This window comes from Molothrus aeneus, chromosome 1 (assembly GCF_037042795.1).
Source record: "Molothrus aeneus isolate 106 chromosome 1, BPBGC_Maene_1.0, whole genome shotgun sequence".
Taxonomy (NCBI): Eukaryota; Metazoa; Chordata; class Aves; order Passeriformes; family Icteridae; genus Molothrus; species Molothrus aeneus.
Genome location: NC_089646.1, coordinates 28,061,883 through 28,206,061, shown reverse-complemented (window position 1 = coordinate 28,206,061; position 144,179 = coordinate 28,061,883). Strand labels below are relative to the sequence as shown.

Genomic DNA, 144,179 nt, shown 5'->3' with positions numbered 1-144,179 from the left:
AATAAGACAGAAAGCAATTATTTTTCATAGCCACTAGGAACAGGAAAATAAGAATGCTAGCTTAATTTCCAATAAAATTAAATACTAGAGTGAATTCTGAAGGCACTGAGAAAGGGTTGGAACACAAAGTTAAGACTAGCTAGGGAGACTGGAAAATCATTCCTGAAGGTTTTCAAGAGCAGACACTAGCAGAATGTGTTCTAAGGAGGGCTGAGTACACTTGACCTCACACTAGCACAGATTAATTGGTCCCTGGCATTCCCCCCAGCACACAGCTCCAGACTTTGTTGAAAAGACAGAATAGGAACTGTCTTATCTAAAGAACAAAGCAAGTTTCTGTTCTTCCTTTTTCTTCAAGGAACACAATATGCCTACCTCTGCTATCAGGTTATCTTTGAAAGCAGTCAGCAAACTATGGCTACTTTCAATGTTGCTGCTGAAGAAGGGAACAGAAATTTCTGCTGTAATTTGAAGTAATTTTCTACCACACGCTCCTCCTCATTAATCAACAGAGAGCTTCAGTGCACACACATACCATAAATTTCAACTCCTTTTTGCAAACTTTGTGGAGAAACCTTGTGAAACCCTCAAGTAGTTTGTTTTAAATAAGGTGTGGCTCTTAAGCAAGTTCGGCAAAAGAAATCATGAAAAAAGAATCTGTAAATTTCAGTTTTGCTCCATGCAGCTGGCCCAGGGACTGGAGTGTCATCTCTGACATGGATATGAAAACTTAGAGGAGGAAGGATCACACACCAAAAAAAATTAAGTAGTTTTAGCTTTCTTTCATGAAGCTAATCAAAAACCTACAGTTTATTAAAAAACAACAACAATAATACTATTTGTCCTGCAAGCAGCAAGGAAGGAGCAACAGAAATAGTTTATACTATCTTAACTAACTGTATTTGGGAGGGAAGTTCAGGCCCACAGTGAAGATAAACAGCTCTATTCTAAGCTCATTATTTGTAAGCATAAAAAGGGATCTAAGTCATTCCTTTTCTGTCTCTTTTATACACTTTGAAGTTACCCACACCATTTTGGCCTGTGTAGAGTGGTATCCTGCAGACCTCTTTGTATGTGCATAGCATTACAAATGACTTCTTCATTACAAAATTCATTTTCTGTCTCATCCAAACCAGACCTTTCAAGTTATTCTTCCAACAGGACTTAAGATATAACATGACTGAAGTTATACAGCAAAACTTGCACATTCCTTGCTGCATATCTCAGGGTCACCAAGAACATTTTGCTTTCCCTTTTTGCATGGTTGCTGCAAGCAGATTTCCCAGAACTTTCCTGAATAACAAGTGTTACCTGTTGATTTCATCCCTTTTCCTGCTGTTTTCCCTTTGCACTGACCTCCTGCCCTGTCACTCACAGCTGGTGTGCATTTCTTTTGGAGTTTCAGCTCTGTGCCAGCTCTTTTCCCTATGTTAGGAGTCAGCCTTCGAATAAGTCCTTCCTTCTCCTGCCTTCCATGTCCTACTACACCTTCAATTCAATCCCACATCTGTCCCACCACTGGCACAAAGCATACCAAACATGTTCAATACAGAAATCACAGCAACCCACTTTATAAAGTTCCAGAGTAATTAATATTTTTAAGAATCTTCTCTGCAACGAGAAAGAAAAGCACACATGAAAAAATCCACTTACTTCCAAAGATTCCTAAATTCTAGTCTTTGTGGTTTTAGAAATTTATTAACATTGGAGATTTTTCATATTTGAGTTAAATCACCGAAACTCACCATAATACTAAAACATTTGTTTTATAGGTTTATGTGGTGAAACACCTTCTGTGCCAAACTAGGCTTCTACTCTGCTGTAAACATGGCCCTGCTAGGCAGCAGATCCACTCTGTGGATTGTTTTCAGTTCAGTAAGCATCAGGAAAGCCAGTACTCTGACAGGAACAACTCTACTCTGATCCAAATGGCATCAATCTGTCCCAGCCTTAAAAAGTGGAGAGGTCAGTGACCTAGTAGAAAGAATGCTAAAACAAATGTCATGACTAATTAATTAATTGATGAAGAAATTTATAGCAGGGGAGTGAAGGATGTCAAGTACACAAATTATCCAGTTCCCATGTGAAGGGGGACATGCAACACCTTAACTGCAAGTCCCCTTCAATACAGGCAAGTTTTAGCATGATGCATTCATATTTCTCATGAGTATCCTCAAAAATAAATTAACATTTATCCTTTGGAAATAGGAAAGAACTGCTTTGTTCCTGCACACCTGTCTCTAGCATATATCTGTTGTCAACACACCGGATGTGTAAGGTTTTTATTTTTAACCATAAGCCTAAGGTGGCAATGGATGCTTTCAGAATGATGGGCAAACAGCATTCCATTCCTAGGGGAGCGGCCTCCTCTCCTAACAGGGCTCTGGATAATTCAATACCTGGCCCTGTAATTAATAGGGAAAAGAGGTGAAAGACTATCCTTTCCATCTGAGCCAGTCTAGGAACTGGTAACTCATGATGCCTGCATTGAGTGAGGGTTTCTGTTGACAGGTATTAGCCAAGAACTCTTTGGCATGCAGGCATGAGTGCCAGGAGCATGCCTGAACTTGAAGAGTTGCCAATAGTAATTCAGGACTAATTTATTTACATCTACACCTCTCTGGAAGAAAATAAGAGATTATCACTTAAATGATGCTGCTTCACTTGAAATCAACAAACCTGCTTTGGGCAAAGAGGCTTGCAAAGCTTCATAGTAAAAACAAAAGAAAGAATTCACATTCCTCTACTGTGCCAGCAATGAATACAAATAAAGGCAAAAAAAAAATACCCCAAAACAGAATAAAGTTGGAAAATCTTCTAAGTCTGAACTGCTGCCATACTACATTTAGAATGAATCATCAGTTTCACCTAGGAAGAGTTTAAGAGTTTTGTTATGCACACTAAACTCAATCTCACATGGAGGTCTTAGGGAGACTTAAGCTTGGTGTTCCCTCATGCTTGACATCCTAGCAGTGACCCAGATGCCTGAACAAGCTATGGCCACACTATTGCTCCTGCTCATTTAAAAGAAAATGCTTTAACAGAGCTTACACCAAGAACAAGATTTAAACCCCGTTTCAGAAATGAAGCTCTCTTGCATTTCCAGCATGGGGTACAAGCTCTGGGCTTCTCCTTCACTCTCAGCAGGGTGCTGCCGTGATGCTGAGCAGGAGGCCCCCCAGCACACCCTGCTGCACTTTGTGCAGGGCTGTTTACACCCAGCATGCCAGCTCTGATCATTTTGCAGCAAGTTGAGGAACATACTACATTTCCCTTCAAGCCCCAGCTACTATATGTGTTGGGTAAAAAAACCCAGCAACCCTCTAACAGTGTATTTCAGGTTTACTGCATCATCCAGGTGAGGGAGATGCACTGAAACGGTACAAAGCTCTTGGGTTGCCAACAGTACAATTACCAGACAAAAGACAAACGTTGTGCTAATTACATGTTCCCTGACTCGGGAAGTTGAAGCTTTAAGGACAAAACCCAAACAGCCAATGACTCAGCAGGACAAGCTTCCTGCCAGCACACAAGAGCTGGTTTTCCTTAGGACCCTGTGCTTTAAATGGTCCTGTCCCTTCACCTTCAACTCTGAAATGTTCAGCTCATGAACCATCAGGGAAAAATTTAACCTAAGCCAATCACATACACTTGAAAAGGCACATTTGTTTGCTAGGTAAATGGTATTTGCCTTGTGCTAGGCTGTTCATTCACTGGCTTTACAGGATCTTATTCTTTGACTTAGAAAAAATGATTCCTGTTAGCAGAGAACAGCATTTAGCAAGAATGACTATGCTTCATACAGGAGATAAGTAGATCTTCTGACAGGCCAACTGACATGAAAACAAGTAATAAATTTGCTGCAAAATTAAGTCCCTCTGGATGCAGTGCCTGAGCACATTTGCTTTGTAATTTATTTTGCTAATGCATACAGAATTATTCAAGCTTCAAGATTAAGAAGTGAGGTTATTTGTTTGTTATTCTCATTACACCTGTCTTGATATTCTTTTCATGAAACAAAGTTCCTGAGGTGTTGATTCATTAATTCTTACTCAACTATCTCATGGTAGCACTCTGGAGAGTATGGTCAGGTACAGAGTCCATGGATCCCATATCAATGTTTGGAATGGGGGAAAGCACAGTGCAGCTCAGACTACACATTTTCATGAAATTCATAACTCAGTTTTTCTGGTCACAAAGCAAAGAAAAATGATGTCTTCTGCCACAGTTCCTATGTATTCTTCCCTGTGTTTCTGAGATGCAGAGCAGAAAACAGGGGGAAAAACAAAATAAAAATGCTCCAAGCTACTGCCTCAGCACCTTAATAAAAGGGAATAAACCAATAAAAGGCAAATAAAAAGTAAACACACTTCAATGAAGTCTGCAAAAACTTTTCAGTTTGAGCCTCAGGGGTTTGTTTGCACGTATATTTTATAAATAGATGGCAGAGTAAGTTTGTCAACGTGGACATTCAGAGTCAATTAAAAGCAAATACTGAAGATCATTTAGGAAAAGCAAATTTTGATGCAGTAATCGCAATATGTATAGGACTTCCCATAGTTACCTTATCCAAAACTGAAGTCCCAGACTACATGAACAGCCCTGCTGAAAGGGACAGTGAAAGGAAGTGAAGTGTTTTTCTGGAGTATTATCTAACACTGAACACTCTTGCCCAGCTACCCATGTGATTTATCTGTCTGATCATAACAGCTCAGCTTTCAAATATCAAAGGTTTTCAAATCATTCTTAGGAAAGCAGCAGCAGCAGACCAAGGCCTTTTCTATAAAGTCAGAGAAAATACCTTTGGGAATAAATGATCTTTCCATGGAAAGCTGCTCAGAAACCATTCCAAAGAAGGAGCCCCATACTTTGAGGCTTGCAGCCTTGCTCTGTGCAGCCAGAAGCAGATCAAAACCAGTCACACCAAAAGGACTCTGATGGCAATGATTACTGTTGTGTGGGGCCAGACCACCAACTGGCCCCACACCCAACAAAGCAGTTTTAAGGGCCAGGAGAGAGAGATGAGACACAGAAGCTGAATCCCAGTGCTGCAGCACAGCCCTGCTCAGGTGCTCCTGCCAGGATTTTCATCTGTGTATTCCTTCCCACCTCTTGTTTCCCTGTGTAAGAAAGGGACAGGATTGATTATGCAGTGAGCTCTCTCCTGACTGCAGGGATGGCTAGAAGAGGTAGTGTGCACCAGGCAGATCCAGCACAGGGCAGCAAGGGCAGGAGCTCCCGGGCTCCATCAGCAAGTTCACACAAGTGCACTGTCCAAAAGCGCCGTACACAGAGCTCTTCAGCCACAGCAGCACTTCTGACAACCATGATTTCACCAGCACCATGTCTGGCTGGAACACTGGGAAAGGCTTTCAGCAAAACCCTGCTGGAGTGGCACTGTCAGCAGTGGCCTCTCAAGGGAGCACACTGACCTCCAAACTTATAATACTGTCATTCAGACCCTATGGTCCTACTCAGGTGAGTTAGCAAATTACCTTCTTCAGGTGACTACAAAAGAAAAAAGGGATTTTTTTTGGTAACTTTTAAAAAAATAAACATCTTTCTACAAGTATTAAATTGAAAACATGTTTCTATGGCGAGGGCTGCTCTAAAAAAAAAAAAAAAACAAACTCCATTAATTCTTTATCAAAAGAAAACATTTTCCAGGCACGCCCAAGATACTGCAGAAAAAAAACCCTTACTTATCTACACAAATATAGCAGGAGGCCAGACTCAGGAGTAGAAAACATAGTTCTATGAAGAGAAAACTGTGGATTAGAGATACCTATAGCCCTTATGAACTGCAAGTATGTAAGAATATATTCAGCCTCCTGAGGTTTCCAGGTAGCAGAAAACAACTGAAGCTATGCAAATCATTTTGGAGCTGCCCTTGATATACATTAGTCCTCAATGCAGCACTGCTATGTTTCAGTTTCTAATTCCATTCTGCTCTAATAATAAATTCTCTTCAGAGACTTTAACTTTCCATAGAAAATTAACCAAAATGTAATATGTATTCAGACTCCTGGTAGCATGATTGCATATGTGAGATAATGCATGCCAAGATCCTGCAAAATAAAAGAAACCAGTGAGTTTGGAAATGAACACGTGTCTGTGTTACAATCCATTTGAGACAGACTTAGAATGAAGGCTAAAAAATTTGCTACACTACAACTTTCCATACGCATTGAATTGGTGTGTTTGTTCATTTTGCTCATCAAGACATCCCCTAAATTTGATCTTTCAGAGGGTGCAAGCACTGTCATTGACACCCATTAAAAAAGAGAAAAATAAGGGAACAGTCTCCACACCACAAAAAAACTAGAAAGGGAAAAAAAAAAAGGAAAGAAAAGCCAAACTCCTTCTCTAGGAAAATCCAGAGCAGTTAAATAAAAGGTTTCTAGTATAAGAGAAAGTGAAAGCTATGAGGTATAGCTATGCCATGGTTTAACCACAGCTGGCAACTAAGCACCCCACAGCTGCTCACTCAATACCATCAGTGGGATGGAGGAAAGAGAATTAGAAGGGTAAAAGGGAGAAAACTCATGGGTTTGTATAGGAACAAATTAATAACTGAAATAAAATAAAAACAACTAATTATAATAAAATGAAAACAACAAAGAGAGACAAACAAAGCCCAAGAAATAAAAGAGATGCAAATGAAAACAATCACTCAGCACCAACACACCAATACCCAGCCAGTCCCTCAGCAGTGGCTCCCCAATCAACCTTCCCCCAGTTTTATTGCCAAGCATGATGCCATGCAGTATGGGATACTCCTGTGGTCATTTGGGGTCAGCTGTCCTGGCCATGCCCCCTCCCAAATCCTTGTGCACCTCCAGCTGCTCAGTGCTGGGATGGGAAGCAGAAGCAGCCTTGGCTCAGTGTAGGAACTGAAAGATCCCAGAATAATCACTCCATACTGACCTACTACATACAAATAGCTCCATACTGACCACTATGGGGGAAATTGACCCCAGCCAGAACCAGCACCAGTTATCCAATATTAACAACTGTGCCTATCTTGCCTCATAGACCCATTTTTGCACTTTTCATGAAACTGCCTCCCTCTACACATATATAAACACATTCAAACTATATCATCTGTCAAGAATTCAGCTATCTGTACTTCCCTCAGTTTGACTTTTCTGATAACTATAACAAGGATGCTGACACGTAACCAAAAACAAACAGCCACAAAATCCCCTCTGACCTTCAAGCCATCCTTTGAATTTGACACTGAAGAACAGGTGGGAACTTTGGCTGACACATGCCCCAAATAGTCCATCTTCAGTCATAAGGAACATCTGCCTCACACCTGCATTAGGTGGGAGGCAGTGCCCTTAGGAAAGCAAATAGGGCAACAGGGGAAAGTGAAAAATTAACTCATGAGCAGAGGTTTACAGTAAAGCAATTTTTTTTTTCTTCCAGAGCTACAAGAAGTATTAGAAGAGTCTTTATATTTTCCCTGTGATATCTGGCATTGGCTACTGTCCATCTCAAAAATACGTAGGAGAGAAGCAAAAAGATATATCCTAAGAAGTCCTCACCAAAACCAGAAAGAGACCTTGGGAAAAAGTTACAGACACAGAGAACAACAGATTGTGTGTGGGGTGGAAAGGCTGAAGGTCACAAAGGAAGTAATTTCAGAAGAAAAAAAGGAAAATAAAAGAAAGAAGAAAATAGCTGATCGTCATTCAGCAGCACTAAACAGCGGCTAACAGCTTCTGGAGGCACCTCTGGCAGAGAGCAGTGCTGCCCCAGGCCAATAGACACTGAGAGAGCTGAGCGGGTACTTGTGCCCTGCTGCAGAAGCCCGGAGCCCCCTCCCTGCCTGCAAGCAATTCACAAAACAAAAAGGCGCCCTGGCAAAAGCCTGCATCTGGGATGCTGTGCCTGACTGCCACCCCCAGCCCGTGGCTTTGGGCTGGAGGGAGTCTGTGGGAGGGAAGCACGGATCCCTTCCCATAGAAACACCCACTGCCCGCTTCATGGAGACAGAGCAACCATTTCCTCGGGTTCTATCCTTACCTCTTCACTCCGACAAAACTGAGGTCACTTTTAGGTTATCCATAACTCTATAGAAAACGTCTTTTGCAATACTCTAACCTCTTTTTTAGCCAGATGCCTCACCAATGAACACCTATAACCCAGGGCTATTGAAGAGTACATTATCACAACAGACAAATAACCAGTTTGACCTATCCTTCTTATCCACTTACTGGAATGATTAAAAAAACAAAGATGGATAACACACTCTAGGCTTGGCTCACTCAAAGTATAGAATAGTATGATAAGGATTAGTACAGTCTACAAGAAGCTAATGTTGAATTTGTAACAGTCTAATTAGCTGCAGCTTCAGCCTTGTGAGGATAAGTAACCTAATAAACATCATAACAGCTGCAGAACAGCAGAGCTACCCTGACTAGGAACCATCCTGCTCAAACTAAATCCTGCTCACAGAAAATTGAGTGTTGCATTGAATGCAATTAGCTGCCTCTTGATACTGGTTTTAATGAAAAAATGACAGCTGCTAATCCATCGAGTAAATCTTCACATTTTCAGCTTTCAAAGACACAGGACTTTGTCAAGCTTGAACTCACAGTCTTTCCTCCCCACGTCCACCCTCCACATCTCCCCCAGCAGTAACAGGTTTGAGAATCTGTCTTTACAACTTCCCTGAATAATAGCTAGCAGGGCTGGGTTCAAGAGCAGGGTATGTTTTTGACCAAAGAACTAAAACAGAGAGAAATACATAATTTTCTGTGCCTACACCTTCCAGGGACACATCTTGCTATCATTGCAAGTTGGGTGTGCTCTTATTTTATTCAACATGATGAGATAACAGTAAGATCCTCTGTTGGTTGCAATTGATATAGTTCTGAAGATACTGCACAAGCTCTGTCAGGCTAAAATTGTTTATAAAATCCCAGCATAAAATAAGAGTAGATATCCAGTCCAACCTCTGTTAAAGTCAGGGAAAGTCCCCTGCTCACATCAATAATTTTAGAAATAGTTCCTACTGGGAAGACAGTAAAGAGACTAAGCAGAGTACAGTGAGGGAGTGTTCAAGTGTAGGATCTAAGGTCAACTGATTTTGAAAACAAGTTTAAACGAGTTTACTTGTCATAAACATCACCCATCAAACCCTTTGCTAAAGAACATCTGCCTAGATTTGCAGTTCTGTGCTGCTGGAGCCCTGCTCTGGTGTGTGCAGCCCTGTGGTCTATGGCCCTGTGCTTGCAGCTCATGCTGCTCTCAGACAGCTTTCCTGAGCACAGCTCACTGCTGCTGTCTTGCATAATACACTTCTGGGAGGGAATACTGCTGCAGCTTGATTTTTATTAACACACAGATCTCAAATGAGAATTGAGTGACACAGGGCTAACTCGTTACTGATTAAAACTTAGGAAAAAAATTATGAGATCAAAGTAAATTATTAAAAAATAAAACCCCACTAAACCTAATATTACGTCCTAGACAGTTGGAAACTCTTAGCTGGAGACACTGAAAAGTATCCAGCATTGAGAAAACAAACAAACAAAGAATTTTCCACCTTCAAAGCCCTTATACCATTAGTGAAGAGACTTTTCAGCTGCTCAAGCAGATAAGATGCTAGATAAACTTATATTTTAGGAAATTGAAAAATTTTTACTCCACAGTTTTTCACTGTACTGGACTAAAAGAGGAAATTAATTCCCTTATGCTTTCTATTTTTGTTGGCATGTCCAAGGCCTAAGGTTGTGTATTTAATCAGACATTATGAGACCTGCACCCTCCTAGAACAGCAGCTAGAGACAAACAGAAATTACTGGAGTGCCTTATAGTGTTTGAATTATCTTATGTCATTAGGCAAATGAATTGAGGACTTTCTGTCAAGATTATCTGATGAGGCAAAAAAATCCACAACAGAGCCTTATTCCTGTAGGAGCTCCACAGCTGTCTAAAGTATATTCCTACAAAAGGGACTTTTATACAGACTATTCTTAGACAGCTGCTTTCAAGGATGTAGTCAGGATTCCTAGGTTTATCAAGCCAATGCTCAAAAACCTGATGGGTACCAGGTGCAGAGGATACATTACAGTACATATGGACTCCTCGTGGTGAATTATTGATACCTAAAGGTTTTACCTCACTGATTTCCATAGCCTCAGCCATTTTTTAAAAACATCCTGTGTTGCTAGAGCTGGCCTGCAGTTTGGCATTGGTGAGAAAACAATACCCACTCTCTGACAAACACGTACTAAATTAGTTAATATTGTCACTGTTTATACAAGGCTGTATTTGTGCTGCTGTATGTGCTAGCACTCAGACTGTGAATAACCCTAATCTGTTTCAAATTCAATTACTTAGAGACTTTGCAAAATGCTGCTTATCAGGCATTAATACTTCCCTATTCTTGCTTCAACACCTGCGTCACAGCTTAGAAAAGAGCGAGCTGAGCCAGAGAAAGTGAGAATCACGTGGGGTTGCAAAAGTCCCACGGGACTACCTCTTAAGTCTTCAGTCTCCATCCCAAATCCTGGTTTGTTCAGCCTTAGGAGATCCCTCAAACATTTGAAATACCACAGGGGCTTTCCTAATTAACCCTTGGTTATATGATTATACATAATAAGAACCTGAAGGCTGCATTTCTCTTAATTCAGACACCTTCAGGGAGACCCAAATTCCATTTCTCTCTTCCAGGAGCTGCTGGCAGATACTAGATAATGACTCCTCTCTCTCTCATCTAGCTCTTGTTGGACCTGCCAAGAGCAAACTGCTGCTTTGCAATCCAAACAGGTCTCTCACAAGGGCAGAACAGGCCCATGAGAGAAAAGAAAAAAGAGCTAGAAAGAACTATATATGAAGTTCTTTTGTTTGGGTGTTTGGTTTGGGCTTGGATTTTTTGTTTTGTTTTGGGTTTTTTTTTTGTTTGTGTGTTTGTTTTTGTTTGTTTTTTTTTTTTTTGGTGAGGGGGTGGTGGTGGTGGTATTGGTTTGGGTTTTTTTTGGAAGAAGTAACATCTCCCTACCACTTCTGCGACTTTACCATCCATGCCTTTCTGAGGAGGGAATGCATAGGAAATAAGAAGTCCTAGAGCTATCTGTGCTGTGGACTAGACCAGCTAATTAAACCTTATAGACACTTAGAACTGCTCTAAACACACTATCTGATAGGATTTTACTTATTGCACTTACAGCAAACTTTCCTGGCCAAAAAAGAAATCAAAGACATTATTAAAAGGAGCATCAGAGGCAATTTGGTTACAGCAAGACACTACTGATGGATCAATGGCCTCTAGAACAAGTTGCTATCCCCACACTCAGTGAGCAGAGTCTCAATGAGACAAAGCCAGCAGAAAAAGAAATCTGATTGTTTCAGACACAAACAGCTCTGCTCCTTGCTAAGAAAACCTCCTAACTAAAGACAAAGGCTCAGTTTTACTGGTAGTTAATCAAACACATTCAGAATCAACTGTCAGAAGCAAAAGTTACTTTTCTTGTCAGGATTAGGAAAAGCATTAGTAAAATCAAGGTCATTCATTAGGGTGGTAAAGCAGCAGCAATATCATGAATGTGGGATATGACTGCTTGAAGAGCAGTCAAAACTCATTCTTCCCCACTGGAGTAAGCCCTGAGAGGAAAAGAATTGGGTTGTATGTCAGCAGCACGAGCAGCTGGAAACTATGAGGTACATCCCTAACAGTTACATTTTACATCAATTAAACACCTTTCATCCAAACCATCTTACAAAAGGATGAAAGAATTACCATCATTTTACAGAGAAGAACTGAGGAGAAGTGAGGAATGAAGACTTGGTGTATAACTCACTCTCACTTGGATGGCAGACAGGGATCTGTTTGCACTGCATACTGCAGGCTTCTGCCAAGTGGATGAGAGTTTTTTCAGTTCATGTGCCATGCTGGAGAAGAAGTGCCTGCATGAGCATGTCAGGACAGCACCAAGCCCAGCCCAGCAGAGAAAGCCTTTCACCATGACTTTGTAGCCTCAGGCATGGCCCTACCTCAGCTAACATGCTCACCTGGCTTTAAACCAGAAAGTACAGGCAGGTTTGTGCTCATGTGTGCCTTTGTGTCAGATGCTGGAGGAGGAAGGGAAAAATAGATTTACAAGCCTGACTCTATAGAAATTAGAAATTAATGAGAGCTTGACTACTAAGTCAGTAAAAGCCAGATGTTCACCACAGAGCTGTGACTCACATTAACAGTACCCAAAGTCACTTTGTGCTGTAACATGCAATAGGCAGAGACAAATTTCCCATTGCACAACCTCAGCCACACCAGAGCCCAAGAACAGCTTAGCTGTTAGTCCTCTAGCATAAAAAATTGCCAGTGGCAAGGGTCCTTCTCAGTTTTGTTCCAGACTTGACAAATATGCACCTGCACTGTTATACCAGCAAGGTTATTTTAATTTAGAAAGTCAACTGGTGCTCAAATGGACTGACCCACTTAGAATGCAAAAGGCAGATCAAGTTTATTGAGTAAGAATGTGCTGTAAGAAAAAAAGCTTTCTAGAGCTTTCTGAGAAAAACTCCTGGGTAATTATCAAGGGAGGTAGATGTTCTGCTGCTCAGGAAGCTGAGCCCATTATAAAGGAAAAGAAGTCCACTAAACATAATAAAAGGCTATTGTTAAAAGTCGCTGTGTAAAAACAAAATGAAAGCATCAGGTCACAGGGTAGAAGGAGTGGCTCAAGCACCTGGTCCCTACTAGGAATGCTATTTCCTAAGAATTTGCAACTATATACTCAAAATGAAGACACTCAGATGAACTATCCTTTTCAGATAACCTTCTGTTATAGTCTGGATAATTCCAATTAATTTTTTCCTACAATTCCCTTCACATCATCAGCTTTTTTTTTTTTTTGTTACATTGAATTGTGTCACCAAAATATCTAATTTTAAAAAACGCACCACCACTGGTCAAAGAATAGATGTGAGATTTTGGCATCAGTGCTTAACCTTGATTTGCACTGACACCAGGAAAGAGTTCAAAGCTGCTCTAATGCAATGTACAAACAAGAACTCCGTTGTGGTTAACCCACTGTGTGAAAAGAGGCTGCTGTCCTCAAAAGAATAATGTTATCTGAGAGAGGTATGGTGACACAGCCAAAAACTAACACAGACAGACATTGTTAATTGTATCGACTTTCTGCTAGACTGCAACAATCTGGAAAATATGTCCCCATTGGCCCAAATATTTTTGAGCCTTACTAAACTTCCCCCACTATGAACATGAGCAAAAAGTATTTCTACCCCAATAAAGGGGGGGATTAGATTATCATTTGCTTACAGAATCTTTCATATCCCAAACTAGCTGCAGACCCATAAAAACAAGCCCACATTTTCAGAAGGCAAAGACAAAACACACCACTGCTGCTATGTATGCCTGCCAGGGAGAAGAGTGTTTGTGATTCCAAGGGCAACAAAGGCTTTTTGTCTGGGCACCCTGTGCATTTTGCCACGTGTGCTATTTGGAACGACACATTTCAGAGCAGTTCAGAGATGCCACGGCCCATCACATCATCCTGAGTCACCTTGACATTTCTGATTATGCATTGAGATGATAGCCTCAGGGCTATAAACCTGTTTTTTAATACATTATTAATGATAATGGCTGTTAGAGACTGCACAGTCCTAATGCCTTGCTTCCCTCTCTGAAATCTAACCAAAGTATTGTGTACACATAACACAATTATATGCTTTATATTAGGTGTTTCAGAGACTCGAGTGTCTCTGCACTACCTGGTGCCTGCACAGCAAAGTGTGCCTCAGGTTCCCAGTTCCCCTTGCTCTATGAACCAAAGGACAAGGGAACTAACACAAAGGCACCAGGACTATATCATCTAATACAGATCTTGGATGGGTTTGTCGCTTCAGTTAGCCCTGCAGTTGCAGAAATAATCTAGGCAATGTACCTATTCAACTTCTAGAACAATATGTTTGCTCATCTCTCAAATTGTTCACAGAATGGAAAAGTAATATTAATAGACAATAAGGAAGCTTAGCTTGGTTAAAAAAAAAAACAAAATCAAAATAAAAAAAATACCCTGTCTGAAGATTGCCACCAGAGTCACGGGTGGTTTGCAAAGACAGCAAACTGTGCTGGAGCTTCATTTTCTCTGCACGAACAGCAAGCTCTGAACATATCCTCTGATCTTTCCACTGACCTAAAAGATGTCCTTCTCAAGGGCTGTATCCACCCAAAGAGCAGAAGAACTGTGTAGTTTATCCTAAAATTTTGGTGCACTGGTCCTACTCCCACCTGACATTGTCCCCACACACCTCACCCCAATTCTATTGATGAAAAAAGCTTGAAAATAACCTCTTCCCTGTAAGAAAATCAACAGTACTGCTGTTGACTCTTCTAGCCCACCACGTTTTCCTCAGCTTCCCTGTTCATGAGGAGGAGCAGGGAAGCAGTCCTCAGTGTGTTTTGCTTAGCTGAGGACAGTGATACGCATCTGTTTGATGTGGAACTTCCTCTAATGACCTGCCTAAATACGTACAGAAGCCAATACACAGCTGAGTTTGGGTTGGTTCTGGTTGTCTTAAGGACTACACTAAACCAAGGTCAGAAATTTCACATACATCCCTTTTTCTCAGTACGTTAGTCCAACCTACTTGTTACAGGCTGAAAGTCTGAAAGTCTTCCATTATCTCCTGGAAGCCGGTGCTATCTGAATATTAGCAGCGTTACACGGATATTCATCTCATGCTCCGATAACATTGTTATCTCCCGAGCTCCTCGCTGCAGAAACAGGCGCTCCCGCTCCTGCTCAGCTTTGCACATCAAAGGCAAAGCGACAATAGCGCAGCTTTGAAGGAATGCCCGAGCTGGCCAAGGTTCAGAGCCATGAGCAGACAGACAGACAGACAGAGTGTTCTGTTGTTCTGTTTATCCGTGCGGGGCCGCTCTGACTCAGCGCAGCGCGCTGGGAAAGGAAACGCGCTCCCACCTCCGAACCCCACCAAGGCCACGCTTGCCCTGCTCCACGCTGTCACAGCAAAGGAGGAAAGGGGCACTGCCAGGATGAAGAAAAAAAAAAATCAGACAAGGTCAGGGAGGAGGAAGGAAAAAAAATAACCCCAAACCACTTGGAAGAAAACCATTATATAGCATCAATGCACTTGACTCTTTCTTTGACCTCATGCTGACGCTCGTCCTGCACAATTCAGAGGAGCGAACGGAGGCACACACGGTCCCTCCCGCTGCAGGGAGCTCGGCGGGGCCATGGGAACCCAGCGAGCCCCGGGACCCGCCCTGCCCTGAGCCCTGGGCAGCTGCAGCCGGCAGGGCCCGACGGGAGGGGCAGCCACAGGACCCCGCGCAGTCCCCCAGATACACGCGTGTGTGTGTGTGTGTGTGTGTGTGTGTGTGTGTGTGTTTGCATATGCACGTGTACGCACCATTGTTTGTAAACTGCCTTTGAAGACCTCTGAGCCACCAACACCACAAGTTCATTCCTTCAGTGTGCTTTAAACAGGTGCCAGAGGTCAGGAATATGAAGTTGAAATACGAAGTTCTCCCATGTGATTTCAGAAAGTCTCATTTCGCTTTTAGACAGGTTTTCAGATATTCAGCTGTTTTCTTCCCACTAAAGTACAGTATTTTTTTACATATGTTATGCAAGCAGACACAGAGACATGACTTTGAAAGCAAGAAAAAAAAAATCCAAAACAAAATGGAAACATTAAATGAGAGCATAACCACACATTTCCTGCTGCCTGCTTGTGTTTTACTGAGAACACCACTTCTCAGGTCTGGCTAATCAGCATTCATCAGTAAAACAAGATATCAGGGGGCAGTGAGAGCCCTAGAGGTGTTTATCTTCCTCTTCTCTGAACCGTGAAGCTTTTCAGAGAGTATTTTCACAAGACAAGAGAATTGTTCATGAGTATCTTGTAGATCAGCAGTGTGATTTGGGAGCGACTGCCAAAAAGCACAAAGGACAACAGAAATGCTGCATCTCTCAGGATTCTCTAGCCTTTCCCTATCTGTCCACTTGAGATCATTGTGACTTTTTATTTTGTCCCATATCAAAAAAGAATGTCCTGTTAATAGGTAACAAGAATCTGGAAAGATTTTTGCAATGCTATAAATAGCCAGAGCCGTTCTCCAGCCAGCAAAAGCAGGCCTGTGTTTATACCCAGAGAATGTAGACAGAGGAAGATAATGGTTTGTTTTGTTTCAGGTGGAATGGCTTTGGCAGTGAACAGTTGCATTGTTACTAATTTTATACAGTTAAATATGACAATAAAGTCTTCAGAGTACATTTCAAGGGAGTTACAACACAGACTTGAACACGTCTGAAATAGAGCTTGTATATGCAATCATCAACAAACACACGTAGATAGAGCCACAGTGACTAACACTGACAGGGTGCTTCTTTTATTTGCTTGGTTCTGCTGGGGCACACGACAGAATGGTGAGTTTCTGAACCTTGTGTTCATACAAGAATCTTGCAGAGCTTGGTTGGATTAGCACGTTACGCATATTTACACTGGAGTAACGTTACCTGCTAGTAAGTCTGCTTCTGCATAATGCCCAGCTTCCTCTACTTCAAACCACTCTTGTTCTAGTCCATTCACCCCTCCATAAATGCTTGGCACAGTTTCAGTTCTCCTCCCTCTCCCTTTTCTTTTTTTAATAGGCTTTGTCAAGTCTGCTCCTAAATCTTCCTGTTTCACTTTGTTTCAGGGTCATAGGTGAGGTGGTTTAAATTAAACAAAAGAAAACCCAGGAGTTACAGGTCAGTTGCTTTTAGGTAAGACTCATGAACTCAGAAACAAGGAGTTGCAGCTCAGATAACAGCACACTTCACGTAAACTATGCTCGCTTCCTGAAAGGAAGGGGACACACAGTACTCTCCCTGCAGCTCCAGGACTTCTTGCCATAGTCCCAGCTTTGACGAGCTCTCTCTCTCTCCCCAGAGATCCAAACTGGCCAGCTCTGCAGCATGCAGCATGCCTAAGGCCTGTAAAAATGGTTATATAATACTGCAGAACAATACTCTGGAGAAGGCAAGAAAAACACCACCAACCACACCAGAAGTCTGTTGCCAGAAAGAGCCCATAATGAAATACCACTCAGTAATTTGCCCCCAAACTGCTGCTGTTGGGAGACAACCTCTGCTCTCTGGTGCAGTGCCTTGCCTGCCCCAGAGGGGCTGTGCAAGCCTCCTGCATCCCAGCCCAATCCAGGCACATACTGTGGATCCAGACTTGGACATCATCTATCCCCTCCTCACTTCCATCTGCCAAGCCACACACCCTAATCTCCTACACAACCAGAGTACAGTGGCGTCAGACTAACAAAATTTGGGGGCTAATCTAAAGCAATGTTACAGCTTAACATTTAAATTCAATTCTCTTAATCCATTTTATGCACGAACATAAGCTATACCTTGCCCTGCTATGTGTGTGTGTACTCACTCATCAGTGCATGCAGCTCTTGAAATGTCCATTCAGGAAGGTGTATTGTGATTAGTTAGAGTAGCCCTAGTTAGAAACCTCAGTGCTTGACTCTGCAGGAACACATGCACATTAGTTGAGGAGTAGCATTGGGTTAGTGCAGCTACACGGTTTCTCCTCAGAGCTGACATGACCTCTGCTGCACCATGTGGACATCAGCCACCACAGAGCTGAACAAGAACTCTGAGCTTCACTTCCAAGACTGGGCACACCCATGTGTTGCCAGGTTGATGAGGGCAAAGTACATACAGATAAAAAGGCTCTCCTACTGGGGGGTGTAAACTTCAAGGGTACTTGGCAAAAGTCAGTAAAATAAAGTCACATAACTAAAAAAAAATCTTTAACTTCATAAAGATTAGTGTTCATTAAATCTTGCTCTGGAACAGTTTAAGTCAGTGATTGCTTGTGCATATGCCACCACTTATTCAAATCCATTTCCCACAAATCAGAGGTAAAGCAGTCAGATGTACAAGAGATAAAAAACATCTTTTGCTTTTGTTACTCTGGCTGAGATGCCACTATGAAAATAAAAAGATAGGAAAAAGAATAATCAAAAATCACAGTTGGTGGCTAAAATTTAATTTATGTTTCCAAATGGAGGTCCAGAATATTACTTAGGTTTGAAGAAAAAAAAATTAAAAAGAAGGGAAAAATAAAGCTCTGGACAATACATTTTCTTTTCGAGGAATCCTTAATCAAGCATTTTTCTTTGGTTTTGACAGTGTTCAGAAGGCTCACAGTATTGAGCCCGAAATTACTCCTTCACTAAGCATTACATCAGCAGTAATTTGTACTCTTACTCTAAGATTTCTAGTTTGTTATCCTACTAGGGATGACAAAGCAGGTCAGCAGGCATGACTAAGGGCAGCAGATGCTAGACATAATACACTCCTGGCTAGAAACTGCCATAAATGTAACAGGCACACACCAATGTTTAATAAAAATATTGCTTCAACACTGGAAAGTACAACACTAAACTAACAGGACTTTCCAATAACAAAGCCATACACTGCAGACACTGCCACTGTAGCTCATATGACATGGGTAAAGTTCACCTGAACTTTTTCAGTGGTTTCATCCATTCTGTGTTAAAGCAACATCTCTTTGAAAGCAGGTTAATTTTAGCAGGATTTGACAAGATTTTAAAAAGGACAGAAGACAACTGTGTGGGCATAAAGCAATTTAAACCAAACACCACCCACCTACACACTGCAGGGAGACCTGTGCAGGCAAGAACTCATGGAACCAGATCTCAAGTACCAGTCCAGGACAAGAAGCCAGTTGAAAACAAATCTGACTCCATCCACTTATTTTAGCTCCAAACTAACATTGTGTGTGACCAGTTCATTACTGCATGCTGGTTTTAGTTCACTGATTTTCAGAATTAATGTGAAAAGGAAAGATTCTCCCAAAAGCCCAGTAGCCATCTGGTGCTATTGCTGTACTTCATGAAAAATTCATTGCCTTTTTATCATAGTCAGCTATTTCAGTGATTGTAGAGATTTATGTTTTTAAGCAGAATATTTTATTCACTATTGATGTTTGCAAATCTGCTTCAGCATCACAGTTCAACAGATTATGTTCTTTCTGGCTTCATCCTGGGGATTTCTAGCAGCCTTGAAGGCAGCAGAAGCTGTAAAAAAGTCAGTTTTAGTAATAGATTTATAAAATGGACGTCACAGTGTTGTCTGTTTTCCCAGGCTAAATAAAGCTAAACACAGTGCCAGTGAAACATGCTCAAGCACTAAGAGCCTCATTACAGCTCCAAGCTCTCATTCAGCCATTCATCTCCAACAGAGCTATCTGTCAAGTAACACACAACTGAGTTTGATATTCATTCTAGCTCAGAGAAATTTTATTTTTCTTCCTTTATGCTCTACTTGCAGGAGGTTCTGCAGCCAGAAGCATTTCTGCAGGCTGTACAGAGACAAAACCAAGGCAGTGGGTTAAGCAGTGCACAGGCTAAACCCCTTCTGAGAGAAGCATCAGCAGTGCAGTCATTGCTTCCTGGACTTTGAACCAGTCATGGGGAGCTTGGCTGTAACACCCGACCTTCCTCCTGCCCTGTACCACACCAGTAGGAGCTGCCTGTGCTGTGGCTTCTGAAGCGCTTAAAACTGGGCTTTTTCTTCCCTCCTCCTTCAGGCTAACAGGAATAAGGCCAAAAGAATTCAGATAATGTAGCCCAACAATTCCTTTAATCAGAACAAATGCTTGTGAGAGTTGGCAACACCTGAAGAGTGGGCGTAGAATACACCCCCAACAATTCAATGCACAACAGGCTGCAATAGGAAATAGCTACTAAAACTGAAAAGGAAGTGAGTGAATATTCATAAGTTCTCATCAAAAATAAGATTACCTTTAGCAGTCCCTTTACATACCCACAAATCCCACACAGTACTTCTGTCTCAAGCACTGCAAGTTACCTCAGCCCTGGGTATTCATATATGCTGTCAAGGTATTATTTCTGAGTTTTAACCTTAAAAGTATTTATTTTACTGAAGCAAAGTCCCAAGCAGGTATTTTACTTTGTTAGCTTTGAAAAAAACTAAATTCATCTGTGTATGAGTCAGTGAAATGTCACAAAAGCACACCAAAAGCAGAAGGTTTAAGGAAACGTGAACAATGCCAGTGTACATGGAGGGTCCTAGAGAAGCTGAAGCTGCCTCAGAGCCAAAATTAATAAAAAAGTGTAAGAGGAAGCAACAAGGTCTTCTCCTGGCACAGAGCTATAAAAAGCAATATTATAGAAAATGTGGTTTTGTTGCTGAGTGGGCTGGGGGAACTTGGTGCTAACAGAAGCAGAAAAGGCCTTGAAAGGCCAGAAGAGGTAAGGTTTGATCTCTGGCCTTTCTGGTTCCTCTGCCCAATGCAAGTGCCTGGGAGAGCAGACTGAATATCTGTCTGGTCCAATGGGCCCATGTGGCACATGAGGCCAGTGAGACTGCTGGCCAGCACCACTGAGATGCCATCCTCAATTGCCTTTAAAGGCCATGGCACTTCTAGGAGGGCCCAATTACTTTAGAAATGCAAAAAGGTCAGATTCCTCTTCAAGAAGGATTATACTGGGAAATCACAGACTTCATCACAGTCCCTGAAAGACTGTGGAGCAAGTCTTCAAAGCCATTTCTAAGCACAATAAAAATGAGAAGGTCATGGAGAACTGCAACGGGGAGTTACCAAAAGGAAATAGTGCTCAACTGATATGATCTCTTTCTATGAGGAAAAAGGTGTCTTTGAAGAAAGAGTAGTAGATATCCTTTAGTTTGGCTCTCCCAAAGCTTTTCCAACAGTCTCCCTGAGTATCTATACCAGCCAGGTCAGACCTATGGGATGAATGGTTGGCATATCAGGGAAGTAGAGAACTGCAGGATCATTAACTGGGCTGAAAGAGTCATCAGAAGCCCTTGAGTCTCATGGGGAGGGGTCAAAGCAAAGATGGCCAAATATTAGCCTAGGGTACCCTTCATATTATCTCAATCCTTTGAGATTACAGAATAGTTGGGATTAGAAGGGATGTCTGGAGATCATTTTGTCCAAGTCCCCTGCCAAGGTAGACTCATCTGGAGCAGGTTACAGAGGAATGCATCCAGGTGAGGTATGAATATCTCCAGAAAGGGAGACTCCATAACCTATCTGGGCAGACTTTTCCAGTGCTCTGCCATCCTCAGTGTAAAGTAGCTCTTTCTCATGTTATGGTGGAACTTCTTGTGTTTTATTGGTTTTGTATTTTAGAGATAGTCACAACTTGATTGGGCAAGGCTCTGAGCAGCAGTACCCAACTTCAGAGCTGGCTGTGCTTTTGGGAGCTGGACCGTGCATCCTGCAAGAGTTTGATTCAAGGATCATGAATGCCAAGATCCTGGCTTTTTTTGTCCAAAGATCAAGAAGATACCCCAGCACAACCTCACATGAAGTTTCTTTCACCTAAAGAAGGGAAGAAATAACTTGAAATAAGATTTTCAGAGGCACTCTGTTCTCCCTACTTGTCATTTACTTTTTGAGATAAACTCCAGTGTGTTGGAGAGTTTAAGCAGAATCCACAAACATGCAGAAGAGATTATACTGCCAAGTTCAAAAGAGTAAACTATGCAAACTGCAGAACAGCTTGAACTTTTAGCTTTCCTGCACTACAGATGATTGCACAGCCAGGCTCTAGCTGCTCTGTTGAGCTGGCTTTGCAGGAAATACCTACATGCCTAAACAAACAGTAATAGTAGAGACGTAAGAGCTCCCCTGCCTGTCATTCCAATCAGATCGCCTGACAATGCACTTACAGGCAAGCCAGTCAGCCAAACAAATCATTAACTTGGAGTTTCAAGTAGCATGGAAGAGACTTTCTGCTTTCAGCACAGTTCTTTCCTGGTCAGGGCAGAAAGAGACCATGGCCTCTCTACACACACAGCAGCCTTCACACAATAACATTACTGCCAACTGCAATGGCATAAGGCAGGTGGCTGCTTTAGTTATTGCTTTAGGCTGCTGATAAACCATTTCCCAGGGGAGGGACTGCAGACGCTGCACCTGCATGAATTCTCACAGACTACTAACACCTCTTTCCAAAGTCAAAAGCATTAGCACAGAAGTGAACATCAACAGAACTTAATGAAATCTCCCATTTCCTTCCTGTACATCCTCTGGAATTGCCTTACCCACTCCAGTCTCCAAGACAAAAACCTAAGAGTAAAGAGGCTTCAGCATGGTTGTCTAAGGCATTTTAATTTTGTGGCAAAAAAAAAAAAAAACAACCCCAAAAAACCAATATAATATTCAAATCACTTTATTCCCATTAGGATAGGTCTCATTTAGATGTTAGCAGTAGGAAACCTCAGAAGGCAGAGTAGCCCCCACGTTTTGTTTCATTACCAGTATGATGTAGTTCCATCCCACTTCTGAAGGATGGGTATCTTACATGAGTTCATACAGCGCACCAGTATCTGCTCACTGCTCTCTTCTTCCCATTTTCTACCATCCTGTATTCCTCTAATTCCTAGTCATTTTATTGAAATTACAAGGTTGAGTATTGACATTTTGGTCTGTGTTTGCATAGCCCATGCACAATTATGTGCAGATCCCTAAATAGGTCTTAAGTACAATGTTCATACAAATTAGACCAGTTACATCAACTAACTGGGACAACACTGGTCCTGTTTCAAGTTCTAATATACTTGCAGTCTCAATTTTAAGAACAAAGACTCCAGTGATTACATGAATTGCAATAAAATCATATTCCCACACTCTGCACCTGAACTTCTCTCTCAAACAAAGGCAAACAGTCCAGCTTCAAGAAGTGAAACCAAATACAGTCAGTGGCCAACTAAGGACAAGAGATTTCAGTCAAAAACTCCTCCAAAGGAAAACTAATCCTAGCTCTCATGAGCCTGAGAGTGCTGTCTCCATCAGTGCCAACCATGGTTGCTCATTAGTATTCCCAGTGCTCGACAAGTTTGGTTAATAGCCTAAAGCTCGATCTGTGATAGGCAGTATGTACTTAACAAGGAGATAGCCCACAGGCTTCAGGGGATTGCTGATTTCTACTCATGCTGTAGCAGGCCCACAGACTTAATACAGATGGAAGGAAGGAGATAGGATGTGGTTCTCCTTAGCTTACACAAGAGAGTCTTTCTGCTAAGAGGGCATAGAATAAGAATCTGAGTCAACATTTGCTGAAAGTGGTGGAAAGGCTCCCATCCTTTTTTGCTCACTGTTTTTCTCCTTGTCTCCATTTCTAATCCAAGGCTTAGTGCAAGCATACGCAAGTGAGCAAAATACATATTTTTGGCCACTTACATTAAATCAGGCCCAGAAGTTCAGTTTTGGCTTCTTCAGTTTAGTTCAATCTGTTATCATATTGCTCTGGTTGAGAAAATCAGTTAAATAGTTTTTTGCTTGCTGTAGGTAGATATTTCAGGCATCTAGCTCATTTTTAAAAAGAACATTTTTTAGAAAACACCCCCTCTGCACACACAATTTGTTCATAATATATTTTTAAGTTTGTCACAAGAAAGCATCTTCCAGTGCAATAAATTTAAACTTTCACTTTGAAAGGGTCTTAGCTAAATTGAGACTGTTCACAAAAAGATAAATATAGGTTTTAAGATAAACACATTCCTACTAGAACATTCAGTTACAGTGTTACTGTAGTAACAGCCATACATACTTGCACCTCCTCACAGCTAAGGAAAAATAAGAGATGGATGATTGTCAAGCAAGTGCTGAAGCAGAGATCTCGGATCACATCCAAAAAGTGGTCATATCAGCTGAGGTGGCACTAAGAAGCGTGACTGATATTTCAATAACTCACTTTGGTTTTCATTAAGCAAGGAATGCTGATTAATATAATTCAGCTGCCAGGTTTAGTGAGCTAAGCTGCTCCAGAATCATTTCCCCAACCTAGAGCTGCCCCAGCACACAGTGCTGGACACCATTCGTAGTCATTTGCATCAGACAGAGCAAATAGGAGTCCAAGGCTCCTGCTACAAGTAGTCCAGAGCCTACTGCACATTCAGATATAAAGAAAAGACAGATTTCCTCAGAATTCAATTTAATTTCAGCAACAAAGGCTATATACTATTACCTGTCTGTCTGGAGCAAACTAACCAGAATTAACTATTTCATCTACACTGACCAAGGAAGTGTGCAAAGCCCACAGTTTTTCTAGAAGTCCAGCTTCATTATTTAGTTTTGTTCAGGCTCCTTACAGGCCCCATTTGCCTTTGAAACATTTGCCTTTGGTCTGTATAGAGCAGACCTGGGCTATTATAGCTGCCTGACCTAGTCCTGTGATACTGATGAAAGGACTTTGCCTTTGCTGTACCCTGGCATGTGCCATAACAGACACAGTATGGGGGCAAAGTGTCCATCATTTCCTCCCAGGTGTGCCAGAGTCACCCCAAGCACAATCCAGAGGGTGATAACAGACTTGGGCAACAAATGAGTCTTGGAGGCAAGCCCCAAGTCCACTGCACACAGCCAGGAAGGCATGTGGTGGAGGTAGAGCAGCGACATCAAGACAGTAACACATCAAGGGAGCAAGTCTTTGTAGTCACCTTGGCAGATGACAGGCTAAAGATGTTGGAAGGAAAGAGATAACTTTTAAGGCACTGACAAAGGCTCCTCCATACTTGCAAGTGGCTATAGGAGTGCTAACAAATGCACCAGCATTGGCCCCATATGCCTTCACAAACTTTGGAAGGAAAGACACTTCCAGATAACATCTAGTTTCAAGCATAAGTGACAATCTTCCCTTTGAAATTAATCTTTTCTAACTGATTATCTCCATTAGTTTATATGATCAGATTCAGATTATGTAGGATGAGAAAGACCCACCAAGATCACAGACATACATACCCCAAGATAGACTAGTAAAACTGGAAGATCCTTCCTTATCTGCAACTTCGTGTTATGAGTAAAGGTTTTTTTATTGTGGTATAATGCTTTAACTTCACTTACCTCCCCAGCAAAATTATACCAGCACAAGCATTTTTGTCTGTTGTGATCACATCCACAACACCAGCACACATAAAAACAACGCCAAAGTGTCATTCTGCATCAATGCTTTGCCAGCTGAAATTTCAAAGACGGAAGCACAAAGTCCAGCATGTAAGAGATATAACTACATCCTTGTTGGATCTTCCTTTTTGATACCCATTACACCCATCAGAGAATGATTGCTGGAGAAAAGATTACAAAAAGAACAGGTGTATGAAATACTAACAGTGCAATGATAAGACTACAGCTGGGGACAGAGAGCAGGCAAGTCTCCCACGAGAAGGAGAGAGGGAGATATTCCCAAAGGCACTACTGATCCCTTACATTTGATCTTATCCCCCACATCACAATCTATGCATTGTTTTTGGCAAGAGGACAGGTAGATGGGGAACAATTTAACTTCTCTATCAGTGGGATGGTTTGGCATGGTACAAGAGGCACGTATCCTCACAACTACAAAGTTGGAGGGCTTAGCAGAACCACCCTGTTTGCTTAACAAAGTGACGTAAGCCACACAACCACACAAGCACAGCCTTTGTTCTTTCCTCCAGCTATCCCGGTTTTGCCTCAATGCCCTCCTACTAATTTTGAAGTCTAGCCCAGTAGTCTGCAAAGCTTAAAGCAGGTACTGCATCTTTTTAATGCCCAGATGTGTTCTGACTAGGCACCAAGGGTAGCTAATCATAATAAACCTGAATTTAATTGTTGACAACTAGAATGTCCCTAGAAATGCCATGTGTAACATATATATGGTTTACCATTAATAAATTCTGCTTTAGGAGGCTGAGCATATTAAGGAAATGATCATGCCCTACAAAGTATATATGAATATCTATTTATACCAAACCATTAACAGATGGTGTTATACTACCATAAGTTCAATTCCTAATAGAGATGGTTTATAGATAAAAATGATGAAGCCTCCTATTGAAGTGCTGAGGACATGCTACTCTTGTTAACAGGATTATGGCATCTATTAGTCAATTCCATTGAGGATAAATTCCTGATTTCTAAAGTGTGACAGAAAAAACAACTACCTCATACAAAACAGACTAAGCAGAACATAACAGATATTTACCTGTACATCACAAAACACACAATTAAGGTAAGGAGAATCATACCAGTTCTTTTTATTATTATTATTATATATCTCAGCAGGCTTGTTTTCAGAAATTTCAAGATCTTTTGTCATTCTGCTATCCAAACAGACACAGAAATCACAACACAGTCAGCCAGATTTAAAGGCAAACCACATTCCTCAGCTAAGACTGTTTTCTCTTTAGATAATACAGCAGAACATCACTTTTTTTTTTTTTTGTCTAAGTAAATTTAGAAAAGGCAAGACTGGGTGGAAGCCTATGAGGGACCAAATATGAGCTGTGATTGTATTTATAAGACAATGAATACATTACTACTATTTTCTTGTATTAGCCCAGGTGTCTGGCCTGATACAGGCAGCACCAGAGAAGGCAAGTGGCTGAGCCCCAAGCTGACTGGGCAGGGCACAGAGGGATGCTATGGGTGGCAGACAATTCCCCCAGGGAATTCCTTAGCCAGGGGAGGCTAAGGAACATGCAGCATCCAACAGGGACAGCCCAAGCTCACAGTGCTGTCACAACAAGTTGTTAATTTAGAAGGGAATGAAAAGGCTGAAACTTCCTTAAGTACACACCCACACATCTTTAAACCCTAATAAATCCACACACAGGAAGTGAGCCGATGGTTTACCGCAACAGAGGGAGCTCCTCTGCGTAAGCCCCAGTTTACGCAGTCACCAGAGATAGAGAGGCCTCAACAGTGAGTCACCAGTTCCCATGGGTCAGATGTGACCAGCAGGACAGACAGACGCTCTCTGTCTGCCAGAGCACCTCCTCGTGCTGGAGTGAGAGCACCCAAGGCACTCAAACCACCTGGAGGTAGCAGCTCACAGGCAGCAGTTTGACCCAGATGCAGCAGCCTTGCAGTACACGGCTCTTTTCCAGCCCCAGGAGCAGCCTCTGGCTCATGGGCTGCCCCTCCAGCTGGGGAAGGAAGAGAATGGCAAAGCTCTGGTGCCAGGGGAGATCAATTGCACCCTCCTCTCCTGGATTACTAGGTGATCTAATTACTAATCAAAGAATTTGACAGAGGAACAGTAGCCAACACTGTCATTACTGACTGCATCTTTTAAAGAGTTATTTATATCCATCTCAAAAGAAGCTACAGCTTACTTCCATCTGAAAGGAAAATAAACACAATCTGAGCCAAACAAATAATGTCTCACTTCAAACATTCAATTCAAAAACTTAAGGAAACTGGAAGTAAAAATGACATTTTGCTTTGTTATCACCATAAGCTTTCATACACATCTAAAATTCTCTAGCCAAGACCTGATTTGAAGCTGCCAGTAGACAATATCTACTAGATTTTACAAATATCACTTCATAAACTGAATGAAAATAATTTCACATCAGAATTTAAACTGCAATATTACTTAATTTTTCAGAAACTTAGAGTCTTTCCTTTGAGAATGAAAAAAAATGCCACCAGTACGCTGCACAGTGATATGACAGAAAAAAATATCAAAACAATATTCATAAGAAACTTTTTTAGATTAAGGCAGTCACTGTTAAGAACTAAGGTTCATCTCTTACTTCTGGTTAGAACAATTCCGGCTCATTACTTCCATGATGACAGCCATTGAGACCAATGAAACCTGTCTAGGAAGGCTTTCAAGCCGGTAACTTTTTTTTTCAGCATTTTTTAACATTTTTTTTTTACAAAAGAACAAAGTACCATTTCATTGAATTATGTTTTGTGCACATTGTTACTACTCAGCAAACATCAAGGCCCTGATTTCATGACCCAGAATTCTTCAGCAGCAGCACTAGTTTAAGGTACTCCCACTATTCATTCCTATCTTCTCCACATGACTCCCTCCCTCCCTCCAGTTGTGCTGGCATGGAGTCCAGCCAGCTGCAGTCTGAATTGAGAAACTGGCAGATAACCCAGGAATTTCACTGAAGCCAGATCAGCTCACTGAGGGCCACAATACAGCTGCACAGGTAACAGTGCCAGCACAGCTACAGCATGCAAATCAACATTTTTATTGAATGCTTCATACCAAAGAGCCAAAGAATCCAGTTGTTTACATTTCTGAAAAACTTTTAAACTCTTCTGCCTTCATCCCACACATATTCACAAGTCAGAGATTCCATTTACAAAATAAAATCTAGCCTTAATACTGAGTTTAAGAAATAAATACACCATAATCCAAAGATTGAATAAACCTCCCAAGTTACTTTTAAAGACCATTAAAACCATTGATAAGGAAATGCTAATACTGGAAATAACACCTTTAAAAGATGGCAAACTTTGGTTACAGGATTGTCTTTATCCAGACAGTATTCCCTGGGAGAAGCAGCACTCCATTGGATTATATCCCTTCTGCTTTATCACAGGGAAAAATGTAGAGACTGTTAATATTTGGAATCCACAGACAAGTTTGTAAGAAGAGACACTGAAGTAACTTGCCACAAAAAGACCATTCACATGTGACAAACCACAGAAATGGCACTGTGCTGTGTTGAAGCACTAGGAAAAGGTGTCAAGTACACACTGCCCAGACCAGACCTCTCCACATGCCTTGGATAAGCAGTGAGTAAGAACAGATCCATCTCCTGCTCTTACAGAGAATGCGGAGCTCACAGATAAGATCTGTAAATGTTTCAGCCAGAAGCTGCAATAGGACCCACTGTTCAGGGCAAGGCTTGGCACTGCATTTCCAAAGGAAGTGCTTTGCTCCAATTGATTATCAGAAGGGCAGAGGGGCAGGGAGGGGGAAGGGAAGGCTGGCTTGTCCCTGCCAGATATCTCTATCTGAACACCTTCCAAAGTGAGAAGAGTTTATTGTCATTTGCAAATATACCCCAAACAACAGAGTAAGATCCACACGGAGCTGGTCTCCAGCACTGCCTGCTGAGGAGCTGGGCAGAAGCATCACACCAAATACCCCATCCCAGCTCCTGGTAGCGCCTGGAACACCTCAGACTCCTGAGTCCCACGCCCGAGGTGTGGCTGTTCCCCGAGCAGAGGACTCTGGACCGCTGGGTTTCCTGCAGCACGGGCTGTGGCCGCACATGGAGCGCTGCGCTCCAGGCACACACGGGACTGCCAGGAGACCCGGGCCATGCTGGGGAAAGGCAGGACAGCCTGGTGTTACCTGGTGTCAGAACCCAGGACATTCCTCTGACTGCCCTGGAGGACTCGAGATCCTGGCAGGGGTCTCGGACACCTTGGCACAGAGTCAAAGACACCCGTGCCTTCGATTTTAACCCATGGAAACAATTACCAACTTCCTGCGAGGAGTTACAAGCCACAAGGGTTTGAGTAGAATGATAGTGAATTTATCACAGGGTGAAGAAAAGTAGAATTTTGGGGTTTTAGAATGGGGGTTCAGGAGGCAAGATGGAGGGATTTGGGCATGCCCTGTCCTTCCTCCTGCTTCTTCTTAGCCTCCATCTTCTGCTGTGATGGTGGCGCTTTTGGATTGGTTTAGAGGAGAGACAAACTGTCTAACATAGGTGATAGGTATTGGAAAATTATTGTAAATAAAGTACACATCATTTTTAGTATAAAAAGATAACACCGCCCCGAGGGCGGTCAGTGTGCCACAAACCTGCTGAACAGACCTCAGCAGGTCAGAAAAAGAATGTAATAGATAAGGAAAAATAAACAACCGTAAAAAGCAGAACCAGCGCATCTCAGCTTCTTCTTCAGTCACCGGGCTGGGAAAAAAGAGACTTTCTAACACCTAGGGTCATCTCGACCTCAGAGACCCTGCCAACCTGGGATTTACCCTGGGAAAGGGCAGCACTGCCAGCCCCATCATCCAGAGGGACTTCCTGAGGATCCCTTCTCTCCCCATTTTCCCTGGAGGAAAGCATACACATCCGTTTGTAACCAGAGCCTGCCCAAACACCTACCAGCCAAAGAGTCGCCAGTGAAAGTATCCAAAAGGGAATCACAAGGAATAGCCACTGCTTTTTTCCATATTAACTTCAGCAAAAACCAATCATTTCTCCAAACCAGCACAAAGAGAAAGAGAGCACCATGGTGCCCAGAAAAGTCATAATCAGCTCAAATCACCAGCAGTGATGCCACCCTACCAATAGTTCATGCCAGAGTGGCTCTAATCCCTTTGCCCAGGAAGCTTGTGAGCAGCATGGCACATTTTGGAGCTCACAGGTCAGATGAAGCCTGTGGGTGTTCAGTCAGAGGGGAGCATTGCTCTGCAGGCCAGAGACACCCACACTGACAGTCTCCACCTCTAGACACCCTGACAGCTGACCACAGAAACACAGCAAAAGGCTCTTTAAACACAGTAACAATAAATTAATCACTAAACTCCCCATCAAAATATTTCTCAAGAGATCCTATCCTGGTTTTCCATTCCTTATGGAAGAGTAGCAAGGTCACTGCAAATACTCTGTGTTCTCTTTGAGCTTTAAAAGGCAAGAAAGAGGGAGAAAATTCAGTGTTCTGCTTGGATATGGGGGTGGTGTTTAAATCGAGCTTGTCAGAGTTGCAGTACAGTACATGGATGGAAATGCATTAGAGTCCAACACCAGCCCTGCTGGGGACAGGAGTCTGAGACGTAAGGGGGAATACAAAATTGGATCCTCGCTCACAGGTGACCTGCTGCTGGCACTGAAAGAACTTTTAATTGCTCAGAGCACACCATTTGGGGGAGTCCCACCACGGAGCTGGGTAAGGCAGGCTCGCAGAACTCAAGCCACGCCAGAGTTTGTTAAAAGGAGGGTTTCTGGCTGCCAGTAACAAGCTCTGGCTTTGCAACAAAAGTAACCTAACACCTCCATCAGCTCAGCACGCTGGAAAAAAGCAGCTCCCCTGCGCTTGCCACCAAGCTCACCACCAGCCCTGTTCCAAACTGCATCCATGGAGCTTTACTGCTGAACTAAACGGCTTGACAGAAAGAGTACAACTGTAGTTCACTTGGAGCAATGAACAAACCCCTACCAAAAAAAAACCAACAAACACACAAAAAACCCCAAAACCAAACCACAAACCAAAAAAAAAACCCAACAAAACAAAACAAAAAACACCTCACCAAAAATGCCCCAGCAAAAAACCCACACCCCTCACTCTATGAAATGTTACTATTACCAAACAAATCTTAGAGTAACTTCACTTGTTAGGTGAAGGGTTTTTTGGGCTTTTAGGGTGTTTTTGCTGTTGTTTTTTTTTTAATTGGTTGGCTTTTTTTTTTTTTTTTTTATTTTCTTTTTAATTCACTTTCTTCTTTTTAGGGTGGGGGGAAGGAAGGGAACAGTTGTTGTTGCTTTTTTTTAACAATAACTCCCAAAAATTGTCACATCTTTTTGCAGACTGTATTTTTTTTTGGACTGGGTTAAGTCTTTGCTCCCACATCTCTACTTTCATTTTGCAACAATTAAAACATGCTAAAAAAAAAAAAAATCAATGGCCCAACAATCTCTATTTTAGAAATGTGATGAACACTTGCTGGGTTCAAATCCTAAGGAAAAAACAACTCCTAACCACTCTATTCAAAACATCCAAGTGCAGCCTTGTTGGTCCTCTAGTTCTCTGCAGGGATATAACCCCTGCACCACTCTCCTCTTCTTCAGAACTGAAAACTCTTTGAATGCCGGTGCAACCACTTACTAATGCTGAATTTGCTATGCTATGCATTATTAATTCACTGCCCCAGGCCTGAGAAGCAATAGATAAAGGTTTTCTAAGCACATCTGCAGTGGAAGAGAGAAAGAGAGCTAACAGGAACAATGCAGGTTTCCAGCAGGAGACTCAGTTCAGTTTCGATGTCTTCACAACCCAGTTTAATCCACACAATACACAGAGGGAACAGGATGTTTAGGGAAGCAGATAATATCTGCTTTGGAGACTATGTACAGTTATTTTCTCACTAGAGATAACTGATAGGGTGTCATAGCACCTGGTCTCACATCAGAGATAAGCCCCCAGGAGGTACACCCTCACTGTGCTTTCACATGATGATAGGATGATTTAGGGGATGCAGAAATCCCCATAAGCCTGCACAACTGCTTTCTTTTAAGATCAAGCAATCACTTCAACAAAACAAAGTCTCACGCTTTCTCCAAGCCTACAAGAATACACAGTGTGCTCCATTTAGTCATTTGCTAAACCTCATAACACCATACCCTAAAATCTCTACTTTCAAGGTATCCTTCTCCCTCTACCCCAGCTTCCAGCATTCCAGCTGAGTTATATGTAATGAGAAATGAGTTATATGTAATTCCAGAGTATCATCTGTAGTGGATTTTGAACCTTTCAGGCAACAAGAAGTTTGACCATTATGGATACATTAGAAAATATGAAACTACCACAAATTTCACAACTAGGGACAAGGAAGCCCCCTTTTCATACACCCCCAAAGTTAGGGGTTTCTCACAAGAAAGGCTTTCAGTTACTCATACCTTATTAGACAGAAGGAATCTGGAGGCACCACAGCAGGTTATGGAGCTCATGGAGCTCTCTACTCAATACTGTCTCTAGGCTCGGGTCAGCCCTAAAGACCAGCTGACAAACTTTCCTTCAGCACCTCCCTCTCACCCTTTAATGATTTCAGGCTGATTGCCAGTAGCCTTTCTGTGGTCACACCAGAGCAATTGCAACTCCCAACATGTGCAGAAGCAGGTGCAGATGCTGCTGGACTCAATTACTGTATCAATGAGTAGGTGGGGATCTACTTGCATTTCCAAAAAAAAAAAAAAAAAAAAAAAGAAAAAGAAGAAAGTTTAATACTTAAAAGTTTTCTAGATGATTTTCCAGACAACAGTTATGTTGCACAATTATACAGCCTTTTATACAGCCTTATCTCCCACCCACTGAATTTGATGGAAAATTTACCTTTGCATGTACAAGTAGCTTTACTGAGACACTGTAAGAGGAAGTAATTTGGTTTATAATTTCTCTAACAAAATATCTGGACTGTGAAATGTAGTGTTCATGGTAAATAAAACGTTTCACTGCACTTTGGAAAATAGATACTATTTCATATCCTGGTCTTTGTATATTCCTCTACAAAGAGTGTTGCCATTGGCCAACACCTAGAAGCACTGGGGTGGGTTTGCTAAGCTCAGCTGCCGTGGATTGACACAGATTTCAAATGGCAGACACCTGCATTTTCCAGCAGAGGAGCTGGCACAGAATTGGGGCTATCATTTCAGATATAAATATAGACAGTTGGTGTAAAAGGCAGGTGTCTATATTTGACTTAATCAGTTTATGCTCTCTGTAGAGCAGAGAGAGAAACAAGCCACAGCACAGGATGATTTAGCTGACCTCCCTCAGCACTCCTGAACTAATATGAATCACACCCTAGACAAACACGTTTCTTTCCATTAATTCTAAAAAGACCTAGAGATGCCTAAATTGAAAAAGAATACTTCATTTTTATAGCTGTATTATTAAGTGTCTTGAATCCTGACTGCTGTGCCTGTATTATACTAAAAGTACAGCATTTCTTCAGCAAGGATATTATAGATGTGGTAAACTTCCCACAGGTAAATAAGAGAAAGAAATCAGGTTGAGTGGAACAATTCTCTAAAACTGACCCTAAGTGCTTGATGTGAGCAAGGATTTTCCAACACAAAGTAGATAATTATGGCCATCCCACTGAAAATGGGATTTGAATGGAAGGAGGAAAAAAAAAAAAAAAGTGGTTTGTTTTTGTTTTTTACCTCTGAAGTTTTTGTACCCATTATAAAATTGGCTGGGCAAAGAGAGACTGAAGAGTATTTCTAGTCTTCTGAGCAGATCAATGCTCCTTGGTGAGGAAGAGTGCTCTGTGCAGGCATGGACATGCAGATGAAATGGATGCAGAGGAAGAATAAAGTATTACAGATTCAAACAGTTGGATCCTTCACCCCCTGTGCAGAGGCTTAAGTGAGTCCATAAGGAAGGGGCCGGAAGTGATTTAGGTCAGACTAAAGCTATGATTAATACAGGATTTCTGTACTAGTTCTGCCTTTAAGAAAAAATAGACATCTATGCAAGATACCATAGCGAGGCAAGCTATACCCTTAGTGACCCTCAGGATAATTTCAGTGTTTTCTAGAAGGAGCAAGCAAACATCAAAAGATTCAATACTTCTATTGAGACTAGAGCCTGCTCCATTTTTTTTTTTATTAATGTGTAGAAAACAGCCTGGAAATTTTACAATCATGAGGTTTTTTTCCACAAGATGGAGAAAAATCTGCATTTGATTTACTTCAACATCACCACTGTAAATGTACTTTGTAAAGGAGAGGACTTGAAATTATTAATTAAAAAAAAAAACAAAGGAAAAGCATGTTCATCTTTTTGTTCTCTGCACATGTTCAGTTTTACAACTGTTACTGCACAGAAATAGCTCTACTGACACTGATGAGAGAATTTCACTTGCTGTGAGTGAGCTCTGCAAGTCTGTATGATGTGTGTAGGCCTGATTTGCAAATGCTAACTATTGTGACTTAAAAAAAAATTTCAAAGGTTTCCATTTGAAGCTGCAAGTTCAAACCATTTCATTTCATAAACAAAACTAACTTTGAGATAGAAGAAGTAGCAAAACACAAACTTCTTTTTTGTTTACATTCCCCTCTAATATATATATTATTTTTTTTATTTAATGTGGTAAAAGGCAAAATAAAAGAGTACCCTGTGCCAAGTTTCAAATACGTATGAAATTTCAAGGCTTATTATGTTATTAAGCTTCTGAAATAAGGATTTGTATTTATAAAAAAAGTGCTGACACAACCTGCACTCTGAGCAGTGGTAATGCCACCACCAAGAGCACGGTTCCCATGCAATGTGAACAGCCCCAGATCTCCTTAGCCTAATAAAATGAAGGATTTAAAACAGAGGAAATAATTTCCAAGAATCATATTTCTGCTGTCATGTTTGCTGTCACATTTGGGTTTAAAAGATGGGAAAACACAAATCTATTTATATGTTCTCAAGTTACACCCACAAAACAGGATCCCAGAGAAATTCTCACAAACAGGGTTTGCAAGAATACAGCAGAAGTGTGTGTAGGTAGATGTGGGTGACTGGATGGATTATGTATGTAATCAACATGTAAAGCTCTGTAATACTGGAAATAATAAATTGTTGTGAAGGGGTAAGGGTGGAAAGTGCATTTTACATGGATTATCTGCCCTAGTTCCTGTTCTTATTTTTGGAAAGCAATCAGCTCTTCGTGAGAACTCAGCACCACGCTGAGCCACCCTGGGGCTTTTCATGGCCCAGCCCTTCACTTTGCATTATCATCTGTTAGCAGCCACATCCTGTGCAGACTGATTCATTACAGCCAAGAAAGGCTGAGAGAGCAGGAGACCCTCTGAATCCTGAGGTCTGAAATCACACTATCATAGTTCTCTCAGTGCACTATATAAAATAAAGCTACTTTTTCAAAGGCATTGCCACTCATTTTGGTAATTATTCCAAATAAAAGCTTATTTTAAGACAATATGTTATTTTAACTCAAGATCCTTGCAAATCACTGTTAACTCATATGCCTGATTTGGAAGACCATATGTTCATCCCAATTTAATTTAGACATAAAACCAAATAATTTTGACCACTTTTGCTTAATAGCTATGGTCAAACTCAAACAAAAATCAGGAAATCATAAACTGATCATAAACTGAACTCATATACTGATACTGATAGTATGTTCATACTGCTTATGAAGATTTATTCATTGATGTATATGAAGTACAGTATTATTTTCAACTATGGTAATATTTTTGGTTTCTGTGAAGCTGAAGTGCACGCAGTCAGAGATAATAAAGTATGTTGAACTTGTATTTTTAAACTCTAAAATGCATTACTTTTGAAACAGTATGATTTCCTGATGCATAACTAATGAACACAAATATGTTGCAAGTCAATTGAAAAATCTGAATTAGTGTCACAGTTTATTACTTTCCTTTTCACTGTATTTCTAAATATCCTAATATCTCACAGCAGTTTTAAGCATGAATTTAAATGTAAGAGCAACTACGAGATTCTTGCTTTACACATAGATGAAGACACTTCAGAGATAAAATGACCAGTGGATAGAGGATGGGCTGGATGTACTAATCTTCAGTCTTAAACTTCCAGTTTCCTGCATTAACTCTGTGACTTTAATTTAAATTCTTTGATGTATTTGTTTTAAAGTTGCAATGCACACCTGAGTCTTTGTACAGAATTTTTTCTGCCTCCTCTCATGTTTACAGCAATAGCAGGACAAAAATTAATTCTGTTCATAAGCCAGTTCTGTGACAGAGTGGCAGAAACACAATTGCTGAACCATGTAGAAACACAGTTTGCTGGTACCAGTGCTACCACAGCAAGCAGTGAGGGATGTGTATTTATGTGGCAATAGGAGAACTGTCAGAAAGCATCAGTGTGGGCACAGTCCATGAATCCCATTTGTCTCCTGTGTAACATGACTTATTACAGCTAAATTACAGTGACTTTAAATGGACAAGTCCATTTTCTGAGCTAATTAAAATCAGGGAGGCTAGTACTTCTAAGGTTAGCAAAATTCAGCATAATCAAGAACAATGGAATATATATATATATCTCTGATTTTAAAAAAATTCATTGGCTGGAGTTCAAGGGGAACAGTGCTACTAATAATCCATAGATTGCCATTTTACTGTATCCCTTATAACAGGAACCAAATAGGCATAAACTGTGTTTGCAGAGACATGGATATGTTTCCCAAAGAATCAAGGTTCTATTAGAAACTAAATTGACCACAGAAACACCTCAAAACAGCTGAAAACATACATCATAGATATATATATATATATTCAGAAATACTGTGGAGACTTTACACCTTTTGTCTGCAAACTGTTAAAGGCATCTTAGAGGTCATCATGCAACTGGTGTCAAGAGAACAGCAGCCCATGCTTCAACAGCATACAATAATTCTAAGATCAGCATAGTTCAGCTAATGCAAGAAACAAGAGGATATTTTTAGAAAATTTCCCTCTTAAAGGTCACCTTCATCCCGTTAAGCCTGCTTTACAAAAAGACTGGTTTTACCTAACCAAGTCATTAAAGCAGAGGTGAACACTCTTGATCCTCTCCATTCACAAACTCATCCTTTTGATGCCCAATTCATTCATGTTCTAATATCAAAACAACCTGTTAAAGCTTACAAGGCAAATGACACTGGAACAGGAAAGGGATGAAGATGTTATGCTCCAAAGGAAATCATCCTAAATTACCATTCATAAACTGGTAACAGAAGATAAGTGGCTACAGGGCTGGCTCTGGACTACATGTAGGGTCTGAGGTATCAGGCTTCACACCTTTACTTTGTCTGACCTAAATTCTACCATTCTGGTATTTTTAGAAAGAACCTTGAAATGCGGCAGCTTGTGAGCCAGCCAGGAGCCCTCAGCACATTTAACAAGGCTCAACAGCCCTGCTAACTTTCTCTTATGTCAATTGAGATTAATGCAGTGATTAGGTGACTTTCTTAAATGAGGTATTGTTTCATTTCAGCAATAGGAAAGCTACAGTGTATAAAATAATAAAGACTTTGAACCAATTCAGCAGTCTAAAATCATATCTATTTCCCTAGGGTTCATTGTGTCTTTAAAAGCTAGGAAATCACAACAGTTTCAAATCCTCTCTCCCTCCACACACCCCACAGCCAACAACTGTACTTGACCTTCTCCTTTCTAACTATTCTGTCATCTTTAGCTCTTAATTCTAGTGGAGCAGCTGTGTAAATATAGCCAGAACTAAGAAACTATAATCTTCAAAGCTCAGGGATTATTCTCCCTTACTTTCCTGAGCTTTTTGAAAGCAGGTATTTAGCCTGGAAGTACTGTCTAGCCTCCCTGCCTACTTTTTCGCCTTAGATTTTGGGTTTGCCTTTGAGTAAAATCAGTATGTGACTACTCAGTCCCATGGGGAGCAGGCAGGCAGCATCACCCACCCACCCACCCAGAGGCTCTGGGCTCATTCCCAGCCAGCACCAACAGAATGGGACACTGGCAGGGAGGAAACTGAAGTCCTTCATGTGCTGTGTGGGTCTTTGGTCAGCTAGATCTACAAAACTGCAATTTTTCTTTTTTTTTTTTTTTTTTTACAGATGGTTTAAGAAGACTGACTAATGGTTTGAAGAAGGGCAAGGCACCAGCTATGTATTGGTGCTTTATTTTGTTCTCAGACAGGCAGGATGGCTGTGGGAGCCCACATGACAACCCCCAGCACCAGCCTGCTGTGAAGCCAGGCTGTGTATTCCCCTTCAGTGTATTCACACAGCTCTGCAGTCTCATAGTGCTCCTAAAAATAATCACAGCCTGCAGAGCAGCATGAGGGGCAGGCCTTCACATATACCTATGTCAGTCAGGATTTAAAAAAAAAAAAAAAAAAAAAAAAGAGCTTTCCTCAACCCCCAGACTAAACAAACAGCACCCTACACATCTCTCCCAGCAGCAACAAGGGTTGTTTTGGCTTGGGGACACAAATCTATCAAAGCCGGCTGTAAACTGTGACCCTCTCAAAAGATGAGTCACCCAGCAGTAAAGTGAAAACACTGATCCTAAAAGCACTGATTCATGCCTAGATTTCTCTCAGAAGTTAGGCAGCATTATGAGCACACATTTGCCAGCCTTCATGCACTGCAATCTGACAACTGACTCACGATTGCATGTTAGGACTAGTGCCCTATACGTGGGGGATGCAGGTCGACTGTGTTTTACACACTCTGCCTTACCAAGCCCTTTGTAGCATCAATTTGTAGTATCTAAATCCTCCTTCCATGTCAAGAATGACACTCACCTCTCAAAAAGTTTCAGCCAGACACTAATTAACACTCTGCTATTAGTAAACAAATGATCCAAGATACAGAAAACATCCCCCAAGGAGACAAAACTGCTTCACTCAGACCGGCTGAGGTCCAGAAGGGCTTAGCTAGCCCCCACCTGACTGCTTCCAGCTCCTTGATGGTCTGTGACCACAAAGTCCTGGGTAATGAACTCCTGCAGGCCCAGAGTGCTCTGTAAAGGCTACAGAAGCACCCAAGTCAGGCTGGGAAGCATGGGCTGGCTGTGGGTATTGCTTTCCACACAAAGGATCAATCGTGTCTCACTAAAACATGAAAATTTGAAGAGCAAAATGTTTCACTTTTTTTTTTTCCAAATATAAATGCACATTCAGTATAGTGCAACTTAAAAGTGATCTGAGAACCTGGAGCCTCATCATCCCACAGTATTTTTCCTAGTTGAAACAGTCTGATGCTCACACACAGCTATGCAGCTAGAAATCAGAGACCTGAAGGCTGGTTAACTGTGATTGTGTAGAAATAGCTGAGGCAATGCTATGCAAACTTTCATGAGCTAAAACAAGTGGTAAGGTGACAAGACCTTATAGCTTGTTCAATAGCACCGATTCAGATGCAATTCCTTACCTCCTTAGAGAAGCAGGTTAAGATAGTTACCTGAAATCTTGCAGAACACAGCATTCATCTGTAGCCCTTTGAGCAAAAAGCATTTTCAATTTAAGATTTGTAACTCCAGCATTGTAACAACATGACACCTGCTTACTCAGCTACTCTGAAGATTTTCTTACACATACCAGTATTTAGGCCAGAACCAACAATTCATCATATGGAAAAATGTGATCCACACCTGGCAGGACCGTGCCAGCAGGAACTCAATCAGTTCAGATGCTGAATGCTCTCCTGCAATCATTGTTTTGTTCATAGTTCACAAAACACTTTCAGAGGTAAAGCTACCACATTTGTATACTGTACTCTCAGGACTGTCACTGTAAAATTCCAGCAAAACAGTTGTAATACAGATAAAGGCATAGCTTGAATTTAAAAATCATCCCCTAGAGTCTTCTACTTCCAAGCCCGTATTAACACAGTAAGAACCATGACATTTCAGAAACAGTACTCTCCACCTTCTCTCACTTTTCCCTCCAGAGTGCTAGAGTACAGATCTGTCAAGTCTTTGTAATTAAAATCATTCACTGCTGTTTTTATGCATAGAAGAGTTGAGAGAGACTGCCACCAGATAAAACACTAGGATGTTTAATATGCAAAACAAAACACAGTTGTTTTTTTTCAAGCAGTATGCCTTTTCAACTATTCCCAACAGAAGCCTAATGAGTACTGAAAATGGAGCAATTTGTATTTGGTATCAGTTTGTTTACCTGGTACAAAGAGCCAGCCTGCCATCTCACCTTCCTTAGCCCAGGAGCACAGTGCATCCAATAGGAAGGAAAGTATTAGCCAGATTATACCAGTTAGACACCAAATTCATAGGACTCAGCATCACTAATACAGCTTTTTCCTCAGGACTAAGAGTAACCAACATTTTGATGTGCCATCAGTTACATAAACAAAAATGAAAATATCAGGGTTTTGAGAGAGAGTATTCTGGCATGTGGGTGTTCTGGTTCAAACTTAGCCATTTTCATTTGCAGGCTAAACAAAGTTTTTCTTGTCTATGTTTGGGTCCTGAAACTAATTAGAAGCTTGCCATATCAACACATTCTACTCATTGCTGTAACTTCCCAGAAGAAAATTCACCCAAGGCTTAACTGCAGATGAATTCCTCAGACAGCTTCAGATACACAAGGCTAAAGACATTAAATCAAGTACCACCTGAGAGTACATGTGATGTATGCAACATTGCCTATTTAGTGTTGCACGTATCACAAAACGGGCTCAGCTCTATACAAGATGTTTCAAATTGTGCAAGAGCCATCACTTTGGAAGGGTCATGGCAGCAGATATTTCTTCCATGAATATAAAGACATACCATTGATCCAAAGTTTTCAATGAGATAACTCCAGTTTCTAACACTGTGACATTTATAAGCCTCACCACATTTTAAGACTGGTTATTCAACAGAAATACTGATTTGAGTAATAGCAGAACTATGTGCACAGAGGTTGATAAGAAAGTACCACTGCAGCACAAGAAGTCAAGACACCTTCTCTCTGCAGGCTTGTTTTCAATTGTTTATTGAGGTTTAAGAAGTCATCCACATTTCTATAAATATAGACATTACTTGAGTAAGTGACTTACAATGTCACCAGTGCAGGTACATATATAACCAACATACAAAAGCTCCACTGGAAGCTACTTCAGTTTATTCAAAAAGGACCAAGATGTCATAAAAAAAACGAAACAGCTGTCACTTTCAGTTATAGAAGACACTAAAGTGCATTTTTGGTTATCTCCTGGTCGAACAGCTGCTGGTTAAAAAGCTTGTTTTTTTTTTAACATAGCTAAATTACATTGATTGACATTCGGTTTGTAGCTGTCATCCTCCTGATACATGGCAGCAGGTAAGAAAAATGTATTACTTTGCTGGTTGAGAGGAGGAAATTGATTTTGCTAGTTTCTACTTTTTCTTTTTTCTTAGTCTGGTATTTCCAACAAAAGTTTAAAGATAATCTAACATTCTGATGAATTTCTACAGCACCACTAGAGTTAGTCTTAAAAATCCAGGCTCTGCTTTAGCCCTTTTAATTGCTAACCAAGTATCTAAAGTCACTTGAAGCTCTGTACCAGTAAGAAAAACTACCCTCCCTTTTCTGTCAAGCACTATCCTGCCCAGTTAACACTGCACACTCTGTAAACAAGAACAGTTTAAAGCATAATTAAAGCAGAACACAGGCCCATCTTGAAAATCTTCTTCCCCCTTTCCCTCCCCCCCCGCCCCCACCCCTGGTAGTGTCTAATGTTTGAGTGTATAAAGCATTATTACATTCCTAACCACAAAATACTGTAAGAGTCACAACAAAAAAAAGCATACGTTGAAAGTGACATAGCAATACTGCTTTAATAAAATGGGATATTTTGGGGAGATACAAGATGTGCTCTGCTAATTATAACTCCATCTTTACCTCATTTTAAGTATGTTATATTGCCAGGAAAGTCACCAATAGGGCAAAGAATGCTGCACTGGTTAGAACCACAGCAGCCAGAGTTGTTCTTTACAGCTCCTTTACTGCAATTCATTGACTTTTGATACTAGGAGGACATAAAACTCACCATTCAGAAATAAATTACTAATTTTGAGTAACAGTTTAAACCTGATTAGCACTGTGTAATGATGAATGGCTACTTCTAAAAAATAAGAACCTTATATACCAAAAAACATGCTATATGTTGAGAAATCACTTTTACATGCTCCATCGTGTTGTTTACAGTTTTTACTTGTCAAAGTCTTTCTTTTACCAGTTGAAGAATCCACAGCACTTAAAATTTCAAGTGTTTGAACTGAACGTGATTCAATTTCAAAAAGTGCCAAATTAAAAAAAAAAACCTACACATGTAGCCAAGCTTTCATAAAAATCCTCAAACAAGGTAAAAAACCAGCCTCAACAAAATTATGGGTTACTAGCTTCATACATGTTTTTAAAGCTGTATAATGTTCACCTAAGCACTCCACTTACGAGCATTAGAAATTTAAAAATACAGAACACCTTCAATGCAAATTGCTTGCAGAGGGCACCCTCAAACATATGACTACAACACTAAGCAGAAAACCCTCGTTTTATTTGGCTATTTAGACATCCATGTCACATATACCCACCCATCCATTTCCTGATAGCATTACATCATCTATTAGGGCTTCTGAAATAATACAGAGCCAAAAAACTCAGAAGAAACTAGTTAAAAAAAAAATAAAAATCCACAACTGCACAGCCTTCCTGTACACAGTAAGGTTGTGCAACTGATTGTTCAACGTAACTAAGCTTAACGGCATCCAAACAGGCAGGCCTGGCTTTGGAAGCTGTCTTACGTCAAATTTTGACCATGTAACTACTCTAAAATAGAAAGGTCAAAAAAGAACTCATCTCTTCTTTTTCTGCTGCCTCAACATTTTCCTTCGCTTAATTATCATATCATGTAGTTTCTCCAGTCCCTCTTTAAGTCCGTCTCCAATGATTGCACAGGTAGGCTGCAAATGCCAGGGTGTAGAAGAACTCAGCTCACTCATTGCTAACATTTTCTCTATTTCAGAAAGGGAGAGAGAGTTCCTCAGGTCCTGCTTGTTAGCAATGATAAGGACAGGTACTCCTTGATTCTCAGATATCCTAGTAATCTTATGTAGTTCTGTTTTGGCCTCCTCCATCCTCTCAACGTCGACGGAGTCCACCACAAACACGATGCCATCCGTGCACCTTGTGTACGACTTCCACAGCGGCCTCAGCTTCTCCTGGCCGCCCACATCCCAGAAGTGGAAAGTGACCGTCTTCGAGTTGCCTAGCGTCACTTTGATTTTCTCCGTATTAAATCCTTTAGTGGGGACAGTGTTGACGAACTCATTGAACTGCAGTCTGTAGAGCACCGTCGTCTTCCCAGCGCAGTCCAGCCCCAGGATGACGATGTGAAAGCTCTGGAAGGAAGGCAGGCTGGAGAGGATCGGCGTCTGGTCCGAGAGTCCATTCCCCATTGCCAAAGGGAAGGTGACAGCAGGCTGCCACGAGCAGAGGCGGCTCCCGCGGCTGCGCTCGGATCCTGCCAACGACACAAGCGGCCTTAGAGCCCGCTCCGCCGGCGCTGCGCGCCCGCAACGCGCCGGCCACGGCGCCGCCGCCCCGACTGCGGGGGCGGCCGCGGGCAGCGCGACGCGGAACGCCACACGTCCCCCGCCCCGCCCGGCGGCTGCGGCCGCTCCCGGCACTGCGGCTCGCCCGGCACCTGCGCCCCTGCCGCCCCTCGCCGCGCCCCAAGCCTACCGCGGTTCCCTCAGCGCGGGGAGGGGCGCGCTGCCCGCCACCCCATGGCCACGCGCCGCCGCTGCTCCCGCGGCCGCTTCGCTGCGGCTCCCGCTGCTTCTCCCGCAGTCGCTGCTGCTGCCGCTGCTGCTGCCGCTACTGCTGCGGCTCCCACAGTCGCTGCTGCTACTGCTGCTCCCGCTCAGCTCCTGCGTCTCCCGCTGCTGCCTCTGCCGCCTGCTCGACTCTCCCCTGCATCTGGTGGCGGGGCGCCTCCCAGCGCGCGCCTAGCCCCGCGCGCCCCTCCCCGCGCCCTCCCATTGGCCAGGCCGCGCTCGGGGGGCGGGGACCGAGCCGAGCTCCCCCTCGCCCATTGGCCGGCGGCGCCGGCCGCTCATGGAGAACCCGAGTATCGTACCGTCCGCAGCCGAGCGCCTCGGGCCGCAGGAAGGGGCCGCTCCCCGCCCACGCCCTGCCTTGAACAGTCCCCGCTCCTCCTCCTCCCCCCCCCCCCCCCCCCGCCGAGGCGGAGCCGCTGCCTCACGCGGCCCGTTCGGGGCAGGCCGGCGCGGCCGCGCCCTCCGCCTACGGCAGCCCCCTGCCCCGCGGCGGGCGGCAGCGCCCCTCGTTCATTGGGCGCGGGTGCCGTCACTCCACCGCGGTCCCGGCCGCCCTGGGGCCGGCTCTGCTGTGCCCCGCCCCCTCTCCACACCCATTGGGTGTAGGTGCTGTCACTCTCGCGCGCCCCCTGCCGGCCCCGGGCGGTGCCTCCCCGCGCACCTGCGGGCCTGCCCGGGGCGTGCGGCCCGGCTGGGGCGGGAGAGCTGAGGGCCCGGGAGCGCCCTCGGCACGGGCGGGCTCGGAGCTGCTTCTGAAATAAAAGTGCCAGCCTGGCTCTGTGCTCCCATCGTACGTGCTGTATGTGCCTTTGACCTGTCCCCGCGAAACCGGAGAGACTGGCCGGGAGGGGCCGAGAATAACGTAGTGGGTGACAGTGTTCTGATGGACGCGTGGCGCACAGGGATGGCAGCAGTGTTCCGGTCTGAGTGAACACGCACTGGTGCCTGGCTAAGAAAGGTTGCAAGAAAGATTTCCCACAGCACAGAGACATGTTAGGTAATCCTGCATTTTCATATCTCAGGCAGATTGGAGCAGTGAAACGTTTCCCAGAACTAATTACGAGTGTCTGATAACACATTGACTACATTTACTGTTTCCAGAGCATACAGGTGTTAGAGGAGGCCTGCAGGAGGATTGTTTTCTCTCAGCTCTTCTTGCTGCCGTACCATGGTTCTGTTCCCCCCAGTGCTCTAAGGTTCACTTAGGCCTTTGCCAGCGCAGTTTGCGCGGCTGTGCCAATGCAGATGGTCACTGTGCCTGTGTCGGGTGTAGCCCGGACCAGTGTGCAACAGCACACAGGAGGATCAGAGCAGAGCATGCTGCAAAAGTCTTCATCTACAGTCCTTAGATAAAAATTAATAAATCAATCTTTACAATAAAAGCATATATTTAACGGTTAGCTAACTCTACCAGTCCAAGTGTATGTTTTTTCCGTAGTTAGTATCACAATCGTAGAATCATAGAGTAGTTTGTGCTGGAAGGAGCTTTAAAGATCATCTAGTTACGGCCCCGGTGTTGCCACATTTCTCTTCACAGAGAAAGGCGAGACACAATTCTTCCCAAGGATTTCTGAGATTCACATTCTCTGGACCTCAGAGAAAGGGAAAGCACAATTCTTTTCGCTTGCTGTGCCTGTGTTGTGCCAAAGTAGAATGGAATATGAAGATGGTTTATCCAAAGTGAGGATGTTTTTTTTCCTTGGCCTGTCCGGGCCAAGAGTGCATGAGTGTGTGGACTGTGCAGTTGTGTGCAGGGTTGAGTGCTTGGCAGATTCAGTTTTAGATGTATAGAATACTATAGTATAATAAAGTAATGAATTAGCCTTCTGATATCAGTGGAGTCAGATGCATCATTCTCTCCCCTTCGTCGGAGTCGCCTTTGATTTGTGATACCCCACTGCTGTGGGCAGGGACACATTTCATTAGAGCAGGTGGCTCAGAGCTCCATCCAACCTGGCCTTGAACAGTTCCAGGGATGGGGAATCCACAGCTTCTCTGGGCAACCACCCAAATCTTAGACCAGCTGAGCTTCAGTAAAAGAGAATGGTCATTTTCAATATTAGTCTTGCCTTTTTGTCTAGAGGACTTCAAGATTTCTTGATGTGCCTGCTGAAAAGGGTTCATTTACAAGAATATTCGGACGATCATATTTCTTTTTTTTCCCTTTGAAAGCATTGTAGTCCATATTTTAAATCACAGGTAATTTTATGTAAAAGAGAAGTAATTGAATAGTAAAGGGACATATAATAGCAAAAAAAATTCCATCGTGTGCTGTAGGCAATGCTTCATGTTATTAAAGTGTTAAAATACCCATTCTAGTAGTACTAAAAATAGAAAAATTCTAATTTGCTTACATCTGAGATTAATATTTCCATACTTTTATCTTTGCTCATTATTTACATCCTGATCTTGCAGCTGATTCTTTTTGGAGGAAGTGGCTGTTTGTATAGGAAGGTGATTTTACATCTATGGAAAGGAGAGGTAGGTTACTACCCCTAAGGCCAGCTGGTAAGGTTTTTGATTTGGCGGTATTTTACAGTACTTTTGCATAACATAAAGAACTGCATAGCATACAATGTAATAGAAAAACATCTATAGTGAGAGGAAAATTCGGCCTTAATTATTTAATGGATGGTTTTCAGTAATTCAAAATTCGGAGGAAATCAGCTAGAAATACCTTGTTAAGGAATATTACTGCAGATAATAGATTTATTCATAAAGTTTGACAAGCTGAAATAAATCAAATTGACCTTTATCTCCATGCACAAAATTAACTATCCCCTATTTTTAATGGAAAAATAACCCTATTAGATATTATGGTCTCCTAACCTTTGTGTCTGATTGTTACCAAGGTCCATTCAAACTTTAACACAGCTTCCTAATAATACATTTTACAATTAATTCCATGAGAATGGATCTTGGCTAGCTCCTCCCCTCATGGAAGGTATTTTGATTTTGAACATAAGATGCATGAGGCTTGTTTTTATCTCTTGTTCTGCTGAAAAGCAGTCAATACATAATATTTTATTGGAAAGGGAGGGATAAAGAACTGATGTTTTTTTCTAAGGTATAACGTATCCAACACAGTAGGTGGGGAAGGAATCTCATAAATCTTGTGAAAAGAGTTTTATGACATCAGGGAGGTCATTTAAGATTAGACAGAAATTAGTATCTTCAACAACATGAGCATTCCTGTATTTGTAAATATATACATGGAAATAATCTGTGCTCTCCAGAAAATGCCTGGACACTCCCTACAGTTAATTTATCACATTTACCTGTTGTAACTTGCTATGAAGTGAATTATGATCTCTCTGGGGCTGAGACTATTTTTCACTGTAAGTCTTCTTTGCACCTTGATCTTAATTAATGCCTGTAGGCACTTCTGCAAAACAGCTATTAAATAACAATCCAAATGGATCAGCTCCTCCCATACACTTCATGCTGCTTTAGAAGTCAAATGAGCAGACTGGGCAGGTGTTGTGGAGTAATGCTATCTAAATTAGTGGGAGTGTAGAAGAGTTGACACATTCAACCTCTGATAATTGAAGGTAAGGGTAAAGCAAGGCTCTGATTATCCTGTAGAAGTCTTGAGTGAAGGAGCTGTACAGAAAGAGCACCTTTCACACTTTCCAAGTGTGTAGCTAAATATGGGGGAGTGGGCTGTTCTTAGATGACAGCAGAAAATAACTGCAAGATACATGTAAGAGGAAACAATGGTGAAAGGCTCAAGCCATGTGCAGAATTTTCAATGCAGAATAAGGAGGTGCCTAATTTCTGTGTACGGGTAATTTCACATACTGATACTTTTCTCATTTCCTATCTAATCTCTACAGATCCGAGTTCTTTCTGGCTCAGCATTCCTTAGTTCATGAAAACAACTGCAGCTTCAGCTTCTATGGGCTAAAAACCTTCTCCCCTTTCCTGTTTACGCAGTGCACCAGTGTAAATAGTAATATATTATTTTCTACATAGGTTTCTTACATATGTGCTATAAATATTTTCCACTTAGAAGAGGCCAGGGCCAGGGACAAATCATTGTGTTTCAAGAAAAAGAAGCAGTACCTGTAAAACATGCAGCTTCTTCACTATGATAAAGTAGTTTGGTTTTTGGTTTTTTGGTTTGTTTTTTTTTTTTTTTTTTTAAATTCCTTAATGGCCTGGGCATAATTTTGGTTCAGGGCAGGTTTGAGGGGGCCAGGCTTCCAATGCTGCAATTATTAACTGCTTCTGAGAAACTTAGATAGTCCTTATTAGGGATATGGACCATGAAATTGGTTGAAGTGTTGCCAAGAAAGAATTGGCTTACAGGAGAAAGATAAGATTATTGGAAATTTTAATATTATTACCCAACAGAGACTTAAATTACCTTTTAATACATATCACCTCCTTCACTGCAGGAGCTGTCTCACAGTGCCCAGATAATAAAAATGCAAAGGATCATCAAACATCTACTTGCAAGGTTGTGTGTATTCTTCATAAGAAATCATCTTTCATATGGAAATAACAATTCATGGAAATTAAATCTAGCAGTTCATGAGAGGTTTACTGTAGCAGGACATTAAATCAAAGATTTCATTAGTGCTGGTCATTTTAAAGTTAAATTCCAGTCAAGTAGGTATGACTGTTGTTATACAACCACATCTAGTGATGCAGCAGATGAGAAATTCCTTCCAAAGCAAAGATGGTGGGCTTGAATTTCCATGGCCAGATATGCACCATATTCCATTTGTTTTCATTAAATAGCTTCATTCTGAAGAACAGGCTAATGGCATTTATTATCCTATACCAATAGCTAATCACCTTAGAGTTATTTTTTTTAATAGCACCACATGTTATGTGCAGCAAATTTGATTCAAATCAAATGAAAAATGTAACATCAGACAAATGATCCTGATGCCATGTACTGCAGATGCAGAGGGATGTGGCCAGAACTAAAGAACAGCAAAAGACAGAAGCAAATATGAACAAATGCTGAAGGAGGGATAGGAAGGAACCAGCTGCATCACAGAGCTGAATTAGTTGTCAGACACAAAGGAATGAAGTCGTAGGAAGAATAGAATTATGGCAAGGACTCTGCACTGTCAGCTACAGGTAGCTGGTCTACAGCAATGGGATGCCTACCCCCATCTTCATGAGGGAGGTGTGTTAGCAGCCTCACACCACCAGTTATTGCTGCTCCATGTGGAAATCGAGCAGATTTCTCAATGTGTATGAAAGAGAAAATCAATTGCATTTCAGTACAATGACATGGCAAACCTAGGCTGGGGTAATAGGTATTAATGTTTGTGTAATAGCAATAATGTTTATTATTACAGTAACCAACTCTAGGTCAGTTGTACATTCAAAAATTGAAGTTACTTCTCTTCAACTATACTCTAGATCTCAGAGCTGAAAAAGTACTGCTTTGAATTGTTACATGGTTCTGAAAGTATTGCTTTGAGTAGTTGCATGGTACATAAAATATTACAGCAGTTTCACCATGAATTTTGAAACCCCCTTAAAAATGAGCACTGAGAATTAAATAGCTGACAAATTTCAACACAAGTTTTTGCTCTTAAGACTATCTCTTAAATTGATGTACAAAATTTTTTGCACAAAGAAGCCTTTTATCATCTTTGCTACATCTGCTGAATTCTTTTATGATAACTTACATGGTGCATTAACTACTTTGCTTTGATTATTAAAAAGTAGTTGGTGGTAGAAAATCTAATTTATTTCCTCACAATAAATAAGCTTAGAGCAGTAGGAGATGGAGTTGCTGTGTGTAGACCAGTTAATTAAACTTACTGTCATTTCATACTTAACCTTCACATGAAGACTAACATCTGTATTTTGCTACTTTCATTTTCATAAATAAACATAATGCCATACAGCAGACTAACAAACAAAAAGCCTCTTCTGATACTGGCAGTCAATAGTTTGTTGCATCTTCAATTCTATTCAGGTGTGTTAGCTGAAAGAAAGCTGTACTAGCTCATAAATGTTCTTAGTCACACTGAGCAAGTGTTGGCTCAGGGTAACTGAAGTTTTAACCTCCGCCTTCCAAGCTCCATGAATTTTGGTTGTTTCATCCTCTGATGGGATGGCTGTAATGGTGATGACTCCATGTTTGTGGAACACAGGGAACAGCCTGACCACTTTGTGTACATGTGGTTGTACAAGAAATGCACCTTCTGTGACAGGGTGGGACAGCAGAAGGGTTGTGCCCAACAGCATCTTTGTGTTAAGGACTTGTGTGACAAAACTCTCAGCCACACTGAGTGTTCATTTAATAGCAGAGTGTAATTCATAAGGGTTTAACATAGATCCCCTCTTCATATGATACAAAGTGTATAGTCACAAAATCCAAACCTGGACATAGGATTTGTTATGGGGAAGTTTTAAAGAAGGAAAAAAGTTGTTTGTTTTTTTATTTTTACAGAAACCCCTGGTTTCCACTCCTACTTCACTAAGAAGCTGGTGCTAAAAAACACCCAGCAAATATGTTTATTTAATAAATGAACAGAATACCTTCTACTTTAATCCTTCATTACATGAGGTAAGACTTCATCATGAGCAATTCCAGTGTTCAATGTGTGATACAACACATGAGCAAGCCTTGGTCTGCATGTTTTCTTCAATGGTTTTATACTGATCAAAGATTTGCATTCACCTCAGCAACAGGTTCCCCACTTCCTACCCCAGGTTTGTGACAGCACTTTTGCTTTTATAGGGATTTTTCCCCTCTGGAACTAGTGACTTGAGTCATCACACTCTTTTGCTTAGAATGTAGTGGTAATTCAATGCTACATTGAAAATCTTGCCAGTTAAGAGAATGGCTTCCAATATCTTTTTTATTCCCCAGTATTGTTTCCCCAAGAAAAGCTATGGGCACTTTAGGGTTGTCTTTGGGGTTTTTTTTGGTTGGTTTGGTTTTTTTTGTTTTTTGGGGGTTTTTTGGTTTTTTTTTGGTTGGTTTTTGTTGTTGTTGTTGTTTTAGTTTTTGGGTTTTTTTTCTATACCAGAATAATTCTAAACAGTTTAAAATTCTATCAGGCTGAGATTTCACTATCAGCTGCAATCTTCTCACATTGCTTCCTTTGAAAAGGGTTGCAGAGTTTTTAAATATAATGCTTTAATATGATGGGAGCAGTTTGCAAGCATATTAAAAGTATTACAATTACAAATATAAGAGCAGCATATTTTATTTTGCCCCTGTATACATGGATTGAATATGTGAAGGTATTTTCCCAGCTCCAGAATAATAATGGAAATGTTGGTAGTATAACTACTGCTGTTTGAAATGTTGTTAGCACAGAGTAACAATGAAGGAAAGAAAAAACTGCTATTAAATATTTTTCTTTTCTAAAGAACTATATAAATATTGTATAACTATTTAACATGTATAAAGCTGCTGACATTTGCTGGAATTGTAGGAAAAAACAAACAGACCTTGGACATCACAACAAAGAAGGCTTTTCTTTGGTAAATTTGTATCTCAGTTGATTTTCTGTGGTGGAAAAAAAAAGTTACAAGTTCTGACTGAAGCTTCTGACTAAGTGTTTATGGGATGAAACATTCATTTAAGCCAGTTCTTTCCTAACAATCCATCTGCTTGCAACAGTTACTTATTTAAAAGCTATGCTTTGTTCTTCAGGTGCTGCATATATCCAAGAGGAAGTACCAGGACAGGAAGAAGCACACAGCACTCAGTTCACAGAGTCAGAGTTAGCATATGGTTAATGAAATGCTTAAATGACAAATATGGTGCACTGAAACCTGCCATGAGAGCATTTCAAAGATAGTGACAAAAAATAAAGCACTGAAGCTCCACTAATTTGCAGGGACTGGCCTGTTCCTGTGGCTGGCTGAAGCAGGGAGCCTGTGCCTGTGTGGTGTGCACATCTGGGTCTTGGATGTGTTCCCACCATTTTTGGCAACAACTGAGAGGTGATGCCCATCCAATATACAGGGTTCACTGTGAGAATGAGCAGGCTGTTCATCTGTAATAACTTTATGTAAATCAAGTTAAGTGCACACCTTGAAGAGGAAATTCAGTTGCTCATCTCTCCTAAAAGGCACAGCAGCAATAGAAACAGATTTCACAGAGATTGCACTGCATGGAAATAAAATTTTATGGGAGATATGCCTAAGCTCCCAGGAGGATTGTGAAAAATCTAAAGTCTCTGCTTTAGTGTATAATAATGTGGGTAGTACAGTGATAATGTCACAGCTCCTTGAGCCTGGTGCTCAGAGGCAACAGCTAAGAGAAGTCCCCACTGGGACAGTGAAATATACCACAAACAATTTGTCTGATGTTCTCCACCCACTATTTGGTAATTTATCAGTGCTTCTAATAATAGGAGCTTGTGAGTGCTGCTTATAACTCCTGGTTGCATATAGAACAAATAGTATGGAATGTAACTACTCTCTGGCTTTCTGAAAGCATCTTTCTTATATGAGTGAAAAGAGAGACCTGCTGGCTCCCTAGATAGAGAGGAAGGGTTTATTTTTATTTTTTAAAGAAAGAAACAATTTATTATTAATTTTAGTAGGATAACTGAGCTCAAATTAGTTGTAATATCTTTAATGAGGTAATTAATTGATTAACAATGTTCCTGAAGAAAAACAACAAATACATGTTTTAACAGATAAATTAACTTGGTCTTTTTAAACCACAGAAGACTGGAGAAGCTTACTGAGCATCTGTGCAGCCCACTGGTCTCATTCTCTGCAGTGCTTGCTTTGCTTCCTACCAGAAGCCTTTCCCAAGCACTTCATTCTGGCTCTGTAGTTGTGAGGCATTTGTGAGTTTTCAAAAACTGTGTCACTAGCTGGATCTTTAACCTGTCTTTTTAGTCAACAGGCATCTGAAGTGCACAGTGAAATGTTTAATATGGCCCAGCAAAATAAAACATACATTTGCACTCAGAATTATGTATAACCCAATTCTTTGCTTGCAAAGAAGGTCATAGTTCTGAGTGGCTTTTCATTCAGAGGCTTCCCAGGCACTAGGAGTTTTGAGCTAAGACTTACCTGTGCTTGCCCCTATTCCAACACAACAGCACTCCCAAGTGTAGTACATGCAAACCCTGATATGGCAGGTCCTACAGCTTTGCCAGCTGGGTGGCAACTGCATCCAGTCCCTGTGCATGTTTGGATTTTGACTAATATATTAAATTTTGTTTTGAAGCAAGAGGGTGTTAAAAATCAGCTTTCCAGGAGGGAGTGGAAAGAGCAAATACTCCTTTGCTTTGATTTCTAGTATGAAAAGTAAACTTCAGTCAGCAGAATATGAATGAGAGCTAAGCATTCTAGATTGGATTTTTCTCAAGCCCAAACAGAGTTGTTTGGCTGCCAGTCATAAGAACTACAGAGTTTCAGTGCCTCCAAAGGAGCCCTTCCCCCCAGGGACATGGATAGTTTCACCAGCTAGCCTCAACTCTGGCATGAAGGTTTCAGTCTCTTCCATTGAGAAATGATGGGCACCTTATACTTAAGTACTGGATATTTGTTGCAGTTTCTAAAACTTAAGCCAAATAGCCAAATTAAAAAAAAAAAGATAATTCTTCTCAGTTACAAGAGTTTCAATGTGAAATCTGAGCCTGTTACAGTGTGCTTTAGCAAAAAGAAAACCAACCCTTATCCTAGGGAGCTTCCAGGTTTGTATTTATGATTAGATGAAAAAGAGAAGAAGAAACAAACTAAAGAGAGGATGATGAAAGAATGGTTTCAGGGAAGACAAACACTGTGTGGGTGGGGAGGAGTAATTTCATCTCCTTGCTCAGCTGTAGTCTACATTTTTTAAATCTTATCAGCTCACCGTGTCTTCTTTTTAAGTTAACAGCAAATCTAAAAATTACTTCAGTGAATGCAAGATTAGGCCTACTGCTTGCTAAATGTTAAAAGCTAAGTCACTTGAAAATTGATTTGAAAGCTAAACCCAGGGGTGTTAGGCAGAAAGCTTTCTTTCACATCCTAGGTTTCAATTCTTGGAGGGAAAAAACAGTAAACTCACTTTGAAAACCTTATAAAACCTGTCCCTGCAAAATCATTTTTGCTTTCCTCTCCCAGGCAATATGATTCAAACAAACCACATCATACATTCCAATTCCATAATATTGAAAAAGAGAAACCTTTCAGAGAATTCGGCACAGCTTCTGCCACTAGAATTGTAAACTCTCATAAAACCCTGGCAAAATACTAATTTTAAAATGCACACTTTTTAAAGCATTTTGTTAACATCACAGCATTTTATCAGAATGTAGGTTTCCCATTCTCTGGCTCTCATGGCCATACCACACTACTTAGCAGGATTTAAACAAAGTAAGGAAGGCAAATAAACAAACTTGTGGAGGAACAGATTGTTTAGCTGAGATTTTAACTGAACTCCAGTGAATGGAGGCAATACTGCAAGAGGCAGTAGTTGAAGTGCTGCAAGGGTAAGCTCTGCAGTTTTCATCTCTCTGAAGCCTTCCTCTTCACCTCTCCCAGGACTGATCATAGAAGATTAAGAGTCCGAGCAGGACTTCTAGGGAGCAGAAGCAGCAGTGGGATACTATGAACATAATCAATTTTTTTTTCTAATTGAATTATTTTATTCAAGGCCTTTCCACTGCTGGAAAAGAAAAATCAAACAAATAATACCTCCTTATGTAAGGAAAAAATAAGCATGGACATATCATAAACAGAAAGAATCTATTCAAGGAAGTCTTCATGCTTTGAACATTTTGTATTTCAGATGGTATATGATAAATATATGATACATACAGCACATGAGTAGATGCAACCCCAAACTAAATCTTCAGAGGAAGCATGAGAAAGCTTTAAAGAGGACAAATGGTTATATCCTTTCTTCCTGGTTTACTGATGGAAGGCCTCTGAAGCCATAGGTCATTGTGTGAAAGGCTGTTACTAAATCTGAGAGATTCTGCCTGCTGAGGGTCACTTAAAGAGCCCTGCCCTTCTGCTTAGGGACACCAATATCTGCACAGTCTTTCATCTCAGCACAACTGTAGATACAGGGATTTTCAAGTTAGCATCACTGCACTCCCTGCAAATCATTCATCTTTGAGTCCTTGCTGAGGACTGATTGAAGGCACAGCAGTCTGGCACGTAAAGGATATATGTGTTTCTGTGGTTTTCAGACCTGTGGTAAGTCAGAGTTAAGATAGAACAAGAGCCATCAGCTGCTACCACAGAGGCTTAACTCCAAGCTTTCACTGGGCCAGCGTGATGAAATTGTGTGAAACCAACAGCAGCAGCCAGCAGACATTTGTTGGAGAACAGAGACAACATTTAAATGCAAAACCAAAGCTTCAAAATAACAAGAAATTTGGTAATCTTCATCCCTCCATCTGTAGTCAGTGAGCACTTTTTGTTTCTCTCAGTTCATACCCTTGACTATGGACAGGACTCATCGTGCTCAGTCTCTGGATTGAAGCCACGTCTGTTACCCAGTATAATTCAATAATAATGAAAGAAAGATCCAGTACATTATCAACACTCACAGTCCTTAAGTCAACCACAAAACACCACTTCCGAGAAACAAAATGAGCTGCGCTGCAGAGAGGCCTCATGTTTTAACAACAGCAGCAGAAAAGTTTCAGGACATGGGAGATCAGACAAGATGCCATCCCTTTTAAAAGCCAATCTTTTCTTTTTCCAAGTTGAAGTAAGAAGCACCTGAGGATTTTGCTATTTCTTTGTAAACACAGCAGAGCCTTATCTTTGCTTCATACTTACAATCCCCAGAGCAGTTGCTCCCATCCTGGAATTTTTTGGACCTGATGCAGATACACCCATAGTTACAGCTTTAATGGAGTGTTAAGGCTGAACAAGTGAGGATGAGAGATCTATTTTAGCTTATATTGTGTTATACCATAAAAGCTTTACTTCTCAGTTGAGCTGGCCTCTGCCCTTGCTCTGCTGCCCTGATGCCACAGCTGGTGGAGCTGCACCCATTCTTCAGCAGGTCTCTGAGGCACCACACTCACCTCATCTAATCCTGCTCTGAGCAAGTCTCTGCAGCCTGGCACCAATAACCCAGGCCCCTGTCTGGATTATGAGCAGCACCTACAAGACAACAGTGTGAGAAGTGACTTGACTAGGTCAGGTATTGTACAAACACACAGTACGAGACAGAGCAGCTTAAATAAACAGGGAAAGGATTGAGGAAATCCTCGTTTAATAGGTAGAGAATAGGACAGTGAATTCAGTGATTCACTTCACACAGACAACAGGAAATACAGGTACCAGAATCCCTGTTTGCTGTTTTGAATATCAGACAAGTTTTCACCACCTTTCCTCTCACAATCTTAAAAAAAGATCACTTTGAGCCTCTGGAATTCACACATGGGATTATTTGGATGCTGGAGTGCATCTGCAGATGCTAGGATGGGACTTAGTCTGGCAGCAGAAGGCTGCCTGGGCCTATCCAGAAAGAGAGGAGGGGATTGTTAGTGGGCTTCTTGCCTGTTCTTAGTGGTAGGACATTCACTGCCACTTCTTACCCAAGTATAGTAGGAGAGTAGCTGGTTAGTGTTGGGAAGGACAGCAATCTTTGGTGCTGTTAGAGATGAGTGCACCCCACTCAGCTGGTTACATGGGCACTCTGATGTGCTGCAAGGCCCACTACAGGAAACCTGTGACCTTTCTGAGACACCTCTGTGAAAATCTAAGCCTCGAGGGAAATCTGTAATCTTCCAATCAGCGGTCTGTTTTAATCACAGTTGTTTCTGTAGCTGCTTGTTCTGTAGCAAGGGTATCAGACAACACAAAGCATGGTGAATTGTTGGGCAAGTGACACTAAAATTACCTGATTGCATCCAGCCTTGATATTAGTATTGCCAAATGCTGGGAAATCACCCTGAGTGAGCAGCAAGGAGACCTGTGCTCTTCTAGCACCGTTAAGAGGCTTTTTTAAAGTAATCAGAGCATTGCTGCTGCGTGTGCCTCTGGGCCTTTCAGTGGGATACTGTTCCAGTCTCCCCTGCTTGCTTCATGCAGCTGATTTTTGAGGCAATGATCTGCAGTCTAACAAACAATAAAAATCAATGTTTTCACTTGATGCCTTCATTTCATGTGCACGGAGGCCCAAATTTCACAGCTGGCTGATTAAATGTGGTGGTAAAATGTACAGTGTTGTGGTTCTCAGTACACCCTTAACAACCCTTTGAGAACACTCACAGGGTGGAAGTGTGCATGTGTTGAAGAAGAAGCCTGATACAGACTGTTTCACCTTCTGCTTGCTCATCTGGAATAACTCTGCTATTATTAAAGAAAAAACAAGCTTACACAATATGCTGTTCTGTAGGGACAACTTCTTTCCCTTGAAATGCAAATATGCTTTAATGTCAAGAGGAAAATGACAAGCAGAAGGAGAAAGGCCCAAATAATAATCTGTTAATTTTATGCCATGGTGGGCCTCCTAGTTCCCATTGGTCAGCCCTTCTCCTCCCTGCATCTTGGAAGCTTTCATTGAAGTGAGTGTAGTATATTCATTTTCAGCATAAGGTAATGGGCTAACAGGAAGAGAAGGTCAAAGTAGCTTTAGGCCAGTCAAGAGAGGATGTAACTAGGCATTAAGGACAGGTAGTAGATTAAAGATCTGATTTTGTTTTCAGAAGTTCCTTTGATTTTAGCATCTGAACTCCTAGCTGTAAGAAGGGAAAAGTTTACTGTTTCTTTATCTAAAGACAACATTATTGTCTTTAAAAAAGAAAATGCAAGGATTTGTAGAGTCATTACAGCAAAGTATTATCTAGCTTTGGTTTTATTAGATAATAACTTTTTGGCAGTTGGCATATACTTGCATTTGGCTCAATTAAGCCATAAAGGCAGAACTTCAGTGAGATGTTGCTGAAGCACTTGTATCCTAAAGCAAAGTTTGAAGGTTTTTTTCTGAAACTTTCCTATAGAGAAGTCAATTCTGAAGAAGAATTTCAGTCCATGGAAAAGAATAGCTTTGTTTGGACTAATTTTTTTTCTTTTAAATTCTTTTACATTCAGTAAAAATGAAGACTACAAGAAGATTACAAGATTAATAACAAGAAGTCTTCCTGTAGCCTATGAAGATGTCTAAAGATGTCTGAGAGCATCTCCTGCTATAGTCTAGTGAGCGAAACATTTTCTGTATGATTCCTCAGTTATCCTGTGAGAGGGAACCATAATCCTACTGTCTACCACGTCCCATCACCAGCATCTTCTTGCTGCAGTTGAAGCCTGTGTGAGTCTGCACTGGCAAGAAACCAAACCATTCAACTGAATTTAGCTGCATTTAACATAGTAATTTACAGCAGATCTAATTCTTTATAGCACTATGTGCTATGGTGAAAATGGGTATTTAGAACAATGATTCCAGAAGCTGACTCCTGTGCTGTGCATAATCTGTAGTTATACTCTAAGATCATGGTATTTTATGTAATATGAATACTACATAGGACTATAATGTCCTGATAGTTCTAGGGATTCCTAACACCTTTCTGCTGCAATGAAATAAAGATGAAAAATGATGCTGTGTTTACAACCAATAGAACATGAATGCTTTCTGTTTGGTAGTAGCATAATGAAACTCGTAAATCAGAGTCTAATTTGGCCATTGCAAGTAGAGTGAACATACTATTACTGGGTGATAATACTGCAAGACACAGCTTATTCTTGACTGAACTGGACTGTATTCAGATCTGCAAAATTTTTTCTATTATGAAAACAAGGCAGATAGGTTTGATATGTGTATTCCTTAAGTTAGGTGCTTAAATATTTTCTTAAAAACAGCTTAATCTTTAACATTTCCAAGCACTCATAGTCCATCCTGTCTGTCCTCCCTCATTCTCTTCTTCTCTCGAGGGGAAGAAATACATCTTTGTGTGTACTGCACATATATTATGAAAAATAAACTTCCTCACTGGCAAGCAAGCCCAAGAACAATGTTGCAAGCAGCTGTTGTGCTTAAAGCCCAATGGAGAACACTGTTCCCTTATGAGCTCTCAATGCTCCTCTCAACATCAGCAATCAACATGCCAGAACAATGTATTACAAACTCAAAAGCCCAAGCCAGGAGACCACAAAAGCTCCTCTGTCTTGTGTGAGGGAACTGAAAAGAGGCTTTCACAGTGCTGGAGAATATGCTGGCAGACTCTGCCAGTTCAGAGCCCTCAGTGTCCCGGAAGATGTTTATGTGCAAGAAGGACAAATCTTGTCTAATCCTTGGTTCAGAAGCTACTATAACTGTTATTTTTTAAAAATGAGAAGAATCATATGTATGTGTTGAAGACAACAATCAGATAATTTAAGGCTGCTCAGTGGCTGAGGCATTGAAAAGGTCTTTGTGCTCCTTCCAGCTGGAGGACATCTTATCTACTCTCACAAATAAGAAGCAATATGCATCCTTTAAAAACAAACATAAACCTATTTCCTCCTATTTTATTAAGTAGTTATTTCTGTACTCAATTATTTTTGCAAGCAAAAAGTTATAAAACCAGAGAGCTTGATTAACAACAATGGTGTTTTTTCTTAAAGATGAAAATAACCTAATAAGCACCCAGTTCTTTGATTTTCACTTAGGTTTGTAATTGTCAAGTTGGTGAGAAGAGTTAAGCTTCCATTGGGTAAAATGGCACCAAAGTCAAAACAAGTAACTTCTTACTGCACTATCCATTTAAAAGGTTTTCAGGAAATCTTTCTAGACTCAGTGGAAGCACTGCCCTACAATATGTCAGAGAGAGGAAGATCAGTTTGGCATATAGAATACTGGTTTTTGTAACTTTATTTTAAATGAAATGACATTCAGATACAGCCCAGCTATATTAGCAGACATTTAAACAAATGTTTAAAGCTAACTCCTATAATTAATCTCTTAGCTTCACGATTCTTTTGTCATTGATATTATGAGCTCAGACTAAATTCGCTCTTTTGCATTACCCTGATTTAAAATCCCAAGCATGTTAGAAAATACAAAAATGTCTAAAATTTCACTTTCCAACCTAACTTATATAATAAAATAAAAATAAGAATAATAAAACTGCTGATATGCTGTCATTAAAAAGCCACATCAATATGATTTACAGCTGTACAAATTGTTGTTTAAAACAAGCATTACTGGGTAAGTGATCAAAGCAGACTAAAGATCTGAAGAAGTTTTCCCACTGCCCTTAAATAGATTTTCTTCTGGCTAAGTTACAAATAAAAGCCACTTTGAAAATATACTTTTAAATTCACCAGAATAAAAAAAAAGCTCAAGTAAGTGTGCCTGAGAGAAAAGACAAGGCCATATTCCATTGTGCATTCTCACATGCCAAATTCCCAAAAATGCTACTGAAACCAGGGGTTTCCTTGCTTTTACATGCTTGATATTTGTCTAACACCTGCAGATAAAATAAGAAAGACATCCTGCACCTGACAAGGTGGACAGTCTGCATGCTGAGGAAGAACTGAGCACTGCTGAGTAAGGCAACTGAGGTGAAGGATGGCTTAAGAGCTATCTGGTTAAGGCAGAGGATGTGTTTTCAAAGCTATTACTTCTGCTTCCACTTCAAAGCACTAGTGCACTACACCATGTTTAAGAGCTTTAGTTAAAAAGACCTGGTGGAGGTGGAGCTGGTTCCAAGATAAATCTAAAGGAATTCATTACAATACTCTGGACAGTCCCTCAAAAAAACCTTTCTCAGTTTCATATTCTGACAGTACTCAGTCTAAAGCTCCACACATATATGGATTAACAGGGTAAACAAACCTGTTAAGCACAGCTTTCTCCAAATATCCATCCATATTTTCCCTCTGTGAGCTAAAACTCCCACTGTGGATCAGACATTATCTGAAATTTTCAATGAGTGTAGCAATATGTGGGCCTAATAATTAAATCAGGTGCAGTCCTTTCCTTGAAATGGATAGTTTTATTCCTCTCTCAGGCCAAATTCTGCACACTATTATTTTGACCTTAATCTAAAGGAATTTCTGTGGCATTAGTTTGGATTTTTAAGTGAAGACAGAATTTAGTCCATTTTAGCACATTAAAATAAACTGATCCACAGCTTCTCTTTAAAGAGAATCAGGAGATTAAAGAAAATGTATTTCTTTCTTTTAAGATTAAAGATTGGTAGCACTTTCTGTATTTACTACTAGAAGAGCCCCACTCACCCCATTTGGCCAGTTTACAATTATAATTTATCCTTCCCAGTGCAAAGGATTTCTAGGTTATTCACAGAAATACATCAAAGCTCAGGAAAGTGTAACAACAGATGCATCGTGTTGTTGCATAAGCTTATGCTTAAAAATACTAGAAAGTAGCTGGGCTCTGGTCATTCTTTGGCTTGAAGCTGGAGTCTCTTTGGAGAGATCAGTTCTTCCATCTGTTTGAGTCCCAAGCCAGGAACCAGCCTGTGAATGTGGGGGGTTCATGCCCTTGCTTCACAATGACAATGGGGGTTCCCTTATCTCTGCCAGAAGGATCTGTTTCAATATAGCGTTTGGCTAAAAACAGAGAGGAAATAAAACATGGAATGATTAGTTAATTCCTTTGGTATAAAAAATGCATTAAAAGCCACAGTGAAAGAACACAGGGTTGCTATAATACACTATTCAATTAATTATTTCAAAGGCAATGAGAAGATCAGGTAAAGGCTGATTTTTCCCAACCAGCAGTGAAGGAATTTTCCATGAAGGTAAAACAGAGGGATTGCTTTTCTGAGCAGTTTGTTGCCATACAGCTGGGTTTTGGCTCAAAAAGGAGAAAGTGTTTGCTGGTGCTGTGAGTATGCACAAGCTTTGTTCCCAATTTGTCCATGTAAAAGCCAGTGAAGGTAGTTTCTCTAGATGACATCTCAACATGACATCAATACATATGGAAACACAGCCAGGTAACCCCAGCTGCTCCAGGGAAACATGCAAGGGTTTTCAGCATGAACTTTGTCAGAAGCTCAGCTATATTAAGTCACACCAGGGATGACATGTGATTTTTCAAGGAGGTACTGCCATGTAAATTGTCTTGATTTGTTCTGTTTGTTCTGTAATTTGAATTTCCTCCTGCAAATTTAACTGAGTGAAGGGTGGCACTGTAAGGACTTGCTGGCAATCCTTTCTCTAGATACATTGTTGAGGGTGAAGGTCATTAGGGACCTGCTTTTAAATTCCTACTTCAGTGCAGTTACTTTTCATAGAGCTCTCCTACATATTATTTAAAAAGCTCTGCAGCCCAATAATGCTATTTTGATTAATTTTATCCTTCATAAACTTACAGTTTTAAATGTGCATTTAAAGGTGAAAATAGTCATCTCCTGTATTAAATCCTAATAAGCTCAGCAACACTTTGAGACACTGTAAACATAACTAGATTTCTTCTACATCATATTTTCCTCTTCATTAAGTAATACTGATGCTACTTCACTCAGAAATGTGCCAAATTCATTTGATTTACCTGATTTCACAGATTCCTGTCGCTCAGTTTCATTAGCATCCTTCCCAATCCAGATGAAAACCTGCAAACAGAGGAAAGAGATAACTCCCCAGGCATTATAAGGATGTTGTGTACAGCTGGTAAAGTACAAAATAGTTGATTCCTCTAGGAGAAAGAATATATGCTATGAAAAGACTGTAGAGATACAGAACTCTCACAAACCACAACTGATGTTTTTTTCTCCCTTGTGAGAAAGTATAGTTTTGCCCTCTGAAATCTCACTGCTCTCTATGACACTGGAAGGCCAGACCTTTATTCAGTCTGATGATAGGATCTCTAATTACCTTTAATTTCTCTTTGGGTGCAGGTAGTAATACTGTCTCTCTGGTTTGAGCTCTGTGTGCACATAAACACTTGTGCCCTGTGACATGTGCTACCCTGGGTGACTGCTAGATAGCCAACTGGAAAACCCAGCAACTAGAGCCTTGATCTGCAATCCCCCACACACTTTTTTACTTCTCTCCAGGATTTGCTTGGAAACGAGCTACATGTCCCAAGACTTCTTATCTCAGTAGCTATGTCCCAACTACTTTCCATCCAGCTCTTCCCCACCACCCCCCATCACTCCTTTTCACATGAACCATGGACATTCCTTCTTATTTCCAAAAACCTCAGTCTTTTGTTCCTTAAGGGTTAGGCTGAAGAAGACAAATAGGGTGTGGGCCTTTTCCTCTTTCCCTCCAAGAGGAGAGGAAGGGTAGAGAGAATATACTGTGAGAAACAGATGTGTTCTCTAAATCTGCAGTGAGTTTTCCTGTCATTCACAAAGGTCTCCACATTTTCAGTTTTCAGTGAACTGCACAATGAGATTATTTCTGTCACCCTCCATTCATTTTCTAGTATGAAGAAATTTTTGTAAGGGTCTATCTAGTGCTGGTCCCTTTCTCTACTAGGACTTTTTGTAGGTGGCTCCTGCTACAAGGATTTAGTGGATTCTAGATACATTTAATGAAATAAATTTTTTTTTTAAATTAATAAATTTTTGTGATGATGTCAAGAACACTATTGAGAACCTTTCCAAAACTCTGCTGGGGCTTATACTCTTGCAGCCTCCATTGGTTTAAATAAGAAGTGCCTGCCATGGTCTCACGTGCTTGGAAATTCAATGGCATATGTGAACACCAGCACATCGTACAGCTCAAAAAATATAGCTCCTTTTGGTATAATTTAAAGAAAACAAAACAGCTTCCATTCTGTCAAGATGATTGCTCCTCCCATCTTACAAACCAAGTGATTAAGAATAAATTATCCTGCTCACAAAAAGCAGTGATACACAACTCACCTGATCCCAAACATCCAGCAACATGACATCATCTTCAGCCAAATCATCCTGAGTGAATTCTCCTGGGACCTCTTCAATCTAGAAAGGATGATATGTTTTGAGGGTGGTTTTTTTTTGCTTTTAATGATTCATCAAGGCATACAATTTTGCAAAGACCTAACCTATTTTTATAATGTTAAGAGCAGAGGCTGATGAACAGTTCTTTCGTCTCCTAAAGGATCAAACCCTAAACTGATTTGATGACTGCGTTAAGGGTGTTTCTCTGAAACAAAACAAATCACATAATGGCATGTCCCATAAAATCAGCTCTCGGATTTTCAGAATTGCTAAGATATCCTCAGGAGAGGCAAAGATCTACTTTATAACTATTGACTGTTGTTAAGCTGGGAGACTGAGGTCTGCCAGAAGAAGAAGATAGAGAAATTTGAACTTTGAGCCAACCAAGCTGATACATTCATGCAGCTTATATTCATTAATTAGGAAAAGAAACTGCTTTGGTTTGCAGTGGGTGAACTCAGAGATTAAATACACACCCAACCAAGCTTCCCAGTCACTTGACAATGGGACATTACAGTTGACTAAGCCACTGAGGATTAGTCCCCAAAGGCAGACTGCTTGCTTCTTCCAAGGACATGCAGGAAGGCAGAAGGCAGTTTAATATTATTCTGTGCGAGAAGGAGAGATAATAATGGAGCTAATGGTTCCTACTTTTAAAGGATTGTCAAGAGTTTGGCTATGTGTGGTCATGTGGGAGTGCTAAGGGGATGATAACCAGATGGTGAAAAAGACATTCCTTTTCCCCACCCTGTGTTACAGTGGCCAGAAGGTCAGAGTGGTCCCACCTGCCTCTTCTGGGACCTCTAATGGTGGTGATTAAGTTACTAGAGAAAGGCTACAGGAAAGAGGGGATTTCAAAGAATTTGGAGGGAATTTAAAATAAAAAGTAAATCCATAGCTCCCAGCAGACTACTGCAGAGAGTTTGGTTCCTATTACTGTATTTCCCAGAAGTATTTTAGAAGCTTGTTAGAAGAATACACTTGCCTATTCTCATAAGATTTTGAAGTCCTTATTAAAGGATCCTATTTGTTTTATCCCTCTCCAAATGACTGGGCTGTGCCTTAAGGAGACTGCCAGCTATGTCCCCTACCTAAAAATGAGTGTGTCCTTGCCAACTGGTGACACAGCACTGCCCTCCAGAACAGGGTAAGTAATTAAGCCTGAATCACAGACTTAATACCCAGTGCATAGCTCTGGGCACTTCTGCCAAGGAAGTAGGTCTTCCTACCTCCTTGAGCACAGGCCAATACCTTAAAGGCATAATTACACATCTTAAATCTCTATGGAAAATATCAGATAGCTAGGGATTTTTGGCAAGCAGCATTTCTTTTCCTTGCCACCACTGTCAAACACGTAAGGGGCAAGGCACTGACCTGCTCTTTCTCAGCAAATTGATAGCAATCTGGTGATGCTCTGCAAGAATTAAATTGCTTTTGACTGGGCAAATTTTGCATCTGCAAGCCTCTATTTCCAGGCTGGAGCAGGCTCTGGATGCAAACTTCTGCAGTAATAATTATTCTGTTCATCCATCGCATTTGGATAGCTTAAAGCATCAAATGTCCATTCTCTAGTTCTTGCTAAGCCTGGCTAACTAAGCCAGATCCCCAAATTCATTTAATGAATGACCACTGATTTCCAAGGCAAAATATACCAGAAACAATATAATTAAACAGAAAGTATCCACAATATACTCACAATAAATCTGCCTGTCTTATTAGAACAACCATACAAGCGAGGGGGATGATCTTCAGCCTTTGTCAAGAGTTGTGATGAAGTCTGGTAATTTTTTTTACCTCCAAGTGCTTTCCAGAATTCCTCTAAAATACATAATATATAATTTATCCACCAGCTGATTTAACATTTGGTATTTTAGCTTGTTAGTATTTCAGAAATCCCTAAAAAATCTCTTTTCTGTCTCAAAGATGAATGACTTTTCTTACAGTATTTCCTGCAGTTTGTCAAAATACTAGTATCAGTTGCATACCTAGGAAGAATCATAGAGTTATAGAATGGCCTGAGTTGGAAAGCACCTTAAAAATCATCTAGTTCCAATGCCCCTGCCATGAGCAGAGACACCTTTCAGTACATCAGGCTGCACAGAGCTCCATCCAAAACCTCCTTAAACACTTCCAGAGATGAGGTGTCCACCACTTCTCTGGGCAACTTGTTCCAGTGCCTCCCGACCCTCACAGTAAAGATTTTTTTCCCTAATATCTAATCTAAGCCTACTGTCTCCATGCAGTGCTGTGTATTCTCAGCTGTCTATTAGCAGCCATGTGGCCTCATACGAACCTGGTTCCTGGCCTTCATTAATCTTTGCAGTCTGGCATTTGAGAACATTGGCAATGTACTGAGCTCCTTGTTCTTCTTCTTTACTTGCTCCTTTTCCTACCCACGTGTAGCCAGAGTTGTTTGGCAGTTTCAGAACAAAGACATCATTAGAGTTTAGTGACACTGCGTCAACATCAACCTAGATAAAAAAAGAAATTGTTTTATTCTTCAAACCTTCAGATAATGTAATTACTATTTTGCATATTTATATAAAATGTGTAGACATGTTAATCTGCTATGCTTTTGGTCTTCAGTTCTTCCCTAGTTTTTTACTGATACAAATTAGATTTAAGACAGGGAGCTGACTTGCAGGGCAGAACTTAGGACCGTTTGCAGTAGGAAAGACCATCTCAAAGGAATTGCAGACTTCTTGTCTGTTCTTTGTCAGCTGACTGTTCACTGTGTGTATTCTTACAGCTCCTCTGAGTGATGCAGACTGATTCCAGCCAGCTACAGCATATTCTCTTTGGTTTATTGGACGGGTTCATCAAATAGAGCAGTGGGCTGGAGTGGGATTTGGAGTTCTGTGTCCTACCAGATACGACTACCTAACAAGATTAGTCAGAGAACCTCATAGCAGCTCTATCATTTCCTACTGGGAATGGTTGCTTTACTTAGCAGGTGACCTTACCTCTGCAATCCTAGTAATGGATGCCAGGTTCCTGCGGATTTGGAAGAGTCGTGTTGGTGGAGTAGGTTTCTGACCTTCCCTCCTGGATGTCCCATCCTTGTAGACTATGAGTGGTTTGTTTTTGAACAAACTCAGTAAATGTGCAGGCTCTTTGCCTTGACTGACTCGGATCTGTAGATATGTAAAGAAATGAAATAAAAGAAACAAAAGGACACACGTGGTTATTTTTGGTCTTTGCCGAACAGCTATGGGGATCTTAGCCAACAATGCTAAGTATGTTAACAAAAACAAGAAATGGCAAGCTGAAAAGATCTAAAAATACAGTTCCAGACATACAGAGTTAAAGCATTTGTGAGATTTTTTTTGTCAATCACAGTGACACAAAGATAAGATTCAAACTTCCAACACAATATTTAGCTGATTAAAATGGCTGCTATAAAAATCACTCATTTTCAAAAGAACTGTCATTTCATAGTGTTTTATAGAATGACTTAATTCTCCTGAAAAACTGTCTTGAAAGTTTAGGTACCCTGTATTTAAGCAGAAGAGAATGGTTATTAATTTTATTCATTTCTATATGTATTTTATCTGCCAAGAGGATGAAAAAAGTATCATGAATTTCTCATCCAGAGCGTAACATGGATGATGAAAATGAACTTCCATTACAGATGTAAAAGATGCTACTGCCATCTAAAACAAACACATTGAGCTATGAAGAATGATTATTTTTAAGTTAATGTATTATTAAAGTTATTTGTATGCAACCATTTAATTTTCCTTTATAAAAGTACCACTGGCCAAGGTAGAGGGCTACAAATCCCTGCCTTCATTCCCAGAAAGAAAGGGAAAAAAGGGAATGAGACATGCTGTGTAGCCAGCAGAGGAGGAGAAACGGAGATCCCTCAGTGAGGCCTGGGGCAGCTGAGAGCCGGGGTGCCCAGAGGAACAGCTGCAGCTGGGCACAAGCAAGTGCTTTTACTTATTTCACAGGTAGATAGACTGCTGCAGTTGTCTGGTAAGGATAACCTAGGACACATACACTTGTAAGGGACAAACTGCAGCAGGATTTGCTCAAACCACAAAAAAAAAAAACAAACAAACAAACCCCAAAAAACCAAAAAACAACCCAAATAACCTTAAAAAACCCCAAATGACCCAAACAGCACAGTAAAACATATTCTTGCAAGCCCAACGTTTTAACAGTCCCTTGTACTGATGTGCCATCTAGTGACCACACAAAATAGCACACTTAAAGCTTCCAGATAATGCTGATAGACATGTCAGGCACAGGTAATATATTGTGTCTGTTTGCATAAAAATGCGCACATATACATACGTATGTGCATATATGTACGCATATGGATATGTACACATATACATTCCTAACTCATTGAAGGCTGAAAGTACTTTTAAGTATCATGTCTACTGCAGTGAAATGGAACTCCTTCAGCTTTAATAAAAACACTTTCTAAGCACCTTAAACAGTAATATTGTTAGCAATGGTAGTAATATTGTTATTACTTTAAGATTAACATTAGCCTTAGGTATGAGGCAGGACCACATTGTGCTGGACACAGTCCAAATACAGAGCACTTGTTAGGAATATTTCAAGCTGTAATTATCTAAACATGTTCTAATCCTTCCTTAGTATAATTCCAATCAGAATCATAACTGACTAGTGGCTAAAAGTTTGGGCTACCAACTGAATTAACTCTACCTTGGTGGGTAGGGGAAGCCTTTTGCTTTTGTAATTAAGAAATGGGAATCACAGAATTATCTTCTGCTGCCTAGAAGATCTCTGCTTGTCCCTTATCATCTTACAAGCTTTTCTGTGAAAAGAGACCTCTCAGCTCTTCACCTACCTGTCCCTTCTCAGTAGTGATACAAGGAGAACACACCCAGTCAAGCTAAGGACTACCTCATCTACTCAAACCCTTTAGTTGCCAGTGTCCTGTGCCTTGCTTTGCACACCCCATTTCTGCACAGGTGGATGTGTATCCTGCTTTCATGGAGCTGCAAGCACTATGGGACAGGAAAACCCAAGTTATGTTTCTCAACGAGGCAAGGAACAGCCAGATCCTGTTGCACAAATCCAGTAGGCTTTCCTCTTCTGTCTTTCATGTGGCTTTCAGTTCTCCCAGTTTTGGCCCTCTAAAAGTCAGGTGTCTTGTCTGAGCTAAATATCACAACTTCCTCCACAATCAGAAGGAGACAGGAGAGCTCCCCCATGGCTATTGACTTGTCCCACTCTGCATGGAGTGAGTTGCCCTGGACAGTCTTATCATTCAGTCTGCACTGGGATATGCACAGGGTCTGTGAGTCTTGGCAGGACTGAAACCTAATTTTAAAACAATGCAAATCAAAGGAAAGATTTGCAGTTTTAGGTTCTGGCATATTTTGGACAACTGCATACAGAAAGGACGATTCAAATGGGCAATCTCTGGCAAATTTAACAGGATCCCATGGTGCTTGGCTTGATACAGACCTGAACAATTGGCATTTCTGTTCTTTAAATGCTAGCTCCTCCTTTCAATTCTCATCAAAATTTGCATGTATCACATGCTCTGCTGGATTTTATCCACAAGAGACTAACCTGCACAGCCTGATCATTTAATGACCGATCCAGCTGAACAGTCAAAAATGCAGAAGCAGTCAGTTCATCTTTTGTAGCATGGGCTCCTTGCCTGAGGAAGACAAGGAGAAAGACAATGGTTAAATTTAGCTTCAAAGTAACCCAGAGCTTGTGCTGTATGACAGACTCACAGTGAACAATCTTACATTTACGTGTATTCTACTCAAAAGGACAAAGTCAACATAAAATAATATCCACACACTGCAGGTCTGTGCAAAGGCAGCCAAACATACCACGTGTAGATGATCTTCCCTCTGGGGTAAGTGTAGAGGATAATGTAACAGTCACCCCCATAGAACTGTCCATATGTCTCAGGTCCCACAGGAACTCGGCCACTGCTTTCCACACGCCAGATCTGAGGAAACAGGGAAACCACTGCAGATTGCTGAACTGCATCCTGAGACTCTTCACAAAGTGTTTTACTATCTTATCCCTTCAGTGTCCTTTCTGTTCCCAAGTGTTATTGAATAGATACAGGGAGGATTTATCATGAAGTAGGTAAATACATCCTGAATTAATAAGGACCATCCACAAGGGGCTGCAACACACTTCTCTTTGTCTTGATGCTTTTTTCACACATGATCACTTCACAACGCCATGATGAACTTTCTTAATACCTTACAGTGACAATATGACATGGCACAACATTATGATCCATCATAAAACTAACATATCATTTTGGAGAGGCACACTGCAGTCAGGTAACGTGGTGTTAGGCAGATTTCTTCCTATTTCATTCACTACAGCCCAGTTCAGCAAACAATTGGCTGCTCAAGCCTATGGACCATCCCAAGTGTGAGTGTTTTCTAGAAATCTAGAATATACACTGATGAGAGTGTAGTTATTCATCCCTTCTTTTTCTTCCAGAAGCCCAACATGTAATTTGCATGCAACAGGTCATGTTGATACAATGCCATGCCAGCCCTGTGTAGTCCAAAGATAGTCCTGAAGTGGGATATGAAAAGGTCTAGAAAGACTGTACAGTCATCTTTTTCTCTCTCTACCTTAGAAACACTCTAGGGACAAATAAGGTTCCTCTAGAAACCAGATTGGATACCTACATAAAGACATAGAATGGATTTCTGATTCCAAGTGCAAGTCTTCCCATTCCAGATTTCAAGCTGAAATAAGCCTGAAGTTTCTCCTTTAGACTAAGAATCTATTTAAAGTAAATATTTACAAGGTATTGTGTAAGGGGCAATATTTCTGGTGTTTGATTTCTCTTGATGACTTTCATAAGAACCAAAAGAACATTCCACTAATAGAGTGCTAATCTAAACAACAGTACAAAAATTAAAACACAAAGTAGCAGATTTGCCCATTACAAGTAGCAGAATGGATAAGATAAAATTTATTACAACATGAAAATTACCTCCACTTTCCCTGAACCATCATCTATCATGTTATGCTGGGCAGCCATTTGTGGAGACTCATGTAACTTGGTAGCATCAAATTCAATCTGCTCAATTTTAGCCACTCTCTCTGTGACATAGACTTTGCCAAAGCCATTGCTTTGATCTTTATCCTTCCAGTCTTTGAAAAACTGTTTGAACATTGGTGTTTCACCTCCTTCGGGAAGGACTTGAATCTGAAATGAAGGAAGACACATGAAAGAGAAGGAAAACAGAACTGACACAGTTACCCAAACAGAAACTTTTCTAGATCATATGTGAAATATTGCCCTTATGTTTTATAAGCCACTAAAAATATTTTTTCTGCTGACTTAAAAATGATGTGTTTAACAGAGCTCAAGCTCTCTTGGTATCACCTCCACAAATAGATCGCACCTGTGTGTTGGCAGGATAATTCATCTGCTGTATGAATTGTTCAGCATTCTTCATGGCAGCTCTTCTCTCTTGAGGGTTAGCATTTTTGCCTGATTAAAACAGAAGGATAACAGTACATGGAAAAGGGCAATAAGCTCACAGAACCTTCAAAAACAAGTAATCCTCAAGCCAGGTTGCTCTTCCCTCAGTCTTGAATAAACACAAATGCTGCACATAGCATGAGCAAGAAGATTCTTCTGACGTTGAATGGCCAAAACAGTAATTTGATAGCTTTGGAAACAGTTAATTTAAAGGGAAAAAAACAGAAAGAGAGAAAAAGGGGTCATTTTGTTTTACTTAGTGTTTCTACAAAAACAAAAACTGGTTAATAATACCTACTTGGCTCAAAGTACCCTGGGTCTTTTTTCTGACTCTTCCTTTGCTGGGCTGCAATATGGTCAATAAAGCTGAACTGCCTCCATTTCTTCAGGCAGTGCAAAAGAGTAAAAGAAACTCCTGTTTTGTATAGCCGAGCTTTGCAATTTATCCATTTCCCTATCCACTGCTCCTTGTTCAGCCTTGCTCAGTGTTAGATGAAGTCTCTGTGGCATTGACACTGTCCACAGGGTCTGTGTCCCAGCAGGCTGCAGTGGCTGCATTCCAAAGACCTCACAGTCTAGTCAGGTGCTCTGATAAGGTATTCATTTGTATCCCATTTAGAATGAGACCATTACCGAAGTAATTCACACTTCTCAGTTTAGCGGCCTGAAGGTTTCCTGCAGAGATGATAGCTGCAGCCTCCCGTGCAAGGGTGAGACTCACAGCCTAATAGGGGTTTTCCACACATTATTTTTACCAGCAATAGCAAAGTGAGGATACCTAAATAATATTTTATTTATTTTATGCCTGACTCTGTTGGCTTGGTTCTTCTAGGAGCTGTCATATAGAATGACAATTGGGAATCAGGGGGACAGACAGACATAAGCCATCTGAGCACAGTGCTCCCCAAATGTTTTCAAACAAAATGCTTACAATGCCTCCTGGACTGACTTGAGAGACTTGACAAATGCCTCAAGTAATCATTTAGTGTTGCACATGGTAAAACAAAATAAAAATGCCAAAGAATAATTAATAAGCTGCCTCAGACCAAAAAAAAAAAAAAAAAAAAAAAAAAAGGAGCACTGGATTGAAGGGCAGCACTACAGCAATCCAGGTGTCAAGACCTAATTCCACAGTCGTAGTATTCTTCCCCAGGGAAACACGCAGACAAAGCAATTGCCAACTGATGATACCTCAGAGAAATATTTGCAAGAAAAAAAAGAGATATTAAATTATATGCAAGCTTATGCTTTTAGTTTATGCTCTAGACACGCACCTTTCAATTTCACACCTCCGTGGCATTACCTACCCAAATGGAATGTTCAGTGTCCAGATTTTGTCCCAGAAGATAGGGATTTGATGACAGTATACAGAACTCATAGAATTATTTATGTTTGCTTTGTACTTGCCATTTAGATAAGCATTTCATCACCCACTCTTACAAATATTTCAAAAATAGGGTCCTTAGACAAGACTCGGTCTTGAGGTCCTTACACTAAAGTGGGTAATCTTTGTCCACAGCCCGTAGCAGGGAAGAGCTGTGTGCAGGGTACAGTGCCTAGCCAGTATTAAATTCTTGTTAGTGTCCTAAGGGTGTTGTGCCAGCTCCTTAGGGATCTCTGCATAGCTTCTGCATGTGCAGTACAAGTGACCTCTCACCTTTCCACACAAAGATCTTCCTAGCAGCACCGTTGTCCAAAATGAAGCACTCCTCAGACAAAAGCATAGCCATAGAGAAGGGGTTTTCCTCTGCTACCAAGGACACCTTCATGGATCCACTCGCATCTGACACCTGAGAAAACAGTAATTTCAAATTTAGATCAACTCTGGCTTTTATAGACAAATAAATTTCTGAAATTAGTATAAAAATCAGCTGCCATTCCTATATAACTGGCTATATGAAATTGGTGTACTGCTGGGAAGTAAAGTAAGCTCATGATTATTATTTTTTGTTTCAGTTCATTTTACATCCAATAGAGGGAGATGTATTCTTAGTTTTAGGGAGTTTGTGGGATCCTTGCCTTGCAGCTTCTTAAAATAAATGTTTCTCGTCCACTGGAATAGTCCCTACTGCCAAGCAATTCACACTGAAGCCAAAGGCACATGCACATGCTGAACAATAGCATTTGGAACCATAATAAAATAGTCCTACACTGACACTAACAGGTGAATTGCCTACATTTATAACCTGCTGTTCTTTAACTGGAAACTCTAATGTATGACCTGTTCCAGAATCTGCTTTGTAACCTCTACCACCACTGTAAGTTCATGTAGACCTTTAAAACCTTTTAAAAATCACTCCTGTGTAGCTGAAAAGACCAGTTATTACTAGTGAAAATAGATTATTACTATTGTAATTACTTTTCTATCAGTCTTTATTTCCTTTAATAATTAAATATTAATTTTAAACACATCATTGTATCTTTCATTTTATATTATGGAAGTAAAAAGAGGAAATTACCACTGCACACAACAAGTAAAAATCAATCATTATACCTACTTTGAGGGCTCACCAGACCTGTCTCCTGCCTTTGATACTCACTGTTATACTGCAACACATTTAAATCTAGCTAACAGAGCTCTGTTAGCAGGACCTGCGTACTTACACTAATTTATCAGATAACCACAGAAATTTCAGAGACTTTTAGGATTCAAAAATTAACTTTCCCTTCTCTAGTTATGTTTTACTTCAATGCTCCTGATCGTATATATATATGTGCAGGCCTTCTTCTTTCCTCTCCATTTTGTTCCCTTAAATCCCTGCTGTGAAGAGGAATATACACCAGATTTTTGGCATGAAAGGAATAACTAATGTGAACTAAACGCAACACATAGACAAGTATGACTACAAGTGGCTTTGTAACAATGATCACATCATACAGGCTTCCTGTAAACCCCACATACACCTGTGTATGGGCAGTGGAAAAATCATGCGAGAGGCAGGGAGAGAGGTGGCTCTGTCCTGTGGTCTGTGTGGTGCACAAGCTGCAGAGGGAGTGACTCGTCACCTCTCACACTTCACAACAGCCCCAAAGTTAGTGTAGATGGCACCTACAGGATCACACACATGGGGATCCAGTAGCACTCCTTGCTGTCAGAGTGTGCCACTTGCTAGCCAAATCCTCCTTGTTAAGTGATGATGGGGAAAGGAATAAGGTTACAGATAATATAAAATATAATGAAACTTTTAAACTCTGCTAAGAATAGTCCATCTTTTAAACTCTGCTAAGAATAACTAAGTCATATATGACTACTAAAAGTCTCCCTGTTAAAATTAAGAAGAGAGGATGATTTAAGAGCAGTTAACTCTTCTTTGACCTGCAGTGCATGGTTCATAAGCCATGCTTGTTTCCTGAGTATACAGAAAAGTAATCCATTTTTTCCCCTCAAATTACCTGGACTACCTTGATTGACATCCTTTGAGAAACTTGTTCATTGGCTGCAAATAAACTAAAATAAGAGCAGTTCTGGTAATGAAGCCAGAACTCCATTTATGAGGAAGGAATGAATAAAAGCATGACTACTGTTGAGCATACCTAATTAAAAGTAGATAAATAAACAACTTACCATATATAGTTTAGCACTTCTCCTGTTTGTGATATCAGCCAGCTCATCCTCATCATCACCACACTCAGGGAGCTCTGGCTTGTTCCCTAAAACCTGTATAAGAGAATAAGAAATTCAGTGAAGAAATAGAGTAGGTGCTGGAGCATAAATACCTGTACACTAATGTATTGTTGCAGAAATCAAATAATTGGGATCATCTTTATATATAAGACAATCTAAAACCAAACTCATAAGTAACACAAACATACAGATAATTTTTAAAAATTGTGTCAGATCTCCAGTAACTTTATGCCTACATGATGTCTGTTCCTCAGGACAATTTGCTGGCTGTCTATGCACTACAAAATACACATAGAAAGGTGTACGTGATCCTGTTCTATGTGTGTGTTCACCTGTCTGTCTTCCTTTTTTCTTCCCAGTAACTTCTGAACTGTTCTCAAGCACATCTTGTAATTTTTGGAATGACATTACTCTTAAAATGTTTAACAATAGTAAAATTAAAACTGACGGAATGAAATATATCAGCTGAAATTATAAAGTAATTAAATTAGTAATATAAAATATCATATGACGAGTTCATTAATCTTAGAAGTTCCAGATTCTTAATCCCATTTTAAGGGGAAAATTTAGCTAGGATTTTGAAAATAATTTATGGTGTGAGAAAAACATTTTCTTGCTCTACCAGTAGAAAATCAATTTTAACTACTGTGGTAGTTTTACACCATGGGCAATATTATAACAACTACCACTATAAGAAATTTACAGAGGTTCATCAAGAATATGTTAGTCAGGTAGTCATTATCAAGTCCTAGTTATCCTTTCTTGATGATGTTTCCCTAATGACTCATATATGTGGACAGATCCAAAGGTTACATACAGAATATTATGGATTCCTATGAAATTATGTCCCAGAGTGAAGGTAGTAATTGATACGTCTGAGAGACTAAATATTAACATAAAGTACAAGGGCAGTGCCAGCCTCCTGTGAACTTGTGCATTATCTGTATAAAATGCTGTGCAATATAATGTGGAGCCATGGGAAAAAGCCTGTAAATATTTGATAACAGGGAAGCCCAACAAAGAATACAGCTGCAAACAATTTGGAAAGAAAAACAATATAGAATAAATATTTAATATAAATCTGCCATCTGTGGAGTTTTCTTACCTGGTACAGTCAATAAAATAGTAAAATAAAATAAAATTAAAATGGCCTTTTCATATGTGATTGCTGCTGTTTAAGCTAGTAAATTTTATCTGCAACTCATTGAAGACAAGAAAGCAATGTCCTGTTTAAGAAAGATGTTGCCCATAGCTCTTCAGTAGCTCTCAGTCAGCATCTCCTGAATTTACACTACATGGCTGCAGATTTACTGTTCTATAGGCCAAGCTGGCCTCCATGTCCACAACAGAGTGCCACTGTACTGGTGAACAGCTAGAACAGAAGGGCATATGCAGTTTACTGGCACCAGGTTTCTAAAAATGTTTCCCTCCCTACCTGTCTTTGTAACGCCAGGGTCACAAAACTGCCAAATAATAGGCATACATCTTTACCTGAACAGACACTGAACAAGTTTGTGGGTTCTGTAATATCTGACTTTCAGTAACTAAAAGATTCTTGTTAATAAAACTCCCAGAAGTTTCTACTCACTAGTGCTCTGTTTAATTAGGCATTTACAACAAAAGAAAAAAAAAACAACCCAAAACCCCAAAATACCTCCAAAACAAACAAACAAAAGACCCAAAAAACCCCACAAAAATGTCGGCTTCTGACACAGTTAAAGTCAGTGTTTTCCCTTGTTGTGCCTATAGAATACCTGTGGCCCCACAATTATTTTGTAGCATCTTTGTAAGTCATGCATGTTGATACAAAATCCCTTTTTTTCTTTTAACTGTGCAAGTGTCATTCTGAATATTTCAATGCAAACAGTGCTTGTTGGTGTTTGTGAAGGCACCTTGACAGAAGGAGCCTCTCTAATTACAGCAAGGTCTGGGTGCTGCATTCTGGTGGCAATTCAGGTAAGCAGCCCCTATAATTTAAAAATTGGGTTTTAAATTTGGGCCCAGCACAGGTTAGATTGCTGGCCTGACCTGTTGCTATCTCAAAACCAAATGCAGAAATGTTTTTCTGAAGTAGATAGAGAATTATTGTCAGACTCACAAAGCTGGTCTTAGGAAATCTCAATTCATGGGTACTACCACAGGGAGAGGGGTTAGAACCCCCTTTGTGCAGGTGCAGTTATAGATATGAGACATTCTGGTTCCAGGGAAACCCCTCCACAACTCATTACACAGCAGCTTGCACAGCAGCTTCTCTGGCCAAAGAGAGCTTCTCTAGCCCTGTGCTTCAGCAAAGGCAAACAGAAAACACAAATTATTAATTTCTGTACTTCTTTTTCTCAGAAGAGCCCAAAAACAAATGGAGAAGGGCCTTGAGAGTGTCCTCTTCTGCATTTTAAGTCACAGTTGCTTTTAGATCCTGGCATTGTGGTGACCCTTGTTAAAAAGGACAAGACATGCTTTTCCTCCCACCAGGTACGAAAAGCCAGGACTTGTGAGGAGGGCTGTGCAGCCAACACAGCTGTCAGAAAATGCTTTGAGCTGAATCACTAGTGGTACCTGCACGTGATGGTATCGAAACCTGAAGATGATACAAGGTTAAATGACCTAGGGCCTGTGAAGGCACCAACTGTGAAGACAGGTAGCATACACACATATAGATATACTTACTATATAAAGTGATATTGTATGAAATATATATATAGTCAGTACACATCTGTATTGCTAGGAAGAGTTTATGCAGCTTCCAACATGTATTTGTTGCCAGTTTGTCTTACAGGCTGGAGGATGAGACAGATCGTGGAACGAAAAATTCCATACTTAAACACAAAGCATGAAAAAATGTTGAAATAATGTTCTTTCCAAAGAAATGCCTTCCAGAGAAGTTATCTTTACTCCTCCTAAGGCACACTCCCATGCTATGGCTCCACATGTATATGATGTCTGCATGTTATGAAAATTAATAGTTTTATCAGTAAGATTACAACAGTACTGAAACAACAGCTAACTGCTATGCTGAAACTGGGTTGTATCATTACATAAGGACCTGCTGGCTGAGCTGTAGCTCTCTGGAGCACCTCCCTTTTTACAGATAATTCTCATGTGATGGATCAAAAAGAAAACAAATCACTCCAACTGAGACTGCAGTCATAGGCTCCCAAAGCTTTGCAGCAAGGTACCCCAATGATTTATACCAACAGACCATTTGAAGGACACTGGGTCCTCTGATACTTATATACATACACTCTTAGTTTCATACAAATCTTATGGCAGCAATTTACACAGAACTGTGCTCATATATTAATTTCTGCACAGCCAGGCTGCTCCTCTGGGTCTTGACACCATGTGGCCCAGTGTGCTGACAGTCCCAGGCTGGCTCTCCTGCGTGCTCTGAGGTGCGAGACCCTGACTCACAAACATGCCAAGAACTCAGACCCAAAAGTCCAACCTACACACCTGGAAATAGCAATGCTCTTTTGGGTACACACAAGATAACCTAGCCACACTGCTCCCCAGATGCCCAACAATCCTGGCAAACTTCCCACCTTAAATCTCATAAATGCACAGTTGGACACAAAGACATTGAAACCGCTCTTTAAATAATCATTATTATTATGTTTATCATAGTATCAGCAACAGCAATATAAAGAGTAATCAGGGGCCCTGAAAGCATATCCATGCCCCACCTTCTTCATTCTTTGGGCTTAGCATTGTTTTAGCAGAAGTATTCATTAACTCCATAGCTTTAGACCTTGTCTGAAGGCATATAACAGGAAGTCAGTCTGCATTAATCTTAAAATGTTGGGGTTTTTAAGCTCTGTTAGACTTCTGTGTTGACACTCCTAGGTTAGTACAAGACTCCCATTATGCAAACCAACAGAACATCAGTTCCTCTACAATTGCCCAAGTTCACTTGTGGTAAATGCAATGTAGCTTATCCTGCCTGCAAAACCTGTTTCATATCTGCATGTGCATAAGCTCTTCTCTCTAAGTATCTGCACCCCCTCAGATAAGTGCAAAATACTGAGGCAATGCTTTTACTCAGAAGTGAAACTCCACCTTAAAAAAAGAACAGAAGAATACAGACAAGAAGTTTTTAATCTGAAGGAATGTGACAAGGTAAATAATTTAAAATAAAGTCATTAAAAGAAATTTGGCAAGTATTTTCTTCATAACTGGAGAAGCCAGCCCCGCATCATAAAATAGTTGATATTGATTTAATGGGAGCAAGAAGTTTAAGGAGCTCAGTGAGGCTGAAAATCCACCTAGGAAAACAATACCTGAACAGCATGTCAAGTGAAGGTCAATTAAGAAAGAAAACCACTTTTATACAGTTTAACTTGTGTACACTAGCATTGTGTTTGATTTTCTTCTTCATATAAACACTTTGGGTTAGGTTTCTGGGACTGAAACTGAACTGTTTGTTGTGGCTGTGATCCTGAAGATCAGATCTCAAAACCTCTCAAACTCCCACCTTTATATGCTTACACCAATAGAAAGAAAAGCAAGAAATTGACACAGCTTAAAGCTGCCTAAATGACATTTTATTACTTAATACTTTTGGAAAAGAGTCAGGGTAGTAGATCATAATTTACTTTCCTGTATGCTTTGACACAAGCAAGTATATCCTGCTCCCCAAATTCAAGGTACACATGTAGGTTGTGATAGAGAATAAAGCCACTGTGCAGGACTACAGGCCTGAAAAACAGACACAGAATGAACTCATTGGTACATAATGGTTTAGATTTTTATTAACCTTCAAAGCAGAGAAGAATATTACAAGAAACATCTCTCTGAAATAAGTATTCTCTCAAATATATACTTGAGCAGGAAAAAAATCCATCAGAGAAAGGAAGGGATGAACACGATGCAGGCCAGTAACCACCTGGCTGACTGACCCAGGGTCCCAGCACAGAGGATCATCAGGCAAAGGTGGCTTTAGGCCTTCTCTGCTGAAGTAAACAGCCACAGCTTAAATTCTAATTGTTTGGGGTTACTGGTCCCTCTGGCAGAGCACAACCACTGCTGAGGATATTCTGAACCAGACAAAAATGACTTTTGACATTTGTCACATAATGAATAACCAAATAGGCTTATTTTACTGGTTATTATAACCTGGAACTCTTCCCATCAATTTGAACTAATATTCATTGTCTTACAAAAAATTACACTCCCAATAGGAAAAACTTCTCCCTTCACTGAACTGCTCACAGGGCTTCTGCCTGAAATGGCCTCTCACTAGCAATTCCAGCAACAAGAGATCTCATTACATGCTCACCTTGAGCAGGCAACCTCCCACCCTCCTGAACACAGATTGAAAAGAAGATGGAAACAGCCATAATGCACTGAGAAGTGGGCAAAAGGATGGTTTATGTTAACAAATAGTTCTGGCATGCTGTTAGTTTCCGGGCATTTACCATGTAATTTATCAAAAGGACTTTCTAGCATTAAGGTCTAAATCTGTTCTGTGGGACTTCAGATTGATATTAAACAGCAAAACACATCAGCTGCTCATGGCACTTTTGATGCATAAATTATGGCCTACATTTTTAGCCAGTTTTTGTTGTCTCAGGAATTTCAAATGCAAATCATAATTTTTCAAAGCTCTGTGCTTAACTGCCTAAAAATAGGGCTTTAGGCTTTGGCAGCTTTTAATAAGATATTTTCAACTTTGCATATCTGTCTGGGATAATTTGAATATAAAGTCTTTATTCACATGATAAGAATATTCTAACATTATTTGTCTGTTCTGTGAAACTGGCCATGGATAACATGTTCACAAAAAGGTGTCTAGATCAGTCTTGAGAGTAAAAATTTGATTTTTTTTTTTTGATAGTTCGGGTGCAAGGTAAAACAGGCTGCTTTCTGTCCTGCTGGGACTGCACAGCTGGCAGTACCTAAGCTAGTTATTTACTTGAAGACTGGGTGTGCATGAAATGAGGAAATCCCCAGCCTACATTATCTTCGAATATCTGGCTTTTAGGATGCCTCCAAGATGAACAATGATCCCATGCCAAAAGAAACCAGGAGGGTGAAAGGCAGTAAGTATGAAATGCTTCAGTCTTTTTCTAATCATCACTGCTGCTGAATGAACACAGGAAATTGAGCTGTTCAGCACTTGACTACCTGCAGCACAATTAAAAATAATCTAGTCAATCACCTCCACATCTTTTTGCATTTATACTAATTCTTTCTACCTAAATTTTTAATCTCATTGCTTTGTTAACATCATCCTCTGATACCAGAAGTAGTATTAAAAATATGGGACCCAAAGCCTGCAGACACTTGCACGTGTACTTGAGTTGCCCATTTTTTCTGCTTTATTTACCTCATAAATTGAGGTACATACTGAAGCCTTTGCAGCTTTGCAGATCTGTTTAAAGGCCTTGTGGATAAAATATGTGCTACGTGACAGTGCATGCTTATGTGTTGTATAATAATGAAATAAATCAATAACTAATGCCAACAGGGAGCCTCAGCCATAAAGAATATTTATCTGACAAAACCACAACACTCCCAGCTTTTCATTCTTTTAAGTGCCTCTGGTTTTGCAGCTGGTCCCAAGGCTGTGGCTGGACCATACCAATATGGGAGTGAAAAGAGGAGTGTGGCAAACACTCCATGAAGCTTGAGCTGGAGGCAGCAGCCCACGATTGGCAGGCAGAGACCGTGCTAGGAAATCAGTGTTCCCAAAGGATGCACAGCAGCAGGCAGCTGTAACACATCAGGGTGAGCAGAGGAGCTGCAGCAAGGTGTTTCAGCACTTAGACCATGGGAAAAACCACTCAGGGCATTGGAATATTTCTGGAGTGCAATGCTGGCTGTATTCACAAGCTCAGCATTTCCACTCCCATGCAGCAAACAGACCAGATATGGCAGGGGAACCTCCCTGACATGACACCAAACTCTTTGGTCCAAGACAGAGCAAAGACTGGACTCTAATGTTTAAGAAAGCAATTCAGAGAGTATTTTGACAGATATTCTCTAATGACTCCCGCTGATGCTTGAAATAAATTAAATATTTATTAGCACAGAGAGAGTAGCAATGTTCTTTTCACCTGGTTGTCTAGGAGATATATCCTGCTTAGCTCTTTGAAAATAATTTCCTCCTACTGGTTCAGGTGCCCTCCACTAACTGATTCATGTCTTTAAGTTCCTACACATCCTAAAATTCTGTGTAAAGGAGCCAAAATGTTCAGCTATGATTTACAGTTCTTCAGAGTTAGAAGCTGCAGCACTCATTACTGAAGTATTTAAATCTTAATTCACCTACCATTTATTTTTAAAGGTAAAGCCAGACAGTATCAAAGTCATAAGCAGCTGTGTAAGCAGAAGACCTGGCCCTAACAGCCTGTTCTGCAGTACCTGCAATAATTGTATTTACAGATTTCCTCAGCATCACATCACTGTGGTGAAAATACTGAACTGATCCCCCAACACATGGGATGCTTTCTTCCATACAGCTGTGCTTCACTTTGGCCCAAAGAGAGGATTCTTATTCCAGTTTTACATGGCCTGGACAGGGAACAGCAATCTGTGCACATGCGGAGTTCTTTTAAAAAAAAACCAACAAAATCTACGAAGTTTTTCCTCCCTAAGCCCTTCCTGCACTACACAACTTTCACTAAGGAAAATTCATAGGCAACCTTGCACACAGACCCCAGTTGCTCTGCAAAGGGCTGGGAGGAGACAAACCTGCAGAAAAAAACAAGAAAAAATACCCCTTCAAGGTGCATTTCTGCTAGAGAGATGCAGGATGCCAGGAAGAAACTATCTCAGAGCTCTTTATACAGCAAAGAAAATCTACCCTTTCAGGTCCTCTCCATGAAATTCCCCTGTTGCAAGGAAGTACCTTGAAATAAGAGCTAACAATCCCATGTGGAGATAAGTGCTAACATCTCTTGTCTTTGGCCTTCTCTTAATTATGCTCATTTAATAAGTGAAAATTATAGTACTTTTTCACCAAGAGATTTCTTGATAGTATAGCACAGAAAGGAAAAAAGCCATTACAAACTCTATTCATATTCTAACATGTAATTATAAGATTATAATTGATTTATGTGGTAGCCCTGCGAGCTACAGCTGCTAAAGAAGGAAACATAACAAAGATGAGTGGTTTTCTCACCCACAAGAATGCAAATGAGACACATTTGATCACAAGTACTTCCAGGAAATCATTAGGATCTTAGAAATTCCCTAAAATACCTAGTTTAGAAGCAACTTTCCTAGCATAAGAAATTAGGTTTTCAACCACCTGCTAGTAGAGCTGTTCATAAAGAATTTAGCTCATGCCATGCAGTGTGATACACCTGAACATTTTCTTTCTGAAATTAAATTTCTAATGCAGGCATTGAAATCCGTATTTAGAGACTTAATTAGAAGCCTGGCTTACAGATGTGTTTGCCACCTGCAGCTCCTATTCAGTTCCCTGTCATTTAAGTAAGTGGCTTCAGGCAGCCATGACTGAAAACTGCAGCTTGAAGAATATTATGGGCAACTCCCAAGGTTTAGGAAGATTCTCCTTACCAGCCTCTACCATTCTCTGGCCAAACCCCTCTTGATCTTCTATATGGGTCTGGGAAAAACGCTGGGCCAAATGCTCAGCTGGTGCAGAGCAGCTAAGATGTACTGGAATCCAGGCCATGCAAGTTTTGTCTGAGTTGTGTTAATTTAGTCATTTAAATGTAAATTTGTATCAAGGAAAGGGACTGTCCTTAATGACGGAGATAGGCTCCTTCGCTGTAAAGAACACAGAACTCCTGGTTTTGACAGTTTGAAACTGGCACCCTGAAGGGCAAGGGGTTTGCACTTTGTACCCACTTTCACAGCCCATCATAAAGCTTAAACAAACACTGGAATGCTTGGTAAACTGCCACTCCTCACACTGAGCAGGTGTTGCTATGAAAGGTGCACAGTCATGTGTAAGATTTTTACCCTGTAGGTTTATTCCCCTGGACTATTTTGGGTTGTATCCAACAAAATGATCAAACTGACAGGACCCAAATTCTTGCTGGCACCTACCTTATGCCCAAAATCACTCCAGTGAAGCAGCATATTCGTGTTCCTGAGGGATAAATTTGACCCATAGTTTCAAAGCAGCCTGAGAAAACTGTCTGTTCATTTGAGTAGCCAATGCAACTACTAATAGAAACTACAGCTAGTAGTTCTGCTACTTTCTGTGCATTAGCTTTCTTAAGTCTTTGTATTCTCAAGAAAATGTAGTTGACTGCTCTGTGTGCCTGTGTTACTGAGTCTTGGCACTGGGGTCTGGTACAACTTCCACTGTCCTCACCCCTCTCTCAAGGCATTCATTTTCCTTTGTACATGACTGTTCAATACTGCCTCTACCCTGGGACTGAAATTCATTTCTAGTATTTATTTCACAAAATTCCTTGGAATAATGTCTATTTTATTCCAGCTGTCTCAATTTAGATGATAACAGGCAACTTTGCTTTACATATTTCCAAAGCCATAGACAGGGCTTCATTACTTTTCATATTGGGGATTTTTTTTGGTTGTGAACAGGTTCAGGCTGGGGCCTGACAGTTACATGCAGTTCAGAGCTTATGAGCATTTGATTAAAACTGTACAAGCTACACAATTAAACAATTGTTTAATCCCTAACAAATGCCTGGAGTTTGTAGTCCACAAAAAGTTAGAATAAAATATTATTCTAAAAAGTTACCCCTCTTCCTCCTCTTGCATCATCCATCCCACTGTTCCTTCACTCCTCTGTATACAAAACAAACAAACCTCCCCTTAGCATGACTAAGTTCGTAATACAACCAAAAGCAAGGGAACAAGAAGGAACACAAATGTTGAGAGTGGCAAGAGCAGGTTTTGCTTTTACAGAGCTGTGATGACAGCTCCTGCTGGCTCTGGGAAAGCAGCAGGTACCAAACCATTACCTTCAGCAGTGGGGCACGTGCTGCTCTTCCAGCCTTAGGTAACGATCCATGTGACAGAGCCAGGGACTGCAGGAACCTGCACAGCTCCTTAGAGCAACATGTCCTTGCACTCTCACACCCACCTACATGTCAAGGCAGGCCTCACTTTTCCCCAGCTACCTCACTGTGCTCCATGCTGTCCTTGGAAATGATCTTTGGTTTGTAAAAAATAATTTTTAAGGGCTTGAATTTAATAAGAAAGGAAGAAGTGATCCTGCTCTTCTATCCATATGGGCAGACATCTATCCAATTAATTTAAGGGTTACTGGAGCTTCATGTTTTCAACATGTTTGCATTATTTGGGTCTTTAGAGTCTAGAGCCTCTGTAACTTGCATTTGCAATGCACTCTTTATTGTCTGTGCTCTTGGGATTTTATCCACAGGGCTGAGTTAGCAGTGCATAGTGCTGCCAGTCCCTTTCCAGCTACAAAGGTAGGAAGGTGTGACTGCCTGTAATATGATCAGACCATTCACCTGTAGTATTTATTCACACCACAGGCAAAAACAATCATCACTGGATACAATGGCACTCAGCAATTCTCATGATTAATCATTGTTTAGGGGCTTTAAAGAAAGAGCAGAGAGGAGAAAGGCTGCTCTACCAGCAAGGAGGAAGAGGTTCTCCCTGTTGCTCGGTGTTTACACCAGCTGAATCTTTACACAAGTATTTTATGAGAGGTTTGGACCCACCTGCTGTAAGGGCTCTAGAATACTCAGAAAAACAGGCACGTGACAACTGCAAATGCTGAGTAAATAAAAGTGGCAGAGCTTTATGTTTAAAGGCAGAGGAGTGATTCCAAAGATGCATACTAACAAGATTATTCATTTTCTTGTGGTTTTGAACCTCAGCTGTCACATTTCTCAGGTTTCAATCATGAAAATCAAAAACCTTTACAAAACCACAACAGAATGTGTCAGCAGTAAAAACCACACCAATCATATAGTACCAAGAGTTGCAGTTTTAAGGGAGTCATGTGTAAGGGAACAATAAATTCTATGAATCAGACAGGCTCAGAGAAACAGAAGCATCTTGAAAAGTGTTAGCTGAACACAACATATTAAATAGAGGGAGCAGATGCAGGCTTAACACTTAGTTTAGGTAGAACTCAGTCTATCCTACTTTTTCATTGGCTCTCATACCCTGCAGACTGACACAGCTGCCCAACATACTTGAAATGTACCACAGGGAGATGAGTCTATGTAGGCAAAAAGTACCATCAACATAAACATATTTTAGGGTGTCCAATATTTCAAATTACACAAATAGAGGAAAACAAATACACTAAGACTTTCTCCTCTCCTCTATTCATTTCTAGAGTTATGATACCAGATCAAGGGATTGCTGCACAACAAATGGAAGATTGGATGCTTTCCATCTTTCCCTTGAGTGACTCAGAACTGAATGCTTCTATGCTTCCCGCATTACTACAAGCACCCTCTTTCTGATTCCTTGTTTTTCTAGTTTGCCATTACTCCACAATATTAAATAACGAGATTATGGGAAACTTTTTAAAATACAGCTTCTCCAATTATCTCTTCTCTTCAAAATTAGAGCAGAGATTCCAACTAGAGTAAGAAAATTGTCTGTCCTGAGCTTGGCTGCCAATTACTTTGGCTGCTCTCAGTCCTCAGTCATCTCTTGGGCAACTAAAAGCAGCGCTGTGAGATCCCTGCTTACCACTGCAAGCAGTGAGAAGGATGAGTATCAGCATCAGCACAGGCAGCAGCTACCAAACTGTGTCAAGCATTGCTAAGATCTGTTTTTGGATTGGTAACATGAAAGTCAAAAATTTCCTGTAACACAATTCAAACATTCAAGTGTAAGATTCAGCAGAATGGGTAACTATTCAGCTGCTTACATGTGAAAATCAGAGCAGAGTTGGCATCTGGTGATTTTTTTAATGTTCTGTTGAGACTGGTGACCAGGCACAGCAACAGCAGCATTTTGGCCAAGGTGGTCAGTTTCTCTTTTAATTTTCCAAGGTAGCAACCCTATACAACACTGCTTCTTTAAACCTGCCAGTCACTACCTCACCTAAATTTACCTCACCCAAATCTGGCACCTAAAGCCAGATTTATGTATCTGGCTTCACTTTCCAAACATGGAGGCGAAGCCAGATAACAAATATCTCTGATGTGCACAGAAAACTTCTGCCTTGTCTTCACAGTCAGAGTTCTAGTGATCCCTGAAGCATCTTCTGAGAAGCTCTGCACACCCACTGCAAGTCTGAGCTTCCCAGACATGCTGTGTTTCCAGAGTGCAAGCACAGGATGGTCACTGTGTGGCCTGCGGTGGCAGATGAAAAAGGGCTTGCTGCTGTCAAAACTACGCACATACCCAGCTTCTAGTAATGCTCCTTTCCCAGGGTGAGTGAGCTGTGTCTTGCTGGTCTGCCACAGCAATTCATCCAGTCCTACAGCAGCTCCAGACAGTTCTCTCCCATGGGCAAATTTGAGCAGTGCAGCCTCTTCCCATTGCTAAAAATGGTAGCTGGGAGCAGTAACTGCCCTCATCAGACAAGTTCACCTCACCCACAGCACCACAGCTCCCAGCAGGACAGTGGGCTGGCCAGGAAACACCTCCTCATCACAGCACAGCTGCCTCTGCTAATCCTAGAGCCGGACAGAAGTGTGGCAGGGTTAGTTCAGCCAGCCTGTGTCTTGCCTCTGAGGTGGGGTGCAGGCACAGAAGTTTTGTTTTTCTGTAGGGAGTCACAACTCTGTGCTTATGGAGCAGGAATGAGATCAGTGTTGGCTCTTTCGGCTGGTACTCATGATGGGTATGTCAGCCCCTGCCTGAAGCGTCTACTGGCACTACATGAGCAAGTTTGGCCACTGATATGAACGCAGATTTCTAGCTCACAGGAAGGGGAATCATTCCTGACATTTGTCAGAGGAGATAATTTTAGGAAATCTCTTTTTGATTTCAGTGGCATACTGGATGACAAAATGAATACTTAAAGTATGTAATTCTTTTCCACAGAAAATAAATCAAGCTTTTTCTAAGAAAGCTGGAGATGCCAAAAATCCACCCTTCCTGATGTAGAGGGAAGAAACAAACACAATGTTAGCTCAACAGCAGTTAGCCTGGGAGAGTGTAACAGCAAGTTAAGAGACGATTTTGTGCAAGGAAGGAGAAATCCAAACAAAGAGTACCAGAAACTGGAAACAGTTTGAGCAGGAATAAGGATTAATAAATTTTAGATGTTTATGAGGTTAACTACCCTCCTGACTTATTAGCAGCACATTTCAGAGTGGACTGGGACAGCCACAGCTGAGCTGCAGACCCTGTTATAGAAGCAGCACATACAAAAGCAAGGATAGCACGATGCAGAATAGAAAATAAACCCTGACTGCAGACACACTCACTCAAACTGGGCTCATCACAGTGGCAGCAATAAAAGCAGTTAATCTGATTGCATTGAATGACCCATTTCTGTTCCCTCCATATTCAGAATCCTAAAACAGAAGCAGAATCTTCTTCATACACTGCTGTGCAAGTGAAGAAAGAATTTATACCCCAATACAATAACAATGCAGTACAGGATCAAAATGCCACCTTGGTGTTTTCCTGCTCTTAGTCATGTGTTGAGGTTGCTACAAAACAATAAATGGAAGCCTGGCAGAGAGATGCAGGGGGAAGGGCAGCATATCCCTTCCCCTCAGAGCCTATGGAGGGGGATGGCAGGGAGGCAGTCTGCAGCTGGCCTATGTCCTCACTGGGCTAGCACAAAAGTCCAACTTATCTGCCTGCACCTGCACCATGCAGGGAGCAAAGGGAGCTGCTCTGATCAGTGCTCCCAAGTCACACATGAGTGTACCAGAAGCTCCATTCAGAGCCTCCAGAGGTAACCCCAGGATGGGCCTGGCAGCAGCAGCAGCTGTGGCCAGGGGCAGGATCCCAGAGCCACCCAGCCACAGCTGCAGCAGGATGCAACCCAATGCTGTGATTCAAATCAGGAGCAGGAGGTTGCTCTCTAATTGTCAATCTGTGCTCTTTTCAAAAGAGCTATACGTGTAAAATATGCGACACGGCAGAGCCAGCGTGGAAAGTCTGTACAAGGAAGTAAAAAACCAGAGCATTGTTTGCTTGGGTTTCTTCCCTCTTCAAAAATCTCTGGTACACTGTGTGCCACCTTCCCTTCTTCTGAACGTGGCCACATCTGTACTTACACCCACAGGAGAAAAGGTCATTGCAAGGATATGGACAGTCCACCCAAAGGGGTCCCCACAGCCAGCATGGCCACGGGCTGGTGGCTCAGCCCCTGTTTTGCTCTCAGGCAGTGACTAGTTATGCTGCATATGACCACACTGAATGAAAACAGCACAAAAACTAACTGCACTCCTGCATGCACCATTAGCTTTACTTCCTGAACTTAGTATGGACTACAAGACAATATCCTAGCTGTACATATTCCATTTTATTGAAGTACTGCTTTGTGACCCTGCTTCCCTCTTCCTTCTCTTTGGAGAATGAATGGAAGAAGCTTAATTTAGGACACAAATGTCAAGTGCCAATGCTTTCATTAGTAGGCCACCTGTAACAACACATGAGTGTTTGTTAACTTTTAGAGATCTGAAAAATCCATAAATTGGGAATTTTTCTTCCACTCTACTTTGATCAGCTCAGTTGTGATATCTGAAATCTGGGGATTTTAAGTAAATTGTTAAACTTCCTAAACATATGAGGAAGGGGCTCACTGGGGTTACTAGAGGCTAGGTGCATATGATCTTGAAATAGAAGATGAAGTATGCAGTGTGAAGTATGAAGTAAAGCAGTGTGCTTGGCCCCCAGCCAAATCAATATGCAATTTGCCACATTCTTTTACTTTCTACACACAGTAATTCTGCGTCTTTGTTTGGTGCTGTACCAAATGGATGCTCCTTCTTCACAAAGAGCTGATGGCATGCTCTGGTGTGAGGCATAGTGTTAATTCAGTCACTGTACAGCTAACTCAATAGAGCAAAAATTTATTCTTGCAAAAATATTCTCAGATGATTAATTATCTTAGACTGTAATGCCCAAATAACTTAATACTGCCTGGGTAAGAAAGGAAGGAAAAGGTATAGACTGGCCTACTATACCGTTTATCCAGCATCACTCATAACATCAGCCCAATCTGATTTAGTTCCTGAGCTGCAAGAACTTTTTATTCACTACTATGTCAGCAACAAGTTTGCACATTACAGTACCTCTATGAGGTGCTCTGGCTCACTCCCTTCTTCCACAGTAATTAATTTGGACCTTCCATTTCGTTCGTTGTCCCGAATGCCAACAGCAACCTGTGTAGCCTTCAGCCTCTCGTACTTATTGCATGATGAGCCACACCACTGATAGATCTCCTGAAATAATGAAAAGAACACACACTTTAGCAACAGGATTCAACACAGCAAAATTATGGAATTAGTTTCATTAATAATTATCCTACTGGATCTAAACCGCCAGAACAGTCAATCTACATCTTTCAGAAGTACTTTCTAGAAGAGAGCTGCTCCGTCACGTAGGTATTTGGAGTATCTATGATATCGTCTTGAAGTGCACCAGGAGAGATTTAGGTTTGATATTAGAACAAATTTCTTCATGGAAAGGGTGAGTAAACATTGGAATGGGCTGCCCAGGGAGGTTGTGGAGTCACATCCCCGGAGGTGTTTAAGAAAAGACAGGATGGGGCATTTAGTGTTGTGGTCTTCTTGACAAGATGGGGCTCAGACAAAGGCTGGACTCAGTGATCTCAGAGGTCTTTTCCAACCTATTTTATTCCATGATGCTGTAATATGCAAGATATTTACATAACATAATTCAGCTTCCACATAACTAGGAGATCACTAGAGCTCAGAATAGTCAGAGTTTTGGTTTGACTGAGTTTCATCCCAATTACATATAGAGCTTTAGCTAATTAAAGAATCAGGAACTCCTAAATTTGTTACTACAAATTTTATACGTGTCAGTTCCTCTTCTATGGTATTTCAGCAGTGCTGGTACTCACCTGTGTAAGAAACAAATTCATTTCAAAATCTCAAGGAAGAAACAGATTGTATGTATTACTAAAACACAGTTAAATCTTTCAATCCAGATTTTATTTGCTGACCTTTTGCAGAATGCAGCATGTTCCCAGGGCACCTCTCAGGAAAAGGAGACTAAGACAGGTCACCTGATTCAGCCAGATTCTAAAATCAGAACTCTAAATTCTTTAGTCTGAAATGCTCCAAGTTCTGGATGAAAAATAGGGATTGCCAAAACTTGAAGCATTTCAGAACAAAGAATTTAGATTTTGGTCTTGATGAAAATTACTAATGAAAGGCATAACATAAGCTGCAGGGATGCTAGAGGCTGGGCTAGAAGGAGCAAGTCCAAGGAAATTACTCATTTTAGCTGGTTGTTTCCCCCACCTTCTCCTGGAAGAAGGTAATTTGCTTCTTCACATGATTCTGTCAAACAGTACAGCAATAAAGGTACACAGTTTTTCTCAGTTTTAATAAGGTTCAACTGGTTTGTGTTCATCTGCAATGCAAATTTTAATCAGAGCCTTCACTGAATAAATTACTTGGGCTTAGTTTTATGTTGTATATACAACTGTATAAAACTTAAGATTTCAGATGAAAATCTGCTTCATAAAAAGAAAAAATCAAGTTATTTCTGCTTACCGCTGTTGATCTTTAAGAGTACGTGAAAGGGTGGATTGAGATAAGTGAGGGATGAAGCACAGCTTCTCAGTACTAGCAGATGCAAATTTTTAGAAGACAGCTAACATTCACAGCATCTGCATACAAAACAGAGCTAGTAACTTCCAACAGCTACTTCTCACCAGTATGGACACAAACCCCCCCACAGTGAGATCTCAGTGATCTCACTGTTCCCTTCCAACCTCTCTTCCCCCCTTCAAAAGCATCTCTTCAAAGACAAAGTTTTAAGCTTTGTCAGGATTGCACCACAGATTCACAGAACTCTATCCCTTTCAACTTGCAGATGTTATGCAGTGAAAGCTTTTTTTTGAGGTTTTCAGCTTGCCTTTAACAACCTGACTGTAGGCTTAAATTAAAAAACTGCTTCTAAGTTCTCATTTAAATACTGTCAGTTTACCAAGCATCCAGAATCTGGACACCTAGCTGATGTCAGGTCTGGACCTGATCTTAAATCCAACTTTCTATATTTCCCCAGGAAAACAAAATGCCTGTTTAAACTTAGGGAAACAATTTTCTGAAGAACTGAATGCGAAGAAAGTAAAATGTTCCAATCTGAGAAGATTTTTTTAATACCTTTGTTATTGCCAGGCACTGCCTCAGCCCTTTTCTGCCAAATTCATGGAGACTTTCCACAACACAGACTCCTCAGCATCATTCTCATCTTGGCCTACATCCCACTAATTGAGCTTATTTGAAACAGGGATTCTTTATTTCCCATAGGAAATAGGGAAAGAGGTAAGGGCAGCTATTGCCTTATCTAAGTGTTGATGTGGAGATGGAGGTGGAGATTGAGGTGGAGATTGCTCATTCAGAGAGGCTGGAAGTGCAGCTTCAGTTGTACCCATGGGCCTTCTCTTGGTTTTTTGGTAAAACTGGTGATAGAACCTCAAACAAGTAGTTGCATCTACAAAATGAGTATTTTTGCTGTACTGACCACAAAGGATATTGTGAGACTTGAACTGCCACTGCAAATTACAAAGACCTTTACTTCTTGGACAATAAATTCACATTTTCTTTTCTTAGCCTCTCCTAAAGGCCCCACTGCACCCAAGTTACTCCACAATCACAGTTATTCTCCCTGTCTGCCTTCAGCCAGCAAATGACCAAACTGAGCTCTCCTACAGTCCACAGGCTCTAGGCTTCAAATAAACCTGAGGAAGGAGAAGGACCTTTAAAAAATCTACAGTCATGGATTTCAAATTTTAAAACTGCAGGCTTCATTATTTTCCTTAAAAATAGTGTTCCATGTTTTCTTCTAGCGCATAAACCACCACTTGAATCAACAAGCAGTGTCTGAAAACATTCTTGATCTGGAGATTCACAAGCTTCATTTTACATGGTTATTTGATTTTAAAAGCTAGAGAAATAATAATCTGCTTCTTTTTAGCACTAGAGAATAAAGACACTATTCTTTATTAAAAGCCTGAAAGTTAAACTTTGTGTACTGTATAATCAAATAGAAGGACATGAGCAGCCACAGGCCATGAAAATGTCCCAAAATGTATGGAATGTATTTACTATGATCACTAAAATATCTTAAGCATTCAGTGCTAGAAGCTTCTAGGAGCTTGGATTTAATTAATTTTCTCTTCTGAACTCAAATAATCTCATTTTCAATGTATCTAATTTTAAGGCCTCTCAGCAGAGAAGCTGAATATCTACAAGTTTGCCTTCCTGATATAACTTACCCATGTCAACCTCTAGGCAGAGTCAGTTTTTCAACAATTAAAAGCCAGGAGAATAGTTTTAGAAGTTAAAGCCACTTCTTGAGAAGGCTAATATTTAGATCTGGATTTACCTGAAATACAATCAATTAGTAATCTAACCATATCCAACAAATCATCGAGCTTTTGTGTTGTACTTTGTTATTCATGTATTTATTTTTTAGACATATAAAATGCTCAGCTAGGGGCAAAATATGGTACTTAGCTTCAGCTCACTCACTACTTTCAGAATTTCCTAGCTCTACTACACCTTCACTATTTTTAGGTTTCCTTTGCTAACTTTATTTGGAATTGGCAGGTTGACAAAAAATGTTTCCATTAAAATGAAAACAGACTTCAAGTGTTCACTCCCCTCAAAATAAAAGAGCTTCATTCATCAGTAATTCCTGTGCCAAGCCCAGTTTATTTTCAGAAGTTTGCACTAGTGGTATTTACTTTTTTAAACCTCTTAAACAGAATTCTGAGAGAGATACCCTATATTAATGTATGTTGATACCAATATAGTATCATGGTGGGACAATTAACAGCTAAGGGCAAGAAAACATTGTAACGAATAATGTTGTAATGAAACTAACATTTTAATGAATATAGTATATTGAGTAATATTGAATAAATATAAAATAATGAGTAACACTGTAATGAATATAACCTTATAATGAAAAATGTTATAAAGAACACCAGTGACCACCCTAGAGCTCCTGAGTGAGGTTGGGAAGGCAAGCTGTGTTCATGCCATGCACACTGTGGTCAGAATGAGCCCTCCCCTCAACTGCACATTTTGGGGAAACAGTTTGGTCTTCCACCCACAGAGTGTCAGCATTCACTGCTCTTACTCCAAATAGCTTCTGGCTTGCAGAGTGACCTCGTGCAAGTCACATGAGATTTCTACAGCACATTAAAAATGACCCAACGTTTAGCTTCTACAGAGGCTGTGCGTCAGGATGACTATGCATGGCTCATGTGGAACCCTGAGCAAGAACACCTTGGCACTTTTCCTGGTATGCAGGGGGACTGTGAAAGTACACCTCCTGCCTCCTACTCCAGCCCCAAATGGCATGCAGAGCAAGAGAAGAAAAAACAAACAAACAAAAAATTACTTATTTCAAAAGTGACATAAAAACCAAATTTTTCCCTTCCAACACATAGCCACCTCTGTATTCAATGGGCAGCCTCCTTAGTCTGGAGGCACATGAAAATATACTCTCTTTTCTAGATCTTTTGTGGTCATTTCTGTGGATCTTAGCCAGGATAATGATAGGAAAAGCCAAGAAGCTTAAATCCATAAAGTTCTTCATACCTATGGACTGGAAAGTTCCCCCTCACTCCCCCACTTGTGCACAGAAAGGTAGCTGAACCAGAGATCATTTTTTAAGCTTCAGGTGGACTGGACACACATGTATCCACAAGGATTCAGTTAAGTTACTGTTCTTCCTGATGTGGTAGGAAATCCAGATGTTTCGCTTGTTTTGCAGCTCCTGTTGTTTAGCATTGAGATTATTCTGGTATTGGCCCCTTAATCCACTGTGGTATAGCAAAAGCTATTCCTAGTGCATACTAGCAAAACAGGTTTGAGAGGAAAAATGAATGTACCAAGTGCGTGACTCTGCTATATCTGACTTATTTTTAGTCTGAATATTTGTTCCATTTGAGTCAAATGGGACACTCCAAAGACTGGTTACAAAGACACTATTGTAATTTTACGAGTAATTTTGATTTTTTTTTAAATCCACAAAGTTTTTCTCTAGTCAAGCATGCCCTAAACATGCAAGTGTTTCAAACCTGTATGTCTCTTGAAATATCTACTAATTTCCAGGCTTCTACAGTAATTGCTGATTTGCATTCTCTTACATGAAGAGATATTAAAAAGCTAAACAAATTAAAAAGGTTTCAAAACTCTAATTAGAAATAATTTGTGGTGAAACTTTCATTTAGGCAGAAAATAACAGTGAAATGTTAAAGTCTCATTAACCTTAAAATATCGAAATAAACTTTAAATTTTCATTAGAAAAGAACTTAAGCAAAGCATCACAAGCTGTCATGCCTCTATTCTTTGTCTGGAGGCCCTGAAACACTTTAAACCTGTCCACCTTTGCCCACATAGGAAGAAAGGCTAATGAGGCTTCTCAGGACAGGTGGGTCAGGAGGAGAAGAGCTGTGATGTAGGAAACACCAAAAGAGGCAGCACTGACCTCCCGAAGGAAGCAGAAAAAAAAGCCCAGCAATGCTAGAGGCAGATGGAACACACACAAATATTGGCAAAGCTAGAGGCACATCTTATCATGCTACTAACAAAATAATGGGCAGGCACTCAGCTGAGACTCTTCACAGTCATTAGTGAACAGCTGCTCTGATAAGGCATGAGATCCTTTTAGCTTGTTAAAAGTCCAGTTCTGTGATTAAACTTATTAAGTTCAAAGAAGAAATGCCAATACAAAATAGAAATAAATGGGGGAAAAAAGTATATATATGAACTGCAAACAACAGAAATACTTCTAATGCCTTTAATTCTAAGTATTTGTAAAATGGTGGCATATTACGTTGGTATTTGTATTTCAAACGCCAAGGTTTTGGAAATAAAACAGAGAGCCCTAAAGCAAGAGTGTGGAGCATTTTGTTTATGGGTTTTTGTTGTTTTTTTTTTTTTTTTAAGTACAGAAAAGTGCTAAATCAAGAAAACAAAATCCACATGGTGGGGAAAATTACTGAATAAAAACATCTGTAATGCAGCGCTTTTTGTCAGTTGACTGACATCCAGGATTTTTAAGGAACTAACAATATGTATGTATTAAGAATGTTTGGATTCAACGAGATTAATATAGGCAGCTAAATGCATTTTTCTCCTTAAATTATTCACTTTTTCCTTTCTTGACTGTTAAATTCTTGACACAGGCAAGGAAAAGATTCCTCTCATTTCACCTATCCATAAAATCTAACTTTGTTGAAACTGCAATACAGTGTACCATTGAAAGTTGTGGAGTTTTGATAATCCAAAACAAACTCCAAATTCATTCAGCCAGAACACCTCTGAGGCCACCATGAGCTAAAAAAAAATCAAAATTACTCGTAAAATTACAATAGTGTCTTTGTAACCAGTCTTTGGAGTATCCCATTTGACTCAAACGGAACAAATTTTCAGACTAAAAATAAGTCAGATATAGCAGAGTCATGCACTTGGTACATTCATTTTTCCTCTCAAACCTGTTTTGCTAGTATGCACTAGGAATAGCTTTTGCTATACCACAGTGGATTAAGGGGCCAATACCAGAATAATCTCAATGCTAAACAACAGGAGCTGCAAAACAAGCGAAACATCTGGATTTCCTACCACATCAGGAAGAACAGTAACTTAACTGAATCCTTGTGGATACATGTGTGTCCAGTCCACCTGAAGCTTAAACAATGATCTCTGGTTCAGCTACCTTTCTGTGCACAAGTGGGGGAGTGAGGGGGAACTTTCCAGTCCATAGAGTATGAAGAAAAATCCATACTCTGAATACTTGCACTGAAGTAGGGGGCAAAAGGACGTTTTGTTTTTTTTTTTTTTCCCCTCCATCTGATGACTTTGAGACTATAGCAACTTCCAGAATGCTGGCATTTACACTGCTGGCTAACTGGTTCACAGAATTACAGAAAAATTAAGATGTGTGCTTACCAAGATACACATTTTATAGACAGAACAACATTTTAATGCTGTTAATAAGTTAATAAAGAACCTAATCACTTTAGTTCTTCAAGCTCAGCTACTTACTTGTTTGGCAGCTCCCTGCTGCAGCATGAGCAATAGTTTAACTCTCAGCTGGGGGAAACTGGAGAAGAGGTTAGTTGTGGGAGGAAACATGTGAACGGAAAACCTACATGAGTCAGTTGTTAGAGCCAGGGAAAGCAACTAAAAATGTACAGTGATGAATGGAAAAATGCAAGAACCTGCTCTTCCAGCCCTGTTTATACCTTAACAGTGACTTTGCTTATGAAAGCAATTAATATGCCTGTTGTGAGCTGCTTTATCCAATGGAAGAGAAGCAAAGCCACCTAAAAGAAGTAGTGAGGGAAGAAGATTACAGAAACCACCAAGACAACTGTGCTTAAGGTTGCAATATGATGCTAAATCACATCCCATGGTCATAACCATAAAGCAAGCTTCTGTTATCTTGCTCTTTAAAAAGCAGAAGTTACATTTCTTTTTGTAAACATAATTTAATCTACACCAAATTAACATCTGTTATGAAAAGCAGCTGTCATAAAAGCCAGCCTTTTTGCCTGTTGTATTTCTTCAAGTGTCTTCTTTTCTTCTTCGGACATACTTATTATGTGTTCTGTTAGAACATACTGACAGACTATGATAAAAACTCTAGTCTCATACTTTTGAGTTCTAACTTCATAATTTTCATTTGGATTCACAAAGCCCTTGAGAAATACATACATTGATTGCTATATAGCACAATCTGTTTCTAAGAATATTGTGGGCTCTTAGATTTCAAACCAGCAACCTCTTGGCTGTTTACAAATCAGGACCACTACAGGAATAGGAAGAATGGACAACTGAGTACAGTTTACCTTCAAACTCCATTTAGCTTGAGCTGTAGTTATCACCTCTGCACTCTTCTTTTGGAAGAAGGATGATGTTCTGCCTGGAGAACTTTTATTGTACTGACAAAACTTTCCAGCTGCCATCAGGCCCTGAAACCTCAGTGGTAGTTATCACACACTGCCCTTCACCCCCTTATTTTAACAACTGCCTCTTCATTTCTTTGGGAAGGCTGAGCAGTGCACGGCTCTCTGCCTGCCCTTTGCAGTCACCTAGCTCATGGCACTGCTGCTGCCCCCCCATCAAGAGATTAATCAGAGAGAGTCAAGTCTTACATTTCACAGAGCTTTATCCAAATACACACAGAAAGAATATTTTTGCTGGTCGCTAAGGATACAATTTCTGACAGCCTTCATACAGCTGAGTTGGGAAGCATTCAATAAAATCAGCTGATCAATTAATGTTGCTTTATTTTATTGTTACTCCCATTATTTCTGCTCCATGTTTTGATAATCACCCAAATTATTGACACATCTCAACATTCCAGTTCCATAAACAACCAGCATATGTTAATATACACAGGGTTAATTTCACAATACTGACAAGTTTCCTTCCCACTTTAAACCAGGAAAATTGATAAAAGATATGAAAGTCTTTAGCACATCTTATCAGAAATATACACATATACAGTATGTTTACATATGCATCTAGATAAATACTAAAAAACAGCCTCAAAAACTGTGTGTTATTAACTAAATGGCACAGTGATTCATCTTTCCCCTTGCCTTCTGTGACCATTTTCCATGTCTACCCACTCCCTGCTGTTTTGAGAATTGTCTTGGTGATGAAGGAAGAAAAAGGACTGTGTCTAAGGGGAGGTGGCTGGAGGATGGGGTGAAACAGGGAGAGCTGCATCTGGAGGTAAAGGGCAGCACAGAGCAAGGCCAGGCAGTTTAAGGCCACCAAGAACTGTCAAACCCATCCTGGTGCCTCTCAGGTGGGATACCAGCAATAGTCCAGGACAGGATTGGAAAGGCCTTGAGGGGAAGCTGTATGAGGATCAGCTGAGGTCACTTGATCAGTTCAGCCTGGAGAAGAAGAGATGGAGGGAAGACACCACTACAGTCTACAACTTCCTCCTGAGAGGAAGAAGAGGGGCAGACACTGATCTCTTCTTTTTGGTGTCCAGTGACAGGACCTGAGAGAGTGGCCTGAAGTTGTATCAGAGGAGTTTAGGTTGTATATAGAAAAAGGTTCATCACCCAGACGATGGTTAGGCTCTGGAATGGGCTCCTCAGGGACACAGTTGCAGCACCAAGCCTGACCGAGTTCAAGAAGAATTTGGACAATGCTCCCAGACACACAGTTTGACTCTTGGGGCTGCCACGTGTGGGACTAAGAGTTAGGCTTTAATGATCCTCGCAGGTCCCTTCCAACCTAGCATATTCTGTGATTGTGTGGCAGAAAAGAGCAGCTCCTGGGAGGCCTTGAGCAGAGCTACACCTGGACAAGATGCTCTAAGCAGCACCTGACAAAGGAAGGTGTGCCCCACTCGAGGCCCTCTCAGCAACCGCCCTGCACTTGTCTTGCCTGCCCAAAGGCTCCCTTACAGAGAGATTCCCGGGGTCACCAAAGAGATGCCATGGAAATCCCATGTAGGAAAAACACTCCAACTTAAATCAGGGTCTGGCACCCCAGCACTCTCCTGGGTCACTCCCTCTAAGGAGGATCACTACAGTCACAGCTCATGGTGTTACAGAAGCCTGCTTGACTGAAAGGTCTTCATGCATTTCCCACAGATAACAATTCCCCTCTTAGCACAGACAGTGCTTTCTCTGCCTTCTGCAGCTCTTTTCTCTGCCAGCCAAGAGAGTTCAAAGGAGGCAAGATGAGACCTGGGCAGGGTATTTGAAGTGCTGTAAATGTGGTTTAGCAGCAGATCAGCCAAGGCACTGTGTGGGTTGTGCACATGGGACGTGGCCCCAAAGGATCCCAACCACTTTTAAGAGAGAGAGAGAGAGACTATCAGGAGGCAGTTACAACACTATTTTTTGATCTGATTTCCAGCCAAGGTTTGACTCCAATAACTTTGAAGGCTGGATCAAGATAGGATAACCTTCATTCAAGGTCAGGCTGAACAGGGCTCAGAGCAACCTCAGCTTGTTGAAGATGTCCCTGCCCTTTGCAGGGGGAGCTGATCTAGATGACCTTTAAAGGTCCCTTCCAACCAAAACTATTCTATGATCTAGGTATGAGATAAACATCAGAACTTGAACTGTAAATATGTGAACCTAGCTTGAAATGCCCACACACACTTTTTGCTTAAAGCATTATCCCTGTAAAGGAGATTTTATTCCTATTCATTATGATCTTTCATAACTTTCCCTTATCTGTTCAAACCATGAGTTTAAAATACTGCAGTAATTGAGAATAATGGGAAAACTGACATAATTTTTTATTATATTAGATAAGCAGCTTGATAAAATATAACAGGAAATGGACAGCACAAGCGATTTCTCAGTTCCATGGAGACCATCCTTCTGGTTAGCTAAGAGATTGGGGAAAGTAAATCTTGGAAATTTCTCATTTGATACACTACAATAATTTGATATTAAAAGCACTGACCATAAGCTCATTATTTTATGCAATTACTGCCCATTACTCTTAGACAATGAGTCTGCAAGTGGTCTGCAATAAATACCAAAACTCAGAAGCAACCCTATTTAAGATTAATTTTATTTCAATTGTTAAGTAATGGAATGTACTTTAGTGAAAATACTTTTTTCAAAGGAACCTTAAATTCAATTAAGAGCTCCTGTAAGGACTCATAAAGCCTCCCTCATTTACAATGGGCCTTTCGTCATGGAAAATGTCAATCTGAAGTACAATTATTTCAGTTTGAAGTACAGTTCTTATGAAACTTGAGCAAGGTTTCTCCTGTGACATTGTATTTTCTACCACACTCCTTTATTTAGAGGTACTTCACTAGACTTGTATATCATCATCCTGAACTATGTCACCCATTTTCATCTCCCACAAGCATGGTCTGGTTTATGCAATAACCTGTGACTATGAATATCTTGATGCTAAAACACTCTTTTCCTTAACTTATCAGTTCATCCAGAAAAACCCATCTCTCTTTCACAACTGACATGACGAGACCAAGAACTGTATTAGACATGATTTGACTGACATTTCCCATAGAATGGCAAAAAAAGAAAAAAAGGGATCTAGGTGTTGTTCACATCTAATCTTTCTTCCTGCAAAGGCACAGTGTTGCATTGCTGCTTGACCTCTGTCTTGTCAAACAGTGAATCAGAAACCAGTGATGTTACATGGTAAAAAAGTAAAAGGCTCCCACTGTACATTCAATATCAGGTAAAGACTCTAAAGCCATATTTCATTTAAATTGCTTAGTGAGAGCACTCTCCTCTCACCAAAAGGGATGGGCCCCAAGCTAAACACGTAACACTGCAACACATCCATAGTGCATTTCATCAGTGTCATTGCCATGCCTGCAGTGTGGCCTGAGTAATTACTCAAGGTCATCTGGGTAACTGCAGCACAGTAAGTGTCAGAACAAGTTGAATTCATGGAGTACACCCAGTTCTACACCATGTCCATGGAAGGCTGACTCCAGAAAACTCAAGCCCAATTACAGCCTTACTGCAAAAGCAGCATTATCTAGCAATGTTTAGTTCCAAACCTTCCATCTCCCATGCGTTAACTCTCACAGGGAATAGATGATTTGGGTCTTCTATGCAAAGTGACATTGAGAGATTACTTTGGATACTGATCACCATCTGAAGGCTGTGAAGCATAATAAAAATCAAAGATATATTGGTATCAAGTAGCTACATTGATTATCTTCAACTATCACACTAGGGGACACTTTCAGAGAAAAAAGGAACCATGAATTTTCTTATTTCAGAGAAAATGCACACCATGAATTCAGAAGAGCCTATTTTTCAATAGGTCAGGGGAACTCTGAGATCTTGAAGCAGCTGACCACTTCCTTGTGAAACACTACAGTTAAAATCAACAGCAGATAAACTATTTCCTTTCACATGCTTTCCATTTATACATGTGAGTATAATTTCAAATGGGTAACTAGCATCCAATTAGTGTGGACTACATCCCAGAATCAGAAAATCTCCTAGAATCAGAAAATCTCATGTATTCTGAGGTGACAACACCACACTTTAAGGCATTTGAAGCAAGCAGAATTATCTGCTCCTATGTGTCGATATTCTTCTGTGCTGTCTCTACTTGTTTTCAGCAGAAAGCCTTGAAGCACATGATTGCTTCTCAAGTGATCTCTTGAAATATTCAAGTAGTTTTATAATCACTTTTGCAGCCATTTCTTTAGGTTCTACTGTTACTATCAAGGTTTGATAATGCTCTTAAGAGAATGGTTGAATCTGTGTTCTGCTCTGAACTAGCACTGATCCCATTCATCTAGTAGAGAGTGCCAAAGTCAGACTGGACCTAGAGTGAACTGTTTAAGCTGCTCAAACACCAGTAGTGAAAAACCCCAGTGCCTTTCCTCTCTGGGAAAAAGAACTGTTTCTTGACAGATAATCTGTGCACACTTCAGGAAACATTTAGGGCAGTTTGAAACCTTTCAAGGGGTGTGACACTAAAAACAATTTTCTAAAGCAGATTCTTTCTGCTGGTTCACATGAGTGACCAAAGTCAGTTTTGCATTTTAGGGGATGACTCAGACCTTGGAAGGGATACAGCTCTTGCTTTTCAGTGTTTTGCTCTACAAAATACTTACATTTCCCAGGTCAATAATGAAACAATCTCCTTTGTTGAAGCTGGTCCAAGCCAGGGGGACTTCTGTGGCTCTTACAACTCTCCGGCCCTTGATATGCAGCAGCCTCTGGGCACTCAGATCATTAGTAACAACATGATTAAATCCAGAGGCAACAACACCACCTGCCTGAATGAAACAAAACCAAGCAGTCAGCTTTATTTCAGCTTCATTTCTGCAAAGTTACTTTTTTTTTTTTTTGCTACAGTTGAGGAGCTAGCAGAGGGAAAAAATAGCTTATGTAGCGAGAAGCAAGCCAAAGTAATGTACTGTTTAAGAGTGCTGACCACAGACCAGATAGACACCACTGCTGCTGAACTCTCAGGTGTGAACCTTTAGCCAAGGGAGCAGATATCACCCTCCTTCAAAGGGTTTTCAGATAAATAGCAAAAGTAAAAGCACAGAATTTACAGGACTCTCCAGCCTCCTTCAGAGGATGAGATAATACTGAACGCCATTGTTAGGACAAAAAAGAACTGAGGAAAAGCAGATAATATATGCAGCTCCTTTTGAAGTTTTTCCAACTTGAATCTCAGAGGTTCAGGTGGTTTTAGTCCCTGGTTACATGTAGATGGATGGATAATTCCACAGCAGCTTGCAATTTCATGAAAGGAATATTTGCATCTTAAGAGTCAACCTGGCAAAGAGTAGCAAACTAGTGGAAGTGAGCACAAACTGCTAATTTACAATCTGTGAGTGTAAACATAAGCATAATCCTGTAAACTGGCTGGGATGTCTGCCTCTGTGAGGCAGCATTCTCCACTCCTCTGGGAGACCCACACCTTGTGTTGGAACAGAGAATGGCTCTTGAAATCACAAAAAAAAAAATTAAAATGTAAAAGTTAGGGTGCATCACTGCCAACCTTACTTACGCAGAGTTAAAAGCTTGATTGCGTAGATACAGAGAAGTTACAAACCTCCATAATGGGCAGGAAAAGGCTGAATGAGCCACAGCTCCCAGGGCTTCTATCTACTATGGAGATATCCTCAGGAGATATATTACTTTATTCTTTAAAAAGCCCCACAGATGTTGATGCAAAAAAAAAAAAAAAGTTACTTTTCAGCTATTCAGCTTCTGGAAGTGACACAAGGACACTGACACTACACCTCTCCAAATGCTAAAATTTTTCAAAAAAAAATTTGGGAGATTGTTTTTATCTACTTCAGAAAAAAACTGCAGTAGGTGAAAGCATAATTTTTACATTCAAATGAAGTTCTGGTCTTTTCCATTCTATTAATGTTTCCAACCATTTAAGCAAACTGGGTTCTGCATTTGAACAAAAATACTTGGCCTGCAAGACAAATTATTTCTGTGAGATTTAACATCCCCCAGACAGAGTCCCTACTGTGAACTCTCTTAGACACGTAAGTATGAAATTCTAGGACAGCTTTATTTTGGGGAAAAAAAAAATGGGAAAGGTTTTCACATATCAGAAGAGGCGCTGACAAACAAGCTGCTGCTTTCTGTACAAACACTGGACTCCTACAGTTTAAGATGGGTGGTTCAGATCTAAACCCACAAAGCATTAATAAACTATTTTTCAAATCTCCATTTACAAAGAAAAACATTTTATTTTTATGTAGGGAAAAATGTTACATAAAATTTCAGAATGTATTTTGACAGGCTCTTTACCTTGTATTTAATTCCTCCTTTGAAGTAACCCACAAACTCAGTAGATTCATATCCTTGAATTTCTCTACTCTGCACAGGCTTTCCTCCTAGATAGTCATCCATTTGAACAGCAAAGATAGCTACAGCTGTGCTTTCATCCTGGGTGCATTCTTTCCCTGAAATAAGGGGAAACATGTCAGTAAAACATTAATATAATTTTGAATTCTGTTGGAGAAATTATTTCTGCAACAACTGGACACTGCCTTCAGCAGATTGTATAACCCATGTTTATGTGGAAACAAAGCACTGAATCACAACCTTGTTCACCACCAAGTAACATGATCTTCCAGACCATTTCTTGACTACTTGCAGAACTGCATTCATAAGGGAAAAAAATGGTGAAAAATAGTGAAGTCCACCTTCTCTTAGAATCTTCAAACAAAAGAATAATTTAATTGAGTTTAGCATGGCAAACATGAGCTGTAATGAGTTTTGGACTTTCAGCTGAAGTTCAAAGAAAGAAAGAAAGGTCATGTGAAAGGACTGTCTGGATGGTAAAACATGTATTTATTCTAATAACAACTCACCAAACCACAAAGCCAAAATAATTCAATAGCAGTCCTCTTGACACTACAATGCAAGCAAGATATTTGCCTGGTACAGCTGGGAGAAAGAAAAGCAGCTTTGGGGTTAAGATATTTGCTTCATGAGGTCACACTTTGTTTTGTACCTTACAGAGAGTAGCCTATTCCCAAGACTGTGGCAAAATAGCCTCTTGACCTCTGTGCTGATGCCTGTGCTTGCTGAAAACAGGCTGTATATTAAACTAAAGATTTTAATGCAAGCCCATACATTTTAGATGAGTATTTTCAGCAGTTTTAATTGTTTCAAGAAAAGCACAAATAGAATAAAGTTTAATAAACCAGGCTTCTCAGTAATTACAGAAGAAAAAGGAAAGGTGAGGCCTTCCATTTATTTCTCAGTCACTCCATGATAGAACTTGCTATGTTCCCATATGCTTTCTCAGAACTGGGTACCACCTTAAAGTTGGTGATAAAGTTTTGGAGGTTTTAGGGGTGGTTTTGGAGGTTTTTTTGTTCTTTTTCTAAATAGGGGTAATCATATCCATTACGATAGATCTTTCTAAATTACTACTTGCAATTACACATAACAGGGTTCAGAGTTAAAGAAAAATGATTTTTGAACAGAGTCAGAGATCAGAACTACTTAGATTGGTCTCACAGCTGTTACGCAATAAAATACTCAGCAAAATCCAATTAAAATAAAAAATCAAGTGAGCATCAGTCCAAACATAAGTTACTCAGGCTTGTAGGAAAACCAAATTTACCTTACAGTCTAAGGCACAAACAGCTACAAATAAGCCAGAGCATAAAAAGAAAAAAGAACAAGTTTTTACCAAACAGATCCTGGGTAACATGGACAGAGCTTATGACTTCATCTCTGGGAACAAGGATTACAAAACAGTTAAAAAACACCATGCATGATTTTATTAAAGATACAAAATGGGGTACAGCCAATCTCACTTGCACAAGTATTTTCATACTGGCACAGTGCATGCTGTTTCCATTAAGGATAGTTTCAAGACCAGACAGCTCCCTTAGGATTCGTACAGCTACTAAGGTATCCCTCAAGTGCCAGTAGAGACAACTGAGTCAGGATGTCTGAGCAATGTTAAAAGTGGATAAACCTGCAGCAAAACAGATCCACACTGATTGCTTGGCCATGCCAACAATGTTGATACACCCAGGTTAGCTTGCTCAGAAATTATCCAACCTCAACAGCATCTCAGTGCCTGTGAGATACCTGGTAAACAGTGGCTTCCCCATAAGGAGCTGCAGCATGGCAAAACAACTGTGGGGTGACCTTACCCCACTGATGCCAGTCACAGCTGAAGACTGTCAGCACACTGAGGTCACAGTCCCATGCTCTAGACCTTCTTTTAACCCATTGAGTGTGTCTAAGCAAGGAATTAGGAGGACCTTTCTCACTATGTAATAGGAAAATTTGACGTTGGGGGTCCTTTTTGCAGGTCAGAATCTGTGCACACTCAGCCACTGTACATGGCTGCCACAGTAACATACCACAGGTGACAAGCAGGAGTAGGACTGCATCACCAAATGGCAAAGCCCTTGTAAGTACCTATGATCAAAGTTTGCAGTGTTTCCCCCATCACAAGAATCCTTTCTTTCCATCCCAAAGTCTGGGTGATAGTGACTGCTGCAGCTGTCCAGAGACACTTAGGCAAAGTCTTCAGAAAGACCCTATTGTGATCTTCCTCCCCACAGATTACAGTCTTTGCTTACAAGGAAAAATTTGGTGTACATAACAGCAGCGTGAATCAGTTAAAAATACCAACATGATTCCACAGTTTTTGCCCTGAGTGTGAGTGGCCCTCCCAATACACCTTATTTGAAGTCCTGGTTCCTGTTGCTAGCAAGTGTGCAGCGATGTTTGAGATTATTCCACCCCACTGCTGATGTATCTGGCAAGCAGGAAGGGATTTGCCAGCACTGAGCCTCCCTGCTGCCACCTTGCCAGCTGCACAACAGTGGGTGCCCAGATCACCTGGAGCCATTTAGACTACCTAGACAGCACCACATCAGCACAACGTGTGCATCAATGTGTACAACTAAAGCTCTTCAGCCACCAGCAATGAAGTTTTAATTGCTGCAAATGTCAGTCACTATTCTACCTTCCCTTCCCAAGAGCTGCAAACAGCCCTTACATCACTCCCTGTGATGTGTCTACTAGACCTTCACTAAAACATGAGGGCTTACAGCTTCATTAACAAAGATCCACAAAACCAAACCCTGCTACTAATTAGCAGCACTGCTGACAGAAAAGTCTCTGCCAGAAATTCATTCACACTGCCATCTATGATTATACTCTTACCAGACACAAACACACTAACATTCTTGCCAGCTGGAAAACTCTGAAGACATGCAAAATTCAACGCTCAAACATTTATGCAGAAACAACCCGAGCTTTATCTGCAATTATTTTTCAATGCATGCAAAAGTACAATGAGAACTGCAGCAGCTCAAGCACGGTAATGTTAATACACCTATCTTTATGTGCATTCATTGAGATTATTGCCTACAAACACAAACTTGTTGGTGAAACAAGAAAAACGTAGTAAGTTTCAGGCAGCTAAACAGCAATCACTGTGGCAGGATGACTGTCGCCAGATAGGGAAGTCACATGCAACCTCCAGGAGATGGGGAAGTCACTGAAAACACAATTTTGATGTAAAGTGGGCTAGTCAAGGTGGAAGATATCAGCCCGGTTCCAATCCCCGTAGGCTGTCAGTCTGATATTAACGAGGTTTTAAAGAAAACCTGGTGTCAAAAACTTGATCTCTGTACCATCAGAAAACAAAATTAATCTAGCTGGAAAAGGCACACCCAGACGCTAATCAGGGCAACAACACCACAGAGAGATGGCCAAGAGGACATTTTTATCCAGATGGAAATAAAGGCAAGAAAACTACTCATGTGAGTGAAGGCAGGATTTCACTCCAGAACCTCTGTCGGGTGCAGCCAAGATTTGCCTTTAACGCTTCAGTACTTTCCCAAACTACCACCGCAAAGTGAGCAAGCTTTCACCTTTCTGCCACGGCCCACAGTCCCACCCCTCAGTCCCTCAGCATCGGAGGCGATGACGCTCGGCACAACCCCGATCCTTGGTGGCAGCCCCACTTCTGCCTCCACCTCGAGTACCCCTCCGGGCAGCCTCGCACCCGCAGCCTTACTGAGAAGGGCGGGGAAAGCCCTGTCCCGGCTGCCCTGGAGCCCGGCGAGCCCCCAGCGGCCGGCCGGGCCCTGCGGGCTACCCTCGCTCCTACCGAGCCAGTAGTGCAGGCGGTAGGCGACGTTGTCCCCGCGGCGCTCCGTGCGCAGCACCAGGTACGCGTCCCCAACGAAGAAGTCGCCGTGGCGGCTCGGGGGCACCGGCACCAGCTCCAGCCGCTCGACGCGCCACACCTGCAGCCCACTCTGCCGCCCGGCCTCGGCGAACGCCGGCGGGAACCGCTCAGGAGCCATGGCTGGAAGTGGGGAAGCCGCGGTGGCTCCGCACCGCCCGTTTATAGCGCCGGGCAGGCGGGCGGGGCCGGCCCGGGGCGGGTGCGGAGGGATGCGCCTGTCCCACCCCTTCCAGCGGCACCCAGGGCCCGGGGCGGGTGCGGGGGATGCGCCTGTCCCACCCCTTCCAGCGGCACCCAGGGCCTGGGCGGGTGCGGGGGGATGCGCCTGTCCCACCCCTTCCAGCGGCACCCAGGGCCTGGGCGGGTGCGGGGGGGATGCGCCTGTCCCACCCCTTCCAGCGGCACCCAGGGCCTGGGCGGGTGCGGGGGATGCGCCTGTCCCACCCCTTCCAGCGGCACCCAGGGCCTGGGCGGGTGCGGGGGGATGTGCCTGTCCCACCCCTTCCAGCGGCACCCAGGGCCTGGGCGGGTGCGGGGGATGCGCCTGTCCCACCCCTTCCAGCGGCACCCGGGCCGGCTCAGCTGTCCTGTAGTAACTCGTTTTTAACATGCCTGTTAAACAAACTCACCGGAATCCCTTTTGCGTCTGTGCCCAGCGCCGTAGCAGGGTTGTTATAAAAAAATCAGCCACCCTCACTGCAAACAGAGAACGTTTCTCTATTCTAAAATAATAGGAGAAAAGCCCACAAAAGACAAGAAAAAAAACGTACAAGTGGGCTAATCCAGTGTCTGCGGATGTGCTGTTTGCTTCTGTAATTATCACATCTGCCTTGTATGCTGCTCATACCAGAATACAAAGAGTTTCTATAGCTTGCACTTGCGGCGGAGCGCTTTTCCATCCGCGGCTGGAATGGCAGAGCACAGCTCTCATTCACCCAGTAATCTCATTTCTTTTGTTCAATACTGATAGGAATCTTTCGGGGGCCGGGGGGAATCTTTCATCTGGGATTCCAGATGAAGCCCAGAATTCATATCAATTTCCCTTTCTCAGAAAATTAAAAGAGTTCTGCTGGTGTTTTTCCAAAACTGTGCAGCAGTCCAAAAGGTTTTAAACCCACTTCCTACTTGTCTGTCTCCTTTATAAATCTTTGGTACATCAACATGGCAATTGCAGTTTTCATTGCAATATGAAAATTATAGCAAATCACTGTTTTCCATCTGATATTGACAGGCAGCTCAGTCTGGGTACAGTACAAGCAGATGCAGTGCAAGCTGTCAGTACATCAAAAGATACATTTCAGAAAGGGTTTTGTTTAGCTTCATCATCTTATCCACCTGGATGAGTTTTGAAGCTCCTAATTCCCCCAACTGGGTTGCTTTATCAAGTTAATACAAGAAGAGTGCAAGTATCCACCCGCAGGCAGATCAGGGCTCCCTCAGCAAGTGGGAGAGGCACTGCCAAATGCAACAAAGCAGCTGGAGAGCATCTTTGCTGGGGAAAAAAAAAAAGAAGTTAAAAAAAGAACACCACAACTAAGAAATCTGTGTAACTATCTTCCCATCTTCTCTTTATACTGTCTTGAGGCAACAGAGGACCTTGCATTGTGTATACCCACTATCATCTCCCATTTTGGTGGGCACCCTGTCATCAGTTTGCCAGACAGAGGTGCACAGGCACCCTCAGCTTTATCCTCACAGTTTAAAAAGGTAAACTCTGTGTGCTCTATTTTGTCTAAGGTCCAGCTGAACATGGTGCAGCTCACCTTAACAAGTTCACAGCCAAGCATTTTATCCCTCATTCTGCCAGGGCTGCAGTAAGCCTGCTTGATAACAGTGTAATTCCCAAATAAATTACCTTTCTCAAAATGTTCATCATGTGAAGAAGAAGAAAAAAAGAGTAGCCAAAAAATTCCAGCAGTTCTAGTTTCAATATGGTATCAGAAATTTTCTGAAATATTCAAAAGTGATTTCTCCAATTTGTCCTCACATTTATGCCAGTTGTTCTTCTGTTCACTTTTACTCACTTAATTACACTAAGCAGTTTTTTTAATTGCATGCCTTTTTGCATTGTTGTGCATTAGTTTGCTTCAGTCAGCGAGGGTAGAACTTACCACGTACTCTATAATTGTATGGGTTTACTGTTTCTTCTGAAGTTGTCCAGGTGAACTTGCTTTGCAATTGTGCTGTTTTGCCCGCACAGGAGCTCAAACCAGCCCAGTGTTACACAGTTTCATGTCTCCTCCTTCTGCTGTTTTACTTGTCTTGCCAGAATAAAATTGTTCATGCACAGATTGCACAGAATAGTTGGTTAAGTTTATATCTCCTTATTACAGCTTTAAATTTTAAATCTAGAGACTAAATACTGCTCTGAGCAGAATGCCTCTTGCTGCCATGAGATGCATGCTGTTTGTTTAGCATTGACCATTCCCAGTATCACACACCAATGGACAAAGGTTAAAGACACAAGAACAGCTTAATTGCTTTGTCTCAGTGTCTGTGGCACAATTCACACAGAAAGGATGTTAGTAGTGACAGCAGAGTTTTCTCATGCCTTAGTCTTACTAGGATTATGTAATCACTTACTCAGTGCTGGCAGAGAAAAACTTGGATTGAAGTTTATATCCTAAGTGCCAGGATACTTGTTTGTACTCTTCAGTGTTAATTTTTGACTGTTTGCAAATCTTGCTTTTGCAATCTCACTTCTAATAAAAGTTGTACTGTCTCCTGTTGTGATCCATCCTTTTTTGACAGCAAAAGTAAGGACTAACATTGTTAACATGACAGATTTTCAAAAATTTTTTAAATAATCAAGAGCTTTCTAACATGGTTAATCAAAAGTGAAATTTTAGTGAAAATTTGGAGTATCTTAAAAGTTGCACATTCAGAAAGAATATTTATAATTAGTTTTTATGTGCTTTTACATGTCCTTTGACATAGTAATTGAAGTGGAGAGGACTAAAAATAACATCCTCTTTGTGACTCAGAAGTCCTTGGTCAAACAGCAATTACTACACTCATTAGAAATTGCACTGTAATGGAATTTTAGACTACCTTAAGACTTCAAATAACTTTTTTCTAATTTACTAAATATTGTATCTTGCTGATAAACTAAACATGGCTTTCTGAGAAGGATGGCAAAGGCCTAGCACTGCTTTAGCTTTGCAGTAGCAAAGAGATATAATTTTGTGTCACACATTTTCCTCGGGGAAAGGCCAGATGTAGCAGTTGGCTGCAGGCACAGCCCAGGAACAGTTATGGGGAAAAGAGGGAGCTTTCTGCCTGCTCAACTGCACTGTTTGAGGTATGGCCACCTTTAAATGCCTCTCTTTTCCCAAGTCCTAATAGATCACACAGGAGTGTTAGAAGATGTCTGTCTTCCTCATCTAGTCCTTGAAAAAGAATTGATATATTGAATATATATCAATATATTCAATATATCAATTATCAATATATCAATATATATATAAATTCAAATATATTGAATTTAAAGCTTTGACTCAGGGAATTCAAGGATTTATGAAAAACTTTGCCATTTAATTTTGCTCACTTATTTCCATTTTGTTATATTGAATAAGGGATCTTTCCCCCTCAAAGTACTGTTGTCATATACTGCATATATGCAGAGTGTGTGTGCAGACACCAGCATACCAGAATGCAATCCTGAGTTCTTGTTTTTACCCCAGTCAGGGGAAAATTCAAAGAAACACAAGGTGGGGTTTCCAGGTGACATACACAAGGACCATAAAAGGATTCCCAGAAGTAAAGCCCCAGCATCTTTCCCAGCAGAAAAAACTTTCAGTTTACCCCAAGTCAAAGGTTTAAGTCCTCCTACAAAGCCTGACTTACAGTTCCAGGAGCTAACAATGGAAAAAATGAAAAGGAACGAAAGGGGAGAGAATATTTTGAAATGTCTCATGTGTTTCCTTCAACAAAGCTTATTTCTTCTTCACCTCCTGACCTCTAAAACCCTACCTAAACAAGGGGATTACAGATGTTTGGTTTTGCCTCTAGTTTCACATAACAAAGTTTGCTGTACATGGAGTATGTGTCAAAAGCACACTCTTGTCCAAACAGTGACAGAAGTCAACCTCTTTTCTCATCTGTTCTGTTGCTGAATTACAAATCAATAGTTATTTCAGATTTACTCTAAGTACAGTAAGTCAGTTCAAAAATCTAAGCTAATTTCTTATTCTTATTACAATATTCATGTAAAAAATAATGATTACTGATAATGTAAGAGCTGAAGGAGAATTTGTTTATACACCTTTAAAAGCAATGTTATCACAACAAGCTGTAGAATTATGTTACCACTTGCTAATTCTCTCCATTCTCTCATCGTCCTTCCATCCTGTGGGGTAACTCAGCTTCAGCTGGAGAGAACATGCTGAAGAAAGACTGAAACCTAACTTTCCTCCTTATTGGCAAGGTTTGAGTTATGAGGTTGCCAGATGAGAGGTATGAAAAACCTGGCATAAAGAAATGAAGTCCTCCTTTACCTTCAAGACAGGAATCTAGTTTTAGTCCTTCAAGTCCAGAGCAAATAAAGGGCCTTGGTGTGTAGCTTTGAGGCAGGAGTTTAAGGCATGGAGAGGGCAGGATCACAGCTACACTGTGTGCCCCACTTGGCTCCTACCTGCTTAGTGAGAGCTGTCACTAAAGAAGTAGCCTGTCAGGGACAGGCCATGAGGGATTTTCAGTGGTACCCACCTCTCTCACCTGAGCAGGCAAGGACACCACATGCCCAGCAGCTGAGCAGCTCTGACTCTCCAAATACATCTTCCAGCAATGGGACTAAGCAGGGCGTGTAGAGAAAGCACTCTGAGTGTTGGCTTCAGTCGGAGAATCTAGGCAAACACTTTTGTCACGGGGATAGTGAGAAGTGAAGTGTTACTTATAAAGTATGTTACAGCTCCCTGAATTTTTCTTATGTTCTTCCCTTGAAATATTGAATGAACAGCATAAATGTTTAACCAATAAATTTTGATCTTCTGTTCATCTCAAGCCACAGTATTATGGCATTATTTGTTGTATTTCAAGAAGTCAGAGAGAGGGAATTGAAGCACTCCTTCACAAATCACCTATCTTCCAAAAGACAGGTCTCCTTTATTTTCCTGTGATATGACATTTCATGTGATGATCATGAGATTAGATAAGATTTAGAAAAATATATTCTCAGGCTCATAATTTTATTTTGACTATCTAGATAATGTTGCCATGATTCCCATCAATGATTAATCATCCTGTCCACATTACATGCTCATTTGGACTACCAAAGGAATAAATCATGCTGTTCTCTATGGGGCCCAGTAACTTTCACCAAGACCATCCCACTGATCCTTAAGTTTTCTTTCTTGTATTTAGATATAGTGGTCTCAAGTTCCATGGTGAAAAAGTTCCAGCCCTTTTCAAAAAGTTCAAATTTTAGTGAATCAGTGTATGTTTATTTAAACTAGAAAAATGGAAAGGCCATTCTTTATTGAGAAATATTCAGAAATACTGGCCAGAAGGTATTAGTCAGAAAGTTTAATTAAAATAAGACTATTTTGTATCAGGTGATACCTTTGATTATTGATACAAAGCCTCTTTCACATGCTTTTATAAATTTCCACGGTATTGCTGGGACTCAAGTGTACACTGCTTTGTGAAAAAAATATTGCAAAGGATGGAAATCAAACCCTGATTTCTGTATTTATGTAATTATTTACAAAAGTTCAAAACCATAGCCTAAAGAGGGCTACTAGAAGGTAGTTACAGAATTTGTCTGCATAGATTGATATTCTGTAAATGTCAAAGAGTATGATTAACCATTTTGAATTTGAAAATACTGTCAGTTTGGTCTGACTATGATTTCCTAATGATATTTTGCATGTTAAGAAGTGATAATGGAAGGTTCTTAATTCTATATTGCAGCCACAGGTTTGGATGACTTAAGTTATTTTTAAACACTTGGAAAAGAGGGACAAGGAAACAGGCACACTGCCATTTTCCATCAGTGCAGTAATTAAAGTTAAAAGCATCTAAGTAAAATTGAGGAAGAGAGAAGAGGAAGAGAGTTTTACTCAGAAACAAGAATTCAAGAACGATTTCAAGAGAGAACAGTCATCTTCTAGACCCATTTATTAAATATGCAAAATCCACTAAAGTCAAACTCTCCAACAAGGTTTTTTAATCTGTTGAAGGAGTGCCTGAAATTTTGGATATGGCATTATGGAGAGTGCAGAGAACCCATGGAAAACAATCTTCTCCATCTGTATAAACCAGTGGCTCTTCTAGAAGTCTACTCACAAAGAGGGAAGGGGTAACAATCAAATCTATAGAAAAGTGGTAATAAGCAAAACTGATGGTAGCTATCTAATTTGAGGGAAGATTCCAGTTTCATTTAGTTAATTGCATTCTTAAATAGTAGAATAGTGTTTCCCTCATTATTTCCTTGATATTAACTTGTCTGAAATTAATATAGAAAGCAACAACCATTGTGCAATGTTAAGCTAAGATCCTCAGGAAAGGATCTATTTTTGTAAGTTTCTAGTTGTAGATGTGTTTTGAAATAAAGTCATTCTGAGATAGATTTTTCTCTTGCATGAAGACTATGCCAATGCATTTATAGGTTCTGGGAGTGAAAAGCAGAGTACTCACAGCATGTGCATCTTCTACCCCCATTTAGCAAGTAGTGCCTCTGAATTATCACAGAAGGAGAATTCATGGTAGCTGATTTCAGTGATAGATATCCATGGAATAGGCCAGATCCTGTATTCCAGGCAAAAGAGTTGTAAGATTATTTAACTTCTTAACTTATTTAAAAGCTTAACTTCTTTAAGCTTTTAAAAATTTTCAGAATAACACAGTTCACTGCAATAAAATGGCTGTTTTCTAAATACAGGTATGGCTGTATTCTAAATACAGAGTAGCTCCTCATTTTCATCAAATCTCACACATAAACTTATCCTGGATTTGGAAACCATGTATTGAAACTAATTTTTTAAAAAACATTCATTAACATTCACATAAAATTTGAAACAGCTTCTAAAAGTTTGCATCAGTTTTTAATTCAGTGACCATGAAAACTTACCTAAGTCACTAGAATATCTGAAGCAGAAAAGGAGAGAAAGAGAGGAAGAATTTCTCTTTTCTGACTTTGTGAAAAAAGTCTGCTTGAGGGTTTCTTGGATTTAGTACACCATCTTGAAAAAGATAAACATTTTCTGGACTGTTCAAAGCATCCAGTTCTTACCAAGCTCATATAGGAAAGTGGTTATGCCTCACATTTATTTTTTTAAGCACAAGTGTACTGTTATACTTCCATTAATAAAAGTGGTTTTAAACTCTCCAAAAATAACACGTTTGAGAATTATGGACTTTGTTACTGTGTGTCAGCATTTATGTATTAGCCAAGCTGCCAACACCACACCAAGATCACTAACAAAAGTCCTGTCACAGCATTTTAGAGTTAATAGTTTCAGCACTGCTTCAGTTTCAACGGGGCAGCAAAGCTTCCCTGATCAACCTTCCCCAATTAAATGAGTCCTTTCTCAGACATTTATTGGGAATCATCCCATTGAATCTAACAGATCTGAAAGCAAAGTTCTCTGAAGAACAAAGGCATCCAAACATCCATTTTTACATCAGGGGCATCAGGTTTATAAAATTAACTTATTCCTTTTCTCTGAGGTATTGAAAGTATCCTAATTTTCCCAAAAGCTGCTGACATTTGCAATCCTGCTGAAGGCAGCTTCTAAAATAATCATCTCATGGTAGCCCATGTTCAAGATGAGATCTTGATATTGCTCAAGAGGTCTACAGAAAGAGATCTATTTTAAATCAAATTCCTGTTTCAAGAGTCTGAGACATACTTACTAGAAACAAACCCAACCTCTTTGTTTTCTGATTAGCACTATAGCAAGAAAGCATGGAGGTGCCTTGACAGTAAATGTTGACCTATCAACACAACATTTATTTTGAAGTTGTTTTCATAAGTCTAAATGAAAGAAAAGGCATGGAGAAATATATCGTTAGGCTTTTTTGCCACTCATCAGGAACAAGAGAAAAAGTCTGAAGAACACACATTTCCTATCATCTGAAGTCTGATCAGTAAATCATACATTTCCCTCAGCCTTAGTGCCAATGCAAAAGTTACTCCTATAGGAATCAATACACTTTCTCAGTACCTTGTTTTAAGGAGCCTATTATCCTAGAGAAGTCATGTCCTCAGGGACACACTGCATTACTTTTGCAGACCTGTTCTTCTGATTCCTCTTCCTATTTGATTGTCCACTGACAAAGGGCAGATACCAAATAGAATAAAACAGGGTAAAATGCATAAGTGATTTGAAACAGAGAAATGTGCAGTTTATTTACACACTCTCAATCCTAGCTAGCATTAGGCATAACACCCAGAATAAATTAATTTTCTCTCTAAAAACAGACTTAAAACCTAATGTCTCTGATATTTGCCATCCCCTTGTTTCCTTTACATTAATAATGCGTGAGAGACCGTAATGTTAATGGCAATGACTCAAAAGAATTGGCCATTTGCAAAAGCCACAGAGTGCTCTGCTGACCTGGGGCAAAATAACACCCACATACAGAGAGCATACACCTCCACCACAGGGGCTACAAGCTGGGGTTTGAGCCAGCTAAAGGAAGAGGCCAATAACAAGCAGATCCTGCATGGTGAGATAGTGCTTTTATCACTTCAGTGCTCTCTCTTGGATAATTGGCTCAGATGTGAAAACTCCTCTCTGGGGAAGTACCGGAACATTCACCCACAGGCCATAATTCACTCAACTGTGCTGATGAGAGGCAGCTGTAATGTCTTAGAAGGGGTAATAAATCATCAAAGACCCTCAAAATGTTACATCATACAGTGTAAAACTCCTCACCCCAAGAGGAGAGTATGTTAATCCATTCAACTTTGTGTTTTGTGGGCTTTCCCCATTCTCAATGGATAAGGAACACCACCATCACTCATCAAAATTGCAACCAAGACTTGCTGCTGGACCCACAGATGGTAACTATGTACCTTTCTACTCTTATCCTTTCTTTCTTTTCCCTTATGCATTTTCTTAAGTGTTATCTTAATGCTTTTTTATTATTATAGATAATAACAAAATGTCTACATAGTGCTTTCCATTGCAATCAAATTGTTCTAAAATAAACCCTACAGAAATATATATTTATAAACATTGGTCATTCAGTGTCATTTCACTCTAACATACCCCAAGGGATCTATTATCAAGTACCTGGCTTACTCTCCCCTTCTGGAGCAGGTTATAACAAATATTGTATATACATGTGCTCCCATACAGATCTACAGCATTCACTACTTCCAGAATAAAACTGTTGAACAGATATCAAGCAGCCTTTAGCTTTTCTTCCAGATCAGTAGTTTAGGTCTTTTCCCTGAGTCTTCAGTTTAACCTGCTAACTTAAATCCCATCCCACCCCCTCTGTGCAATGCTCTGAGGTCTCTGACATTTTCCTGTCCCATGTTTCCAAGCCTTCTTTACTAGACCTCCTAGAGGCCAAACAAAAATGTTATCTGTATCCCGACCATATACCCCTTCCTATATAACTTCTGAGAGTGTATTTCTCAAATTTCTACTTCTATAAATAAAATCCTAAACAGTACCACAAAAGAATGGGTGATGTCCAGTCTTACAAGACCTACAATGTTGCAAAACTGTGATATACTGTGTGATGCTAGGAAAACAAGAAATCAAAACAAACAAAATAAACAAATAACCCCCCCCAAACCCCATCACAATTAAGTTAATAAATAAGTTTATAAATTTTTGACTCTTTTTTTTTGAATGACATTGCAACAGAAAACTAGGTACATGGACAGTGTGCTTGAAATTGCAGATATGGAAGGTACTTAAGGCTTTGCCCTTCCTGAATTCGAGAGAAGGATTTCACTTGGTCAATCCAAGGTAGCCAACATGACACACTTACCCAGCTCCTGCATGGTAGAGTTCACATTTTGCATAGGCCATGCCAGCCAGCTTTTAAAGGCATAATCAGAGGGACATAATCAGAAGGACGGGTGCATATTTTAACATTTGTTCCAGTACAGGCCATTATATCCCCTTTCCTTCCTTGCCTTTTCCACAAGGTCAAAAAGTTTCCTCTGTTGGGAACAGAAAATCCCTTTGTTATCCTTTGATTTTCTCTGTTTTTAGTTATTTTCACTAGTAACATTTTATTTACTTTCAAAAGTACATAACCATCAACAAGAACAATTATACTCACAGGAAAAACACACAGGAACGCAGCTTTTTATGGCTCCCCTGTTTTGACATTCCACTGGCTGTCAGGCAATTGCTGTTTTCCTATCCATCTCTTGAGATGAACATTCAAGAAATAACCATCACTGCTTGACTTCCATTGTCTTCAAATAAGCAAGTAAGAAGCAAGTGAAAATAACCTGTTTCTCTTTACGAAGTAAAAAATGACAGGCAGGGTCAGTTGAAGAACACGTTATTACAGATAAGTTTATTTTCCAAAGCATATTTTTAGCACAACCTGCATGACAGACACTTCCTTGATTTACTTTTTCCAGCTAAGAAAAGGCCTCTGTGGAGGAAAAGTAGCACTCCAATGTTATAAAGCTTGATGTTTTAAGCAGTTATGGAATAGAGTTTCTGTGTTTCACACACTGTCTGTTGGTTTGTAACTTGAGGAAATCCCAGGGTACTGAAACTAAACTGACTTTCTATGAAAAGAACCGTGTACAGGCAGCCTGCAGCCACAGCTCCCTTTCCAGCTATGCACCATGCCACTGCCTCTTCCAAAGCCCTCTCCTCATGAATCCACAGCTCCCTTCTTTTCCCAGTCTCACCCTTGCTTGTTGTCCTTCACCATGGTGTGCACAAAATTCAGCCAGAACAGTCCCAGCACTTCCTGAGCTGTTACAGTGGTTGGTGTCAAAGGAAAAGAGGGCATTATTCTCATCTAAGTGAAAAGAGGAATCCCATAATATTTTTCATTTGGCTTCACTCCTTTATATAGCCTTGCACAGGTCTCTATGTGTCTTTTGGGATGCAGTTAGTGCCTTATTAAAGACAGTCCCTTATTTAAAACAAATTAATATCTTTCTTCCTTACATGAACTAAATAGTGCAGTGTTAGCTAACTGCAGTTGTGTTATTAAGGTAATAAAATTACCCCACTGCTATCAGCACAACATGATAAGGTATAATTGCTCAAAGCAATACTCAATGGAGCAGAGAAGTATCTAGCAGAAAATTATTTTTTCTGTTTTTTCCAGTATATTAATTTTAATTGCAGTCAATACAAGATTTATTTTATTGCAAACCAACCTGCTATCTTTACTATCATTTGTAAATCAGGTCTCAGAAAGATTTTAATAAATAATTCTTTAAATTAAGATTTTTAGTACATTGTTAAGTCGATTATTTAGAGTCTTTTTATGACTTTGTTCCACAGGAAAGGCATAAAATTTGGTATTTCAAAGGCTACTTAAAATTTGATGACCACCTGAATACTCTGGGTGTTTATGCTAACATTTTCAAATGCATGGGTTTGTCATGGAGGAAGGATATAGAAAAGTACATTTTAGTTGAACTTGGGCATAAATTCAGGGTAAAGAATGTAATCAAAGTTACAGAAGTATTGCAAGATCTTAGATTAGAACGAGGAGTCACAAGAACACAGAATCAACTAGGCTGGAAAGGACTTTGAGATCATCAAGCCCAACCTATGACCTAACACCACCTTGGAAACTAGACCACGACCCTAAGTGCCACATCCAATCTTTCCTTAAAGTCCTGTATGTAATTCAAACACTGATTTTAACCTGCAGGGTAATCATTCATGAGTTCCAGAAATCACAGCAGACACAGCTAAATCTAACCCAAAGTACAACAGTTTTAGAGATAACATTGAATTTGAAGTATATGGGGGATGGCAGAGGATGTCCTGAGTAGACACCTTGAAATCTGTTTTATTATAAAGTTTGTCTTATGATAAAGATATATAGGATAAGTTCTATACATATGCAAAATACTAGCATTAATATCTTACAGAATCTACTGTTTTGTCTCTATAGAGTCAGTATGTATGGGTGACAGATCTGAACATACTTTTGTGTAACACTTGGTCCTTCTGGTCATTTATGAAATCACAGTATTTACAGTTAAAACCTGTAAACCTGCTTCTTCCTTTCAGGATTTCAGAAAGCATCCACATTCTCTCTGCATCTATATGAGCTGTAGAGGTTTTCAGAAAGCAGTTTCTAAAGGAACCATTTCATAGTGCTGCCTAAAACAAAGTAATTCACCACCATTAAGCCTGTCTCAAAGTACACTGAAGGTAATGGAAGAATACTGACTGACTGGAGCAGATTTTAGACCAGTGACATTTTTGGTAATGGCTACTGTGCATTACGCATATGCTGGGCTAAGAGGTGTTCACACTGAAGTTGACTCTGTGCCCAAAGGCTGACATAGCTGTCAGCAGCACTTACAGTGCATTTTCACCCCCACAATGAGCATGCAAAAGTAAAAAGAATGAAGAGCTTTTGCCTGTATCTCTAACTGCTGAGGCATGAGAACATCACTTTAGCCAGCCCTTGATACAAAAACCACACTCTGCTTCCTCTGGGGTTTAAGAGCTTTGCAAAGTGCTTCAGAGGAGATGGAGATCAGCCTGAATAGCAAACATCTCTGCAGGGCAGTCTCAGGCCCCTTTGGACTCTGAGTTTGAGTGTGTAACAGGGGCACAGGTTGATGCTAATCTGAGGCCAACATGAAGAGCCTCAGAGCACTCTGCTCAGGTGCTGCACTTCTTGCACATGTACCTATAAAAGAGTGCAATGGGCAATGATGCAGAGACACAGCAGAATGCCAGTGACACTGCTCTCCTGCTGGGCTCTGCTGGATGCTGCTGCCATGCACCAGGACAACACTGCAGTGCAAGCAGAACTGCTCTCTGGAGAGCCTCTCAATCTCCATGTTGTAATGGATCATCAGCAGCATTTTCAGATCCAGCCACTGCACTGTATTGGTAAGCCTGGGTGAGTAATGGGGGCTTCTGTCTGCACAGCTGGATAACAGCACTGCAACTGCCTTTCACAACAGCTACAGCTAAGTGTCACACCCCTGCAGGAATTTGGAAGCAAGGTATCTGTGCTGACAGTAGCAGTAATGCTCTTAAAGCTGCTTTGTTGCAAGGAAGTGCTGTTGGAAGAAAACAAAACTTTATACTTCTTCACAGTGCTCTTAACAGGAATAGTTGGGTTTGTCTTATATAGATATGGTAAATGTACTTAGCATAAACAAAGTAGGTAAACAAAACAAGCCAGCATTTGAAAAAAACTCTCAGTTTATATTCTTAGGATATTTCTTATTGTATATTTGGGAGTAAAGAGGATTATCCATGCATAGATTTACAGTAGGCACCTTTGTTTCTTTAATAACCTTTGTTCACCAGGGTCTCCAGCAATTGCACTCTCCTCACTGCAGAGCAGCTCTGTGGTTTTTTCCTTACTCTAAGTGAAAGAGTAAAGTTGCCTAAGCCAGGAAACGAGTGTCTGTAACATGTCCGTGTGTCTCACTCTCCAGAGCAGACTAGCACAAGAGGCTACCTCCATCTTGTTGGTCATAATGAAGACACCCACATTTTTAAAGATGAGGTGTCATGCACAGAGGTTAAAGACAAGTTCATTCCTCTTTTTCTCAGGAGCACTAGAAATGCCTTCACATGTGTTATAAAGAGATCAAAATTACTTGCAGGAGTTTGTCTGAAATTGACTCTTCCCTCAGGCTTTTGGGGCAATTAATTTACCTGCTCTGTACCTCCTTTTCTCCATCTGTCAAAAGACCAAGTCAAAATCATTCCTTTGAAGGCCTTCCATGTGTGTCATTGGATTATACTCTCACTCCTATCACTAAGGGGAGGTGCAGCTAAAACTTTATCATAATCCATTATTAGTATAGATACAATACTGCTATCTTATGATTAGGTCTAGCTCTAACAAGAGCTCCAGATCCTAACAACTGCTGAATTTTAATTTGTCCAGAGCCTTTCATTTGCCATGCACAGAGAAATCACCTTTTACTAGCTGGGTTTGTGTGGCATTCAGGAAATTAGTCATTTACAAGCAGACTGGGGACTTCATCCTTTCCAAACTGAAAATTGGGGAACTGCAAATTTCAAACAATGTCTGGAGATCCATTGCAATTGACAGGAAGCTCTCTTGAACAAAAAATATGCACTTTTTATTGTCAATATCTTGCATAATTTTTATTTTCAAATGCTGCCTCTGGGAAATCCTGGAGAAATGCCAACCTCCACAACAGTGCACACACAGCCAGGAGACACTCACATAAAGGACTCTTACTAGTGTCCCTAGCTATCCACAGTGGTATACAGCTCACTGTCTTTAGAAAAGGCAAAATGATCCAGTATGCAATTTTCTATGCTAAATCACTTCCTGGGGTCCATTTACCATGCAGCTTACATACAGTTTAAGTCTAGAGATTTGTGTCCAAATATGGCTCTGGATACACCTCCAAAGCCCTCAGCAAGGCAGACTATGACTAAACAGTGCTTTCCCCTGTTGCACACAACATCCACACACACTGCTTAGAAAAGGAATTGAAACTACTTGTGTGGGGCTTTCAGCAGTCCATTCCAAGTAGTCAGAGTCAAGAGAAAAGCAGATGTGTCTGTTGAAGGAAGAGGGAATGTATGAGGGTTTATTTTGGCACAGCCTGCTGATCCCCAGCTCCTGGGTGCAGAGGACAGGCAGTTTCCAAAGCAAGCTCATGATGGCACTCAGCACCTGTAGTTACCAGGAGCTTGATGGGCTGTGCCATTTCTTTTATCTCCAGATAATTGAGGGGTTGATTATAAAAAGAATTAGTGATTTGGACATGTTGGTAAGTAATTTTTAGCAATAGTGAGGGGAATTTGTTAAGTAGAAAGATATAATAATATTGATTTCCATGCTATTTCAGAAACTGGGGCCTAAGGGAAAGAGGTCAAATACTCATAATATACCAGACAAAGTGCATTAGTGTGTTTCTGCTCCATGCTGGTATTTACAGTTATATAAATATATGTTATTTTCTCCTCAATGCTCTATTTGTTAGTCTGCAGTGATGCAAAATGGAGCTGTTTTATAAGCAAAGATATTCTGGTTTGTAGATCTCTACATTTAAGAGTCTGATGTGTATATATAAAACATAAAAACATCCATCCAGTATCTGCTTATTCTGAAATAGTGTCTTTGAACAGTCTAATATGGACATCTTGATTCCTAAAAATGAATTACCATGTGCAATACTGTGTAATTTTCTGCTAAAGGCTGAAATAAGAAAATGTTCTACAACAGACTATCTTTCCAACTCCATCAAAGCTCTCAACAAGAGCTAGAGAAAGACTCACACTCCTAAAAACTAGAGTAAGTGAATGGTCCATTGTCTCTAGATCTCCAGCACAGTGACATTTCTCTTAGGATATGCCAGATAGCCTCTCAAGATTCAAAATATTCTGAAATTAATATAAGTATTATTTTGTTATCACTGTTATTTCACAGTATTTTGATGCAGAGAAAAGCAAAAAGTTTTCTTTTAATTTGACTAACCAGCAATGAAGCAGATTTAGGTGTCCAGGGACTACTTGGCAGTAGCAGCTGTAGATCCCACTTGCTTTCATGAGGCTTGTAGGTAAGAAATCTCCTGTCAGAGTGCTTTTGCTTTCCTTTCAGTGGTTCAAGTTCAGGATCTGAAAATATTAGGCAAACAGCATTCATAAGCTATAGGAAAAACTGTCAGGATTCTAGGATTTGAAAAGCTATGCTTATTGTTAATCAGCTAGGATCCAGAAAAAGGAGCACTCGGACATATATAAGAAACATTATAAGCTAAAAATATTGTGTCCATGGTCTTGCTATGAACAAAGCCTTGCCTTTGCTTACAAAGAAATTAGTGTTTTATGCTACATGGTACATATGTGTGTTTACTTTAATTTATATGTAGTTAATTATTTACAAAGAAGCTGTCCTTGCAGGAGGTGAAGCTATAGAAACACTAGAGGGCAGGCACCCCATTCTGGACCATCCACCACAGCAGGAATGCAGATATGGACTATTGTATCTACAGTGAGTACAGCAGACATTGGACTTGAATCAGTTGCCTGGGAATAACCCCCATTACAAGTCTGAAATTGCAGTCTTATCAGAAAAATCAACATTAGCAAGCAGTTTTCAGCTAGTAATGCTGCTTGTATCAGGTGTCCTTGGATAGTAGTGTCTTTGCTTGAGTGAACTGCTGTATTTTCTGTGATCTGAGTCTGTTATTTACAACTTGGAAGTGAAATTTCTCTGATACTGAAACTTAGGGGAAAAATTACTCTTTGGTCTTCAAGTTTCACCTAAGGCCACTTAAGACAGGTTTGAGGATGCTGTGCTCCTATTTCTGCTCCCTACTGTTGAAGTAGTGTTCCTAAATTCTCTAACACAATAAATGTGCACATTGTGAAAGACTCACCCATGCTATGGCAAATGCTGTGGTTTTAACTTCAGATTGCAAGGACCTCTGGTGTAACCTGACACAGAATTTAGTAAATTAGCTTCATACTGCATTTGGAAAAGAAAATACATTTTCACATCAGAAAAGCCACCATGCCTAGAACCAAGACAATTGCAGTTAGCTGTAGAATAAGCTGTAGAATAAACTTTACACATTGCTTTTAGGTAAGGTAAAAATACAGCAGCCCTAACCACACCTGGGCACCACCACAAAGGATGCCATTTTAGGGTTAGGTTAGGGGGTAGGGTTCTGTCTGTGGAGAATTCCCATTCTTGAGAGGAAATAAAACCTTAAAATAAGATCAGGAAGTCAAACAGTCTGTAAAGGATATATGATAAAATCAAACGCAATTGGAAAAAAAAAGAAAATATGGAAAAGGAGTCACTACAACCAAATTGGGGGGGGATGAAATCAGGTGGAGTGAAAAGGACTGAAATTTGCTGAAATTATATGCAATGAAATCTTGAAATCAGGAACCCAAGTGAAGTGAGGAGACAAAAGAAATGGAAGAAATGAAACACCATTAAAAGTTGTTGAAACAAAGTGAAAACAATGCAATGGAAAGGAATGACATGAAGTGCAGGGAAATGGACCAAACCTTGTCAAATTCATACTCATTGAAATGGCAAGGTTTCATTTCCTTTCATGAAATGAAAGGAAATTAAATCTTGAAATCAGAGAACAAAGTGTAACAAACACTCTGAAATGGAGATACAATAAAATAATATGCAACTAAAAAAAAGGAAATTTGGAAATGGAATGAATACAATGAAATGGTTTGGGATAACATGGAGTGCAGTGAGATGGACCAAACCTTGCCAAATTAATCCTCACTGAAATCACAAGATTGAAATTTTTCATTTCATCAAAGGAAATAAAATCTTGAAATCACAGAACAAAGTGTAACAGCTTTCTGGAAAGAAGATATGATAAAATCAAATGCAATTAAGAGAAAGAAAGCAAATTTGCAAATGGAGAGAGTATGAGGAAATGGACTGGAATGACATCAGGTCCAGTTCCAAGTATACTGAAACTTGCCAAAATGATATTCATTGAAATCTCAGTTTCCCCTTTCTTGTGGCTTCTGAGGAAGGTTGGATGACTTACAGAGCTGGTATCTAAAATCAGGAGATTGTTTCAGCCATAAATCTTGTTGGCTTTGGATTGCTTCACTGCAGTTTGTTCCTATGAGAAAGGGCAGTCAAGGCTTGCAGAAAATTTTCCTTGAGTTTCAAAGAAAAATTTTCTCTCTTCTTGATGGAAGATGAACATAATGGCCTGATGATTAAATTTTTCTTCTCAAATATTGCAGTCCCTGGCAAAAAGAAAAAGAAAAACCCAACACATACACAACAATACATTTATTACTGCTTGCTACTTTCACTATGACTATACTTGTCTGCACAGTCCAGCACTTTCACTGAAGATAAATATGTGGTTGCACTTTATTTTGTACCTGTGTTTAGATGAAGAAATACTGCTTTTTGGTTCTTCTTTCACTTCTGCAAAGTAACTTGATGAAGGAAACTCCTGAGCCTAGAGGAAGCCCATCAGAAGTCAAAAGCATCGATGTTAGGAATTCACACATTCATACCAGCCAGTAGGAACAGGAGCTCTGAATTTTAGTTTACCTGAAGTACTTATCGCTATTTTGTAAGAACACAAATACACCCCTTTTTCATGTTTTAATTCTTGTCTCATTAAGCAGTACATGCCTCACAGGAGACTAAACCTGTGCACATGCAGGGCAGCACAGCAGGGTTTGGGGCACAGCTGGGAGCACACTAGTGTCACTTTGTACAAGTAGAAGTGACAAAAAGAACCTCAAGAGAGGGAAATGTTGAAGCTCTGCTCTCCATTAATCCTGACGCATTTTCATCTTTCTCTGCATTCCTGGGCACAGCCAGGACACAATGTTAATTAGAGCTACCCCATTGCTACACACCCCACCCTAATGCGTACCCAGGTGTTATGTCCTGCCACTATGTGCCCCTGTGTTATGTCCTGCCATGGGCTTTCTGGTCAGCCAGTGCCCTGAGCTTCTTCCTTTTCGCCCAGAAGCAGAGGAAGGCCCTTTCCCAAGGATGCCTCTGGGCAGGATGAAGCTCCATTGGAGCAGCATTAACACCCTAAATAGGCAGTAAAGTATTTAGCTCTGTGCACAAACTGGACACAGACACTACCTTACCCATGTTTCCTGTTTTATCTCCATGATCTAAATGCCACTCCCAGACTGTTTTCTTCCTTACACAAGAGCTCCTTTTGTGCCCTGAAAATCTGAAAGAAAGACATGGACCATAAGGGTATTGCAGCAAGCCCAAACACAATAAAACCAATTTTTTTCTACTCTAATATTCAATGCTCAGGAAATCTGAAGGAAAGCTCTAACATTACAACTTTCTTTTCTTTGTACTTATTCTGAGAAGAGAATGGTTTTTTTCCTAAAAGAAGGCCATGGTCTGTTGTTCTATTTCTCTAGAGTCTCATATTGTTGTTATCAGACTTCTAAAGTCCATACCTCCTCAGCGTGTTCTTATGGCTGCAGATCTTCACAGCACAGACTCCTTCTCCTGCATGTTGTTCTCTCTCAGTTCAGGGCTCCTCCAAGGCTCTCCCTGACTGGCTAAACCCACCCCCTTTTATCCCAGTCATCTTCATTGGTCACAGCTGCAGCCCAATTAAGGACATCATAGCTGCAGCCCATCAAGGACAACCAGGACCTCTGGGGCAAAGACTCTATACAAATATTCAAATACATTTCCTCTACTATATTTCCCCCTTTTCCTTTCTTGAGTTAACAGTTGTACAGATGTTCAAGTACAACACACATATTTCCCCATGACTCACAGGCCATGTACAACACACATAGCTCCTTGCTCAAAGGCCATACTCTTTCACAGTTCCTTGACCCAAAGGCTATGTACTCTCACAGCTCTTGGCTGTCTCATCTTCTGCCAACTATCACCGCAGCTCTTGGCTACCACAGCAAGTATCACCGCAGCTCTTGGCTGTCTCATCTTCTACCAAATATCACCACAGCTCTTGGCTGTCTCATCTCCTGCTAACTATCACGTTGGGGGTCACCAATTCTTGTCATTCTATTTCTCTAGAGTCCCATGCTGCTGTTGTTATCAGATTTCTAAAGTCCATACCCCCTCAGCGTGTTCTTATGGCTGCAGATCTTCACAGCACAGACTCCTTCTCCTGCACATTGTTCTCTCTCAGTTCAGAGCTCCTCCAAGGCTCTCCCTGACCAGCTAAACCCACCCCCTTTTATCCCAGTCATCTTCATTGGTTACAGCTGCAGCCCAATTAAGGACATCGCAGCTGCAGCCCATCAAGGACAACCGGGACCTCTGGGGCAAAGCCTCTATACAGATATTCAAATACAATACATTTCCTCTACTATAATGGTCCATTGAGGGATAAGGGCATATGGAAATATGTGCATACCAACAAAGCTGTGTTTCTGGACAAGGATTTGAGTGGGCAGCTTACTGGAGATAAAACAAGTACCCACAAATTACTTCTGGAAGGTTACATTTCTGTGCTCTTTTTTTCAGGTGATTTTGGTTTCCAAGCCATGCTCAGTTGTGCTGTGCTGCCAAGACAGGTTCCTTCCAGCCCAGGCCCACACAGCTGGAACACTTCCAGCTGCAGCAGATCCCTGATGCAGGACAGTCTTTGGGAAGGGGCCAAAACTCAGGCTCTACTTCACAGATTATGCTCAGTCTATCCAAACACTGAAGCACAACCTGGCCCCGTTGCAGCTTAGGAGGAGGTGAGTAGGCACTTTGGGCACTTTGCTTCTGTGTTCTAAGGTGGCCCAGGCTTCCCATCAAGTGTGTGTGAGCAGTCTACAGGCAAACCAGCTGTCCCACCATAGCCAGCTGCTGTGTTTATCTCATAATAGAATAAATTTTGGAAAGAATTTGACAGTTGATTCTTTATACATGTAAGGCAGCCTTTTCTTGTTTTGCAACTAAACTGAGATACTGGCAGACTGACTAGGCCAGCTTTAGGTCCAGGTAAAACAGGTACATGCCAAGGTCAGTGGAATGAATAGCACAAGTGCTTCCGTTCTTCTACTCTGTGCTAAAATTGTACTGTCTGAAACTTTGCATTGCTGCTGTTGCCATCATGAAAAGATCATCTATGCACCTGCCCCTCCACAGGCATCAGCAGCAGAAATGTTCAGCTCTGCAGAGCTGCCCCCTTTCCTCTCCCTTATACTCCTCCCTCTCTGTGGTAATGTTAGTCCCACAGTCTGGAGGCAGCAAAATTTAGAATTTGCCTATGTTCCCAAAAATACTCAAAACTGCCTAAAACTTTGCAGAGATTGTATTAAAAGGATAACTTTTCTCCATTGCAAACACAGGTAACAGACTTCTAACATGTTAGTTGCATGAATAATCATTTCCTTCTTACCTCTCAATCCTCTACCTATTTTCTCCAGCCTTAATTCCCTTCCTAAAATCAAGGGTTTGCACCCAGAGTTTCTAAAGCTATGCAATTCTATGACTCTCCATTAATTTCACCAGAGAAAGAAGTCTCTGTACTTTTACATATCCCACCTCTGCCAGCTTTGTTACCATTGATTTTGATGCCTCTATTTGTATCTTGGAAACTGAAATTCACTGATGCAAAGTACCTACAGATCCATATGCACAATGGTGAAGAAAGACCCCAGAGATGCAGAGAACAGAAAAAATAGAGATATGACTCACCACTCTGCAGAGACAGGGACTTCCAGACAAACTTCATCTGCTGTACCATAGAAGGCTTCCCTTTCCTCTCTTCTCCAGGAAATTAAGTGAAGCAATGGACTTGCAGCACACACTTACTCAGGGAATTGTTTATTCTTCCATTGTACAAAAGAGATGGAATATACAGTCTACCCATCTGTGTTGCTAAGAAACAGGGCACTGTTGCCTTGGGACTTGATTCAGAATTCAAAAAAGAAAAGAATGTCTCAGTAGACTGCATAAATGCAGCTTGAAACCTAGCAACAAGGCCAGAAGTTCAATATGCTTCTCCTATATGCTAGAAAACAAAGGTATTAGAAGGAAAATATATGACTGAGGAAAAGAAACAGTAATTTGAAAACAAAACAGTGGTGTTCTATCACCAATTATCCTAATGGATGAAACGATGTTTTACTAAACATACTTTTATGACCTGTAAGATCTGTGCTCTGGGCATGCTCATATTTACTAAAACAACTGAACAGAAAGGAGCAGCAGTATTCACCCCAGTATTTCCTAAATATTCATCTTGTTCAGTGTAAGTGCCTAGACAAGAGTCAGCATAGCAGAATTAATTTCTATTTGTATTTCAGTTTTCAAGCATTCTGCCAAAAGAACAGTTTAATAGTTGTTACACACACCTTGAAATGGTCATTTGAAATGGCCTGGATTGTATAATTGGGTGTGATTACTTAGCCACATACACATAGACTGTTTTCTCTATTTGCACATGTGCAAGTGAAGTATAAGTTATAAATCAAAAATACTTTATTCACCCTTTCACCTTAACAAATAGTCATTATGTGCTGTTGGAAATTACTTTGGTTCAACCAGATATTTCATTGTAAAACCTGTTCTCTCAGGTTGCAGAATGTCACTACACCACTGGAACTTTGGCCAGCACTCCAGCAGGGAAGGCCAAGTTTGAACGGAGTTATGGTTCTCAGCTGATTAAACAGAGCTCCCTTGTTTTTTTTTTTTTTTTCTTTTCTGATGTTCCATCTTGAAATTATAAAGAGAAATTCTTCAGATGATATGACTGTGTACATAATGGATTTAACTGGAGATGAAGAAGGAAGCAAAATTCATAAATACAAATCACCTATAGCCACCCAACCGTTATCACATTTGTTCCCTTGTTTTTCTTCTTATAAAATATACTACTTTGAAAACAAAGAAAAGAACAAAAGCTTTCATCCTTAAATATTTATAAGTTTACAACACTTCCATGCAAGTCCTTCAACGTTTATATTTTTAAATTTTTCAGAGTCAGGACCAAAAGACTATCTGGGAAAATACATTTTTTGTTTGGTTGGTTTTAAAGAACATTAAAAATCCTTTGAGAGGGCACACCTTTTTCTCTCTCTAACAAAATTTACATTTTTTTCAGGCCTTTAGCTGAAAAGGAGTTTGGAGCTTGTAATTGAGCTTTTTGATAGGACTTTGTATCTGTTCAAGTAAGAAGGATTTCACAGGGATCCCGAAGTAAATTATAAGATATAATTAAATGGTCCTTTGCACATTTATGCTGCTTAGATACCTAGTTTTACTGAAGAAAAAATAACATCTAACAAACTTCCTTAAGAATTTGAAGACTTGTAGTCCATAAATCATTTGAAGAAATAAAATGATTTCTCATTGCCAGCAGATGGCAGCATGTTACTTACTTTGCAAAATAAAGGCATTTTTTTTTTTTTTTTTTTAAAACCTAGGAAAGCCCAAGAGTAAGCAGTTTTGCTCTACCATAGAATAGCAACAGGGCTTGACAGTTTCCTACACAAAACCACCTCATCTTTTCAGCTAAATATAAGCTGTTTGTAGACTTAAATAAGATTTAGGAGATCTTAAGAGTTCAAGCTGGAAAAAGCAGTAAAGCTAGTCAGGATCCCAGTCTGAGCTGCAGAATCGTCTTAGGGACAAGCAAGCACAGATGGAATATCATACCCAGATTTAACCTTGAAAACTGGGGCTGTAGCCAGCAGTATCTATACCTTTTACCTTGAGAGAAGGTATTTCAGGGGGAAAAAAAGATATCAAAAATCTAGAAAGAGCAAAAAAGAAAATAAAATCTGCCCATTCATTATTTCTAAGTGGTGAAAGAAAAATGGGTGAAGTAGATTTTTTTCGATCATGTTATCAGTCAAACCAAGACTATAAGGAAAACTCATCCCTTGACAGGACCATAAGCATGACCTTTGGAGCATGTTGTGTTCTTTGATTTCTTAGGGTTTTTTAAACTTTAATTGTTCTATGCTGTATTGATTCCAAAGAATCAGCAACCACAACAAAAAGAGAAAAGAAATAAAGAAAAAGGAAGTTTACTTTTGATTTTGAAAACAGATAATTCTTTTCACCACTTTCCAGCCTCTGCTAGAAATGGAATATTTTCTTTCCTTTTGGAAAGCTTCTCAGCTTCTTGGGGTAGTGACCTACTTTTTCCTGTATTTCTGTGTCAGCTAAGAAAAAAGATTTCAGGGCACTTGTTAGGGGTAGGTCCTAGCAATACTCAAAAAAATCAGGAAGAAGACACTAGGTGTTTCTGATTAAGTCCTTGCACTCATGAAGAATCAGAGTATGTCCACTGAAGTCAGTATAAAGGTAATGTGAATCAGAATTAATTATTAAAAACCACTGCTGGAGCAATAGGAAGAAAGATTACATTACAGCAGTTTGCATTCTGCATAAAATGCTGATCAGTATGTGATAACAGGATAATATTTCATTGTTCCTTAACTAGGATATGCAGTGGTGTTTGAGGTTAAACGGGGGCTTAGTGTTCCCTTGCTATAACTCATTTAAGTAAGGAACAAGCCTACAGATTTCATAAATCCACTTCTTACTTCTCAAATCTTATTAGAGACTGAGTAGAATAAATCCTGGTTTACACTAAAATAACTGTTTCATTTCCCTCACTCTGAGTAGTTGTTCATCAAAGCAGGGAATGCAAGTCTGAAATATCCCAGCTGACTCCAGGATCAATGCCTACAGGTCCAGGCCAAGGTGACACATCCATTGTTGCTAATTAGTCTTCTTATTCAGTGTCATGCAAACATAGTTCTTTTGCATTTCAGTGATGGAGTTGAGAAATGCAGGCAGCTCAGAGCTATTTTAGGCTCTTCTGCACTGCACAAGGAGTTGTGAGGATAATTCCTTATCATCATTCCTTTCACAGAGATGAAGGAAAATAGAACAGTCTCAAAGTCTTGGCAGGGGCAATTCCTATTTCTTGAAAATGTAATTAACATGAAAAACAGCTAGAATACCTAGAATAACAAACCAAACAATAACAAACCCGAAACCTTAAAACCAGCATCAACACTTGTCCAATTTGGGTCCATATAAATTTTTCCTTTTATCTGAATATGCCTTCAAACATCTCAATTATAGTTGATATATTGTAAGATATTGTATGACACAAAAATAAAAGTCTCATCAGGTTTGACTGTGAGAATTACCACAGAATTATTTTTAATGGAAAATTTAGAAAGTGGAATTAAAATCATAAGAAAAATTGTTTTGTTTTTCTAATCCATTGTGATAGCAATCTTTTATGCTGCTGTTTCCAAATAACAAAGAACTGAAAAAATAAACATATAAGTCAGCAGTAGAAATAGCAAAAAAGTAGCAAAAAATTCTCTTGTGATTTGTAATGCCCTTCTACAGCTAAATTAAACCAGACAGCATTTTTCTTTCCTTTATACTTCTCCTCTCCAGTAAGAGCAGCAAATATAATATCTATATGTGTATAAAATCAGATTGTATGTATTTGGTATTCTTACACCTTAAAATAGTTATCACCTGTACATATTTAGTGTTCTTACACCTTGAAACAATTATTATCCCATAATCTCAGTCTAAGCCAAGTTATGGCATTAGCCTTCATCACGAAGTTCTAAATCCCTCACAAATAGGATTTAATTTAAAATTGCTGACCAAACCAAAACTGGAAATTTACAGTGCTGCGGTTTTGAGTCATTGCATTAGTTGCTGATGAAATGTTCTCTTTTCTGAGTTGGAGATCAGTGGGATTGTATTCTCTGAATTTTGAATTAATAAAAAGCTAGACACTATAACAGATATGCACAGTGATTCAGAATTTATATTTATTTGGTTAAATAATTTGACAGATAGGACATCCACAACTACTCTGGGATGCCTATTCAAATGCCTCACATTCATACACAACAGAAAGTTTAATGAGTTTAAGCACAAGATATGAACTATGTATAAAATACAATAAATGTTCTGAAAAGCTACTAGTCTGTGAGGCGTTTATAGTAGTCAAAATTACAATGCCATTCCCACCTGCTGAAATAAGTAGGGAGGAGTGGGAAATATCTGTAAATAGCCAGGAAAACAAGGGTTTGACCTCTCTTTCCAGACCTTGTCTTCTTTAAACCTCACAGAAGTGCCTATCTGTATCAGATATTAATAACTCAGACCAACTTCCACAAATTAAGAGCAATGCATAACATGATAATCTCATAGAAATATAGCCAAGAACAATATTTCTCTTTAAAACAAGAAGCAGGACACCAGAAGAAATCCTGTTTCTTGACTGAGGTGCTTCTACAGCCAACTGGATTGTTGCAAATTGAATCCTGGGAATCCAACTGTCCCTATTCAATATGCTCTGTCTCAGTCATATGAATCACTTCTATAGCCAGGCTCCTAACCTGAAGGCATTACAGCACTATGCAGTATAGCTCCTAAAATATTCTGTTGGATACATCCTGGTGATTCTTCACACACCACTATCTTTAACAGGCTGCAAACTGGGCAGAGGAGAGAGTGAGCTGCCAGAAAAGCAAGAGGGAGTGGCCAAGTCCCAGAGAGCATCATAGGCATGAACATGATATGGAAGGAGGAACTGAGACAAGTCTTGATTGGCTCTACCTTCAGACTTGCAGACAGTGAGCAAGAGAATACCTACTGGTTCTGTCCACTGTGAATAAGTAGGGACCTATGATATTATGACCTAACAAATGTTCTATGCAATTGTCTTTGAAAGACAGTTTCAGTCATTACTTTGTTGTCATTCACTAAATACAAATAATTTTCTGCAGGATGTTTTTACTATAAGGAAACTAATTTCTTAAACAGCAGACAAAATTTTGTTTTACTAGAATTCAGTATTTCCTTAATGAAGTTAATTCTTAATTATATAAGTCATTTCCTCTTGCAAATTATTTTTCCAGTAATCCCCATATTTCTGTAATAGATGAAAATAATTATATTGGCTCTGCTGAATAACTTTAAGTCATTAAAGTCCTTTAGCTAAACATAGTTTTATGAAAGAGCAAAATGAACACTGTCTTTGTAATGAAGATCTGCAATCTCAAATGCTTCATAGTATAAACCATAATTCTACAATTAGAGGTTAGATATATCAGCCAGAACTCTTTCAGATAAATTGATTAATGATTTTCCAACACACTAAATTTTAAACTGCACAATAGGGAGTTAAAAGTACTGAAGTCACAAGAGTCTTTGTTCAGTGTTTCAGAAGTCAAATCAAGTATAATTTGCATTACTACAAAGGTGTTAATAAATATACACTGCCTCCAAAGGCTGAATATAAACTTAAATAGATTGTCTAAATGCACTGCTCTAAATCAGATTAATTTATAAATGGAAATCATTTATTCAATCACTATATTATGTTAATATCTCACATTGTCTGACCTGCAATGTATTCACATCAAGGTGGATGGAGTTAGTTTTCATTATTCAATATGCTTACCCTCCAAAAATAAACGGAAAACAATAATGAGTCAGATTGATGTGAGCAGATCAGTGCATAAAAAAGGCAGGATTTTATTTATTTAGCAATAAAATAAATTTCAAATGAAAATACTTATCTAACAACATCCAGATGTTACTTTTGTTCTCTTAAAATATCTCTCTGCCAAGCTTTTCTTGTTGTGAAGCATGTTGGTAAAAGCACCCTCTCACTTATGAACTAAACTTTTGTATTAAAGTTCCCTTGTGACAGAACCATGAAAACACAGAGCCTTCACCACCCTTTGCTGAAATGCCAACTTGTTCTTCTATTAATTATTTACAGTTCTATTTCTCCTTCTGTCTCTATTTTACTCTTGCTTTTTGTCTTCTTTTACTTTATTCTGTCCCACTAAAGTTCTGGTAGGATGGTATAACATCTGTTGATGGCTCTGCAGAGGTTGGACACCTTTTCTCTTAACTCATCTGAATGTTGAGATATTAGAGGTACAGCATTTTTTAGTGAACTGCTCCAGAATTCATGTCTTAATGGCCCACAGGGACTGTTGCGGATGCAGGAAGGGAAAGAAATAAGCTGTCTTTCATAACACATTTGTACTTTGTCTTATCAATTTCAGGTCTTTTTCAGAGAAAATACCAGATTCTCCAAATCTTCCAAGTGAACATTTTCTCTGTCTGAAACTGTTCAATTTCAATATTTCCTTGTATCATCTAAAAGATGTTGATGTCACATGGAGCTGGTACACACTACTTTATACATGAAACTGTGCATCTACTAGAGCTTCATCTTGTATCCTCCTGACTTTTCTCTATCAAATGTCTCACATTAGTTGCATGGTTCTCACTGAAAGGAGGTATCACTTGTTAGAGTGATCTGCAATTTGATTATAACAGCAACACACTCAAAAATTTTTGTTTCTATCTACTGTTTTATTTTACAGCTCGTGCAGCAATTAGGCACTAATTTGAGAATGCCAACCTCATTGCTTGGGGAAATGCAACCACGTACTTAAGAGGTTCTCTGAATAAATATAAGTTTAATTACACAGATAAGGGTCTTACTGAATTGAGATGCTTGTCCTAAAACATGAACCTGTGTGACACATGATTAAAACCTGCCAGTGGCCAGTACTTGCTGTGCCAAATCTGATAACACTGTTCTGTACTTGGTATCTGTGTACGTGCTCTGGTTCCAAATACATCTCTTGAAATGCAAGTGCAACACCAGGTACTGGGGTATGACTCTCAGTTGTCTTGGCAAAAAAGTAGTGAAAAATTCAGTAGGAAGAGCTGTGCACTGAGCATCTTTATTTCTATGACTTTATGAATGCTATTTGTATAAAAATAAAGCAGGGCAGCATCTTTGACACTCACAATATTTACAGTCAAAAAAGTAAAGTTAAAATTTTCCACTTCACACCAAATTATGGTACCTGCTCACATTAATAGAGATCAAATAAAAACCAAGTTTCTATTATAACAAGAAGGTATGGATCTTGTATGGTTGGCTGACAGACAAACTCCCTTTAGTAAGGGCTGATACAGACAGTTAGACAGTAAAATCCAGGGCAGTGAAGCAAAGCTTACGAGTGAAGCCACAAGGAGTAACCCCTAAATCCAGATTGGGATGTGTCATCTGTCAGACAAGGCTTATCTGGGTGTGTGTCCCTCACTAGACACAATTTGAGCTGCTGTTCTTTAAGCAAGAGATCAGCTCCAAATATCCCTCACTTTTAAAAGACAAGCAGTTCGTGTTCTGGGGAGCTCCAAATATGTCCCTCAGTTAGAGATATTCTGGAATATTTCCCCACTGTATTTCCCCAGTGCTTCATCTCAAAAAAATAAGTGGTACCAATGAATCTTAGCAGTCAATGAAACTACTAGCAATGAGTGAAGTTATTACATATTAAAAATCACCTGGAAATTCATAATAGGCTTTATGCAGATCTTCTGTAGCACTGATTGATACAGCAGAAAATCAAAAGCCTCTCTGAGTTCAAATTGCTTTGAATCAGGACAATTGAATGTATAGATGAATAAGCTATTAACAGAGCTTTGAAGAAAAACAGCTAGACCCTTCCATCTTGAAATGGAGTGGAAACACAATCATTGTCACAAAGTAAAAGGGAAAATAGAAGTTAGCAAAGGTGAAAGTGCTCTTTTATGTGCTTATGTGCTGAGGTCTCTTCACCTGCATGACCTACATATGCACAGAGTATGCCTACAGAGACACCTGGCTAAAAAGAGCTGTGAGTATAGCCATGTAGATAAGTGTTTTTGCTGGAATAAATATTAATACCAGAAAACCTTATTTTTATTGTTAGTTCATTTTCCCAAGGATAATAGTGTTTGGTTTCTGGAAGGAAAAATGCATTGCATAATAAAGGGGAATTGACACAGAAGTAGAGACACCAGAGAGTTAGAAATTAGCAGTGTTTATAGAAGACAATACACGGATCACAGGTCTGAAGGATGCAGAAAGGCCCAAAGTTCTTTTGGATTATAAATTTGGAGGGCATTGGTATAATATAAACATTCATAAGAAATACTCTGCCTAAATTGTCTGCCATGATGAGGTCATGGGGGGAAAATTACAATATCTCAGGAAAGCCAGGATGAAGTTACAGGAAAATCTCTTTTGTCTCCTAATGCCACTCATAATGACAATCATAACTCATAATGACAATAAATTAATTTGCTGACAGACTGATATTGACTTAATTTAAGCATGTTGAGATAGATTATATTTCCACCTCAGAAAATGCCTTTTATTTTTTGGTCAGTGTAGTTTCCTGAGGATCTACTACAGACAGAGAGACTTGGAGCTGAATGGTATCACTCTGTCTCCAGCTGCCACCAAAGTTTACTGCTGGCCTTACAGGGAATAACAGAGATGTTTTTCCTAATCTGTAAATACTGAAAAACAAACTAGAGATGGACTGAGTTTCTAAATCAGCCGTTACCATTTCAAAAGAGGCACAAGAAAAGCCTTGTATTGACTTCTCATTTCAGTCTGTGGATAGTAAAATACCTGCTTTCTGCCCAATTTCCAGCTTTGGTGTCTAGGTCCCACAATGTAATTCTGACCTCTAACAAAACTGAAAAAAGAGATTCAAACAAGTTATACTTCCTTTTGGGGTAGGGGTATTCTCTCACTTCCCCACCTCATGCATGTTGCAGGATGCCCAGGTCTGGAGACACATTTTATTGATATGATGAGATATGTGAAGAGGATTGTAACAGTGTGGTTAAGCCTCTGGAAAGGTCAGAACCTTTAGCTTGCTTAATTCACACCTGGCTCTGTGCCAGGTCCTGCTCATGACACATCTGCAGTTGCAGATGTGATGTTGACTTAGAAATACAGAGCAGAGGTAGCATCCACCAAAGAACTTGTTGTGCATCCTCATGCTGTGGAAGGGAGGAAAGAAGGGTGGAGTTGAAACCATAGTTCCTAATTCTTAGAGAAGTGCTGCAAAGGAAGGCAGCAGAAGATCTCTTAGCTACTTCTCCTAGTGAATCATAACCCCCAAGAAATCATCCTTCCTGGAAGAACCAGGAATAAGAGAATAAAAATGAATGGGCTGACTCCATCGCTCAGCAAAGGTCATTGTCCTGGAAGATGGAATTTTGGATCCTCTTACAGAGGCTGTCTGCATATGAGTCATTGTAATGATCTGTTTCCTGTGCCCATTACTCACCTCACTAGAGGCCACAACTTCCTTTGTGCTCTTCCTGTCATGTCTGCCCCAACCAGGCATGCAAGTGCAGCAACAAGAACATGGGTTAGGTCTGAAGACTGAAAGGTCTTCATAGATTTGTGCTTAAAATCAGCGTATTCCCAGTCCACAACTTCTGAATTTGTGTTACATCTAAGTCAAATATACTTCCCATGTGTTTACTCAGTGATAGACAGGAATCAAACAAGATAGCCTTGGAGATCCCACAAACATCTGTCTCGACACAGCTGAATAGACAAGAGCTTCTTAAGCCAACCTATCATAAAATTATGGTTTCCCATGTCAGGAATTAATAGGCTTAATCAAAAAAAAAAAAAAAAAAAAGCACAGATTGTTTCCTCTCACACAGGCCTTGCAGCTTCCTTTCTATTGACTAATAAATCCAGAATTTCACACAATGTATTTCAGTTGAATATTCTTAAGGACTAGTTGCATACATAGAGCTGGTAGGATCACGGTTTTCAGTTCCGTGGCAAAACACAGGTCCTGAAATATATCTGGAAATCACAATAGAAGCTTTATGTTCCTTTAAAATGCACCACATTCTTTACATTATGTGAATTGCATAATTTTGAAATAGATAACTGTCTGTTCTTTCAAAGTTAGAAAGTTTTCTTATATCATGATCACTGGAATAGTCAGACCCTCCCTATGTCAAAGACCTTAAAATCAATTAATTTTGTTGAAAGATTTATGACAGGTCACTGGTTCAAGACTAAATTCAGTTCACAGTTGAATAATTCCTGTTCTTGCCTATCTGTGAATGCAGCTGAAATCCACATAAGTAAGCCTTGTGAACAGCAGAAAAAGCTTTTTACTCCTCCATGGCAAAGGGCACTTCAAAAATTAGTCCTCAGTAACCAACAGCAGTGCTTGGTCTGATGTCAGACACCTGTTAAAAGAAAACTTAATTTGTGACAATAATGATATATCCAAGATTTGCTTTTTCAACTTCCTGAGGTCACTTTTTGACTTGTTAGCAAAGTTATAGGCATATAGTATGCCAAGAAAAATACTGTTCAGTACAGAAACCAGCAATATTTAGTTTTGTATAAAAGAATTTGTGATATACTGAATCACCAATTCAGTATATATATTATATTCTGAATAAGGATATATAATAATTAGTTTAATTATGTAGTGTAACAATAAAGTTTGCTTTTTCTAATGACTATTTTCCAACTTGATTTCCAAAATTTAACTGTGCATGTATTTTAATGCAAGGAAAAGCCATTCTGATTTGACCTCTTATGTAAATAGGTCTCAAGAACCTTATTTTTTCTTACTACCTATTTGAGCTAAGGGTTAATAAAATGATTTTATACTGCTTGTAATTTTCTGTTTGAGAATTTTTGGGTTTTCTCTATGGTGAGCTGTCTTAAGAAAAAGAAGTATCCTCCTTTACAAATGGAGTAAATACAATAAATAAAATACATATAGGATTAAAACAATATTGTATTGCAAGTCTGAGACAAAAATGGGAATGTTAAAATTTGTTTCCAAATTGAAAGCAGCTGTTTGTTTTTATGAGGAAACATAGAGGCACCACAGGTTGACATATAGCAGAAATAATTTAGATTGAGCAGAGCATCATACTAATGACACTACAGGGTTTCCAGAACTAGACTCACTGGATTTCAGTTGTCTCTAATATTTCAACACATGGACATTTCTAATGTCTCAGTAAGACATTTAATATCAAATATCATTGAGATTAAAATCTGCACTTTTTCACCAAAGCTCATCTCAAACAAAGTCTGGATCCCTGTTAGCATAAAATTGTAACAGCAGCCTTGTGGGGTTGCTCATTCACTTTGGTGTTTCTACCTGTAGTATCTGACTGTCTCACATCTTATTGTAATTAGGCACCCCAAAGTCAGGGTGTAGCTGCCTGCATTTTATTGAAAGGTATTTGTGACACAGAATGTCTTGGTCAGGTAATGTAAGTGGAAGCTTACATTTAGGTGAGATCTGAAGCTTTCAGAAAAATAAAGAATATATGCAGAAAAGTCTTGTTTCTAGCAGGAGTAATATGCTGCATTAAGAAAAAATGAGATGAGTTTAAACTCACACTTTCCTTGGTATATCCTCCTAGTATTGTCAGTCCTAACATGGGGTGCAGCAAATGTCTCTCTCTCTTAATTGTGCTCAGATGGCTTTCTTTGCTGAATTTCTAGAATTCATTTTTTGAACTATTTTGAAGTCTGGTAGGCCAAATATTTGTTTTAATTACACAACTTAAAAAAAAATATATATTTTTTTTAACTGGAAACTTGATTTTTTGAGCAAATGCCCTCTAGTCCTTGTTTTCTGAGAATGTTTTCCTGTATATTTTCTTCGCCAGACTCATGTTTCATAAGTCCCTAGCAGGTTCCTCATCTGAGTTACTTCGTTTCCAAGCAGTAGAGTCCTGCTGTGGGACAAAAGTAATGCAAAGTCCAGGGCAAGGGCCAGGTGCGTTCAAGTAAGTGCTCCCATAAGTATCAGCTGGACCAGGCTTGTACCTCATCCCTAGAACCAGAGGGTTTTCAGGCAAAGTCTTGTTTTCAGTGTTTCTCAGTGCCTCTAAGCTCAGTGCATCTCCTATGCAGAAGACTCTACGCATGTTTTTTGCTTTTAGACACGTCAGGCACAGTGCCACAGCCAGCACTGTACCAGCATTCAGCAGCACCCCAGGGTTACCTCCCTGGGGTTATCTGTTGATTTCCAGCAGTTAAGCCTATACCTTCTACCTGTATTCCATTAAGAAAGGGAAATATTTTTGATGGAAGCAGAAGTATTTCTGCTCTCCTGCTGGCATCATACTAACTGAAACATGAACTAATACTGAAATGATGAGGAATAGAGATTGTCAGAGTTTCAAGGGGCTGCTTTTTATGAAATGTTCCCAAAAATATTTTAAAAATCTAATTTCCATTTGAAATGTTTACATTTTGCATTGGATGAGCCTGATTCAGTGAAACAAACACTGTTTGTCTAACAGGATGTAGACACTTGCAAAGTGTCCTGGTAAAACAAACCCATTATCTGAGAATGATGAGGTCCATTTGTTAATCCCTCAGTCTTTCATCTTCAACCAAAGACAATGAATCTGTCCCAGCAAACACTACTCATTCAATGAGTCTTTTCTTTGGGAAAGAGGTTATACAAAAGGAAAAAAAAACCACCTTAATCCAAACCAAACATTCTTATTTTATCAAGTTCCTTCCTGCCATTGGTGTCAATGTCTGTTTTCACTAAATAAAGATTAGATATTACTTATATAGGGCAAATGCAGAATTGTAGAGACATTTTCAACAAAGCCAGTGTATTTTGCATCTCAGGAGAGAAACTTATTCTGCATTCCATTTCAGTACAACTCTTCCAACTACACTGGTGGAGTTAGGGAGCCAAGATGTGATATATACCTGAGGCACTATCAAAACTTTTCAACCTTAATTCCATAATACATACAATTTGTGGATCAGCTTTTCTAACATGTGAGAAAAATGACAAATATGGAAGAAGCTCTAGAGAATTTACTGATCAGTTCCAAAACATCAAAGATTTAAAATTAGGTGCTGTGAGTCCAGGAGGAAACCAGTATATGCTTTTTGCCCTCTGTCTTGGTTTCAGGACACCTACCAAGACTTTGGGTCCCAGTGAGAGAAAATGAGCTCCACGAGGTAGCTGATTATTTGTAAAGATGGTGCATAAATACCGTTATAGCTTCTCTGTAATTACAGTTTGTGATGACATGTGATTATGATGCATTTCAGGAAGTGTGTATTAGCAAATACAGGAAAACACTTTTTGTTAGAAAAGAAAACTGGTCAATTACAGTTACAGAAATCCAGCCATGGAGGAAATTATTCTAGCTTAGGTGTTCCTGACTCAGACATAACTATTGTGTTACAGGCCAGAATCAGCTGCTATTCCGGAGTCAGAAAACTGGACAGACCAGCACTGCTCTGATGCACTGCTTTGCTGGGGTTTCTTTGTCATGTCTCTGGCCACCATCCTTACTGCAATATGCCCTGGCCCCTTTTTTAAATTAATCTTATATTTTCTGATTCTTTGTAAAGAGGAAGAAAATTTGGAAGGCATTGCACATACCCAGTGGTACAGAGGCATGCTCTAACACTTTTATTTAGATTTATTAAGATTTTATTCTGGATGAATGTGCATTAAAAATTAATAGAAACTGGTTCTTCATGTCTGACCAATCACACACAAGCATCATCTACAATTACAATTATAAAGAAGTATGTGCAAAAGCATGGAAGAAAATGGGCAATAAAAAATTCCCTGGGAAAAATGACAAAGTCCTTGACATCTCCAAAAATAAAATTTCTCTCTTTCTGAAAAAATGATGACATGAAGCATGGGCCTTTCACATTACTCTCCTTAAGAATAATAGAATTATAGAATCATAGAATGGTTTGGATTGGAAGGGACCTTGAAGACTCCAACCCTTCCTGCCATGGGCACCTTCCATTAGACCAGGTTGCTCAAGGTTTGCAACCCACGTGAACCCCATAAAATCCAAAAGGCTTGCATGCTCCATGTACACGATCAATACCACTTCCCCAGCAGCTACACACTGTGCACACCTGCTGTAGAACCAACAAAACACACAACGACCTCAAAGGTCACCAGGCAGGCACCAGCCTCTCTTATGGCACAGAGCCATTCTTCACTCCCAACCCAAATGACATTTTACTGGTTTTCAGTTTTTCAGTAGCACACAGTCATCATCTTCCATAATCCAGTGAACTCCACTACTTGTAGGTCTGTGCCAATGCCAGACTTACCATTCATCCAGAACTTTTCTGGTGTTTTAACTCTGAAATGTTCACCTCAGCTAATTGAGGACTTCAATAGTTTTTTAGTAGGGATCTATGAAGAAAATTTTGCAAAAGGCAAAAAACTTAATAATTTTTAAAAGCAGTCTGTCCTGATACGCACTCTGGTCCCTACTGCAGTCTGCGGTAAAACTTGCTCGAATGTTAATGGGCTCAAATTTCTCTTGTCTTAATTTGAGAAATGTAAAAGAAAATAGCAGGAAGGGTCTGAAGCAATCCAGTGTTTCAGAAAACTGAAAAGTCATACAGAGTGGCCAAGATAAGGGCTACTGGAACTGATGTTCTCCCTAAATATGAGCCTGTCACTGTCTGCAACTGGGTATAACTGCAAATAGTAACTTCTCCCATTAATTTTAGAAAAGCCTTGCACTGTTTTTACTTCTGTGAGAAGCTGCCTAATCAACAAAAGAGGTTGTGACAGAAATCTCATGCTTAAAGAGATAATAGATGAGGTATTTAACATGCACAGCATTTGGGATCCAGTTAAATGAGGAATGTAGGCTGCAAATGCTCAAGGGGCTCTATTAGCAACAGTGTCCTGCAGTGAGAGTACCCAGCCAGGTAACAAAATCATTTGTAATAAGGGTATTCCTCAGAAAAAATAAATCATTAATGTGTTCCCGCTGTGCTGG

General features: G+C 40.2%; 2 protein-coding genes and 1 long non-coding RNA gene across 3 annotated transcripts; all 3 read right to left on the bottom strand.

The window, feature by feature from the left end:
• Positions 1-41,787: 41,787 nt before the first annotated feature.
• On the bottom strand, positions 41,788-43,945 carry ARL4A (ADP ribosylation factor like GTPase 4A). The gene is made up of 2 exons (XM_066564765.1): positions 43,720-43,945; positions 41,788-43,498 (listed from the first exon to the last, which is right to left on the bottom strand). Exon 2 carries the CDS (start codon positions 43,431-43,433, stop codon positions 42,831-42,833), a length of 603 nt encoding a protein of 200 aa, XP_066420862.1. The 5' UTR covers positions 43,434-43,498; positions 43,720-43,945; the 3' UTR covers positions 41,788-42,830.
• A 15,602-nt stretch (positions 43,946-59,547) lies between these two features.
• On the bottom strand, positions 59,548-108,045 carry SCIN (scinderin). Its single transcript, XM_066553968.1, has 16 exons — positions 107,847-108,045; positions 104,003-104,157; positions 102,334-102,498; positions 89,814-89,963; positions 74,617-74,709; positions 72,709-72,841; positions 70,972-71,060; positions 70,557-70,772; positions 69,418-69,539; positions 69,146-69,236; positions 66,553-66,723; positions 65,883-66,060; positions 65,286-65,407; positions 63,533-63,610; positions 62,212-62,272; positions 59,548-61,268 (listed from the first exon to the last, which is right to left on the bottom strand). Exons 1-16 carry the CDS (start codon positions 108,043-108,045, stop codon positions 61,135-61,137), a joined length of 2,157 nt encoding a protein of 718 aa, XP_066410065.1. The 3' UTR covers positions 59,548-61,134.
• A 15,501-nt stretch (positions 108,046-123,546) lies between these two features.
• Positions 123,547-125,769, bottom strand: LOC136559076 (uncharacterized). Its single transcript, XR_010783961.1, has 3 exons — positions 125,587-125,769; positions 124,438-124,495; positions 123,547-123,673 (listed from the first exon to the last, which is right to left on the bottom strand). It is a non-coding gene; the product is annotated as an uncharacterized lncRNA (long non-coding RNA).
• Positions 125,770-144,179: the final 18,410 nt, after the last annotated feature.

Bases quoted from the DNA above. Each gene is read 5' to 3' on its own strand.
- ARL4A (XM_066564765.1), bottom strand. From the start codon at position 43,433: ATGGGGAATGGACTCTCGGACCAGACGCCGATCCTCTCCAGCCTGCCT.
- SCIN (XM_066553968.1), bottom strand. From the start codon at position 108,045: ATGGCTCCTGAGCGGTTCCCGCCGGCGTTCGCCGAGGCCGGGCGGCAG. The intron at 70,773-70,971 runs GTGCGATCTATT...CCTTCATTTCAG, and splicing joins ATTATCCTGCCAACACACAG to ATTCAAGTCCTTCCCGAAGG. The intron at 69,540-70,556 runs GTAATTTTCATG...CTGTTTCCTCAG, and splicing joins ATGGTTCAGGGAAAGTGGAG to ATCTGGCGTGTGGAAAGCAG.